At 52.6% G+C, this 142,597-nt stretch overlaps 1 protein-coding gene and 1 long non-coding RNA gene across 4 annotated transcripts; one reads left to right on the forward strand and one right to left on the reverse strand.

The window, feature by feature from the left end:
* Nucleotides 1–5,856: 5,856 nt before the first annotated feature.
* Unc5b (unc-5 netrin receptor B) lies at nt 5,857–74,826 on the reverse strand. Of its 2 annotated transcripts, XM_028886161.2 has the most exons (17): nt 74,657–74,826; nt 26,399–26,626; nt 23,971–24,114; nt 23,536–23,639; nt 21,899–22,079; nt 21,080–21,247; nt 20,414–20,578; nt 20,166–20,198; nt 18,013–18,207; nt 17,352–17,741; nt 16,693–16,780; nt 14,865–15,033; nt 14,537–14,770; nt 12,301–12,450; nt 11,454–11,618; nt 10,511–10,692; nt 5,857–8,598 (listed from the first exon to the last, which is right to left on the reverse strand). In XM_028886161.2, exons 1-17 carry the CDS (start codon nt 74,733–74,735, stop codon nt 8,433–8,435), a joined length of 2,841 nt encoding a protein of 946 aa, XP_028741994.1. In that variant the 5' UTR covers nt 74,736–74,826; the 3' UTR covers nt 5,857–8,432. The 2 variants fall into 2 exon arrangements, with proteins under 2 accessions (XP_028741994.1, XP_028741995.1); XM_028886162.2 differs by lacking the exon at nt 20,166–20,198.
* On the forward strand, nt 59,264–64,279 carry LOC119086827. Of its 2 annotated transcripts, XR_005090192.1 has the most exons (4): nt 59,264–59,644; nt 60,750–60,847; nt 62,890–63,057; nt 63,786–64,279. It is a non-coding gene; the product is annotated as an uncharacterized LOC119086827 (long non-coding RNA). The 2 variants fall into 2 exon arrangements; XR_005090191.1 differs by having other exon boundaries at nt 59,264–60,847.
* Nucleotides 74,827–142,597: the final 67,771 nt, after the last annotated feature.

Here is a 142,597-nt window from a genome sequence, read left to right on the forward strand (position 1 = left end):
AGTTCAAGATTTCCCTGGCTAGGGATTGGTACCGCTCACAGTGGGCTCACACCTCAATGAGTGTGGTTTAAGTAGTGCAACCTAGACATGGCCCATTTGCTAGATGATTCTAACGTCTGTCAGGTTGACAATGAATAGGGGTTAATTACACCTAGAGTCTTAGGTTTTTTTTTTTTTTTTTTTTTTTTTTTTTGCTTTGTTTTTTACCATATGGTCTTTTCCCATAACTGGTCAACATGAGAGAATAAGAGACTGTGGAGGGTCTATACCACACCTTCCCTTCCCTCTCAGGGAAGACTCAGGGGTCGCTGAAAAAGGGCGCAAAGATGATAAGAGCCAGCGGTGGTAAATGACTTTAAGGAAATAGTGTTTGGGGCACAACGGGAGCGGTAGGGGGGGGTGTTGCACATATGAACTCACAGGGCTTGGGACAGCATGCGCAAGAACCACGCAAACTTAGCCAGACAAAATCCCATCGTGGAAGGGGACAGGTGGACAGAAGGCAGGGCGATTCTACCCCTACCGGAAGAGCGGCTAGGAGAGGGAGAGTCAGGGTTCTTTAAGGGTGTGGCCCCTGATAGGTTGACCCCTCTCCAGGGCAGGTACCACACTCAGAATTTAGACAACAGAAAAATTGAACCCTAGGAGAAGAGAGAGAGACAGGAAGAGAGAGAGAGAGAGAGAGAGAGAGGCAGAGAGAGAGAGAGAGAGCATGTGCCAGAGAGCACAACAAGTTGGGTAAATAAGGAGTTGGGGGTGAGTATGATCAAAATTCATTCTATGAAGTTCTTTAAAAATTAATAAAATTATTAAAAATTTAAATTCACAAAAGAAATTGTGTATATACATTTCCAACAAAGTTAGTTTATACTTTTCTTGTCCAAAAGACAAAACAAGACGGAAAGGATAGGGACTTCCTATGTATCCCTCCTCCTGCACGCCTCCCCCCCCCCCCCCCCCCCGCCCACCTGCGCGCGCACAGGTGGTCAGAGTACCTTCTTTGGAGTCAGCCTGACAGGCACAAACTTGTCTATTGGGATTTACTAGTAGATGCTGCCATCTAGTGGCACTTTTCTGCCACTGCACAAGCTCCGGGTTTAGGCTTGTGTCAGAATCACCCCACCCCACCCGCCAGGGTTCCAGGGCTCCCAAACAGAACACTTCTAATGTCCCTGCAATAACTAGTTCTAATCCAAGTTCCTCTCCAAGGTGACTTGCTTGTGTGTCCCCTCTCCTGGCTGCCTGGCTGTGGGCTGGCTCATCAGCTCCCTCAGACAAGTTCCGACCTTTAGGGGGCTCCAGCCCTTGAATCCTCTGTCCCTGCTCCATATGTGGGACACCCCTTTACTTTCACCCTGAGTCTGCTTAGAGCCCGAGGTCTTAGTAACACCCTGAACACCCATGTCTCTGTTTCCCCGGCGCCACTATGCGCCAACCCTGGGCAGCTCACTTAGACCCAGTTTAAGAGCGCCAGCAGTCGGTGGGTCCACTGGAATCCATGACCACCAATCCAAGCCAGGGCTTCCCAGTATTCCCCACGCACCTTAGCTCTGCTTTCACCTGCTCCAAGCCGCAGGGTCACATCCCACGGGCCTGGTCTGTCCTCCCGTCCCCACTTTACAGAAAAGATGAAAATCACGAGGGGGTTCACCCTGCCCTGTATCCCCTACCCCTCTTCTGCATTTACATCGAGGAAGTTCCTCTACCACTTCTTCTTATCCTGGCCCCCTCTCCGCCCCACCCTCTATGCCCCCTGCCTGCTCAGGAGCCTCCTGGACCCACACTTTCTTATATGCTCCATCCCACGCTCTCTGTTGCTTTCTGATCTCTCATGTCCCTAACAGAAGCATAATCTACATAGAGATCCATATGCAGATCTCAGGTGGTGCTTGTGGATGAATGCACGTGATAACAACCGCACCATCCGCGTCCTGGCCAAGAAGTCTGTATTAGTTCCCGTTCTTATTGCTGTGACATGATATTGGGCAGCAGGAACTTCATGGAGGGCTTCTCTTGGCTCACACTTTAATGGTTCACCGTCCATCATGGGGGATAGGGGGAGTCCTGGGAGGAAGAGCAGAACATGAGGCAGCTGGTCACATGGCATGCCTGCACAGGGGCAAAGAGAAATGAATGCTGCCCAGCCAGGGACCCCAGCCCGTGGGACGGCACCAACCATATTACTGCTGCTCTTCCCAACTAATCTAGATAACTCTTCACAGACAGCCCACATGCCGTGTCTTCTGTCAGGATGGGACTCAATAGTCACCATCACCCAACAGAGCTGTACTCGGGCCCCAGAAGGTCATTTCTGTTCACTATAGCCTAAAATGAATGCCCTTTACACAAAGCAGCATCAAGTGTTTATTATGCCATGGGCGGTGCCCAGTGAACACATCTGTCTCTGCCTTGTGGTCTCCGTCATAAGGAAGGTCCAAAGGCTGAGGCCCTAACTGCCTTCCTCACCTGTTCCTGTGTCTGACTCTCAGTGGTCCTGGCTGTCGCTGGGACCTGAGCTGGAGTCCCTGACCACAGTACACGCAGCTGCTTGCTGAGACTGCGTAGGCTTTGTTGCATGATGGTGATGGTCTCTGGGGGGTGATCATCTTTTTGTAACCCAGGAGTTATCCAGGGTGGAGTCTCACGAGGAGGTTGATCTCCAGCTCACTATGCAGCCGAGGATGGCCTTGAACTCTCCATCCTCCTTCCTGTGCTGGGATTACCGTTGTGCGGGCGCCATACCTGGCTAACCGTCATCTCTAGGTGGAGGAGTGCCCAGGTCACTTTGTAAGAGGAAATCACAGCAGAGAGAGAGAGATACTGTGTCATAGAGACCCCCAAGACACTCCAAGGCTGCAGCCGCTGCCGGGTCTTGCGTTACTGCTGTGTCGTTGGATTCCGCAGTATTTGAGGACTCACTTGGATGCCACCTTTTCTCGTTGTCACAGCTGCTGCTGTTCTGTCCAGGTGCTCTTTCCACTATCCTTTGCCCCGCCCCTCCCCATGCTTGCCTCCTCCTCCAATCCTTTCTGTTTCCATCAAGGTCAGTCTGCTAACCTTTAGAAGGACAGCTTCTGGTGTCCCCAGATAACTCGGTGGGTGAGGGTGAGGGAACCTCTGTAAGTGGTTTTGTGGAGAGAACCATCTCTCTGAAGTAGTCCTCTGACCTCCACGCTGTGGTATGTGTATGTTCTCTCTCATACCCATCAAAAATAAATACAGCCGGGCGGTGGTGGCACACGTTTTTAATCCCAGCACTCGGGAGGCAGAGCCAGGCGAATCTCTGTGAGTTCAAGGCCAGCCTGGGCTACAGAGTGAGATCCAGGACAGGCACCAAAACTACATAGAGAAACCCTGTCTTGAAAAAAACAAAAAACAAAAAATAAATAAATAAAAAATAAAATGAAAATAAATACATATTTTTAGAAGAAGGGTCTCTTCACAGGGTCTGGAATTCCAGTTGGTTTTCTTTTCATTTTTTTTTTTAATGGATGTTAATTCACCATTTACTTCCAATGGAGATTTCTGTGATCCAGCTCTGCGGGGCTTTTACCCACCAACCCCAAAGCTCCCCAGAGTTTTCTTGAGTGTGAGCATCAGGAAGTATTAGATAGAAGGATTTATATTGCGGAGATAAACAGATAGAAAATAAAGGACAGCGTTGAGAGGACCTGGAACCTTTTCCAATGGGCCCTGTCTCTGCCCCAGGGTTTTTATAGAGACGCCAAGGGGTGGAGCAAAAGACCTCCTCCCCCAGCACAGCCAAGCGCAGACCACTTCAGACACCTGCACTCAGGCCCGTGGCCCTAATCATCCTCTATGTGGACCTGCTGGGTAAAGCCACGAGGAACCTGAAAACGGGCTCCCAAACAGCTCTAAGCCTCACTGCTATTCCCATCACACACCAGAGGAGGGCGCTCCTGGGATGCCTGGAGAAAAGCATTCCAAGCTCCTGGGGTTGCGGTCAGAAACATCAGGAACACTGGAGCAGCTCCTTCTCGGTTCTAACTGCGTCGGTTTTCGGGCGCCACCTAGTGGTGGCTTTCTTATTGTCCCTGTGGCACACTGGCTCTACCGCCTCAGAAGGGGGCTTAATTAGCCACAGTACCCAGGGCCAGGTGTTCCAAGAACCTTTCCTTCACATCAATGTCCACACCAAGCCCTACCGCCCCTCTTCTGCCGTGGCTCGATGGCATCTGTGCAGGTCTTGCCAAAGTGGAGACCCGCTGCTAAGAGGAGGGCAACTAAGACCTCCTGCCATCCCGGGAAGCGCTGAGGCGGCTCCTCTGACCCCCACAACTCAGGAGACACAGTGGCTTTAACCTCAGTCTAGGTACAAAGTTCTGAGGCCTGGCCTTTGTGATCTAGAGTTAACGGTGGCCTGGAAGACCCCTTTGTCCTCTATAGCCTGTCCTCTGTTTTCTCATTCACAACTCTGTGCCGAGGACCACACTGTCCTCTCCACCCCACTGATCCCAAGGCAACCACTCTCTCTCAGGGCAAGCAGGTCCCTCACTTCCTGTTCTCACCCTGACCCTGGTGTACCATCTACAGGTTCCACTTTTTACACTATGAGCTGCCCAGCCTAGCTCACTCCCCATGCCCCACCCCACCTACCCCCCAGACATGTTCACCTGCCTGTCGTATCAATAAATTCCCCTTGAATTTTCAGACCACACACCTTCGCCCTGGGGCAGCTTCTGGGGCCTAGAAACTCGCTGAATGTGGCTGTCTCAGGTCTAAGCTGCCCAGGTAGTGAAAGCAGGCCAAATGGAAGTGTGTGCACACTTGTGTGCGCACACGCCACACGCCCTGCCTCCCTCCCAGACCAGACACCCAGAGGACCCATGGATTTCCCTCTTCTTATTAACATCTCATCTCAGACCTGCCTCACCTGCCCTCCACACTGAGACAGCCCTAGAGCCAGTCACAGGTGCTGGGGGGCCAGAGCGGGCAAGGCCCTTAGGAACCTTGATCTCTGGAGACACCCTGTATTGACGAAGATGAGGGTCTTACCACGGGGATAAGAAAGCCACCACTAGGTGGCGCCACCCTTAAATGTGTGGTGGGCAGTGTGCGCCTCCATAACGGAGCCAAGGGCTCTCTACACTCAAGGAACTGGAACAACACAGGCTGGGAACTGCCAACCAGACCAAGTCACAGGGTGAGGACAGGGTGATGGGGACCAGTTTAAATGGAGGTAACCAACAGTCGTGAAAATTAAAGAGTGCACCCCTCCGCCTGCAGGATCCATCCCATCTGCAGGAAAACTGACACAGGTCCGTGGTGATCACATTAGGAGGGCCCCCTGCTGGGAGAACTCAATGCTGTCTGCCATTGGCAAGGAAATATGCTGCCACCCTCCTCCTTGGACGGGTATTTGTCCATGTTCAATGCTCAGCTGTGCCTGGTACCCAACCACTCAACCCTGTGTTCATGTCACTCATGTTCATGTTCTCCTCCTGCCTGGACAGCATCCTCACAACACAGGCTGACGGCACTGGAAGGACCCCCAGCCTCAGTTAGGGCATATCCTTCTGAATGGAGAGGCAGATGGGTGCTGGTCTTAGTCCATCATCCCCCCCCCCGCGCCCCCCCTCCCACCTATGTTCTGTGCTTTAAGCCCTAGCTGGTGAGCAGGGCGAGGTCCAGGCCATTCATGGGGACCTAACTTGCTGTGCACCTGTTGAAAAGCCCATCCCCCCCCCCCCCCGCCTGTTTTCCCTTCTGTAAGGGGAAGGGGTTGAGCTGGATCAAGGATTGGAGCTCTCACTTGCTGTGGATTGATGGGAAGAACAAGACCATCACACTCAACTGCCATTAAAAGACACCAAGAAGACATGACAGGCCGGGACCTGGATTTTTTTCTTTTTTTTATTAGACTAGGAAATATAATTTATCTCATAAAAATTAATCTCGTTACAAGAGGAATGCTGAAGGCTATTTACAGGTTGTTTACAGAACGAATGGGTGGGACTGAGAGCGTCCCCAGCATATACTCCAGGGACACGGAGCCATGTTCACATCCCTGCATCCAAGCTCCCAGCCACCTGCCCTCCGAGGGTGAGTGGAAGGGGCTGATTCAGATGCCTGGGAGCTTCAAGATGGGGACCAGAGGGCCCTGGAAGATGCAGGGATGAGGAGGGTCCCCATCCCTCAGGAGGAGTCCGGCCAGAGCTCAGAATCATGGGCCCCATAAGAGAGGGCAGGAGAGGCACATAGGATATACACTGACTGACCCTGTGACAGCAAACAAGCAGGGCCACCTCCAGGGGCACAAGCCTGGGCACAGAGGCCACGTCCACATATGGGAACAGGTGTGTGCGTTCTGGGGGAGGGGGTGGCCTGATGTGCCCAAGTTGAAAAGCACAGGCATGCACACACGCGCGCGCGCGCGCGCACGCACGCACACACACACACACACACACACACACACACACCCCGCACACACTTGCAAACACACACACATACCCCAGATGACACACGAATACCCTGCAGGACCCGGCAACGCCAAGCTGGCCAGGAATGGGTAGAGGAGGCTCCAGGTCACTGGAGGCAGGAAGTGGAAAAACCCAAGCCAACAGCCCCGGCTCGGGCCAGAGTTGGCAGGTATTGCCTGGGTTGCTGCTACCAAACGGTCCGCTCGGAGCCCCACCCCAGGCTCCAGCTAACTGTAACCGACTCGCCAAGTGCCCCGGCAGGCAGGTTTCTGAGGATGGGCAAAGGAGGGCATACAGACCACGATCAACTTCTCACGACTTGAGTCCCTTCTGAAGTCCAGAAGAGTGTGAGACCTCAGCGGGCCTCACATATAAAAAGGACACTGAAGCCCAGAGAAGGCAGCTATGTGCCCGAAGTCACACAGCACAGCATGGACTTGGTTCCTGGTCTTCTGACTCCCGGGGTGCAAATGGACAGAGGTCCCTTCTGTGCATGGACTAACAGTGACCAGCAAGGTCATGTCCACAGGGATGGGCATCTTTGGCAGGAAGAGCTGAGGGGCCACTGTCTGAGGCAGTGTGTACCTAGGTGCCAGGAGCACCTTGGTCTCAGTCTTAGAGCCCCACCTCAGGACCTGCGGCAGGGAAGCCAGGACACAGACGCTTGCTGGGTCTGTGACCAGGAAACCTGCTCCCCCTGAAGAAGCTCCAACTTGCAAATCCCAGGCTGTGGCCAAGAGTGAAGGCGTCCACTTAGCAAAGGCCACCTTCACATCTCCTGACCCCAGCAGGGGAGCGAGCGGGCGAACGGAGGACGGGAGGTGCAGGGGTGTGGACTGGCCAGTGCCCACCTAGACACAAAGCCATCCAGCCTGAGAACCTGGAGGACCCCTCCCCGACTCTCTGCAGGAGCCTCACCTCTGGGCCACATTACTAGACCAGGAACCTCCAGGGTAAGAAAGACCCGAACAGTCTCCCCAGGTCACAGCCGGCCTGGGCATCCATCCAGATTCTCAGAAACCCAGGAGGCCACAGAAGGGCATCTGCCTGGGGGGGGGGGGGTCTGAGGACCACCAGGCCCCAGCTTCCACGTGAGATTTAGAGCCCAGGGCCATGGCTCAAACTTCATACCAGCTCCCTGCAAAGCTGGGGAACCGGAGGCCTTGTCGGAATCCAGTCCACAATGGATTCAGGAGGAGCAAAGCATTTCCCTGTGGGGTCTTTTCCGGACCACATTCATGCGCGCACGTACACATATGTGCACACATGTGCCCATGAATTCGCTCGCCTGTGGTCCAGGCCACAAGCATACCCGCTCTTAACCACGCTGGAGAATAAAAGTCCCCCTGCCCCACGCCACCCCCCTTTTTTCTTTTCTTACTTTTTTGTTTTTTGTTTGTTTTTTTTTTTCTTAAAAAGGACCTATCCAAGTATCTGGATAATAAATCACTTGCGTTTCCTAAGAAACTGGGTTTTTTTTTCCCTTGTGGTTTTTGCTCACTGACTTATGAAGTGTTCTTTCTTTCTTTCTTCCTTCCTTTTTTTTGCTTGTAGATAGGAGACTGCAGTTTGTCTGAACTAAACTCAACCTTTCAAAGAGGACCAGGAATAAGAGAGACATCCCTAGCAAAAGACGATGTGAACACAGAATGGAAAACTGTGAGCCCCCAAAGTCACAGGCCTGAGGGTGGTGGGTTGTTGGCGGAGGGGAAAGTCTCTGGCCTTAGGCTGCCCCAGAGGCCTCAGCCCATCCCAGTGTGAGCCAGGAAACGGTGAGGCAGAGAGGATCCTGGCCTCTCAGCAGTAGAGCATAGAGGTTTTCTAAGGCTGGTGGTGGTCTGAGGGTTGTGGCAGAGAAGGGGGTGAGGGACCATTCCAGCTGTGAGCCAGGGACGGCGGAGGCTGGACACCCCCATGGAGAGGCTGCTAGGCCTCCTTACACTGTCTCATACTGCCTCATACTGGTCCCAGCTGGCCTGTGGTCACAAGCACTCAGCAGTCCCCATCAGTGGCCATGGCTACCAGCATCTCACTCTTGCCCATCTCCTCCAAGGCACTGGCCAGGCTGTTGAGGTCCCCATCATCTTGCTGCTGAGCTTCCCAGAGGTCCAAGATTACGCCTGTAGGACTAGTTTTGGTGGCGAAGTAATTCAGGTACCTGTTGGAAAAAAAGAGAAATGTTGGCCTCCCTGAGGTGATCTGCCTGTGAGTTGGGAAGATCCGGGTGGTGAGAAGACCGTGGGCTTTAGAGTCCCAACAGCCTTGGGTCTGAATCCCAGGTCCTCCGACTGCAGGCTGTACAGCCCCATGCATATCAGTGCATCCTCTAAGACTCATCCCATCTCCAAAATAGGAACAAACGTCAGTTATTTCCTGTTAGAGTCTGGGATGCAGTATTCCTGAAAAGGCTCATGGATGGACGGCCTGATCTACAAGCAGTGTTTTTTTGAGGTGGGGCTTTGAACAAGTGCCTGGGTCCCAAGCCTGTACATTCATCAACAGATAAACCCATGGAGGGACTCAACATCTGATTAAGGGCTGGCAAGACAGTTCCGTGGGTCAACGTGAGGACTCGGGTTCAAGTCCCTGGAACCAACATAAAAGCCATATGCATAGTGCGAATGTCTATAACCCCAGTGTTCCTTGAGCACCCCACCTCAGGGAGCAGAGACAAGGGAGTCCCTGGAAGCTCCTGGGCTAGCCTGGCACACAACACAGGCAGAAGAATCAAGAGACCCCATCTCAAACACGGTGGAAGGTGAGGCCCGACACCCAAGGCTGTCCCCTGACCTCCACACACGCCCCGTGCAGAGTGTGCGGCATACACACACGTTCTGAACACACGCTCGTGACATCTAAATAGATGGTTGGCCAGGGGTGGACCTGTGGAAGGTGGGACATGATGGAAGAAACCGGTCACGCTGGGGTGTGTCCTGCCCTGGCCCTTCCGGTCTACTTCTGAGGTGACTTTGCTCCATCGTAGCCCCGACCCCCACCCCCTCCCGCCACAGTGCTCAGCTCTGACGTACAGCAGCGGCAAAAGCTGAGCAGGAGCCAAAGTCTCTGGAACTGTGGGCCGGGATCCATCTTTACCCCTTTAAACGGCCCAACGAACTCCACAGTGGGGAAGAGTTGACTCCCACAGCCGCTCACACTGCCGATGAGGTCCAAGCTCACCCAAAGCACCCTCATCAAAAGATGCGGGGACCCTGAGAGACCTTCCAAGCGGCCGCTCTACACACTTCTCTGACATTCGCTTTCATTCTGGGCCTGATCCCCCAGGACAAGCTCCACTGAGGGTCGGAGCGGAGTCTCATTCATCTCTCTCAGCCCCTCCCCTTTCGAGGAACCAGCTGTTTTTAAAAATTAATTTTTAACGTGTACGTGTGCGTGGGTCAGAGGACAATCTCCTGTGTCGTCCTGAGCTACACCGCCCACCTCATTTGGAGGCAGGGTTTCTCACTGGCCAGGAGCTCACTATTCAGCCGGACTGGCTGGCTAGCAGATCCCGGGGACCTTCCTGTCTCTTGTCTCCCCAGTGCTGGGAATGTAAGTGTGTGTCAGCCTGCCTGGCATTCTGACGTGGGTTCTGGGGATTGAACTCAGGTCCTCATGCGTATGAGGCGAGCGCTTCACTGTCCGAATCATCTTTTATACCTGCTCAAGGCCAGTGGATAAAGAATTTCCAGTAAGTCATCATTTAACACTTCTACCATGTATCCCTGGCATTCAGAGTACCCTAAAAGAGCCTGGACACCGAGATGTTGGTAGCGGCCATGGCTACCTGGTGTCAGGGCTGGGTCTGTCCCTGGTATGGGCAAGGAAGCGTTTGCCTACGCTATGGAAGAGCAGGGCTTCGAGGATAGTGAGGCGGTCACTCAAAGCCCACCTGGCTCACAGGCCTAGTCTCTGAGAGGGACACTGGGCAGGGGGACAGTGACCTCCGTGCATACAAACCCAGCTGTGGATCTGTCACTGATGACAGCACGAGGGGATCGGAGCTGGGGAGCTGGCCTTGGTCTGCTGGGATACGGGGACAACAGAGGTGACCGGTGGCTTGGGATACTCACCGGTCCATCGAGAGTTTCTGTGCCAGCAGCCGCCAGTCGTTGCCCCGTGAGCTGGGGGCGTCCAGGCTGTTGCAGATCTTCTGGCGGATGGACAGTGGTATCTTGAAGGCATAGGGTCCCAGCTGGGTGGTGACAGTATTACCAGGGGCAGAGCAGAGCGCATCCAGGGAGCCAGCAGGCGTCTGGAAGGGTCGGGAGGAGAGTGTGACACAGCCGGTGATGGACAGGAGCTCATCCCGTCTCCTCCCTGCCTGGATAGGGGCTGAAGGGCTGAGGCTGTAGCTTAACTGGTCGAGTGCTCGCCTAGCCAGCACCCATGATGCCCTGGGCTCTACGCTCACCTCTGTCTCCTCTAGGTCATCTCTAGCAAGGGTGGCTCGGGGCCCCGAATCGAGTGTGATCTTACTTGGGATCAGCCCTGGGCACACGCTGACTCAGCCTTGGGAGGAGGAAGCCCCAGGAGTCATAGCCATGGCCTAGGCCATGAAGAAGACCAGCTCTGATACAGGTAGAAAACAGAGTCTAGAGAGGACAGGCGACCTACCTGGGGGAGAGCTGGCTTGAGTGCTTTCTATTTCATCTTAGGGGGCTTTGTCTAAAGCTCAGTTTGGAGTTAGTGGTTGGGAGCCACAGGCCAGTGATAATGATATACCTTCCCTAAGACCCTAAGACTTTTTTTTTTTTTTTGAGATAGGGTCTCACGTAGCCCAGGCTATCCTTAAACTCACAATGTAGCTGAAGATGACCTTGGATCCTCCTGCCTCCACATCCCAAGGGTTGGGAGTACAGGTGTACACCACTATAACCCCTCTCCCTGTGGGTGTGACACTTGGATCTGGTAATACATGCCATGGGAACGGCGCTCAGTAAGTTAAGGGATGGTCGCTCGCTCGAGGTGACCAGGTCCCTGCTGTGACTTGAGGGGGCTGTCACCGACCCTCACCTCGGCCAGCGTGGTGTGCAGCTGGAAGATCTGGCCTTCCCCTTCCACCTGCCGCACGCAGACCTTACAGGAGAACTCAGTGGAGGCCAGGCTGTGCCTCTCCAGGGTGAAAGTGCAATGCAAGGCTTTCTGGCTGCCGTTCCAGATGTGGTAGAAGGGAATCTCCTGCAGGAGAGGTAGGGTAGGTCAGTGGTCAGGGTTGCAGGAGAGAGGAGGCATTTGCCAGAAGTGGGTGGGGACCAGCCTCAGGGGAGAGCTGGGCCTCTGGGGGCGGTTCAGGACTCTCTGCGGGATGTTTTTAGAGTAGGGGAAGCTGGCTAGCTAAATGGTGGTTCTGGGAGGGAGTTGAGAAATGTGTATGGGAAGGGAAGACCGAAGTGTGTGTGTGTGTGTGTGTGTGTGTGTGTGCGCGCGCGCGCGCGCGTGCATGGGGGTGGTATACATGAGCTGGAGCATGGAGCACCTAGGGCCTCCATGGTGGCATATACTGCAGAATGGAACAGAGGACCATGAGTGCCAAGGTAAGCAGAGTTAGTCTGCAAGGCTTGTATTTGTTTAGACGGGCGTGGCCCCAGCCCAGCAATGTGCAGTCTAAAGGTCCTGAGGATGTGATGGGCATGGGTATTTGGGGGGGGGTGCAAGAGGGGCTGCAGACGTGGCTGTCACTGGCACAGAATTTAAGGTTGGGCCTGAAGATGGCTGGAAACATGGAGGACAATAGACTAGGGAGACAGGACAGGGACGAGAGACCCGGGAAACAATGCTTGCTTCACTACAAGGGATGGAGCAGTGGTTCCTCCCCGCCCCTCCTCACCCCTCCCTGCCCCTCCCCAGGTCCAGTGCTCACCTGGTACTTGGCCAGTAGCTTGCTTCTCCAGTGGGCATGGGGGATGTCGTGGAGGGAGAGGCGCAGGTTGTGGTAACTGTCCTTAAAGAGCAAAGGCTTGGGCTCTTCTACCAAGTAGCCGCCCAGAGTCCGCTCCAGCTCCAGCACTTCCTGTTGACGGGGCAGTGGGAGGGGCTTATTACCCTTGGCCCAGGGGTCTTTTATACTGCAAGATGCTAGTCTGGGGCCAGACCCATGTGATCCAATTAAGAAGGGGCTTCAGACGAATGGATGGGCAGATACATGAGTGGATGAATGGAAAATGGGTGGGTAGATGAATGATGGATGGATAGGTAGATAGATAGATAGATAGATAGATAGATAGATAGATAGATAGATAGACAGACAGACAGAAAGACAGACAGGCTTACAGGCTATGGGGGATAAACAGATAATCGGTAAACTGGATAGATGATATATGGGTGGACAGACAGAAGGATAGACAGATACATATAGAGAACACATGTGTGCGTAACAGGAGCTTGGAAGGAGAATTAGATAAATGTATAGATGTATATAGGTAGGGTACTGAGTATATGAATGGGTGAACACAAAGATGATGAATGGATGGACAGATGATTGAATGGATCACTGGATAGATGTGTGGGTTAGGTGGGTAAACAGATAAGCAGATATACAAAGGAGTAGGTATATGAATAGAACATTTGGAAGGGAAAGATACCTGAGTGAAGAGATGGGTAGTAGCTGGATGGCCACGTAGGCTGTTGACATGTACAGTAAGAGTGTATGGTAAGGGCAAAAAGGCCGTGGGAAGGAAGGGTGAACAGATGAGGCTTGACCAAGTAAAGAACGCAATCAGGCCAGAACGCGGCTGCTTCCCTGTCGATCCTCACACCACCCTCTGGCCAGGACCCACACTAACCAGCACCGATGCCACCAGATCCAGCTGCCGGAGACTGACAGCAGGACCCCACCCCTTTGGGAGGCCTCTTGGAATGTCAGGGTAGTCCAGTTCCCACAGGGGATATCCCCGCCCCCCCCAAGGCCTTTTTGTCTGTGTTGCATCAGTCTCCAGCACGGAGCTTGAGAAAGCCACATGAGCCTCAGAGACATGACTCGGAGAAACCCCAAGTCAGAGTCGGGAGGAGGCATCCGTCCATCCGGTCTGTCCGGAAACAGATGAGCCTTCTCAGAGGGCTGCTGGAAGGATGGAGAAGAGAGCCAACTCTATACCCTCCAGTATCATGCTAGAATGAGACTGAGGACCTGGGAAAGGGACAGTGACTTTGAGACAGGTGTGACAGGCGGTACCTACACTGGGCTCCACATCTGCCAATATTATTATCCCCTTCCATCTCTGCCTCACATCTCCTCATCTGGCCCTTGCTTCTCCCTCACTTCCGGTCTCCATGGGCTTTTCTTTGTGTCTGTTAGAAGTCTGGGCTAGGCTCGCTCATCCCATCGGTCCCTGGGCTGTCCATCCTACTGACCAACCACAAGGTCCAGCCTCATCTCCTGGCCACTGCCTGCTGTCTGGGACTTAGCTCCAGCTTCCCAACTGGTCTTTGTTTCTTATTTACCAACACACACACACACACACACACACACACGCACGCACGCACGCACGCACGCACGCACGCACGCACGCACCACACACATGTACGCACGCACGCACCACACGCACACACACACACACACCATTGCTGCAGACCGTTCTACAGAGCACCTGGGAGCAGGGATCTGCTACAGCTGGGCCCCTTGCCCCTGGACAGCACCCCAGGTACTGAGCACGACCTGAGCTTACTAACAAGCGGCTCGTTTCTCCAGCCCTCTCTCTCACTTACACGGTCACACGTACACACTCCCTCCACACTGTCCACACATGCTGAGCTGCACACCTGTCTTGGCAGAAAGTCTCTCTGCTGGTTGGAAATACCCTTCCTCTTCTCTACCCAAACTGACCCAGAGTTGGTCTGAGGTCCACTTTCTCAAACTCCTCAAAAGGAGATTTCCCTGCTTGTCCCCCACCTCCAGCCCCGGGTCAGGAGCTGTGGCCGCCACCCCTGTCTGAGAGTCGGGTGCTGTTCTGATGATGTCTGATGACAGGAAGGGTGACTGCTGGCTGATGGAGGCTGGTGCCGGAAAGATGCCTGGCAGGGACCATGCACCCTGGGAGGGGAGCCACTGATGATGGGGTTGTGCCGATGCCCCGGCCAGTGCCCCGACATGCTCCTACCTTCAATGCCACAGGCGTGTCCTCCAGACAGTAGACCCGGAGGCTATACTCCAGGGAGGTGCAGAGGGCTGGGGCAAAGATGGCCAGCTGGAGCCGCTTGACTGCAGAGCGAGAGTAGGACTCGCCCGTGAACACGTAGGTGCCCAGCTGGTCCAACAGGATGTGGCAGGACTTAGCCTCCAGCTGGCAGTAGCAGGGGGTGTTGAGGGTCTCCTCATCCAGGGTCACCACCTCCTACAGGGGGAGGAGAGGATGTCGTCCTCTGGGCTGGGATCAGTCAGGAGAGGAGCCGTTCTGAGGGGTCAGCCACTCCACCCGGGCGCCTCACCTCCCAGTGGCCCTGATGGGTCTGGGTCTTGAGCTGGAAGATCCAGTCTCCGGCGATGACTTCAGCACAGTGGGGCACAGTGAGGATGACAGGGCGGCACAGGAGGAGGCCCGTGGGGCCACAGGTCACCGAGGGGCTCAATACTGTCTGGGACCCTTCCGAAAGCGGGCTAGGGGGAGGGCAGAGGGAGGCAGTGAACGAAGGCCGGAAGGACCCACGCAGCAGGGGCACACTTCACTCCTGCAGGGCCCCCACCTCCACCCAGGGCCTGTGCCAAGGCAAGTCTCTGCTGCTGGGGGGGGGGGGGCGGGGGAGACTGGGGCTGCCAGACATCACAGCGGTGGGAAGTAGGGATGTGGTCTACACCGGGAATTATGTTCTAGGTTTTGCTGTTAAGTCCAAACAGTCTCATCCAAAGCTTTGCCCAGCCTCAAAGGTCTGGGGTTTTACATAACATTCTGGTCTTCCTTTACTTTCTTTAAAACAAATCAACCAAAACACAAAAACAAACAAGCAAAACAAAACAAAACACAGTCTGGAGAGATGGCTCAGTGATTAAGAGCACTAACTGCTCTTCCAGAGGTCCTGAGTTCAAGTCCTAGCAACAACCACCCGTAATGAGATCTGGTGCCCTCTTCTGGCTTGCAAAGACACATGCAGACAGAAAACTACATAATAAATCTTAAAAAAAAAAAAAAAAGGGGGGGGGGGGGGGGGGAGAGAGAATGAAAGATTCAGAAACCAGAATGAGCTGGGCATGGCACATATCTTTAATCCCAGCACTCAGGAGGCAGGAGTAGATGGATCTCTAAGTTTGAGGCCAGCCTGGGGAGTTTATAGGGAGATGCTGTCGGGGGGGGGGGGGGGGACCCATTTGAAACCATAAACAAAACCATAGTTTTGTTTCATCTCAGCACTCGGGGAGGCCGAGGCTGATCTGAGTTCAAGTCCAGCCTGTCTACATAGTGAGTTCCAAGACAGCCAGGGCAACAGGGTTGCATGCCGTTTATACTACCCTCGGGAGAGCTGGTTCTAATCACCAGTGTGTCAGAAAGGGCGTGTGCCCGTGTTCTTGGAGGCAAGACGGTATTAGCATGAGGGAAAACATCCTTGCAGGGTCCTTAAGCAGAACACTTCTTCATGTCTCTCCAGGTTGTTTCATTAACTGCCTGTGACTACCATTCAGATGGAATGATCTCTCATGAACAACGCACATGGCGTGTGCACGTGTGAATCCCTTGTTCATATTCTAAGGCCCGTGTTCGAGCTGAGACATTCCATTTTTCTTACTAGCTGTGAGTTAATCTTCTCTGTGGACTTGACTGGATTTGGGGTCATGGAAGAGATGCAACCCCTGACATGCCTGTCTGTGAGGGTGCCACAGAGAGGGTTAAGTAAGAGGAGACACCTACTCTGAAGGTGGGCAGCATATCCTGTGGGCTAGGGACCCAGACTGAATGAAAAGGAAAGGAGAACCCTGGGACACTGGTGCTCAGCCCTCTCCAGTTCCGACCACGGATGCACCACGCTCCCGTGACCACAGTCAGAGGGGCTGTCACTACGGTGAGCCCAAATCAATGCCACCCCCTTAAGTTCTTATCAGGCATTCGCCACAGCCACGGGACGGTAAGCAGTGCACTCACTGATAAGTCCCCTTTATACAGGAAGGATTTACTGCTGCCCGGGTTTTCCCCATTTAGAACACGCTTTCTCCGGGGGACCCCGGGCACTGGGGACCAAGCTCCAAGGGGCATATGGAAATATCTGTGCCCGGTGTGGGCAGAGGAGAAGGGGGCGCTGCCTGGCCAGGGTCGGAGCGTCTACTCACAGGGTGCTTTCGGCTTTGTTGATAAGCAGATACATCTCATAGAACTTGCCCGGGGGGATGGCTCCATTTGGTACCAACAGGCTGACCCCTAGGGAGGAAGGGAAAGGTCGTCAGGAAGGAGGCTGGAGGAAGTAAAGGCGATGGGAAGAATGGGGTGGGACCTGGCTGCAGCTTAGGGAAGTTCCGGAAAGACTCTAGATTGGGGAAAGGGGGGGGGGGGGGGCACCAGATATAGGGAGTAGCCAGGCCACTCGGCCATAGTTGGTATGCCCAGGAATACAGGAGTCTCTAACATTGCTGGGGTGGGAGAGGTGGGGGCGGGGGGGGGGGGGGTCAGAAGGCCCTGTGCTTGTTCCATGCTGGCTCAGGACAGCACTCTGAAAAGCGGCCAGTTAACACTTGCACAAGTTGAAACGAGTACCCCTGGCCTGCTGTCTCTCAAAACTGGGCTCTCTCTGTGGGACTTTTAAGTATAAGAGCCATTCTCCCAACCTGACAGGGGCGGCGAGGTCCCCTCCAAGGGGTTGACCCAAGATGTCCCCTGACCTCCAGAGGCCCAAGCAGGCCTGATCTCAGGTCTTTGACCAGACTTCTCTAAGTATAATCTGCCCCGAGCTTCACTTTTCCCATCTGAGCGATGAACAGGACCACGGGCCTACCTGTGCCGGGGATGCTCAGCCTCCCACCCAGGCAACCAAAGGTGCCGCTGAGGCTGCTGCTGGGGTCTCGAGGCAGGCCCAGGAGCTGCTGGGAACCAAGGCTGGCACTGCGCAGGTGTAGCAAGTGGGTGTCCCGGGGGAAATCGCCTGGGTACGTGCCGGGCGGGAGGACACCCAGCAGGTCGGCTCCATCAGCCAGGCCAGATCCAGAGCCGGTGGTGCTGGAGTTATAGACCTTGATCTTGAGGCTGGGTAGGGGATCCAGCAGGGGCGAATTCGTCATCGGGATCTTGTCGGCGGAGTCCTGCAGGGCGTACACGGGCCCACGGTAGATGCCGGCGCTGGCTGTCAGGTCTGGAGGGGCGGCCGGGTGCAGGAGCTGGGGGTTGTCTGCAGGGGTGAATGTGATAGTTAAGACTCACCTTCCCTACCCATCACCACACTGGCCCTGCCTACTCTGCTCCCTCCGGTCTGGCCCTCTGCCCTCTCCACAGGTCTAACCACAGACGGCTCAATTGCCACCTGCCACCGGGAGCTTGAGACAAATGGAGAAACAAACCAAGAGGCTGTCGGGACCCCACAGTTCTCGAGACAGCTCCACTGCTCTGCGGTGTCCACCCCCCAACCGTGCCTGCCACCCCAGGCTCCTCCAGGTCCTTACTAGGCCTCGCGGTCTTGAAGTTGACAGGGTGGAAGCCGCCAGTGAGGGCAGCTGAGGAGTCAGTGATGTCCGTGTCAAAGTCCCGGCAGTTTCTTCGGTACACGACCACGCCCACGGCCATGAGGATGGCCACAACCACGAAGACGGCCACCACGAGGCCTGCATACAGCGCCACATCTCCCGAGGGTTCCAGGACTGTAGGAGCAGTAGGGTTCAGTGAGGGGCGGGCCCCTGAGGGTCCCAAGGAAAATCTAGGTTCCAGGCTTCACCTGCCCCCAGGTGAAGTTTCACACCCCCAGGAGTCCATCTCTTCTTCCCATACACTGTCACAAAATCCCTGCCCTATTGCCCATCCTCTTTTTTTTTTTTTTTTCCCAGAGCTGAGGACCGAACCCAGGGCCTTGCGCTTGCTAGGCAAGCGCTCTACCACTGAGCTAAATCCCCAACCCCAGCCCATCCTCTTAGGATAGTGTTGAAGGTAACAGAACCAATTTTAGGTCCGATTCACAAGCTGAGGAGCCCGGGGTGTGAGGCTCGGAAACACGCGGGCACACAATTCCACCTAAAGGACAAAGCTTCGCTCCGGGCCTACGACTTCCCTATGACCGAAGGCCCTGGCTCCCCGAAACCTCCTTAAGCAGTCTCCTCGGCCATGCCAAGGATGGGAGGTGGAGAGGGCGGGAGAGGTGGCGTGAGAGGCAAAGCAATGGATGGAGAGGCGATGGGCAGATGGATGAAAAGAGGTGAACTGGGGGAGGCCACCCACGGCGACACCTCCTTCCTCCAGCAGGGGGCTGTGGTTGCAAATAACTACTTATTGCCAGGCAGGAATCTGGGAAGGTCAGAGGCAGGGTCCACAGACCGTTCTAGGAGGACAGGAATATCCCGTCCACACACCGTCCCTTGTGCACTCAAGCAGGCATAGGCAGCGACTGAGAACTGAAATGTGACCGGCGCAACTGAGGAGCTGTGTGTTTTAATGAATTTCCTTCTAATTAAGTGAAATATGAATTTTAAAAGCCACCTGGGGTGAGCGACCTTCACGTCAGCCGGCTCAGGCACAGCCAAGATGGGGGGGCCACCAGGCAGGTGTTCTTTGACCTTGCTTCTTTTGGGAGCTCCAAGAGGCACTCATGTCTCATGAAAAGCAGGGAACTCTGGGAGAGGTAGCCTGAGTTCCAACGCCCAGCCGGCCTTCCGCACCCGTGGGTGAGCCCAGGCCTCCTAGCATGGGAGGCCGTGGCTTCCTGCTCTGGGCACCTGCTCATTTCCACACTGCCTTTCTACTCAGCAGTCCTCACTAAGGGCTCCCCAGAGCATCCTGGCAACCAGGGAGCTGCTAGAGACTCGTCCTCAGGGCTGACCTCCTCCCTCTCCGGAGGCTCCTGCCCCAGCAGGAACAGGCTCTTCCCTAAGCTTGGCTCAGATACTCTCCTGTCCTCCTCACTCACACTGGGGGCCACTTGCTTGGCGACTTAGACTTCCTAGTCAGCCACCGGCCTGGCCTCTCGGGGTGCTGGGCTGAAGACTTCCCTGCAGGTTTTATGATTCCAGAATGATCTGAAATTGCTCTTTAATTACCACAGGCCCCAGTCTGAGGGAGTGGCTGTATTACTCTGATATTGCAGTCGCAGCGGCAAGGGCCCGAGGGGCAGGAGAGAAGTCACCCGGGAGCTGAATGGGAGCAGTACCACTCTCGCCAGAGTTAACTCGGGAGGGGTGGCCCAGCTGCTAGGGGTACAATGTGGGACAGACAGGACACTGTCTCCCGGCATGTCTCGGAGAGGAGGGACAATGATTAAGACCACCTGCTCTGGCCACAGAAATATATCTGGGTTCAAGTCCTGGCTCTGCTACCTTCCTGGTTTGTTCCTTGGACAGATTTCTTCTCCTCTCTGAGATTCAGTGTCCTATTCTTTAACAGGAGGGTAAGGGGAGTCCTGGGGTCTGTCTGTCAGCCAAGAGTCTGCTTGCCTCTCTGTGATGGGACAAGATGCATGAGGTGGAGGGATCCCATGGGGTTGTACTGGGGGTGGGGTGGGGTGGGAAATGGCATCAACTCTCCCTGCCTTGCACCCCACACCCATGGAAAGCCAGCCGAGGAGAGCCAGGGATCCCCAGAGGAAAGAGGACAGTCATGAAATGGGACTTACGGTGACTTTTAGGGTCGTTTAGAGTTCTCTTATCTGTCAAGGGAAATAAAGGGGGAGACAATGACATGGATGACAGATAAAGGATGGCAGACGAGGTGATGGGGGTCACGGTACGGATGAGATGAAGGATGCGGGGTGGGGGGACGGGGACACAGACGCCCTCCGGGGCTGCTCTGCTCAGGGTGGGCACAGTGGCTCAAGGCTGGGCAGGGGCAGAGGGGTCTGTCACCTGACTCCAGAGCACTCACTCTGCACGCACAGCCCATCGGTGCAGTTCTTGGAGTCCAGCAGCGTGCCGGTGCAGTCCCGGCCTCCGTTCTGGGGTGGGGGCGCCATGCACTCCCGGCTGCGCCAGTGCGCGCACTCTGTGCTGCAGGCTGACCACTTGCTCCACTCCGTCCACGCTCCATCCACTGTGGGGACACAGCGCGCGCGCGGTTATTGCATGCCAACAGCAACACAGAGACAGTAACAGCAATGCACACATGCACCTACACATGCATGCATGCAACATATGTGCAGGCCGGTCAGTAAATCAACACCGTATCCGCACAGCCACAGGCTAGGGGCAGCTAGATGCACTCAGCGGACTGTAACAAAGATACTTAAGGTTACTGGCTCAGGGAGGGGGCTGTTAATAGGACGGACATCTGTGGCCAATAGGCATCCCAACAGATACACGCAGCAAGCTCTCTGGGGACCCCAGCAGTTCTCAAAGTCAGGAGCCCCATCTAGCTTCAGCTCACTGCCCGATTCCAGCTCTCCAGCAGTCTGGGACAGAATCCGACGCTACAGACTACAGAGCATGCTGAGGACCCGGGGTCTGGACTCCTTGCTGCTCAGGGGGAAGGGTGCCGCCCCAACTCTGTAGACACCCCAGAGGCAGGGGAGCCTGGAGGGCTTGTGGCTCCTACCTGGGCACACGGTGGTGCAGGCTGTCTTCTGGAAGGCCTGTCCCTCACAGAAGGCCCCTCCATTGAGTGGGGCTGGGTTGGTGCAGGTCCGCGTACGCTTCTGCCAGCCTCGGCCACATCGATTAGAGCAGGGTGACCACTCTGCCCAGCTGGACCAGCCGCCGTTCACTGGAGGGATGGGTCATCACACAGTTAGCCTGGATCTGGGTTTCTCCGGGTCTTTCACACCCATCACCCAACTTTACTAACCCAGCCACTCTGGTTGGAACCCTTCACCTGTGGGGCTGGGCACCTGAAAGGGTTTAGGAGGTTACCGACGACTGGCTTATTGCACAGTAACACAGGAAGGCTAGAAGATTAACACTTAACCAAGGTCACCCAATGTGTGATGGGGTACCTGGGTCTTGGCCTGGGACTGAATTCCAGGAGAGGGATTCACTGCCACTATGGTTCTTCCCTCCATCCTTGGGCCCAAAGAAAGAGCAGAGAACAGTCTGGGTAGCACCCTTACCCCTACTGGGACAAAATGACCCGAGTGTGGGAATCTGGCTGTGACGCTGCCTTGGGCCTGACTAAGAAGAAGTGGGTGGTTTTTTTCTTTTTTTAGAGATGGCTAAGGGGCCCTGAGAAGTAGGGGAGTGGACCCAGAGTGCCTGACTTGGCCACTTATCTCTCTAGATTGCTTCTCCACACAGTTCAGGGGGCCCACTGGCCTCCTGGAGGTCAGGATAGGCGGGATGTACTGCAGGCCTCCCCCTCGCACCCTAAAGAGAGCTCCCACCATAGAGGGCACCTAGGATAACCCCGGCACATCCATACCGTAGACAATGACTGTGGCGGTGGTACTCCGGCGCTTGGCCACAATATTCTTGGCCACACAGGTGTAGTTGGCGGTATCCGACAGGCGAGCTTGGCGGATGATGAGGTTGTGGTCAATGGTGAGCAGGAAGTTGGTGTCCTGAGCGGGGTCGATGACATCTTCATTCTTGAGCCATTCCACCTGTGGAGGGGAGCAGTGGGGACTCATGGTCTGCCTGCTGGCACTGGGGATGGGCCCCCTGCAGAGGGAAGGAGGGGGGGTCCAAGCATAACTAGAATACCCCACCCTGCCTATATCCACACCCAGGTTCACACCCGGCAGCAGCAGGTACCAGCACCACCATGGGGCACATCATTTACCAGCAGAGCGATCTTGGGAGACCCAGCGTGCTGTAAGATGGACCCTGAACAGCACCCACTATGGTGGTATTGTGTTCCCCAAAATATTGTGCACCCTAATAAACTCTTCTGGAGTCAGAGACAGAACAGCCACTAGATACAGAGGCTAGAAAATGGTGGCACTCATGCCTTTAATCCTAGCAGTCCAGAGGCAGAAATCCCTCTGGATCTCAGTGAGTTCAAGGCCACACTGGAAACAGCCAGGCCTGGTGACTCACGCCTTTAATCCCAGAAAGTGATGGTAGAAAGCAGAAAGGTATTTAAGGTGTGAGGACCAGAAACTAGAAGCATTCCAGGCTTTCTAGCAGCACAGTTCATCTGAGATCCATTTGGATGAGGACTCAGAAGCTTCCAGTCTGAGGAAACAGGATCAGCTGAGGAGTTGGCCAGGTGAGGTTAGCTGTGGCTTGTTCTGTTTCTCTGATCTTCCAGAGTTCACCCCAATAACTGGCCTCAGGTTTGATTTTTATTAATAAGACCTTCTAAGATTCCTGCTACAACCCACCCCATGGGGCAGGGGTGAATGTGGCATGCTGGGCTCAGAGAAATACCAAACACGCACAGGCTGCCAGTGTCTATACCCCAACCCCCAAGCTGCTCAAAGCTGCAGCCCCCCACACCCACAGCAGGACCCCTGGGTTCAGCCCTCAGCTCCGCTCCTCACTACCGGTCACAATCCAGGTGGTCACACCACCCCTCCCATCTCTAACAGGGTGGCTCTGCCCACATCGCAGGGCTGCTGAAGAGACCAAAGCCCCAAAGGTAGCGATCACCCAGGTGCCCACTGTGCCCAGGAGGGCACAAGAAAAGGCCTAGGTGACCAGTACAAAGTCTGGGGGCTTGACAGCTGAGTCCTGAGTAAGAGGCCTGTCCTTTGCCGCAAAGCTACATCATGTCCTCCTCTGAACTTCTACACCAGTGTAGGGCATGCGTGGGGAAAGGGGAAGGTGGTGTCTGGCTGATGGGGTGGACACCTGAGCGCACGCACCGAAATCTGGCGGCGTCTACAAGCATGGTTTCCTGGGTCTGTGCTAAGTGGGGGTGTCGGAGACTAGACCTGGGGCCTACCCAAGGAGCCCCGGGGTTCTCTTCCTGGGAGGCTGCACCTACGGAGGAGGGCTGGACAAGGTCCGGTGTGAGTGGAGAGCAGAGGGAGAGGCAGACAGACGGAGGTCTAGAGGCTGTGGCATTCCCAGCTGCGGAGAAGTGCCCGGCCTGGCTGGCCACGTCCCCCTCACCTCAGCCACAGGTATTCCCTCCGGCGGGCGGCACTGCAGAAGGACCTCGTGATCCAGCGGCACCTCCTTTGCCAGAGGTTCCTGGTCAAAGTTCTTGCGCAGGTCTGAGAGAAGAAGAGTTCCAAGTGTATCAAGAGAAGGATGGGAACATGAAGTGCCCGTGGTAGCCACTAGGGGGCAGAATATACCTAAGGATTTATATTACAGGCTCCCTTCACCTGGGGAAAGAGGGCCCCGCTCCCTGACTCTGGGACCTGGCCTAGAAGCTCAGCCTTCCTTTCAGAGGTGGCAAGGGCTGCTGGAAATCCTCAGGTCTGAGGGGGCCTGGCTTCTGGGTCTAAGAGCCCATGTGGGCTGGCATGCACATGCTGTCCCTTAGCAGGTGTTTCTCTGACAGCAGCGGGGAGATGGAGTGGGGGAATCGGGGCAGCATACAGGCAATGCGGATGTAGGCTCGGCGACTCTTGGTGGTTCCCGAAGCGCTCCAGGCTACACACTGGCACCAATAGTCCTCCAGCCCGAAGAGTTCCTCCACCTGCTGCCGCGACACCTCGATCTGCACCTCTCGCACCCGCAGGCCTGGGAGAGAGGAGATCCAGGGTCCTCGGTGTCAGGGGAAGACACCACCTCCCTTCTACCCCGGCCCGTGGCTTCCCTGCAGAATCCTACCGGCTTCCATTGGGAGCTATCGATAGCCATTCCCCAGGTCTGTGTGGGGAAGCTAATGCCAGCCTCCTGTATCCTCAGACCCATGCACCGCCCAGCTAGTCTGTGCTTGTCAAGATGTTCCACGGATCCCTCAGCCGAAAGACCCAAGTCTTCCACAGGGCCACCGTACACTGTCTCCTGCCTTGAACTCTTCTGTCCCTGCTACGCCCAGGGCACTCTATCGGTTACCAGCAGTTTGGACTACCTGCTGGGCCAGGCAGGAGCCGCGAGGAGGCCTGTTTCTCTTGGCCTAGTCACGGCTGTCCTCGCATGCATGGGCTATGGGACCACTGTCACTATGTACAGCCAGTGGGGGACAGCAGAAGCCCAGTTCTCAGGGCTAGCAGGTACGGTGCGCTCCTGATAGCAGGAGCGAGACCCCTGCTAGCAGCGCTCAGTGGTGGTCAAGTCTGGGGCGGGGCTTTCCATCTGGGTGGGTCTGAAATTAAGGCTTCTCGAAGCAAAGCAGAAATTGAAGGAGACAGAAAAGTAGGAAAGACACAAACACAGACTGAAAAGGGAGCATCGGGCATGACCAAGGAAAAGAAACAGGAAAGAGAGGAGGAGGAGGGAGGAGGGGGGAGGAGGGAGAAAGAGAGAGGAGGAGGAGGAGGAGGAGGAGGAGGGAGAGCAACGTCGGAGCCAGGCTGGATGCCAGTGCTGCTCAGCTTGGGTTGTCAGGCTCCCCTCTGTCCGGGGGCTCCCCTCTGTCCGGGGGCTCCTGTGTGTGCTCTCTTCCTAGGTCTACGTTCTGGGAAAGCATTTCTTCCCGGGGCTCTCACACCGGAGACCAGGCCTGGTGACGGGCACCTTCACTGAGCCAGGGGCACTGGGGCCTGCCAGCCCGCGGGAGATGTTTAGAGCCGCGGAGCCTCCACCTGGCAGCCCCGTGGGCCCCACCTCAGCAGGCAGGGCCTTTGTGCCTCTTCCCACCCCCAAGGTTCAGTCACTGTCCTTCCTTCCTGAGGGTCTGGGCTACGTTCCAGTAACACTTGTTTGCTCATTCATGTAATATTTACAAGATAGGGCACCCCTAATCTGCAAGCCAAAATGCTTCCCCAAACTTAGTTAGTTTTGTTTTTGTTTGGTTTTTTGTTTGTTTGTTTGTTTTTTGTTTTTTTGTTTTTTGAGACAGGGTTTCTCTGCACAGCCCTGGCTGTCCTAGAACTCACTCTGTAGACCAGGCTAGCCTCAATCTCAGAGAGATTAATCTGCCTCTGCCTTCCAAGTGCTGAAATTAATGGCATGTGCAATTTTATTATTTAAAATATCTTTACATTTAGTTAGCTAGTTAGTGTGTATGCGCCTGCAGGTGTGAGTGCCTGGGTGCCCAGCATGCATCTGGAATAAGAAGACGGTTTTCTGGAGTCAGCCCTCTCTTCTACCACGTGGGGCCAGGGATTAAGTTCAGGTTGTAGGACAGGTAGGTGCCTCTACCCACTGAGCCATCGTGCCAGTCAACTTTTTATTTTTTTTGCCATGTAGGAGATTGAACCCAGGACCTTGTGAATACTGGCAAGCACTCTACCACTGAGCTACAGCCCTTCCGATTCTTCTCACTTTTTGAGACAGTGTCCTAAAATAAACTTGAACCTGTCATCCCCCTGCCTCAGACTCCTGAGTAGCTAAGATCACAAGCCTGCACCATGCGACCCCATTCCAAAATCAAAACCTTCCAAGCGCTGACAGAATGTTGCAGAAGTTTCCGGTTTGGGAACATTTTGAATGTTGCTTTTTTTTTTTTTTAATTGGGGGCGGGGACTATCTGATTCACAATCTGGGCAAATTCAAAGTCCAGAAAATTCTGAAATCTAGAACACTTCTGGTCCCGTGTATATGGACAAGGGCGACTCAGCACGTGTGAGTCTTTTCTGGTACACCAAGAACAACTTCTGTCTAGGAGGCACATCATGAATGTAACTGGAAAATGGCACCATTCCAGTTAACTGTAAGGCAAAGTTATGGAAGGACAATGCCAGGATGAATCTTGTGCATCAGTGCAAGACTGGCCACCGTGTGGGAGGATGGGGGAGCATCGTTCCCTGCTGGAGGCTTGTAGCCAACAAACTGGGGGACCAGAGGGGACACTGAGGCCCAGAGGAGCATCACGGCTGTATGGCGTCTCTGGGGAGCCCGGGCAGGGTGGGTGTCTCACCTGTGGCCTCATCCAGGCTCTCCTGTGTGACGTGGTCGTTCTGGCTGACCCATTCGCCATTGCACTTGAAGTAGATCTGTGTGGCGGGGAAGGCTCGGCAGCGCAGTTCCACGGGCTTGTTCTTTACGATGTAGGCGTCCTGCGGCTCCTGCAGGAAGTGGGGCAGCTGCTCGGCCGGTGCTGACGGCAAGGAGTCTGGGAGCACCTGGCCACCGACGTCAAGAAGGCCTGTGGAGGGAGAGTACCATGAAGTGCAGGCTGGACACCCCTCACCCTGGGGACCTGCTCCATCACTCACACGAGGTCTCCCGAGCCGAGCCCGCAGCTTCCCCGTCCTGCTTCGCATCTAAGAGGCCAGACTTTGGGGGTCTGGGCTGTTAGTGGTCCCTCTTCCTCCTAACTGGAGAAGTCGGGGAGACCAGAGGCGAGGACACCCCCCTCTGGACCTGCCCACGTCTCCTGCCCTGGCTCTGCCTGGCCTCGGCCACCTCTCACGGTGAAGCCTCAATACACAGACTGAGGCTAAAAAGTACCAAGCTCTGCCCCAAGCTATGGCCCGTGCTCTGCTGCTCCAGCCTGGTAACACAGAAGCATCCAGGACCTGCAGGGTGTGTGTAGGGAAGGGGGAGGGGGGTTGGGGCGGGGCGGGGCAGGGGTGCGGTGCCAAGCCCAGGGCTCTGAGCATCCTGCAGCCTCCTCCCAGGCTCACACCCTTAGCAAGAACCTTAGAGGAGAACCTTCAGAGCACACAGCTACTAGGCTAAACGGGTGGCCACCCCCCTCCCCGGCGTGGCGGCCGGGTGGAAACGCCTGTGTCCCTGGAAAGAACAGCACCTTGGGAGGTGAGACAAACAGGAAGGGAGGAAAGCAGGCCAGGCCTCTGATTGGTCACAATCCACTTAGGAAAATTGGCTCTGCATCACAAATGCAGAACAATCGGGCAGGCTCAGGACAAGCAGTGGGGGGGCCTGTGTTCCCCGCCCCTCACTTCTCCTGGGAAAGTGGAATCCAGTGCAGGGAGGGTGGCATGTGTGTGTGTGTCCACGATCACATGCGGCCCCTCCCACCAGCCATGTGCTTGTCCCCGCAGTGGGGTCCTGAGAGGCCTAAATAGGGCACCGTGCACTTGTCCCTCAGGGGGGTCAAGAGGCTGTGCATGGCCCCAAGGAACCCCCCTGAAGGCAGAAGGGCAGGGGACACACAGTTCTGCAAGACTACAATAAACAAAATGTGTCTGCTCGTTCTCTGCGGGCAACAGGAGATTGGCCTAAGCCGGGGGTTAAGCCTTGGGAGAGAAGAGCTGGACAAAAGAGACCTGCTTAAGTAGGGTGGGATGGAGGAGAGGGAGTGTGCAAGCATATACCCCCCGACCTAGTGGTAAACAAGAAACCAGCCAATGGGGTGCAAATGCATCCCTTCCAGAACCCTCTATGTGACCCAGAGAGAGTGCATCCTGATGGGCGTCCTGCTCTTTTGTTGCTGAAAAAGACTGGGAGGGGAGCACCAGCTTCCTATCGGCTGCTTTGAAGGTTCCACGATGGTCCTGAAAGTGGCCTGGCGCTTGATAAAGACACACTGCCCTGTTGAAGTCATACCAAATGCCTACCATAAGCAGTGAGCCATGAAGTATCTGGGAAAAAGGTGAGTTATCAAATTCTTGCAACAATCCTCTGTGTTCTGTTGTCTTCATTTTATAGAAGAGAAAGAGGCTCAGAAAGGTTGCTCAAGTTGCTCAAGGTCACACAGCAGAACTAAGGTTTGAACCCAAGAAATAAAACATCTGGACTGGGCCCTCCTCCCCCCACCACCACTTGGCACAGCAGGAGCCCAGCTGCAGTGGCCTCAGCCAGGTCCTGAGGCACCAGCCAAGGATGAGGGTACTTGAGCGTTCCTGGGGGATACTCTGCCTGACCCTGTTTAAAGGATATCATCTAGCCCCTTAGACATACCTCATGATCACCCTCAACAGTCACCTTTACTTTCTAGTGTAGTCGTAGTAGATTAGTCCATTTTAATGGTATCACAAGGCCACAAAGAATTCCCAACAAGTGAGGGATTTATTACACAGTCAGAGTCAAGGAACTCAGCATGAATTTATTCCTAAAAGCTCGGTCGCCGTTTAGAAAAATACCCAGTATAATTGCACATCCATGGTCATCGTGGCTCCACTCACAATAGCAAGAAAATGGAATCAGCACAGACGCCCATCAATTTGGATGAACGGATACTGAAAATGTGACACACACACACACACACACACACACACTGTGGAGTTTTCATTCATCCACAAAGAAAAATGAAATTTGCAGGGAAATGGGTAGATATGGAAATTTATATTACATGTTCTTTCTCACATGTGGATCTGTGGCTCTTAGCTTCTAATACACACACAGACACACAAAAAATCTCTCTCTCTCTCTCTCTCTCTCTCTCTCTCTCTCTCTCTCTCTCTCTCTCTCTCTTTCTCTCTCTCTCTCACTTTTCAGGGACCTGGGAAGACCCTTCTCCCCTGGGCTGCTTTGACAGACCAACAGCTGTTCACAGATGCCACTGGCTAGCTGTTCCAGTCATGACACTAACCTTGGAGGTCACAGAGCCTCCCCTCCTCTGGAGGTCTCGGCCTCTCTTGTGGTGACCTTGACACCAGGCTGGGGCTGGGCAGGAGTGGGCAGATTGTCCAGAGCCCCGATTTGGTTCAGTCTGAACCACAAGACCTGGAGAAGGTGGATTGCCTCTCGGGCCTCCGCGCTGGTCTGCTCACTTCAGGGTGTGACCCTGAAGGTCACCCAAGGAACCAGATGGAAGTGTGCCTTGAGAACAATGGCGCTGCGGTATGGACAGGTAGAGGATCTGGAGGCTTGGCTCCTCCAGGCTCCGTGGTCCGCTGTCACCTGAACCCCTTAGAGGGAGTTGGTCTGGAGACCTGCATGTGACCAGGTCACAAAGAGGGGGAGGGGTTAACCAACAACATCGGACAGGACATTAACCCAGCCAGATCAGAGTCTAGTTTCTGGCTCAGGGCTGATAGATGGCTCAGAAAGCTGCCCAGCTGTGGCGGGATGCAGGCACATGCCCAGTGTCCCACACTGGAGGACAAGCGCCCATCATCCTTTTAGAGGCCAGACTTCTCTCCCAGGGTGGAGGTTCCAGGACAAAGCTGCAGCTTAGCGGGAGGGAGGGTCTTGACACCTCCGTCACGGACCTTTGTCCCTGGGCCGAGGGACCCTGGCACAGTTCTAGGCATCTATTTACAGCAGAGCGGGGCCATGTGTCCAGGGCTGGCTGGCACAGGATAAGGAGGGAAGGAGTGGGTAAGGGAGGTACGTGCAGAGCTGCCCCACGCTGGGCACATTCATCATCAGTAATCACAGTGGTTCTTCAGCTTCTGGACACCGGCTAATTCTCCCAGCCCCGACTCCCACTGCATGGAAAATCTCTCCCATTCACTGCAAACTGCCGTGCTCAGTGGGGAGCAGGCCGAGCTGGAGGAGACCAGCCAGCTTATTATTATGTTTTAAAAACACAAACCCCACAGACTGGATCCCTTCCTGGACACAAAGCCCTGCCTCCATCTGGCCCTGGCTCCTATGGGGTTCGGCCCGGGGTCCCCCTCAGAGGCTGTCACAATGCCTGTTACTGAAGACAAATGGGGGCTGGCCAGCTTGGAGGATACCAAGTTGCTCCTAACAAAGAAGGTCGTCTCTCACCCAAGCCCTGTTCCCACACCCTCCACAGACCCATCTGTGCCCATGATGTCATTTCCTGTGATGGCCACAGGAAGTGGCCTTTCCAAGAGAGCCAATGGGGCAGGAACCTGTACCCCGAGAGGAGTCCCGATGCTCCTGCGAGGTCCCCTCCAAGGCCCAGGCATTGGGCTAGAGTAGCGATACTACTTAAAGAATGGGGATGGACACATAGTCCTTGGGTCACCGGGCCACCCAATTCACAGAGGCACTTGGGGAAGCTATGCTACATGCCATCCCTCCAGACCCTTCCCCTGAACCCCGGACCCCTGGGCATGGACACCTCTACAGTTAACTTCAGTCCCAGCCTTGGGGGGGGGGGGAGAGCTCTGAGGACATGTCATCTGCTTCCTCCTCTCCTGGGTAAGGGGACCAAAGGCCTCTCTCATCCACCTAGTCCAGAAAAATGACCTCTGATCCCACTCAAGGCTTTTACAGACCTTTGTGGTACCACACGCTCACCAGCCATGCAACAAGCCTGTGTCAGCACTCCATTTTACAGGGCCAGAACCTGAGGCTCAGAGAAGCCAAAGGGTACATCCAAGATCACAGCTACTAAGAAACCCAGCAGCACTCTCTCCAATCAAACACACTGATGATCCTGTGGGCCCGCGGGAACAGCTTTGTCTGTCTCCTCAGAGGTAAGGACCAGGCCTCAGCCCCTTAAATCCACCATGTGGGCCCCCTTCCTCTTGGCCTAACTCTCCCAATGCTCCAGACCTGTTTGTGGGCACCTTCAGATCGCATGGCAAACACCCCTCCTTCTTACTGCTTCCCAGCCTGCAGGCCTCATCAGACCTTCCCCATGGAACTTGCTTTTTCTTTGACCCCTGGACCCACCCTGCCCCCAGCCTGGAGGGGTCTTGAGAGTCCTCAGCTATCCTTCCAACAGCTTTCCTAATCCTGTTTTAGATACCCACTCACCCATCCAGAGCCCCTGGGATACCCCCCCCCTCCCTGACCTCTACCTCAGGGCCTCTTTGAAATGAAGCCCTTCCCCGGATTCATGGCTCTTGTGTAGCCATTTCAGCTCCAATGCCAGGGCCTCGGGGCCTTCCTAAAACAAGCCTCCCCACACTACCCATTCTCATTTGCACCAAAGGATGCTCACACTCCCGTGTCCTTGGAGTAGAGACCTAAAGCCACCTAGGTCACTGTAAAGCAAACTTCTTGCAAGCCTGGGACCCTGTCTGTCTGTGGAGCTGGCCCCACTGGGAGGGCAGGCTTTTGTCTGGCTATGCTGGCCAGCCTCTTTGGAATTGGGGTAGCAGTTGGGGTACAGGGAGTGCCTGGGCCAGGGGAACCAGCCCCCTTAGAAGCCAGCCCCTTTGGAAACCCCAGATCCTCAGCTCATCAGATCACTGTCCTCTGAAACAGAGACCAGAGAGGGTATATTTTGGCCTTGAGTCACACTGTACAGAACAGTGGAGCCCCCAGGCACTGGACCCCCAGGGGCGCAGAAGGGACTTTATTCCTCGAAGCTGGGGTAAAGGTCAATAGCAGAACACTTGCCTAGCATGCACAAGGCCCTGCCGGCTCAATCCCTGACACTACACAAATAAATTACAATAAAATGTTTCTCTGGGCGGTGGTGGCATACCCGTTTAATCCCAGCACTTGGGAGGCAGAGGCAGGTGGATCTCTGTGAGTTCAAGGCCAGCCTGGTCTACAAAGAGAATTCCAGGACAGCCCGAGATGCTACACAGAGAAACTCGGTCTCAAAGAACCAAAAACTTTTCATTTGCTTCTAATGAAAACATGTTTCTGAGTCTGTTCTGATTATAAAAGTAATCACACCCTTGATATTAAGAATGGTTCGGGGAAAATAAATAATAAAAACCACCCCATTCCTACTGTTACCCTTGATGGCTTTTTGGTTTGGTTTGGTTTTGATTTTTATTATTTGAGAATTTCATACTTGCAAGGGCATGGCCTCGTCCTCCTCCATGCATCAACTACTTATGCCCCACAACCGCAGGAATTTCTCATCTCCAGGCTCCTACCATCCCATGCCCTTCTTGATCTGGAAGTCATTGGTGTTATCTGAATCACGACTGTCCCTGGAGAGTCCACTTCCCATAGGCCCTGGATCTTTCCCATCTGGGAGACGGGGTCGTTTTAATTTGCGTTGCCAATGTCAAGATGTTGGGCTTATCCAACTCAGAAGTCTAAAACTTTTCTCAGCCGGGTTGCCCTGTTGGCTGCTGATTTCTCTTGTCGCCTCCAGAAGAAAAGCAGCTGAGCCCCTGAGGGGTGTTAGGGTGCTGGCTAACAGCTTTTGGGGTTTGTTTTTAAGACAGGGGTCTCGGTATGTAGCCCAGGCTGGCTTTGAACTTGCAAGGATCTCCCTGCCTCTTGAGTGTTGGGATTCCAGGCATGCAAGCTTGCCTGGCTGGGGCTAACATATCCATAGACAGCCTCGGGTTTCCAGGGGCCCCCCACCCCCACTCCAGCCTCCGCCTGGCCTCCCTGTGATGACACGGAGCTGTAAAAGGCTGATGCAAGCTGGAAGAAGGGAATGAAACAGACTCCGTGGGGCAGATGGAGCCGTTGCCAGCCCCCACGGGACGTAGGGCCCGCCTGTTTGCGCCTGCTGATGTAACCACCAGGCCGCCTTGGCTCAGGGCTGGGCCTGCTCACCTGGTTTTCCAAGGGAGCTGCAGGCAGAGGGTGAGAGGACAGGAGGGCAGTGTGTGTGTGTGTGTGTGTAAGCAAGAGTCTGAGGAACTGCATGAGCATGCACTCCAGGTCACAGGGACCGCTGTCACTTCAGGGGAGCTGGCTCCATCTCTGATGCCCCCATGGCACGAACCTGGGATGTAACAGGCTCTTGGTTAGTTCTCACCCATGGAGTTCTTGGGTAGAATAAGGAAGGAAGAAAAACACGTGAACAGTCCCTGGTCAGCTGCTAGCCCGCTGGGTAACTCGAGGTCAGCTGCCTTACCTCCTGGAGCCTCAGTTTGTTTATCTGTAGAATGGGTGTGGTGGCACTATACCCACTTCTGAAGCCACCGGGGGCCAGAGAGTGAAAGCAGAACATGACACTAAGTTCTGTGGATGGCTAGGGCACTTGGGGCCAGCAGTAGTGAGTAGCTTGAGTCCCAGGGAGCCCAGGAGCTTCCACAGGAGGAGAGAGCATGGAAGAGGAGTGCCACCTCCCCGGGGTCTTGGAGGAGCTAACAGAAACATGCTGGGGCAGAGAGCTGCTAGGAACCCCAGAGGCACTGGGAACAGTAAAGCTTCCGGCTGCATGGTGAGAGCCGGACCCTCAGGGAGGCTTTGCCTCTGACTACCGCCCTGGACATTGGCCTTCTAGAGCTCTCTCTGCCCCTTCCCTGCAAAAGGGGAATGGGGCCTCAGATCATCCTCTCCCTGCTTGGTCCCTATAAGCCCCCGGGGCACAGAAAGTCACTGGACAGTACCAGCAAAGTTGGTACTTGGGGGTGGGGACTCCATCTCTGAGTCCCCAGCCCTCTTAGTTAGGGGGGCAGCAGGAGGGCCAGCCTGGCTAACACCACCGCTGAAGCCCGGATGACTGGCTTCCCAGGCCACAGAGTTTGGGAAACAACTGTTCCCAGGCTCCACAGCCAACATCCACTGGCCAGCAGGTCCTCCCACCAGCCCTTGCTGGTAGGAAATGGGCACAGTGACCTGCCCGAGTCCACAGAGGAGGAGAGTCAGTACCCAAAGCCGAGTCCCTCCGCTGCATGTTTCTTAAGCCTTTTGGCGTTATATCAGAGCAACTCAGTCCATCACCGTCCGCTCCTGCAAGGGTTGGCAGGAGACTTTTCACGTGGACCCGAAAGAATGACGTGGTCACACGGTGGAGCTCTGTTCTCTTGCACAAATGCCCTGTCCTCCCCGGGAATCCAAATTCTCACTTGATAAACAGATACTGCACTGTGGGACACCCCGTGAGGATGCCGCAGGGACACACAGGCCACGTCAGAAGGCTCGAGGACTAGAAGCCCCGCATCTCGAGTACGGTCCTCATCAGCATCTACGTCATCCGCAGCATCTCAATGGCTTCCATGACTTTGCCATGTGAACCGTTGCCGCCGCTGTTTACGGAAAGTCACAGCGTCACTAAGAGTCAAAGCCAGGTGTCCAACCCAGGCAGCGGATGTGCCACCAGCAAAGAGCAGTGCCCCCTTAAGGCTGCTTCCCCTGAAAGGAACCGAGAGCCATATTTTAAAATGTCCTTAACTTCCTCCCAGTTCAAACACCTGCCCCTCATTAGCCCAGGGCACGGGCAGTGTTGCTGGGGGAAGGGAGGGTGTCTCAGAGAGGGCGACTTGAGGCTGTCGGTGGCCTTGGGTCGCCCAGCACACTCCCTCTCAGACTGTCCATCCTCTGGTTCCTTTACTGAGCATTTGTGGCTCAAGAGCGGCTCCTATCATCGAGGGGAGGGGACCGCCATTGGCTTCCCAAGTCCCCTGGGATCCAAAGTTCAAAACAATAGAAGCGTCGGGCTGCCCTTGCTGCAGAGGTTTTGTGGGCGGCTAATTTTAGCTGAGAACTCCAGCATTTTCCCAGCCACGTCCCTGGTCACTGTCTCGTCCCTGGCCCTGGACAAAAAGGCTTGCTTTTCCTCCCCAATTGTTCTCAGCTGGGAGCCGAGAACTGCCTGGAGCTCAGGACAATTCCCTTTGTGCCTGTTTCCGGGTGGCTCTTAATAACTCAGGGAATGGTCAGCCTTGGGCTCCCGGCCCTAGCTCTCAGCCTCGGCCACCTCACGTCAGCGTCCCCTTGCTAGTCCCAAGAGGTGGCCTTGGTAGACACAAAACCTGCAACTTCCTTCCAGGCTCCAGGGTCAGGGCAGAGTGAGGAACCGAAGTGACAGCCACAGTTCAGAGAGGGTGTGAGTGGCCTGAGGTCACACAGCACTGTGACAGAGCTGGTCCTGGGCTGTGCACCTATTTATATATTCCTAGGCCAACGCCGCCGTAGGAGCGACATGCAGAAATTCTATCCCTTCCACCAGGGGTGCCTGAGTCTGACATTGACACTATCTGGGGGTGAAAGGCTGACTTCCGGCTTTATCTGGCTACTCCTGGATCCTTCCTCAGGCCTCAACTGCAAAGTGCCCTGCTCTGACTGCAACACCCCATCCCACACCGAACCCCAGCCAGGGTCCCGCTCTGCTTCTGGCTTGTCTTCTTCATTGCCCACATCACCTCCTCCAGCCCAGGTCGATTGGCACTGGCATGCTTCCTTGTTAGTATCCGGGCCCTTCCAGACCCCAGGGTCCCAGAGGACAGATGCTCTGCAACAGTACGTTCAACATATACCACATTTGACCATGTGTGGGGGCACCGAGCGATCTAAAGATCCTGGGATAGGAGCCTGGAGACCCGCCCCCCACCCCCGCTGTGCCAACTGAAGCTACAGGGTCCCAGGAGACTGGCTGGGGCAACTGAGAGTCTCTTGAGGCTGGGGACAGGGGCATTCAGATATGTTGTTAGCAGCGAGGCCTCACAATGCTTTCATCTTGAAAGTCGGATAGCATGAAGGCATTTCTTTGTCTAGTGCAGTGCCTCAGGGTTGGCCCCGGCATACGGTAGAGTGTAGATACTTTTCATTTTTGAGGCACAGTCTCAAGTAGCCCAGGCTGGCCTTGAATTCACTGTATAGCCGAGAATGACCAGGAGTTTTTGTCTCTTCTTCTCCGAATGCTAGGATTATCAGCCTGCGAGACCACACCTGCTCGTGCTGTGCTGGGGACTGAACCCAGGTCTTCGTGTATGCCAGGGCAAGCACGCTATCAACTGAGCCACATCTCCAAACGTTCCTGTATATTGTAGATGCTTAAGAAGTGCCCCTTAGCCGCACTTCTTTAATCCCAGCACTCGGGAGGCAGAGGCAGGCGGATCTTTGTGAGTTCGAGGCCAGCCTGGTGTACAGAGTGAGTTCCAGGACAGGCACCAAAACTATACAGAGAAACCCTGTCTTGGGGGAAAAAGAAAGAGAGAGAGAGAGAGAGAGAGAGAGAGAGAGAGAGAGAGAGAGAGAAAGAAAGAAAGAAAGAAAAGGGAGGGAGGGAGAAAGGGAGGAAGGAAGGAAGAAAGGAAGAAAGAGAAAAAGAAAAAGAAAAAGAAAAAGAAAAGAGGTGTCCCTTGCACGAAGTACTGAAGTTCCTGGACTCTCCTCTGGAGGCCCCACCTTCCCACACAGACAAGAGGAATAAGGAGCCTTCGGGAGGGTGCCCAAGGCCAAGGCCAGCCCCCAGCCCCCAGCCAGCTCTGGGTGCCTCCCTGTAGAGGCAGGCTGCTTCTGTGGCCGGCCCCAGCAGCCACTCCAGCCGGGCCTGCATGCTGTAATTAAGAGTGCTCCTAGCAGGCCCTGGTAATGAGGGGGTGTCTGGTGCCAGCCGTAATTACAGCCTGGTTGGAAGGCGCAGGGGCCGCCTCCAAGCCACATTACAAAGTCTGCAGCGGGACTCCCGCCCGCCTGCTCCCTTTTTATGGGGCTGGTTAAAGGGAAGGACAGGAGTTGATGGAGGAGCCAGCTCAGGCTGGGGGCTGCGGTCTTGGGAGACTTGAGAGCTGAGAGTCCCGGCCTGTACTGCTTTGAAATTATGCTCCTGCCTCCACCCCTACCACACCCACGCCAACATTCCCATCCAAGGCAGAGGTCAGACACGCAAGGACACCAACTGAGACATCCATATGGCTCTCAGCTAGGCCCAGGGTCATAGGCCTTGGGCAACCACCCCAAGATGACACAGCACACCTATTTACTTAACTAAGGGTCAAGGCTTTAAACAACTTGGTGTCATTCACATAGCCGGTGAGGACAGATCCTCAGCTCAGGCCTGTGTCCCTGATGGTAGTGATACAGGGCAAAGAGCTGGTGTGGCTCGGCCAAGGCCGAGCCATGGTTTGCAAGCTGCTACCTGGGAGGCCCACTGGAATCCTCCTCTTTCCCTAACAGATGAAGAATTCTCGGTAGGGTGTTGCCAGGTGGCAGGACACCTTCTTTACCATGTTCAAGACCAGACACAGGGTTGGATCACCAGGATGGGGGGCCAGGGTTCAGACTCCCAGATTTAAGTTTCTGCCAGGATCCCAGGGTCTAGTGAGGTACAGAGCCAGCATCATACCATCCTGAGGCTTCTAGGCCTCAGAAATATCAGGATGTTAGTGCGGATGGGAGAAAGCCATTCCGGGGGCAAATTCCTGACCGTCTGGCACACCCCCAGGCATGACAGACATCACTAATCAATGGTGGCACATCTGGACAGTGCATCAGTGCCCTTAATACAGAGAACAGTGAGCTACAATCAGCTAATGAAGAAGATATTCCTCCATCCCTGATTTAATCAGTCCCCACCCACCCTTTCTCGACAACTGGAGGTGGGTGACTTGACTTTCTTAGTGAACTGGTCTCCATGCTCGGTCAGCCTGCCACCCCAACCCTGTAAATATCGGAGCTTCCTCAGTAGACTCCCGTTAAAAACCGTACTGCAGGCTAGGGACCATTCCACTGCACGAGACCCATAGGCAGCTTTTGCAATAAAGCCGAGTTCCCTGGAGAGTCGTCCAACGCAGCATTGGGCATCTCTGCGCTCGGCTCCCTTCCATGGTCTCTTCCTGGGCTTCTCTCACGGCCCAAACACCGGAGGACTCCAACAACCACTGCCCACTCGCCTCAGGTGACCCTCAGGGACGCAGTCTCTTAAGATGCCTCCCCTCCTCCACTCTGCTCGGACCCCCTCAGAAGCCTCTTCAATGGTGCCTTTAATCCCAGAGAAAGGGCAGCTGTGGCTGGCTTCAAGGGTGTGTAAGAGTTGTCCTAGAGGACGGCGTGGGATGGGACTGGACAGGCTGGCCATAGCCCTGCCAGCCCCAGGCTCACTTTCGCAGGGTAGGTCCTGACCAGGGAGACAAGGGAGCCCCTGAGACAAGGGGAGGTAACCGCCTCGCCTCACCTGCTATGCTGAGCCAGGCCCCCGAGGGCATTTTCAGAAGGACACTCTAATTAGGAAATAGGGCAACCAGCCACCGGGACTATGGGCCACACCCTGAGCCATCGGAGACCTACCCAGTGTAGGCCCAGCCTGCTCTCTGACCTCAGGCAGCTTCCGCCTCCTCTGTGGGGCTTGGGCAGGGACCCCAGTACTCCCCATGCCTCCTCGGAGGGTGGCTCCTGGCACAGAGCCCTGGATTCTAAGAAGCGGTCTCTATGCAGAGCTTTGGGTCTGGGAGGCGGGAAGGGTGTGGATGAGGCCGGTGGAGCAGAGAACCCTTCTGACAGAGGCGTGGGAATGAACCCCGGCCGTGGGCCACTGAGCCCTGATTCCCTGCCAGCAGAGACAATGACAAAAGTCTCTTTGGGCCGCTGGCCTGTTTCTCAGAAGTTTCAGCTCGAACCCGAGCTGTGCCGTCGTCCCAGATGTCCCCAACAGACAGTGGGTTCCACCTGGGGAAATGCCGGCCCTCCTGTCTGCCCCGAATGAGAGGACGGGATCTGGGCTCCACCCTCCACCCTGCCCCAAGCACCTGTTCATTAGTCTCGGGTCTCTGTGTCCTGTTATTTCCTCCTCTATAAAACGGGAGTCACAGAGACTCCCAGGCCACTCTAAGGTAAACAGAGTCACAGTATGACAGTAACCACAGAGGACTGAGCAGGACACCGGACTTCAAGTCTTCTCCACAGACTCCTACAATCTAGCTGTGTGGGGCTGGGCCTTTTCAGCCTCCTCAGCCTCGTCCACGGTCTTGGATGGAATAAACACTAGATTCTGATGAGTGCAAAAGTCCTTTATAAACTGTAAAGGGCTGTCCGAGCCTAAGATTAGTCGTTACAATTTTTCCAATGGTCTGTTTTACTTCATTCACTCACCTCCACCCGGCCCATGATGGCCACGTCCATCCCAGCTCACCTTTGTGGGACTCTAGTGAAAGCTGGTTTATAGGACCCCCACAGGCCTGCACCTTGAGGCCCGAGGTCCCCCTTGGACAGTGACAGTTATCCTTGGGCAGAGTGGAGGAAGAAGGACTTGGAATGCTCGGGTTTCTGCTAAGAGGATCTTTACCCATCACGCGGATGGCTCTGCAGGGCTGAGAACCAAGCCCAAGAGAAACAGCCACATAGGTGTGAGGACCTTGGTAACTGGGAGATGAGGCGGTAACATGGTTAGAGCTCCCCACGCAATTCCACCCTTGGCTCCTTCTGCCTTCTCCTGGTAGGAATCTGGGAAGGATTACTTGGAGGCCCCATGCTATGTGACTTCTGGCAAGGCGCATCCTCTCTCTGGACCTCCTTCCTCAAAAAATGAAGTGCTAAGTTCATGGCCTGTCCTGAGGTCTAGGTGCTGGGAACAGAGGTTTAGGAAAAGTCTAAAAGTCTATCAACTGCTGGGGGGAGATGCCAGGCTGCTTAGTCGGGGGAGGGGCGCCATGTTTAGAGGAGCAGCTATAGCCTTGGCCCTTAAGAACAAGAATGGGAGAGACTGCCAGCCTTTGGCCGATCTGCAAACCTTCCTCTCCTCTTGGCGTGGCGGTAGTGGGCAGAGATAAGCACGAAGCAGTTCATGTGGATGCCTCCAGCCTCACCAAGAGGTGGGGGCCTGGCTCTGACCTGCCAATAGCTGAGGGCACCTATCTCACCCAGACACTGAAGGGGCCTTGCCCTTAAAAGGGACCAACGCACAGGACAGGATCTTGGCTTTGATAGCTGTGGGATTTTAGGTAGGTGATTTGCTTCTCTGGGCCTTATTCTTCACCTGTAAAACAAAGTCCCTAGAAATCAAACAGAATAACCCCAATCCCACATGGCATTCATTACTAGCTAGATGGCCGGCATAAAAAGGATGCTTACAAAAAATGTTTCCAAGTTAGGTATCACTTTTCTTGGACACACTGTCTGCGTCTCTGGCCTTTATTTTCCTCGTCTATGAAGTGGGTGCACGCCCACGAGACCACTGGCAAGGCACTTATGTAGAGCAGGCACTCAGTGTTTGTGGGAGCCACTGAGACCAGGTGACCTGGCAGAGGTCCCGGCACACCTGGCCATAGTCACCTCTCGGCCTTGCGACAGGCACGGGAGTTGTTGTCAGGTCCCAGGTGGCTGTTGGGCCCCCGGCCAGAAGCAACAACACCTTCCCAACCCACACACACCTCCGAGGAGCACCTGGCATGAGGAGGAGGAGAGAGCTCACCGACCAGCGGAGGGATGCCAAGGAAGAGGGAAGCCAGAGCCTAGGCAGGTGGCCCTGGGTGCTGCCCACTTCCCGGTGGGGTCCAGCATGGGGACATGGGCCACCTAGGTGACTGACTGACTGACTGGTTTGGAGGCCTTCAGGAGAAAGAGGCTGGGGACGGATCTGGGCCTTAGAGTCTGAACTATGGGCAGCGTTTATTCACTTGGGCTTAGAAATCTCAGCCCCAGACTCCTACCTTTCCCATGAGGTAATAGAATCATTCCATTTAGCGAGTGGGGGGGGTGGGGGTGGGGTAGGCAGAGGCTCCGCAGAGGTGAGTGGCGGGCTGCTCACACACTGAGCTACAGATACCGGGGGGGGGGGGGGGGGTGAGAACCAGGCTTTATTTTCCCATCACGGAGGAAAGGCATGTGGGGTACAGTCCCTCCCTGCTCGCTTCTGAGCATCAGACATAGGATGTTCCAGCCAAGGAGGGACCCACTCGGTTGTGGGGTTCCAGTGTTCTCCTCAACTAGCCTCGGCGGGACACTATACCAGGTGCTGGCCCTTCCCAAACCCCCTCAGCCCTGGTCACCCTGACCCTCCCCGACATTTCCAGCCCGACCACCCAATGTCACCTTGGCTTCTCCAAGCTCATGTCTCTGCTCCCTCACCCCACGCTGGCTGGAATGCGCCTGTGGCTCGGCAGAGAGGCAGGAGGGCCTGGGCTCTGGACCCAGCTCAGTAGCTGTGTGACTTTGGACACAGTTCTGACCCTCTTCCAGCCTTTGCTTTTTCCATCTGCCACTGAAGGGTCGGATGAGACTCTTGATAGTCTATGATCACCAAAGCTCGCTTCCTGGACACAGGCTGGGGTGAGCATCTGGGACCTCAAGTCTGAGTTCACCTCTTGGCTCCCCACTGGGGTGCCTGGGGAAGCTGGTCTGAGGAATGCCAGGCAAGGCCACCCTCCACGCAGGCATCCCCACTGGTCTCCATCTGCTCTCTCTCAGAGCTTTCTAGACTGGGCCCTGGCCCCTGTCTGAGTCCACGATGTCCCCCCATCCCGCTCTTAACCTGTGGTGGCTGCCCCCGTCATCACTAGATCCATTCCTGGCAGAGTTATTTCCCTCTGTGCAAGCTTCCATTAGGCAGGAAGTACACCGGTTGCAGGCGGGGCACAGGGGGAATAAGGTGGCCATAAATCACTAGCCTCTCCCCGCACCACCAATGCTGCTGGCTCGGCAGCAGCACCTCCCTTCCTGAAGGAGCTGCAGCCCGGTTACATGTGGCTTCTGTGCGGGACCAGCTGTATGGGTGCGGCAGGCAGGCAGGCAGGCCTAGGACTCACCTAATCACTCCTGAGTAGGCCCTTATGACCACAACAGTTCAACTCTCCTCTGAGTGACACCTGGCTATCCAGAGGGAAGGGCCAAGGATGGGAACAGATCGAGTCATTGAGACGGCAATAACAAGCTCGCAGAACAAAAATCTAACTCGGCCTCCTAGGGACATGGAAAGAATGTGGCCCAGGGAACGTGGGCGCTCACATCAAAGAGCGCAGCCTGGCCCCTATTTACAGCTACCTCTTCCACACTGCCCCTTTTTGCAGCTGGTAAGGAATGGCGCTTTTGTTTGGGGGTACAAGCTGAAGGAAGCCCCAGCCAATCTTCTGGAAGTCAAACCTGCCATCGGGAAGGGGTGAGAAATCAGCCTGCTAGCTGGGCGCAGAGCCTCTGGCTTGCTCTGCGAACAAAGTTTGGTTGAGGAAATTAAATGAGATCACAGGAGTGATATTAAAAGAGCAAATTACTTTAAAGGGCTTCCGCTTGGTCCAGATCTGACTGCAGATGGATGGCGCTAATTAGCCACGGGGAGTGGAGCCGCTCCGTAAAGCCGGTCCTCACACGCTGGGGTTTCCAGGGGCTCTGGAAGTGAGAGCCCCCAAGCTCCTCCTTCACCATCCTCCCCCGGTCGGTGAGGCATAGGGAAGTATGGAATTTGGCCATCTGTCTGTGCCCATCTGCCGGGACTTCTGACAATGAACTTGGGAGGTGACTCTTACCCCAAATCCACAAAGCTCTCCGACAGGGTGTGTAAAGTAGGGCATGACTTTTCACCTACAATCCCCACTTCTGGGAAACTCTCCCAAGGGACTCCACTAGCTGTGAGCACAAAGATGTTCGCTGCAGCCTTACTTACCAGCGTGAAGTGCCCCTCTGGCTGGGTAAAGAACACCTATGATGTGAAGTGCACTCGCTCAGGTATGACAGTGCAAACAAAGAAGTCTGTGCAATTATTCAAGGACAGTCGTGGGGCGGGGGAGGGGGCGGGTGTTACCCGAGGAGATCAGAGCGATATTAAGTACATGAGTAAACCATAAAACAAACCCGGGCATGTGCCTGAGAGGAAATGTACTAACAGGCAAGGAGGAGTCGGGTCTGGGTGGGAGCATGAGTGATTGTTTCTCAGAACTTTTCCCATCATTTGGGGGGAATTGTGACTGCAGTTATCTGAATGATGTAAACAAACAAGCAAATAAACCTCTTCCTGGACACCCAGATACTAGTGAGGATGTCAGAGCCTGGCGTTGTTTCAAAGGACCTGGGGATTCTGGGAAGTGACCCCTAGGCAACCATCTCCGTGTGGCTTACCCAGTGAGGGGCAGCCCAAGTAGGCTGGGGGCGGGAGCTTGGGGGCTGTGGCTACCCACCTATGCACCTGTTCCCACAGGAAAGTACCTCTGGGGACCCTCATTGTTCTCTGGCTAGGAGGAAAGTGGGGGGCAAGGGGCACAGCTCACTCCAAAGCCAGGAAATAAATCTCCTTCTTCATTTGGGTCACCTTTATTTGACGGGGACCCAGGGGGTCTGAGGACTCGTGAGAAAAATCTCCCCAGGCCAGGCCCACGCCATTGAGTAGACTCCAGGGGCCCATCCCGGAGGCTTCCTCTGGCTATTTCCTGGCATTGTTGACCCCATTAATCCCAGCGGCAGCAGGACATGCCACCTAGCAGTCCTCCCCATCAGCAGACTGTCGGGGACACAGGTCTTTTACAGACCTTGTGAGATCTGATAATCTGTGAATGAGGAAATTCCCCACCACCTCCCGCTCCCCTTCTCTATCCGCTCCACTAGGACACCCCACTCCCCTGGTGCAAGAAGTCATCGAATTTGCATAAAATTTACATCAATTTGCATAGCCACCTGCTATAGTGGAGAGAGCATTGAACCAAGACTCACACGTTGGAGCCCAGTCCCAGCGATATGATTAACTGACTGTATGACCTTGAGCCAATCACTGTCCTCTCTCACTATCAGTTTCCCTATCTACTGAACTAAGGGAACCGCATTGTCAGGAAGTGTGGACCTGGCTGGAGGACGGATGGAGCCGCTCGCGCGCTGCCAAGTGACGGCAGGAAGACAGACAGACAGCTGGGAGTGGGTCCCCACTGTAACCCCTACTTTGGGCAGGTGCTTCCTGAACACTTCCTGGGAGAACACCTATAAGGCAGCATCTGTAACTTCCTGGCATCTGTGCTTCTGCCCACTGTCTCCCCACCCAGGCTATGGGGATGCCTAGGGAAGGGTACACACTCATGCTCTACCCAGCTGTTCTGTCTCTCCTCCCCTAGGCTGCCCCTGGGGAAAAGAGTAACTCTGGCACCCTGGAAATGCTTTCCGCCAGGTGCCAGGGAGCTTGGTGGGGCCCCAGGGAGTAGGAGGTGAGGCTCTAGGTTGTCCTGGAACCAATTGGACACAGCACATGTACACACACTCACGCTCACCCACTGCCACATTAGCTTAGACCAAAACAGTAATGGAGAACAGGGACAGCAGTCTATACCGGCCTTTCCTGCAGAGTCCTTGGGCCTGCTGCAAACATTTGCCGGGAAATGGATGGGGAGGAAGTGGAAAGAAAGCCTCATTCCTGGGAAGCTGCTCTTGCGGCTCCTTGCGTCAAGATCTCTTGGGCATGGTGGCAAGGGGAGGGGAGGGCACCAAACTCTGGAGGGGGCCACCGGTGCCGGCTTCCCTGTGGGGTCATCAGCACGGGGCAGTCAGCGAGGCTGCAGCCAGGTTCTGGCGAAAGACGCGGGAGAGCTTTGGCAGCCGGGGTGGGGAGCTTCTCAGTCTCAAGCCAAGGTGAGCCAGGCTTGGGACAGTCCCAAGGGGTCTGTAGTGAGAGAACTGAGTGGGCACCAGACGCAGGGGGCTCGGGCTGAGCTGCAAAGGACCATGGGGCTGTAGCTCGGCTGACAGAGCACTTGCCGCACCTACACTGAGTCCTGGATTCACCCCCGCACCCTATAACCTGGTGTGTGGTGTACAGGCCTGTCATCCCAGTATTAGGGAGACAGAGGCAGGAAGATGAGATGTTCCAGATCAGCTGGGGATACAGGAGACCCTGTCTCAAAAATAAGGACAAAAAAAGCTGAGCGGGGGAGTGAGGGAAGTTTCCTCATACTCTGAGGTCCTTGGAACCCAAGTGCACCTTTCTCTCCCGATGTCTGGTAACCCCCCCGCCCACTCCTTCAGGTCGCATCCACAGTCGGAAAAGGGTGATGAATAAATGCATGCGGGTGCTTAGCTTACCCTCTCCATTTCATACACCCCAAAGTCTCCTTAGCCAGGGAACGGTCCCACCCACAACTAAGATGGGTCTCCCTATATCAATTCCGGTAATCCAGACAATCCCTCACAGACATTCTCAGAGGCTAATCTCCCTGAAGACCTGCCTCCTGGCGTTGGCGTTGACAGTGAATACCATCCATCATAAGTAGTGTCACCACGGTGGGATGTGCAAGGAGATCCGTCACGGGTTTCTGGAATGAGGAGCCATCGGGTAACCCCGTGAGAATCACTAGGAAGCAGTAACAAGACTTCATAATTTGGACCTGGAGCTTGATGCTGACCTTTGCAAACTGGTCCAGATGTGGCCCTAGATCTCTCAGCGCAACACACCAGGCAACACTCTCAAGTTTTCTGACATTTAGGCCACCGCTACCCTCGGGAGTCCAGGGAGGCTGGAGTCAGAGACAGGAGCTTGGCTGGGACTCCAGGAAACACCCCAATGCTCTACTCAAGAATGGGAGTTTTGAGGGGGCAAAATGGTTGGGGCTTCCCAAGAGGGCTAAAGCATGTAGCCAAGGAAGGAGATACTGTTTGGGGGTCAACTGAACAGCTGAAAGCTTAGGGTCATTCCTGAGGGTCGGTGGGGAAGGGCACGGCTCTAATGTCTGCCAAAGGCATCCTGAGGAACAGCGACTGGAGCTTCTGTGTGGTAAGAGGCCTTCAGCAAGCTGCTGGCTCAGGCATGGCAGAGTCAACTCTGGGCTCCCACATCCGGCTTTAGAGTTAGGGGCTGCCTGGGACCACAGCAGATTCCCCATGGCATAGGGAAATCGGCACCTGTAACCCCCACACTTTACACATGGCTATGTGGGAGCTTGGAATGCTTCTGTGTCTCATCCAGGCACCAGGACCAAAGCCTAAGACCTGTGTGCATTGGGATCAATAGCCGGATTCCCAAGTATACCACCCTGCAGCCCGAGTCCTCCATCTCTATCATGAGGACTGCCCACTTGGCAGATGACCGCTCTGCCCACTAGCTACCTGCCTTCACCCTCCTTGTTGGCTGTGAGGGAGGCAGGAGACGTCACAGGTCCTACCCCACGGGCCCTCCTGAGTACAGAATGACAGCTGGGAGGTAACGCCATGGAAGCTCCAGATCCAAGGGCCTTGCCCGGATAGTATGGAATTGGGGTGACTGCCTGCAAGGCCAGGGTAGCATCCCAGCCAAACAAGGCTCATGGGAGGTCATCACTCTGTTGCTACTGTCCTCATGGCCTGGAAAGTCCTGGACCCTTGCAAACTGGTGCAGGGGAAGCTGGGCCAGGGTTCTAGAGGCAGACGGGAACCAACCATCCCAAATGTGGTCCCTTTGACAGCACCGTTATATCAGGGCAAGAGCTCAGGTTGTACCAGGCTCCGGTGCCAAGGCCCAAGCTGGCAGCATGCCTGAGACACCTAGGTGGAGCTCACACGTGGTGACAGCCTATGCCAAATGAGCAAGCTGGACATGTGGCCACTGTCCTATATTCATGGCATATTCAGGCCTGGGGTCAGGTGCCAGTGCAGAGGTGTACAAGGAGGAACTGAACGCCTGGCCACAGCATAGCTCATATGAATGAATACCCCTCAGAGTCCCAGTGGCATCCATCAGAAGTGGTAAAGTTGGGACAACAGGTGCCCAGGACAAATGTGTGTGCTCATCACCTGCGGGAACACAGAGGGGTGGCGCACAGGTGCGTATGTGCAGATGGCCTAGCTGACAGGGTGGGCATTTATGTCTTTCTTTGAGGGTGCGTATGCCAGAGAGGACCCGGAGACGCCTGTCTCGGTGTGCGTGCCTGCAGTGAGTGTGAGCCAGCATTCACCCTGGGTACAGACAGCCTCCCGGTGTACCCGTGAGGGTGCCCGCGGGCTCCTGCTCATGCCGATATTCATGAGAGGGAGACACTTTTAAAACAAAGACCCCCGGGCTGCGGAGAAAAACGCTGAGATTCTTGGGACCACGGAGCTCAGCGGATCTCCACAGGTCTACTGGGGGCTGTTACATGAACCGCTGCGTGTCCATTCTGCCTTATGTATAAATTACTAATGTAAATTAAAGGATAATTGAAGCCCTTTAGGCCCCAAATTTAAATTATTTAGCAGGTAGTCAGGAATAGGAGAAAAGGGGAGGAAGAGCTGAGTTTAACACCCAGAGGGAAAAAAAAATGCCAGCTCAGGAGGAAGAGAAAAGGTGCCCCTCCCCCACCCCTCCCACCAGCTTCCAGCCTTCTGCTCTGGGACTTCTCCCTACTCTGTCTACATAGCTTCTTCCTGGCCATGTAGCCTCCCAGGAGAACATTCCTGCTTGGGTAAGCACAGCTGGGCCAGAGGCAAGGCTGCCTCCCCTAGGGGTGCGGCAGGTGGGGGTATACACTGACTTCAGCTGCTGGGAGTGAGGAAGGACCTGGGGAGGCCTTGGGATGACCCCAGCCCAGGAGCTGAGAGCTGGAGCCAGAGGCTGGAGCCTTGGCTTACTCCAAGGGAGGAGAAGACAGCCAGACCTGGAGGCTTGAGATGGACCTCCCAGGGGTCAGTCAGCAGGACACAAGAAGACCTCCAAGTCACTGCCTCATGCACTGACCGGGGCTCTGTTCTTAGAGATGGCAAAAGTCTATGCTCGGGTTCCTGGGTCAGCCTGTGCTTGGCTAGGGAGTAAAGGTCAGGTAGAATGTGGAGTTCAGGGGAGAGCATAGGGCGAGGCCACTGGGCAGTGTTGGCAATACCCACAGCTTGACCAACAATGGAGCCTTCGGTGAGGAAGAAGGACACGAGCCAGGACCGTTGACACCTTTTTTTCTCTCCAGCTCACCCAGTGGCTGAGAACTCGCCATGAGTGCCCTTTGCCCATTCAGATCCCATGGCACGGCGCCACGCCACATCGATGTCCCTGATATCTGGGGTGCTCCTTCTTTGGCACTCCTGTCATTTCTGTGACTCCTCTGCTTTGGGGACAAGGATGTCCCTTAGCTACCCTGATTGTCTCCAGGAACGTCTGCCTGACCAAAGGCTGGAGCTCAATTACTTTCCAGTGGCCGGCTTTCTGGAGAACCTGCCGGGCCTGAACCTGCCACTGGTGGATGGACGGTCAAGGCCACTGATGCTCACATTGGGTCTATGCTGGAATCTAAGCAAAGGCTCAGCCCAGACGCTGCTGGCGCCAGCGCTCTTGGAGCAGCCGAGGCAGGACCAGACAGGTCCCTGGTCAGACGGGGGATGGGCAAGGGAATGGTGATGACTTGGGCTGGAGGGAAGTTACTGAACGCTCATTGCTCCCCTGTGGGTCTCACTCAGCTTCATGCCACCACGGATACTGCTGTGGCTCCACGATCCAGAGAGGGAGAGGGTGGGGGGTGGAAAGGGTGCTGGCTCTTACTGGATGACCCTCACTCACTCATCCATCCATGTAGCTGTTTCTCCCTCCTCAGCTGATGACCCATCATTCATTCACCCAGTGACTCCTGATAGACAGTGTGTATTTATGTCACTTGGCTGCTCCTCGGTGCAGAGGGGTACCCAGCTCCCACGGAGCAGCCGACCTCTTCTTAGGAAGGCTCTCTTGCCAACCCAGCCAGGGAGATTCCAGCATAGACCCCACCCCCCTACTCTGAACTCACCTGCCCCCCCCCCCCCGGATTAGATAACCACCAAGCCACCCTGCTCCTTGGGGAAGCCTCACTGATACTCTTCCCTGGGGCCCTGCAGCTTGCCGGGACCTCTCCCTGCCCGCTCATTCTCCTTTGCAGGGCACAGAGCACCTTCTAGCTCTCAGTCCCTAGTCGGAATACCCCTATGCTCTGTTTCTATCTTTCTTGCTTTGTTTTTGTAGCCCAGTCTTGTCTCCAACTTCTGGTCCTCCCGCCTCAGTTTCCCAAGTGCTATGATTACAGGTGCACATCAGGACGTCAGGCTTAGAATCTGGTTTTCGTCTAACTTTTCACGGAGGGGAACCTGGTTCCCCTCCGCTGAGCTATCAGCTAGCAGAGGTCAAGCTTGGGTCTGTCCTCTTGAGACACTTGCTATCCCCACCTAAGCCAGTTAGTTGCACAGCTCTGAAAGCCAAGGGACATGCCCCACGCATGCACGGGACATCAGATCATTTACAGAACACCAGCTACGCCATGTGTTCTGCTTACTGGGGGACAGGGCCACCATCCAGGCCACCTAGGGACAGACTACAACTCCATGGCATCCCTGCAGGGCCAAGGACCTCTCGACTGGGAGAGAGGGTGTGTAAGACCTATCTCAGAGGTCAGCTGGAGATGGGCAGACAACCAGAAGAGCCCAGGTCTTCTTTACCAGCCTGTGTGGCCAGGCTGGTATGGTACCCAGTCTGGTGTCTTAATCAGGGCTAGGAAAGCATCCACTCTGGATACATATACCCAATATACCCTCCACTGTCTCCCACCATCAGAGGCAGTTAGGTTGCCTCTTCCTCCAGCCCACCCAGAAGGGCAACTCAAACGCCCCAGCTTCTGTGTTCTCAGGCCCTGCCTAAAGCCCTAGGCTGATGATACAGGGCTCCATCCACATGATAGAGAGCTGAGCTCTAAACTTGAAGGGAGGTAGAAACTCCTGGGAGCTTCTGGCTTGAGACTGAGTAGCACTGGGACTTCACACTGTGAACAAGCTTCCAGGTGACAGTGACAGAGAGATGCTCTAAGGAGGCTCCAGTTGAACCCCAGCTTCACTCTGCTTCTCCAAACACCAGCCCCAAGCTTCCCGGAGAGCAGGAGTCGCGGGCAGCACATACACTGTGTAGTATAAAAAAGAATCCTTTTCAAAAGTGGTCCCCAAGGGGTGGGGGGAAGGGAGGTGGATGAGAAAGGAGCCGGAGGACAATAGTGAATAGAGTTAGGATTATTTCCTGAACTCTGACTCCTCGTGGGAACAAGGTTATGAAAAGCTTTTCTTTAAATGGTTATTATTTAGTGGGCTGCCCAAAATAAACACGAACATCCACTGCACGGAGCCAAGCAGGAAGCGAGAAACATCTGGGAGACATCTGGCTGCTGGAGAACAGGGAAGTGGTGGGAAGCTGGTTGGGGAGGGGACAGCAGGAGCCGGACGTCTGCGTGCCGTGGTCACCCATAGTTACGCCCTGACACGCTAGCACGCCGCGCCTGTGGCCCGGCTTGCAACATAAACACGTGCACAGAAGCATGTATACAAGCACACACGGGACGGTCCCAGGGACCCAGTAGGGACCCCAGCTCGTGGCAGCCGCCCTTGCAAGCAGACACTCTTATGCTCCGCATCCTTCCCTCTTCCCTCTTCTCTGGGAGGCTGCTGTATTTATGTGTGCCCTTTACCTGATCCCCTCTGTGATTCTAGGAAAGCAGAAGGGGAAAGTGTAGTCTGGAGGTGACAGGAGAGCTGGACGGCCTTGTTCCGCTCTGTTCTAAGCAGGGAGAGACCTTAGGACAATTCTTCAGGCTCTCCTGAATCCATGACCTCCTTTGGTAACACCAGCTGTGAGTGATGCTCCTGAGTGGCTCCCCCAGAGGGAGGGCACATGAGAACAACCTGGGGAGAGTAGGCCCATTCCCCAGCATCCATCCAGGCTTCCGATACTGCCATATTCTTGGAAGGTCCCAGAGTGGAAGCCACCCTCTTGCAGCAGGCATAGGCCTAGGCTGCAGACAGGAACCTCATGTTGGCCTGTGGAGACCAGAGACAGCCTGGATTGTCTCAGCCAGAGACACTTGGCACCCTGCACCATTTCTGTGTGGCAAATTATCATGCGCAGAGGTGTAGCTGAGAGATTCTGGATGCCCAGGGGTCCAGAGAACAAGTGTAGCATGCTGGGCAGTGGATGTTTCTGGTCTGCCGGGACACAGCCCCAGCCCTCTGAGGAGACATGACAGTCTAGTGGGGGGACAGCACCATACAAGAGCCTGAACCCCCGGGGCCACCATCTTCCAGCCGCAAAGAGCTTCTGCCATGAGCTGTGTCCACACACTGTCCTGTCTCAGGGGACAAGTGATACTGCCCGGAACACTCTCTGTCCTCCTAAAGAGTGGAGTGGAACGTCCTGCTGGGTAGTTGTAACGCCCAGCAAGTGCAGCCTGGTCACTGGCCATCAGTGTTTTATTTATATAGAGCAATATCCACAGCACACCTACTGTTCAACCTCTATTCTTCCTGTGTGGGCTTCCCTCTGGGCAGAACCAGCCTGTAGGAATCCAAAGCGCCTCAGCGTCCTCCCCTGCACCAACGAGACTGTCACACCCTGGTGACATGGGATGTGCAGCAAGTGCAAGCCAAAAGCCCCTCCCTACTCTACTGGGAGGTCCTAGTTAACTAAGAAGGGCCATGAACCTCAGCCAAGCACAGACTGACAGGTGGGGGCCACAGTAGCCTGAGGGTCAGGCTGCACGCAAGTCCGTCACCACCCTTTATTTGGGTGATCTCTTCAAAACGGGGCCACATCCATTGTGCTGCCCAGGGTAAAGGGCTACACAGTGGCCTATCTCAGGAGTTTGAAATCACTACAAACCTGGCCTGACCCCACCTAGTAGCCTGGAGACATCACTATGATCCTGTGCCCTGGGGAGGCACTGAATTCAGTGTGGCTCTGGGTCTCCCCCCAGGCAGCTAACAGAAGGTTCCCTGCAGCTCTACCAGCCTGTGATTTAGAGATAGCCTACGGATGGGTCAGGCTAAGAAGAACTACTATCTCTCTGCCAGGGATCGCTGCTGGTTCAAGTCCAGACTGTCCCTGTATAGGAACAAAGAGAGATAAGCCCAACTGGCTTATCTCAGTCCTCTGTCGGCCTCTGTGCCCCCTCCCTACCTGATATGGTGCCAGGTCCCACGGTACAAAAGCTGGCAGCTCTCAGACCCAGAGGGCTGAGCTGCAAGAGAGGCCTTCAAAGCCTCTGCGACAGGTGGGGCTTGACTACTCACTTGCAGAGGGCTCACAGTCCCTCCAGGGACTGCCCTTGGCCTAGGTGACCCACTAGGCTTCTTGGACTTGCTCGGACCACCTGTCCTCCAATGGAAGAGGATCCCAGCTACACAAGACCTCAGAAGGCAAGGAGGTAGGATGCAAGCAAAACCCTAGCTGATTGCTGGACTCCCCTCTTTTTCCTCATCGGCAGCTCGTGGCCCTAGTTTCTGCTTCCATACAGGCAGTGCTCAGAACAGGGCCTGGCACACAGGAAGCCTTTTGATGAACGCTGAGTCTAAAATTAAACAAAACCACAGAACTTACCGCCTCAGGCTGCTAGCTTCAGAGAGGGTCAACCAAATGTGCCCTCTAGGCAAGGATCTTCACAAAAGCCACCTTCTCGGCCCCTGGGTCTGAGTACCAGAAGAGGCCACAGGCATGCTCAGGGACAGAAAGACAGAGAGAACACACATCCCTGCTCTTCCCCAGCCCTGTCCTCCCCCGGGTCTCTAAGACATCAGCTGAGAAGCAGTGAGGAAGCGAAGGGTACAAGAGAGCATGAGGGAGCCATACTCCTGCCTCTACACAGATGCAAACGTTAAGAAGTCACTGCATGGGCCCAGGGGACCCCAAAGTCTAAGGGGGTGCAGAAAGGATGAGAGGAGACGAGACCTAACAGGCTCACATCTTCTCCAGCTATTGGCTCCATCCACAGTGTGGGCCTTCCCCAGGCAGGCCATGCTACCAACCTCCATGGCTGGGATCCCGGCTGCCCTCCCCCTGAGGACCGCCTTCCTTCATGGAATCTTAAGGACGCTTCACTAGAGAAATGGGAGAGTGCATTGGTGAGGATCCCGCATGTCCTTGGTAGCAAGTGGCCGGCCCAGAGGTGGGAAGGGGTAGCAGCCAGAGGACAGCAATTCAAGCATGACACCAGCAGTAGTCTAAATGACCCCAAACCCGGAGTGGGCCTCGTGGAGGAAAGCAAGTGCCTTGTGTGGGCAGGCCACATTCGGTTGCCCATAAGGAGTATGGCTCATGACCTCTAGGGCTACTGCTCTGAGCTTCTTCTGAGGGAAACACAGCGGTACAGGGGTGGGGAAGGAGGGTTCGCCAGGGGCAGCACCTACGAGTCTCCCTCTCTCTTACCTAAAGCCCCCTTTCCTGCTTGTTTTCACCAAAGCTCAAGGACAGTCCTCCCATGGACCAGCAGTTCCCAGTAAGCAGGCCCAGTGGCTTACATACATAAGCTCACACTGAGCACCCAGCCCAGACCTACACTTTCTTTTTAAGAAAGCATAGCTCACAAGCTCAGCAATTAGGATTATGATAATCATCATCATTATGATTATGTATGCGTATGAGGGTTTTGCCTGCATGTACAGCTGCACACCACATGCCTGCTTGGTGCCCGGGGAGCTGCTAAGCTTCCATGTAGGTGCTGGGAATCGAACTCGGGTCTTTCAACAACTACAAATGCCCTTAACCACTGAGCCAGCTCTCCAGCCGCCACACCTACACTTGACCACACGGAGACCACAGAATAGAGCTTCTGGAAGCTGACCTGAGGAACCTGGGCTTCAAGTCACCCAGGAGCCGTCTGGCACCAACGACCACCCCCGCCCACTACACACACCCACAAGGGAATCCTGCTCTTGCACTGGCGGAATAAACTCTCAGACCCTCTCACTAACATCCCAGCCGCTCATGTGGTAGCAGCAAGAAGGGATACATACATGCCTATGGGTTAAGGGACCAGCAGGTGAGGAGCCCCTGACTGCTCAGACCTGATGCATCACACCTACCTTGTCCACCTCATTCATCCCCATGCTACTTTCTAGGTCTAGAGAAACCTCTTCTGGGTAACTAGGCTCCCTAAGAGGGGAGCCATTGTCTCGTGCAGATTCTTGTACAGGAAATGTTTTTCCCCTGAATCTCAGCCACAATTCCTACAACCACCTGCTACCCACCAGCCAGCCTCCAGAAATGTACTCGGGGAGAAGCTTTGGCCACCCCTCGAAGGAGGAGAGGAGGCAATCTTCCCTAGGTTACAGGTAGACTGGAAAGAGAGGACGTGCTGCGGGGGCGGGGGGGGGGAGGGGGACGGGACTTGCAGGGGGACCTTCTCAAACCTGACCTTGCTCTCCCTCCACCTGGAACAGCTCATGGATGAAAGAGGAGCAAGGAGCTAATAGCCACCATTTGCAACTCTTCCCGGAGGAGGTGCAGACACTTCGTTCCAAAGCCTGCCACGAGGTCTGTGGGCAATGACAAGACGAAATGACAGTCTATTCTGCATCGAGGTGAGGTGGGGAGACTGAGCTCAGCCACGGCAGCTCTGGCCATGGGGCCACACAGACCAGCTCTGTCCTGCTCTCAGGGGAGCCCTGCGAGAGCCATGGCAGATCCTGGTGGACTTTTGCCTGGCTCTCCAGATCCCTTCTCTGAAACAGTCTATGCATGAGTTTCACAAGCAACCAGGTGCCTGGCACTCCACCTCATGGAAAGGCTGGGGTCCCTAGCAGGAAGTTAGCAGGCTTTCCATCGGGACTGGGGGCCACAGGCTTTCCTGTTTCCAAGCTCCTATTTATACAGATGCCCCAGATTCCTATCTGGGAGTGGGGGGTGGGTGGAAATCAATGGCGGCAGCTGTTTATGGCCCAAGTCAATGAAGCACCACCTCCCCTCTCCCCTGCACCTGTGGGGAGATAGGGAGGACCAGATCCCCAGCTACCTGCCCAGGGGGCCTCTCCCCGCCTCCTCACTTCTCCCAGCTCAGGTTACAGCCTGCTCCCACCGCCCCACCCCCCACTCCAGACCCTCCCGCTGACCGCAGATAAAAACCCGACTCAAGATAAGTACACCAGCATACCAGCACACACCATTCATCCCCTGTAAAGACATTTCTAGCTTCCAGGCAGGGGTTGTTATGCTAAGGATGGAGTCGGGAGGCTTCCAGCCCAACCCCACTGCCCACGATGAGCACCGGGGATATCAACACTCCACTGTGAAGGTGGCGACTCTTCCACTCACTGGTGCTCAGGCTCTGTGCTAAGGACCTTTGGTGAATTCACTGCCATCCGATAACCTTAGGGCTCATCTGCCCTAAGGTTAGCAGACCAGAGAAGAAGGAAGAGCAAATTTCAGATCTAGGCTCCAGTAGGAGCACCAAGCCAGAGGGCTCTCTGAACGAAGGACTGAACTCTGTGGCAATGTTACAAGGCAGAATGCTCTGGATTTTCCATTGTGTGGTTGAAAATGAGGCTCAGGCGGGCTCAGTGACTTGTCCTAAAGACCGAGAGATGGGAAGGGCAACTTGAAGCCAGTCAGGTGTCAGAGCCTGTTCCTATAATCCCAGGTCTTAGTGACTGACAATTAAAAAGAGGGGCCTCTGCTCACACCCAAAGGGACCAATTCCTGGCTCTCCAGCCTCTACTGTTCATCCCACCCTGGGCTCCTGGCTTTCCTCCACTCTTAGCAGTTCCCGCTATCAGCCTGCACACACCCATTCCCACTTCCCCTAACTCTGACAGTCCTGGAGCCCCAACCCACATCCAAATATCCCTCCCCCTGTTCCCTTCAGGTCTGGGCTATAAAGACCCCAAAACTCCTGAGCTGCTATGCCAAGATTCAAACTCCATCTAGATGTGCTCCGTGTATGCGCGCGCGTGTGTGTGTGTGTGTGTGTGTGTGTGTGTGTGTGTGTGTGTGTGTGTCTCTCGCTCTCCCCCCACACACACACACCTCTGAAATAGTTTCTCTGTGTAGTCCTGGCTGTCCTGGAACTCTGTAGACCAGGCTGGCTTCGAACTCTGAGATCCACCCTACCTCTGCCTCCTGAGTGCTGGGATTAAAGGTGTGTGCCACCACTGACTGCCCAGCAATAAATAGACACTTTCTCTTAGCATAAGTGAAATGAATTCTGGGAGCTCCTTAGGATGTGGTTTGGGTAGTCTGGGCACAGAAAAAATATAATGAAAACAGGGGCTTTGTAATTGTCAAGAACACAAACAGCTCTGGGGTCTTCTGGAGCCTCAAACTCCAGGGACCCTTGGGCCTGGACCTCCCCATTCATCTCCCCAAAGGAGATAAGCAGTCTTCCTTTGCACAAACGCCAAAACCAATCTAGTGGGATGTTCAAGCAGCAGTGTGGGCCGGGAGACCCAGAGCAGGCAAGCCAAGCGGCCATGGCTGAGGCTAATCAAGGTGGGGTGGGAGACCCGGCTCCCAGAAGCTCCACGAGGCACGTTACTAAGTGGGTGCTCTGCTGTCGGCTTGAGGGCAGCTCCTTCTATAGCCCTAGACTGTATATTTATGAGCTGAGAGGCTGGGGGTGGGGGGGGGGGTGGCGCTCAGGAGGAACCCAGCCCATACCGCTAGATTCTCAGCCTTCTGGCTCCAGGTCCAGGAAGCCATAAAAGATGAGCTCGCCGAGCTTCCCCCTCCCCCAGCGGGTGTTTTAGGGACTAGGGAGGGGGCTGGTAGGGAGGCTGGGGGCAGGGAAGGTGGGGAGTCTTGAGCAAAGCCTGCGCAAGCATGGAGTGCTGGGTGGAATGGTCTTTGCCTCCTCATAGGCTCTATCTACCCTGTACTGGGGTTCCTGGCCCGAGCTGTGTCATATAGGCTGGACTCAATAATGATGGGAATCTACACCAGGCCAGAGTGACGCTGGAAGGGTATGGGAAAGTGGCGTCTGTTCCCTCCTGTCCCTACCAGAAGGCATCCTCAGTTTATAGCAGAAACAGGAGACCTTAAAGGAGCTTGCCCCCAAATCACGGAGCGCATCAGGGACAGGACGTGGGCCAGAGCAGAGGGCTCACCTCCCATTGAGGCAGGGGCTGGGATGCTGGTACCCGGAGTCAGAGGAGCAGACTGCAGGCCTGCCGATGGGCTTGGTGCTCCCTTCTGGTCCTAAACAGATCACGCTATCATAGACTGCCTGTGGAGTCCAGAAGCTCTGAGGGTGGAGGATGGGGGGGTGGGGAGAGGGCCTCTAAGGCTGGGCTTCTAAGCCAGAAGCCAGGGCATTTATCTTGGGAGACCACTCCCCAGAATCTCTGGCTGGGCTCTAAGAGCCCTCTGGCATTCCTTCTCCCCATTCCCAAGTGTCCTGAGCCCTTCCCAGGCCAGCTGCTCCCACAGGATGTGGGTGTCTGGCTGGCTGCAATCTCTACCACATCCCCTCTGGGCACTGTCCAGGCCCAATGCTGATGAGTGCTTGACCACGGAAGCGACCCCACCCTCAGCCTCCATCTTGGCCTGCGGTGGCCCAGCCTCCATGTCCGCGTGTCCATTTCTCCCCCCATGCAAGCCAGTCAGCCAGTCAGTCCTACCCTTAGGACACCAGCCCTCGCTTGGCTTGGGGCTAAACCTCCCGGGGAGCTTAGCAAAAAACAAAGATGGCTGGGGGCCTGGGAGGCAGGGGTGGGGGTGGGGGTGGGGGTGGCTCTGAGCTCTCAGCACAGTCCCTGGTGGCCCCCTGGAGAGGGGCTGTCTGCAGATAATCAGGGGACAGATTTGGAAAGAGGGAGGAAAAAAAAAGCACCCAGGCGCCAGACAGGATCCTTATCTGCTGGGGCGGAATGTCAGAGGCAGCGCAGTGGTGCAGGAGGCCTGTAGGAGGCCGCATCTGCATCTGCAGCCTGGGAGGAGGGCAGAGGGGACCTGCCTGGGTCCTAGGGGACAGACGTGGGGGGGAGGAGGGCTTTCTGGCGCAGACAGGCAGGAATGCGGCCTACCCGGAAAGGACTAGATGCCACATCCTGGAACCTCTCCTAGCTCTAAATTCTCACCTCCCCCAACCGAGAAGGGAGAGGGACCAAGGTTCCCAGCAAGAACACCCCGACCCAGCAGGTCCCTAACTGGCAGGGCTGTAGGGAGTCACAAGACTAGCTGGGTCCTCTGACTACCTGTACTCCTATACCCCCAGAAACACCACGCAGGTCCTGCTCTGCATTCTAGGACATTCACCCACTTCCCCGAGGGCGTGCGGGCACACACACACACACACACACACACACACACACACACACACACACACAGGGCATGAAGAAAAAACATCACACGAAGGCAGGACCCAGCAGCCCCAAGAGGGTCACGGAGGAGCCTTATGGTCCCGAGAACACTGTCAGTGAAACCCCAGCTGCGGCCGGCTCCAGAGTGGAAGGCCGGTTTCTGGTGGGCACTATTTCCCTGTGGTCGATTCCCTGGCCTTTTCTCTGTGACAGGGTCAAGCACACAGGCCCCAGGTCCCCGAACACATCCAGGATCTACCACTGTGAACCTGGAGCAGGCAATCCGAAGCACCCACTGCCGGAGGCGTCAGCATCCTTAGCTATAAAATGGGCTTTCCAGCGCTAACGTTCCATGGCTCTATACTGGACCCAACAGCCCCCCCCCCCCCGAACCAAAACTAACTAACAAGAAAGCCTGTGGACACAGATAACTCACACGCGTCGTTCACAGAACATCCAACTGTGCCCCCTGTGAGCCCCGGTCCCAACTTCAGGTGGCTGAGCTGGAGGGGCATCTCCTCTGTGCCCCTCCCCCAGCCCCAGGAGGGTCTGGCTGGACTGTCCCTGTCAGCTGCAGAGCTCGTCCCCATTAGCTGCTCTGGCCGCTGAAGGAGCCAGGACGGGGCGGTGGCTTCAACCCTTGGGGTTGAAGTGATGGACAGAGAGGCCTGGGGAGTCGCGGGGGAGGTGAGACAATGGGAGTGGGTGGGAGCCCAGGCAAACAGGTTTGGCCAGTGGAAGGGACACTGAGAGAGCTAGCAGGAATCTCCAGCATTTTGCGGGCTGTTATTCTAGGCAGCTTTTTATTTATTCAGAGGTTGGGGATGCGGCTTAACAGCTGTCAGCTCAATATTTATTACAGGCGCATCAGCCTGTACTGCGGACCCTGTGATGGGGTGGACCACAGGACCCTCTTCCCCCATCTCCTTAGTGTGGAACGTACTTGAAAACCTGCGAGGAAAGCCTGAAAGAAAACCAAAGCCAGGTCTTGGTTTACTTTGGGGGAAACTGAGGCATCATCATCCTAGCTCAAGGTCACAAAACATACTGGTCATCAGCTAATGCTCTGGGAGAGAAAAGATTCCAGACCACATTCAGAGATGTGGTCTGGATGCGACCTGCCTGTCAGCCCAGGCTAGGTGTAGGCGGAGCTAGCCCAAATCCTAATGCAAGACTACACAGCCTGGCCTCCAAGGTGCTCAAACTCCTAGTCCCTCAGTTCCCTCCTCTGCATAAGCAGGGTCATGCCACCCACCTCATACCCTGGCTGGGGATTACAGGAAACTGGAAGGTACCCTGCAAGAAGAATTTGCTTATTCATTTCTCTGTGGCCTGGGAGGTGCTAAGAGACCCGGGATGGGGGCTTATGTCTGTCCATGGTCACCAAGTGCCTTCCTTATTAGGTTTCTTACAAAGGCTTCTAAAGAAGGCAGAGGCGACTGACCAATAAATCCTCACCAAGAGTCCCTTCCTAACTGACTGAAGACATGTAAATGACCCAGTGCATCCCTGGGAGTGCCAACTGGCGGAAGTGGCGGTGACATCATGCGCCCATCCGGCTCCAAGCCTTCCAGCAGCCTGAGGTCAGCTCAGAGAGCCATGGCACCTCCCCCAGCAGCCACACGCTGAGCCAAGTGGAGCCTGGCACTGCCAGGGCTGGGGCTGGGCTGCCAGCTCGGATTCCATGAGTCCTTCCTTCCTCACATACCCGGCTCTGTGATGGCTTCTCCTCCCGGCTCCTCCTCCTCCTCCTCCTCCATTGCGTCTCTGAACAGCACTCCCCGACAAACGTGAGATTGCTGCTTCTCATATAACACATGAGCTGTGGTGTGAACTTCTGGTAAATGAAGATCTTATTTAAACTGCATGCTATCAGGGGAGGAGAAGAGACAGGTTCCAACATAGCTCAGCTGGCTTGCCAGAAAAAAATGGAGGTGCTGGGGGGTGCCGGAGGTGCTGGGGCCCAGAGCCATCAGTGTTTCTGAGAAGTGCTTCCAGAGGGGCAACGGGGCCCTGGACAGCAGTTTGCAATTTATCTGGGAGGGACAGACAGGGTACCACTTTCCAAGGAGGGTTTGGCAAGGAGGTTACCCCTCCGGGGAACTGTTTGCCACGTGGAACAAAATAGCCCGAGGTCATAAGGCATCCCCAAAAGGTAGGACTTGGATGGGATGGAGAGCACAGAGTGTATCTGATTCCAGCCCTCCGCCTTCTTTGCACAATAGAACCACAAAAGAGCTCTGACAGATCCCAGCTCCCAGGTCCAAGCCTACAGCCACAGAAGTCAGAACCTCGGGGTGGATCTGGGTGCCCCAGGATCCCACGGTTTCAGCTAAGGTTGGAGAATCCCAGAACTAGACTCTCCCCCGGGGTCTTGCCAAGTCCCGTTGTCTGCAAATGCAGGTGGAGAGAGCCAGGTGTGTGAACTCAGGGTAAACTCTAGCTGATGCTGCCATACGACACAGAATTCACTTAAGCAAGCATCTGCTCACGGAGGCCCACTCGGGGTGGGACACTGGTCTGAGCATTGGGATACATCCCTGAGGGACACAGCCCTGCCCTTGTGGAGTGAGAGAGAAGCCAGGGGCCTGATAAGGCAGGGAACTTCTGGGTGCACACACATGATAACTCCAGATGGTGGCAAGTACTGACAGGTGGTTACGACGGAGCCTTCTAAGAGGGGACACCTGAGCTGACACATGACAAAAAAAAAAAAAAGAGTCATTTAGGTCAAACCTGGGGTTCCCATACTCCACACCGGGGCAGGTTTCCTCACGTGAAAACAAGGGCTCTTCTCCATGAGCTATGGAACCCACGCTCCCGTCAACAGCGATCACATTCACAGGGTGGCCCATGGTGGTGCCCTGCCATGTTCAAATGGCACCTAGCTGGACAGGAAATGCTGGAGGCCAGTGGGCATGACAGTTGTCCTCTCTACCCCTCAGGAAATTCTACAGGCTACTGGGGTATGGAGACATTAGAAAACGTTGGACTGAGAGAAGGAAGGGGTTGGAGTCTACTAAGCTAACCCTCCATCTAACAGGTAGGGAAACTGAGGCATCTCTGCTTTGTAAGGGTTAAGGGGACAATGGCCCCCGCTGTGCCCTAGCTTGCTGCCTTCTCAGTCTTCACCACTAAAAAGCCTACACCAAGTCACTCGGTTGCTCTCTGTGCAAACAACCTGTCCTGGCCATGGTACAAGCCTGGGACGTATCCAGGGCACCTCCATGGCTCCCTGAGTTTGTGAGGGGATGGGCGGGGTGGCCTTTCCTCTCACCCTATCCAAACCACCAAAGCTCAGACAGAATGGTACTAGAATAAGGTTATGGAGTTTGAAGAAGTCTGGTGGGATCTGGAGTCTCCCTTGTAGCGAACAGAGGTCCCAGCTGTCCACTCCTCAGTTACATCATGAAAGAGAGCGGGACATAGTTGGGTTGGAGTGGGTGACCCATGTAGCCAGGAAGAAGCCAGACGGGCATCTTCAGGAGGTTCCTGCTCAGGAAAAGCAGGCTGGGTCACTGGCCACTCAGTGGACAGACAAGTGAAATCGGTTTCTAGTTTGGCCGCTGGCTTGCTGAAGAGTCATCCCTGATTTCTACCTTCGGGGTAAGGCCTGGAAGCCAGTCTGTATGGCCTTGGCTCTGCTGGACACTTGGGGACCAGGAGCTTCCCACTCTGAGCCTAGGGGTGGGGGGTGGGGGGTCCTGCTCCATCATCAAAATGCTTGCCTTGAGTTTGGCCTCCAAAACGCATATAAAAAAGTTAGGCATGGTGGCACACCCTTGTAATCCCAGCACTGGGGGGGGGGGGGGGGTGCAGACACAGGTGGATTCCTAGAGCCAGCTAATTAATCTACTAAGTGAGATCCAGACCAATGAGAGACCTGTCTCAAAAAGAGATGGATGGTCCCGGAGGAATGAGACCCCAGGCTGTCCTCTGACCACCCTACACACATGCAGCTTCACACACAGGAATACACACATACACAAAGCATGGAGAAACACGGGAGGGTGAAAATACAAGCCTTGGGAGGCGTGCAACCTCTCTATCTCAGGCTCTGGACAGCCTGGCCTGTCCAGGACAGACCAGAAATGCAACAGACCATCTCCCCACACCTCTGCCTCAGGACATACTTGGACAGCATGGAGTGATTCTCACTCCGGCTCTTGTTCAAGTCCAGGGGACAGCCTCATGTGCTTTGGGGGGGGTGTCTGTCATTAGGAATGCCCTTCTTGGCCCCTAAACATGAGAATTCCCTAGAAGGAGCTTTGGAAAGGAAGTCCCGGGAAGTGACATGAGAGAGCTCCAATCCAAGAACGCAGGGATTTTGTTTGGTTTCCTTTTTTTCAGCAGACACCAGGGCGTCTTGGCAGTGGGTAAGCACTCTGGTACAGTGGCCAAGGTGGGGAGCGGGGAGGCTGCCAGAGGCTCTCTCAAAAGAGGCAGACTCTCGGCCACAGCCCCTCCTCTGTAAGGCCCCAGGATCCAGGGCACAGTGGGCAGCATCAAGGTGTGAAAAGTATTCACTGACTCGACTGCCAAGCAGGATTCCTTAGCGCTAGGGCCCCTGGCTTGCCCACTCCACGGCCACACTGAGGTTGTTCAGTCCCGCATCTCCTGGATGCTGCTGGCATGCTCCTGTGGCTGGCTGCTAACACGGCTCCCCTACTTACACCCTAGTAAACATGCTTTCCCTGCAATACTTAAATGGCCAAGGGCTGCCTGAGACTTTGGAAAAGCCCCATCATTCCACCGGTCTGAGGCACTTGACCCAGACCCAGTCGCATGGTGACTGCAGACGGGAGAGTCTGTACTTCAGAGGACAGCTCCAAGTCCTTCAGTTCACCCAGCACCCATCACTCCACAGGTAAGCATCCGACATCCTCCTCTGGCCCCCGCATGCACGCACACGTGGATGCTTGCAAACGGCAACTGTGCACTCAGGTCCATATACCACACACACGTACACACACCATACACACATAAAAAATAAAAGAGAGTGGGACTAGACAGTAATCATAAGCACAACTATGGGATGTTTTCTCCGACCCCCATGTGCATGGTCTAATTCAGCCCTTATTTCAGGTCTATTTGAAAGCAGGCTACGTTAAACCTGCATCTCAGATGAGAAAACTGGACAAAGAGCAGCCAACTGTCAACTGGAGGGTCCTGGGGATCCAGAACCCCCAAGAAAAAATGCACGCTTTGTCTGAGATTTAGGATAATTTACAAATGCTTTGCATCTGACTCAAGGTAAGAAGCAGGATGACCCCAAGAGCTGGAAAAGGGGAAGGGGACCGATGTCACCCCCTACAGACTCAGCCTTGGGGTGGTAAGGTGGTGGCCAGCCGTCAGGTGTGCGGTCACTAGGCTCCTGGAGTCCACACGGCAGGACCCTCACCACGCACTCTTCCGATCTCAGCGCCCTTTGCAAAGCTTGCTTGACCTCTTTATCTCAGGCTCTGGACAGCCTGTCCTGTCCATGGCGGACCAGAAGGGAACAAAATGCACAGGCCTGCCTGACCGTTTTCTAAGAACGGGTGGCCAGCAGGGCCTTATGTAACTTCTACCGGCCACAGCAGATGGTGCGCTGGCTCCCGTGCCATCCAAGCCGGAGCTGACACTAACCTGCCCTGACATGGCACCCGGTCTCCTCTGCTCATGAGTACAGGGCACATGCCAGGGCACAGGGGCATGGAGAGGTGTGGAAAGTGGCCCGAACGTTCGTCATTCAGATCGGTAGTCACGGCCCAGCCAGGCCCAGCAAGAAGCCAAGGCCCACTCGCTAGCAGGCAGGTTCCAGCCATGCAAGAAGGGAACCCCCTCGCTATCCGACTTTTGGGGCAGTACCATCCCTGGATCAAGGCCTCTGGGGGGGGGGTTCAGACAACAGTTTCCAAAGCATGGGCCTCTGGGAGATGCAGAGCTGTTTGCTCGCTTGGCTTTGCCCAACTCTGTTCCCTTGTTTCTCTTCCCGGTAGGTGGACTGAGGCAGCTGGAGGGTCTGTTATCTGTGTGTCACACTGAGACTTGGCCTTTGAGCCAAAGCTCCCAAGCTCCTGGAAATTCTTCAGATAACACAGGCTCTCTCACTGATAACCTCTGGAACCTACAAGTCACTTCATGAGGCCAACCTGAGCCTTATCCAAAATGGCTGCAAAGAATCTCAGAACTCCCTAGGATGACCCGTTCCACCTTAGGTCTAATACAGCCTGTCAAGCAGCACTTTCTAGGAAGAAGAAAGGTGAGCAGAGAGTTATGGGTAGGCTCCCTCCCTTCAATGGTCCAGTCTATTCCATTCCATCTTCCCAAAGACTACCAGGTCCGCCACTTTCAGACAGGAGAGCCCCAGGCTCAGGGAATTGCACTTAAGAGATGCAGCCAACAGTTGCCTTTAGCCTGCTGGCTATGGGTGGGATAGGACCTCTGTTGGTCTTTTCTGTGTCAAACACACAGATTGCAAGCCCAGTGCCACTTTGAGATCTTTGGCAGCAGTTAACTCTGCAGCTCACACACGATTGAGCCTATATGATAATGAGTATTCAGAGACGGGTAATGCCTGGGGGGCGCTCACCAACCTAAGACAGAGCACCTGTGTGGCCTGGGCAGGCGTCTCCATGACAGGTAAGGTGACCTGCTGATGTCCCATGCAACCCAAGTCAGAAGCTCATTTTTTAATAAAAGAAGGACCTGTAGGGCCCTGGCCTCCATTTTGCGTAACTGTTGTCTTGCTTACGGACCTTGACCTTGATATCCTCCCTATGCTAATTCCCTGCCAGGTTTCACCCTCCTAAATGCTTAAGGGAAGTTCCTTGTCTGTGTATCCTGAACAATGGGCGTTAACAGCTTAGATGCAAGATTGTAAAACATCAGTAGCGAACTTCTGCCCTCTGGAGTCCCCCCATTGTGCTGTAAGCCTGTATTTAAGACCTCCTCCTCCCTTCAAGAAATGACATTAGGCATTTAAAAATTAATATATATATATATTATATATAAAATTGAATGAATACTGCGAATGTAATCTATGAATACCACAAATGTGATTAATATCATGAGTGTAATTAATGAATATCATGAGTGTAATTTAAAAAATAAATAAATTAAAAAAAAAAAAAAGAGATGCAGCCAAGACTTGAACCTGTGTTTTCTGATTCCAGGGTAGACCCTGATTATTTGACTAGAGGAAGCACAGAGGGGGCAAGAAACTATTTAATGCTATCCAGCAGATCAGCTTTGGGACTGAGATTAGAATTAGGCTTCCAATTTCTCCCAAGGTTTTTCCTTTTTCCTGCTATTTATCTCTCTCTCTCTCTCTCTCTCTCTCTCTCTCTGTGTGTGTGTGGGGGGGGGAGAGAGGGGGTGGGAGAAGGAAAGGAGGGAAGGGGGAGGGGAAGAGAGAGAGGAGGAGGGGGAGGGGAGACCAGACCAAGTACTGGCAAGCCAGGAAAAGTGAGGCCAGATGAAATTTGCAGCAGGGGTCAGCGTGCACAGCAGCCCTGGCTGCTCTAAGCTGCCAGCCAGGAGTTCAGATCAGCCTGTGACTCCTGGCAAGGGCCAGGGGCTACCCAGCTGTGCGGGTAGAAGCTGAGCCAGGCATCTTGCTGCCTCAGCCCAGGGCCTGGGGATATTTATCTCCTAGGAATGCTCTTGAATGTTACTGCTGGATGTGCCACGGACAGCCTGGAGCAGCCTGACCCTGCAGCCAAACCTGCTGTCCTCACCAGGCTCCACGCATGCCAAGAAGCCAGGGGCAGTTGCTGTGGAGGGGCCGGGCCTGGACTCAGCCCCTGGCCCTGCGCCTCCCCACATGCTGCTTAGCCTGCACCTGCTGCAGGCGGCAGAGCCAATGTCCGTGCAAGGGGCACTCTGTGCGGCTACAAGCCATGATCAATGGGACTGGGCATGCAAATCGGATGCAAGTTTATTTTTGAGATAGAGTCTCCCTGTGCAGCCCAACGGTGGCTGGCATTGCTACGCAGAACAAATTGATCTTGAATTTATGATATGCCTGCCTCTGCCTACGGAGCACAGGGGTTACAGGTATGTGTCATCTGCCTGATCAAATGCAAACATCTTACAGCCCAGCATCTGTCTAGTGTGCTCTCTCCCAGGACACCCAGTCGCAAAACTTGGTTAATTCCTTGTGGCTTCATTAGATTTACCAAACAAATTCTTTCTTACCCAAGGGCCCTGGCCACTGAGTACATAGCACCTGATCTTGGTAAGTACTTAGTAAGAGATAGTAAAAGTAAAGAAGACTCGGGCAAGGCAGAGGGGAGGCGGTGAGCAGAGGACCAGGCATGTCCCGCTCTCCAGTGACTCATTCAGGCAGACAGGCACCGGTCAGAGCTCCCTCCTGGCCAGTGGCGGCTGCACAAGGCCTCCATGTTATCTCACTTTGCAGCTACTGAGCACCCGACAACGAGGACGACGACGCTGTGCTGGTCCTAGTTCATATCAGGGAGTAAAACCAGACGCAGCAGGCTCCCACTTAGTAATCACTGCTGCCAGTGATTACATGGCTGTCCCACCTTCTGGTCATTTCAACCCCTCCCGGCTGTCTCCCAGTCCCCGAGACAGGAAAAGGGGAGACGCGGGTGTGAGATTACTACTCCCCGAGACAGACCCCACTCGGGGATCACTGCTGGCTCCGCCTCTGCCCGTCTGTCTCACAAAATGACTCGAAGGTGTTTGGAGCAACTTTCCTGGCATTTCTGACTCAACTTCTTACAAGCTCTGCATCTCCAGCTAGGTGCCGAAGCCCCGGGCTGGGCAGCCAGGCGCCTCTGATAGCATTACCCAGCCACTTTGCTCCAGCTCCATCTCTGGACGCCAGTAATGCCTCCGGGCGCCACCCAGGGCCTCTGGGGATTGCCGACGAGTGGGTGATCAGAACTGAAGATGCCTTCTGAGCTACCAGGCAGCAGGGTGGCTACCGGAAGCAGAAAAGACACCCTCTTCCCTACCACCCCCGCCCCCAGCTCTCCCACCAAGGGAGATGCTGCCACTGGGGGCTCCGGTCCCCCGTTCTCCCACAGAGTCATGCAGGAGAGCAAGACCCATCCCCCCACCAGAGCTCATCCCAAAGGAGGAGGGCAAGGCCAGAAGAGGAGGGAAGGCGAAGGACTTCAGAGGACCCCAGTCGGTGCCAGATTATGTCACATGGCTCACCAGGGAAGGCCATACTGTCAGGTTGGTCTTGGGGAACCTAGAGAACCAAGAGGCTGAGCTACCTCGCCCGGGAATGAGACACAATCACATCCTTTTGGCTCCAAAGCCCTGGGCTCTTTCCTCAGGGCTGAGCAGAAACCCCAGGCCCTGGAAGTCTTCTGGATCAGACAGAACTCTGAACCAGATCCTTCCTTGTGGAACTGCAGAGGCCTTCTTCCCTCCAGGCATTTGATCTTCTCCGCAGCCCAAACTGCTGACCCTTCAAGGGGCAGTCAAGAGCTAGCCTTCCTTCCTCCAGGAAGTCTTTCCTGACCCCAGGCCTAACATGCGTTTCCTGTTGTTTCTACTTCCGATGGTAATGATGACAGTGGCAACCAATGGGCATGTGTGTGAAGTGTAGGGCTGAGCTGGGGTTCCTAGGTCCAATGTGTGCCCGGAATCCTCACTTCTACCCCGTAAATCAGCTTCCCTTACTCCGGAAAGTGAACAGTCCCATTAGAACCTCTGTAGACCTCTTAAGCCTTGCTGGGATCCCTTTCCTCCTTCAGTCAGTCTCCTGAGCCCCTAGAATCCAGGGCTCTCAGTCTTTGAGGCAAGAGATGCCTACAGAGCAGGGGAACGTGAACTTACATCCTAGAAGGTAATTTATAGACAGGCAGGAAGAGAGACAGAGACGGACACAGAGACAGACCAACGGAGACCCAGGGCTGCATAATGCACACATGGACTTTCCAGTCAATAAATTGACTTTTTTCTGGATGGGCCTCTGTAAACACAAATGAAGTGAAGTGGTGCTGGGTCTTGGCTAGCTCTGTCTGCTGCTAACCGCCAGCTAGAAAACCCCACAGCCCTTAAAGATCTACCTTCTACCTCCCTCTTCCAGACTCCAAACACACCTAGGATAGGAGATCAACCAATCCTGACCCAGAGAGGGAAAGGAGGTCGTCCAGGGTCCTATAGCAAATGAATAATAAGACTCAAGTCTTAAAGTTCAAGGCCAGGAGCTGCTGGGCCACCAAGTCCTGAGGCTCCCTGCCTACTCTGGACCCCGCTTCTTGTTCTGAGCATGACAACAGGGTGAGTGGTCACTACATGCCAGGCACCTCACAAAAGTCTTTCTTACTGGACATCGGCTCACACAATCTGCAAAGCAATCTTGTGAGGACATGACCACCCCTATCTGACAGATGAGGGAACTGAGGCATGGCAGTTAGGTAAGCCGTTAATGACAGCCTGGGGTAAGGTGCTCTGTTAGCCTCCTCAGAATCCTAACTGGCCACACCAGGCCCCCTACCTGGCAGCTAAGGCCCTAGGGACTGGCCTCTGCAAAGGAGGTATCAGAGGAGGTAGGTGAAGACTGAGTCTGGGTAGGGTGGTGGTGAGGGCAACAAGCAGGGAATGCTCCCTTAACCCCCCAAAAGGAGCTCCCTTAACCCCCCAAAAGGAGCCCATCCCTACTTGCTCGGCTCCATCCACTTCCAAGAGCTGCAGAGAGAGGAGCAATGTAAGAAATCTTTCCATCTCAACCCCCTGCCCCAGGTTCTACCATGAGCCAGAGGCACCAAGGTCATCCTCATGAAACCTAGATGCCAGGTGGGGTGGGGAGGGGCACACGGCTGGGACCGGCTCATCACCTCGTCTTTGCGAATTTTTCTGCTGCGCCTTCCTGCAGCGTCCAAGACTCTTAAGAGCCATCCAAGACTCTTAAGAGCCATTTAGCATTTCTAGAATCAGGGTCCCCCTGTAGACAGTGACCTCTTTGGGAGCCAGGGTTTAGGGCCTCTGTGAGTGATCTAGGCCCAATCCTACCTCTTCAGCTTCCCAAGAAAGCATCCACCACCACCCCCCAATAAGGTTCTTGCAGGCATTCGCAGAAAAGGGTTTTGTAAATTATAAAGTGGGTTGAGGTGTGAAGTTTCCTGCTCCCAAGTATCACATCTCATCTGAGAGTTAGAATGGTGGCAGTCCTCAGCGCGGACCCATGCAGGAAGGACAGGGAGCCCTCCACAAGCCCTCCCAAGGCACCTGTGTGTGTGTGTGTGTGTGTGTGTGTGTACGCCTATGTCCAAGGCCAGCCACACCTGCTGCCCAAGATGCAGAGGGCCCCTCATGCAAGCTCTGCAAGTTCCTGCCCCAGAAAATTTCGGAGACCTCCCTGGGGGAGATGGGTTGCAGGAGTCACAGCCAGGTGGGAGGGTAAAACCATCTAATCATCTCGGCCATCTCACTCCCACAAAAATGCTCTGGGTGAGCCGGGGCTGGAGGAGGAGGGGCAGGACTCTAGACTTCAACCACCTGGATCAGCAGTCCTTGCCCCTAGGCTACCTGCAGATAACCCTTCTTGGTCCCTCTAGGGCAGGTCCCTCGGGTTCTGGGGGAGGGGGGGGGGGCGTGGGAGACACCAGACTTTCCAACAGCAGATTCCAGCACTCAGGCCAGACCCTTCACACAGCAGGGTGCAGGATGGCACTAGGTCTTCCAGGGCTGCAGGGCAAATGGCAGGTCCAGTCCTGAAGAGGAATCCCCAACAAGACAAAAAGGATGGAGCTTCCCAGACCTTTCCTGACTCATGGTCCTTACATTACACACACCTATTTATACCCAAACAAAACGCAACCACGCCCATAAGGACATTGCACCCCTCCCCCCACGTGCTCAAACATACACACACACACACACACACACACACATACACACACCACACCCTCCTATACAAAAGGTGGAAACCACAGCACACTCTGGTCCTCCTGCACACTTCACCTACACACACACACACACACACACACACACACACACACTCACACAACGCACCTAAGAGCGACATGACACTCACCTTCCCCTCCCCTCTCCAAAACACGGTTCCACCTGCCACCTTCCCAGGGCACCTTCTCGCAAACACTCCTCAGCGCACAATCTCACACCCACAGGGCCCGCCTTGCTGGAGCTGGGGAAGTTGCGATGCGCTAGGGGCAGCTTGAGGGAGCTGAGAAAAGAGGGGCGCGCCAGGAAGGAGGGGGACACAGTGCTCAATGGTTAAGCGGCACCTTTGAGCTCCTAGGACTGGGCAGACCCAGACCAATCTAAATTGCCTGGGGAGAAAGGTGCGAGCGAGGTGGACACTGGGAACAGGAGGGTTCTGGTGCAGTGTGGTTGGTACTTAGCAACACCAGATGACTGTTCAGAATCCAACCTCCCCCCCCAAGCTTCGGAGACGCTAATCAGGCGGCTTTGTAGGAAAGGGGGCAAATAGGAGCTCTCCCAGCAGCCCGGAGCTTTGGGAGGGAAAAGGAAACAAAGAGAGAGGGGGGGGGGGTAGGCAGCTGATTTATGCCTGCACTTCAGCAAATGTTTTCCCTGCCATTAGCCCCGGGAAGACCAGGAGCCAGAGGAAGGGCGCGCGTGGTGGGTGGGGACCTGTGGCTTAAGGAGCTCAGCCTGGGCTTGTCTGCCCCGCGGGCTGCAGCGGAGTTCCGATCCTCAGCCTCCAGATCCTACGAACCAGATTTGGCCTGTCAACTAACTCCCTGGGAACAGCCGGCAGCCGGCTTCAGAGTGCCAGCCTTCTCCCAAATGCCTTTTTTTTTTTTTTTTTTTTGGGGGGGGGGGGTGCTCACTTGTTGCCCTAGCTCACCAAAACCGCCCAGGTCGCGGGGGAAAATCCCCCAGGCGCCGAGCCAGAGCACAGGTTCCGAAAGGGCAGGCAGGAGGTGGCGCTCCAGCCCAGACTTCAGGACCCAGCCAATCGGGAGGGGAGCAGGGTTCCCCGTGCCTTCGGACACATGCTTCTCCCTGAAGGATTCTCATTACGGCCTTTTAAATTCCCTTTAAAAGAGAGGGGAAAAGCACAGCCCCGCACTTGTTTGGGTTCATTCTGGCTTCACAGCTTTAATGACTCCATTTGTGGAAGCTGTTTAGGAAGCTGGTGGAGAGGCGTTGGAGAAGGATGCCAGTTGGAGTGCCAGTTCAGGCCTGGCAGCAGCCTTTCCCCTCCCTTCCCCCCTGGGGGCCATCTGCCTAGGCAGCAAGCAGTTTCTCTGGTGGGCTCATGGCCACCAACCTCAAGTCGCAGCCTGGTACCCAAACCCCTTGCTCTTTCCTGTAGACCTCAGAGCTCCAATCTGTTTCCTTTCTACCCAAAACCCTGCTGATGCCCCAGGATACTACGGTGGCCGGCCAGCCCAGAGGAGGGCTGAGTACTGTTCACTCAGAAACACCAACCTTGCTGTCCAAGTACCTGGGATGGAAGGGCTACAGGTCACCCTGCTTGTCCCCCAAGGTCCAGGGCAGCCCGTAGCGACCCTATACATCAGGGTGATTCAGGGAGAGGATGTTGGGGGCCCAAACCTCATCCTAGCCCCTACAGACAGGAATGGCATCCTAGTACCTTTCACCTAAAGATTCCATAACCAAAGGGCGGCATTAAAACGGGTTCCTGAAGTGTCCCCAACTCTACAAATGGATGTGGCCATTTGTAGGCCAGGGAGCTCAGCCGATGACCTATGTTCTGCTAAGACCTGTACTTGCTTCTCTAGGTGCCTCATCCCTGATCCTTTGTCCAGCTGTGTCCTGTTGGGCGGGATTCACGCTCCCCATTCCAGGTACACGTCCCATCTAATCTAATCTGTCAAAGTGATCCAACTTTAAGATGAGGCCTCGGTTTCATTCAGCATCCTGACCCCCCAGGGGAGCTGTCCAGCCTGAGGGGGGGAGGACAGAGAGGTGAAGGAGCCTGAAGAAGCACTAGGTGAGGCAGGCCCTTGGGCTCTGAGTTCAAAACCCTGATTCTACTGAGCTCCACTGTGACCCTGGGCAACTCCAAAGGCCTTTCTCGAAAGCTCCAGCAGTTAAAAAACAAAAACAAAAACGGAGGGAACTGCGAGGTCCTATGGAATTCCCCACTGTGTGGGGGGAGGGGGTGGGCCAGAGCAGAGAGATTCCAGGAGACATTCCTCCCCTGCGTGGTACATCCCCTTTAATGAGAAAGCCCATTAAGACGCTTGATTTTTCCATTTGTTTAAGCAGGATGGGTGCTCGCTGTGGTGCCGAGGGAACTGGGGGTAACACCAGCCATACAAGCGGCGGCTGCAGCAGCTCAGACACCGGGAAAACTCCCATTTTAATTGCTCCTTTAAAAGCCCGATCAAGAGCTCTGGGCTCCTTCTCAACCATCCCAGCCAGAGGCCTGGGAAGGGCTGGATGGAGTGGGGTGGGGTGGGGTGGGGTGGGGATAGGGTAGAAGGGAGACTCCAAGGGCCAGCCAGTGCTTTTGAAGTGGCCTCTCCCAGCTCCAGTCACTTGCTGGCTGGCGTCTTCCCAGGGTCTGAGGTTCTGGGAGTCTGGTTTTGATTCTTCCATCATCAAACTTAATGCTTTAAAAAGAGAAAGGAAAAAAAAAAAAAAAAACAACTCTCTGCGCTCTCAAGGAGTTGACTGTCATATTCTCAGGAGAGTGGAGGGAAGTGCCTGGTACTTTGGAGCCACGTCCCTGTACTCTGTCTGCTACCTCAGCGACAGACATCTCAACGCGGCCAGGTGGAAGAGTGTGGAAGGAATCCCCTGTAGTTGAAGCTGGTCTAGCCAACAAAGGAGCCCAGCACACTAGTCCAAAATCAAACGTGAAGCAAAGACAAGATAAGGGGGGGAAAAACACCCTACGTTCTGGCCTTGCTTTTCCTCATCCGTGAAATGGGATCAGGAGGGAGGCACTGGAAAAACTCCGAGCCTTCTGGTGGAAAGATGCCTGGTGCCTGAGGCAATGGGGAAACCAGGCTGTGTGGGAAAGAAGAGGAGTGTCCTCCCTCCCAGAAGGTAAGCTCCTAAGGGCAGCATATTCTGGGCAAAGGAAAGCTGCAGGCGGACCCCAGCAGCTGGCCCTTCTCCAGGCCGGTGGGCAGGAGGCCCCCGCCGGGCTATGCAATGAGCACAATTCCAACACGGCTTCTGCTCACTCAAAGCTGGGTATGAGAGGCCATTTCTGACTGGGCACCGTTCGTGCCCAAATCCATCAAAGCCCTGGGCCTGGGGTTTCTTCCGGGGAAGACGGGGGCCGAATGCTTTGTTAAGCAGAAAAAGCAGGCCATCTCCAGCTTTCCTGGCCCAGTCCACCCACTCAGGCCCACCAGTCCCATTTTTCTCCAAATGGAGCCCCAACCTCAGTAACCTTGGTATCTATCCCCGATTCCCAAGATGCAGCCCGACCCATGGGCCACTTCCAAAGACTTCACTCTACCCTTCAATCACCCCCAGACGGCCTTAAACAGAAACTAACACCCAATCCAGCACCTCCCACATCTAACTGCACCCTTTAAAACAAGGCTGGTCATTTAGCTTGCCTCCTCCCGCCCCCCTCCCCCGCCCCCTTCCCCATCATTACCTTCCAACTTCAAAACACTGCTTTAAATACCCGAGTCTGCCCAAATCATAATTAACTTGGATCAAATGATTGAGTGTTGTAACTTTACAGCACTAGGCTTGGAGAAAAATAAAATAAAAAGTGGGGGGGATGTGCTAAAAGCAAGCTCTGACCGTGGGAATCATTAATTCCAGAGGAGGGACCTTTAGCTCTTTAAGAAAGAGAGGTGGGGAGGAGGGGAAGGCGGATGTCAGCATCACTGAGGAAGGTGGGGTGGAGAGAGAGCTGAAAGCGCTAGTTTTCTTGCCCCATCCTAAGCCTTTGCTTAGAGAGGCCTTTCTGCAGGATGCCCCTCCATCCCCCCCCACCCCCCACCCAGCTTCGGGAGTCAAGGCACCCTGCCGGCAGTTCACCTGCTTGGGTACCAGAAAGGCTAGCGCGAGCGTGTACTTTTCCTTCCAAGGAAGATGCAGCCCACTTTGCAACGCCCAGCACAGCTCCTACAGGGCCAGCAAGACACTTCCACGTTCGCGGCGGGAGAGGAGGATTAGGGGACTTCATAAACTTAGGAGTCCACCGAACCCTATTAGGGAATCTTGCTGCGTCCAGGTGCGATGCAGAGGCGAGCTCACCTGGTCTATTCCCCCAGACGGTGAGAAGGCCAGTAACCCACTTAAAATTGGGGAAGTCGGCAGGGGACATTACGTCCCTCCACCTTCTGCCAACATTCACCCAGAAACAATCCACCAACCAACCACGAAACCCTTCCAAACCCTCCGGCGCCGCACCTCGGGAGAGCAGGGTGTGCAGAACTCGGCCCCTCCCCCTTCAATAGCTAAAGCCTTCGGGCCTCCGCTCCCCAAAGGCGAAGGGGAACAAGCGCTTTCAGGGCTCCGCAGCCTCCGGCTCTCTCCCTCTGACCCTCAGAATGCTGCGCGTGCTGTCCGTGGGAGCCCGCGGGAGCCCGCCGGAGCCGAGACTCAGACTTAAGTTACAGGCGAACAGCACGGAACACACATTCCGCCCAGGTAGCGACAGTGTTTCGGTAGCAATCGGGCGGGGGTCACCTGGAAGTGAATCAGATCCCGTTCCATGGGCAAGCAACTATCCCTTGGAGGCAGGAGCAGGGAGCATCGGGCTTACGTGGCACCGCACCCCAGGTGGCAACGCGTCGCCCCCCTCTCCCGGGCACCGAAGCTGCCTTTTAACTTGGGCGCGTCCACCGCGTTCCCGGAGCGTAGCGACTCCCTAAGAACCACCCGAACTTGCAGTTGGACGCTGGGACTCTCCAGGTCCACATCCCCGCGTCCCACTCCCTCTCGCTCCTACCTGCTAGGCTCAGTGTCGGGTCCCAGCAGAACAGCAGCGCCAGCAGCAACGCACCCCGCGTCCCGCTCCGGGCCCTCATGCTCCTGTCGCCCGGCCCGGGCGCCTCTCCCTCGGGGCTCTTTCCCGGGCCCCAGCCTCGCCGCCTTCGCCTTCGCCTTCGCCGCCTCGCCGTCCTCGCCGGCGCCGGGCAGCGCCAGCCCGTGCCCTCCGTGGGCGCAGCGGCAGCCACGCTGCGCCGGGAAGCCGCCCGGCTGCTCGGAGCGCTCCGGGAGTCGGACGCCGCTGAGGATCCCGGCGCTAGTGCGCCCTTTCCGCGATCCCCCGCTGCGAGCGCCGTCCGCGCCCTGCTCCGAAGTTGCGCGATCCCAGCGGAGTGCGCTCAGCGGCGCTCGCAGCGGCCGCGCCGCGAAGTCTGTCCGAGTGGGATGCGCGCTCTTCTCCGCGCCCTGCCGCTCCCCGCGGCTCGGCGCCCTCGCCCTCCCTGCCGCCGGCCACAATGCCCAGCGCCGCCGCGCGCTCGCCCTAGAGTCAGCCGGCCGGGGCGGGGCCTCACGCGCTACGGGGCGGGGCGTGGAGGACGGGGGCGGGGCCCACGGGGCCCTTCAAGGGGGTTCCCCAGCGCTGGGCAGGAGCGGCCGAGCTGGGGCCTATCAGAGGGGACCCTCGAAGAACGTAGGATTCAGAGCACAGAAAAACCAGCCCGCTGAAAAGCCGAGTCCACCGAATCTTCTTTCCAAAAATAAAGAAAATAAGCTTTCGTGCCCTTCTTAGCTTGGGTATAAGTCAGCTTTCGCTTTTGATTTTGTCTCAGAAGGGGGAGGGGGGGTAAGGGGGCTTTAAGAAAAAAATCTCAAACACCCAAATCCTGGTGGAGCCGGGGTTGTGGGTGGGGAGTTCCAGTTGTGGGAATTTGGGTATGAGTTAGGATCGTGATTGGTTCTGTTTGTCTACATGACCTAGGACAGAACTCTTTACATGGGATCCGGAAGGATGGCTCATCTGAGTGAGGATGTGGTGAACCAGCCAAGCGATAAAGGGGATTGTATGGAGAAGGGCCTGCTACTGCCTTTGGCTCAGTGTAAACTTGGTTCTGCTCCTTCTGCGCGTGACCTTGAAGGAGCTTGCTCAGTTGTTTCCATCACTGTCCTCTGTGAAATGGGGAATAGTGGTGTTAACTGTCTCAAAACGGAACGAGGAACAGACGCAGAGGACGAAGGAGCGTGGGGGTTCCCAAGATTCTTGCAGGAAGTCCTGATCACCCAAAGGTGGGCCCACAAGCTTGTGCGGCCAGGTGAAGCTTGGAGGATGTCTGTGCATCCCCGGACATGAACTTCAGTGTGGCAGTCCATGGATGGGCTTTATTTCAACTAACCCCACAAGTCTCTAGTAAATACCATATACACTCATTTTTAGAAAGGAGTAAAGCCATTTGTCCAGGATGACACTTTTGAGTGAGGGAGTGAAGGGGATGGGGGGATGAGACTGAAAAAGCCCTGTAGCTGAGCATGGTGGCGCACGCCTTTAATCCCAGCATTCAGGAGGCAGAAGCAGGCGGATCTCTCTGAGTTTTGAAGCCAGAGCTACATAGTGAGACCTTGTCTCAAAGAAAGAGAGACAGAGACAGAGTTGGGGGGGGGGGGCGGGCACTGGCAGATAGCAAGAGCCTCCCTACCTATCACTTAGCCCAGATCAACTGACCACATAAGCTTTTCCCCATTGCAGATCTGGAACAGTCCTCAAATACGGAGGCAGCATGCTTCTTCATGAAGGGAGTAGCAGCCTCGGCAGGCTCTGAAGTTGGTAGAAGGGTGGGAAGTGTGTGTGTGGGGGGAGGGTGATAGTAGTTAGGACATCAACAGAGCCAAGCAGTCCCAAGTTGTTCCTAGATTGGAGAAAAAAGGGTTTGGGAGGCATAGTGGCTGGCTAGAAGGTTGGTAGTGTGAGGACAGAGAAGCAAGAGGACCCCCTGGGGGAGGGGGCAATGAAAGCAGGACTTTGGGACACCTCCTTTCTCCCAGTTCCACATACCGAAGAAGACTGGAGATCTATCTATAGGAGGCAATGGATATAGGTGACGCCCCACATCACGGCTGGGCACCCAGGGCCAGGAGGGTGGATATGGGTGGAGTGAACTCCCCAGGCAGGACTTCGGCTTCTGTGGGCAAAGGTAAACGGGTTATTTTTAGCCTGGCCTGGAACAGCATGAGCAAGGGTAAAGGCTGATCACACCCAGCCATCTCCACCCATTCCAGACCGCAAACACACACACACACACAGCTCTCCACACCCCTGGACAGTTACACATACCTGCAAAAGGAATATACAAGTAAAATAGACAACAGAGACACACAGGTGCAAGATGACCTTTCCTGAAACACCCTGTGTGTAAACAGACACCCACCTAGAAAAACACCCACAGACCAAAGCCCACGGGACTAAAAACCCCAAACACACCTCCAGACACACACACACACACACACACACACACACACACACACACACAGACATCTGACTGGAAAGACAAACAGGTATTTGGATATTTAAAGGCTGACAGGAAACACCGGGGGCGTATCGGTACCAAGACTCACGTCTCCTGCTCAGACCCTAGAAGGGCACTGTGCCCGAGAGCTCAGTAGACGCTGAAGGCTCCTTCTCCCTCAGTGGGATATCAGAGACTTTTCTCTAAAAGTTGCTTGCTAATTCATGCTGGGCACAGGGGGGTAACAAGCATTTTTCCTCCTTTCCACCCAGCCCTGATCCGGTCCTTCAGTCTGGAATCTCTCTCTACTTTAAAAAAGCCAAGTCCCTTTATTCTAATTAACTCACAAATAAAAACATCTCACAGCTAGTGTAAGGCAGCCACTCTAACCCTGGTCCGGTTGGTCCCAGGCTCCTTCATCTCAGTGAACATCTCTGTACTTAGCATGGCCATTCTGAGGCCATGGGGACTTCCTTAGGGTTCTGCGTATTCACTCTCAATTACATTTTTTATTCACTTATCCACCACAAAAAAGAAAAAAGAAAGAAAAGAAAACCTATAACAGAGTTGCAACTAGATGAAAATTAGATTTATATTCTCTTTCATGACTCATGTATGCTTATAGCTGCCTTCTGTCTTTCCTTGTCATCCAATTTCTCCAGTCTTAACATCTGCTCTGGAATTAGGGTCAGCCCTTTCAGGGAATCTCCCATAACTCCCCTGGGCCCCTTCCTGTGTGAAGTCTCAGGAAGTTGCCTTTCCCAGCCACCTGCAGTTAGGGGTGTCGTGTTGCCGCTGCCCCCGCCCCCCCCCCGCCCCCCAGGTAGCCCAGGCAGCTTCAGCTTTGGCCCTCAACTGGGAATGGCCACTTCCCTCCCACGTGCAAGGTAACACAGTGGAGAAGCTGTACAAAACTTGCCAGAAGTGTCCCCAAACCCTGTGCCATGACACTCCGTCGAGGGGGGGCCTCTTCTAGTTGAGCAGGAACGAGGGCCCTGGGTGGCCAAAGTTGGCCTCTGTTTTTATTTTTCGTGATGTACCAATGATGTTCCCTGCACACAGTAGGCTGCATTGTGCGTCGGCAAAAGAGAAAGAGAAGTTATTGATACAAGGCCTACAATGGCTATAAGAAGTAGCCCCAAGGCTCCACCTCCATGTCTTGGAGGCCCCGGGGAAGGGGCCCAGGTCTGAAGCTGGAGGTAGGACAGCCTTTGTGGGGGCGCAACTGCTTTGAAAGCCCCGGCCAGTATTGACCCTTAATGGAGGCTTCAGATGCTTCTGGGACCACTCTCATGTCTCCCAAACAGGATAGCATGCTGGACTGGAAGGTGGAGCTTATGGATGTAGCCCCAGACCCCCACCCCCACCCCATCCCCCGCTGTTCTTCTTACCTGCTGGGAGATCTCCGGCCACTTAGTTGCCCTTTCCAGGTATCAGTGCCCTCCGCTGTAAAAGAGAAATAATCACTACTTCGCAGGACTAAAAGGAATATGCATACATCCTCTAATCTAGCTGAATAACAGCTACCTATTTCATAACAATTATGATTTGAAAGCAGCTTTTGGGGCTCCCAGCAAGAGTGGCTGGCAGCTTGTGCGTGGCGTCTTTAGTCCTGGCTATGCTCGCAGGTGCCACCAGGGGGCGCAGGGCAGCCTCGGCCTCCTCAGCGCCGCTGCACAAGGCAGAGGGAGCAGGCTGTGGAACTGTCCCTAGTCACCCTTCTGGGACCCTTCTAAGAGAGATTTCTGCTCCCTGGGGGATGGGAGTCGGGGGTAGGCTTTCACAAGAACCAGTTTGCAGGTTCTTGAGTGGGAAGATTTGAGAGTCACGTTCACAAAGCTTCTCCTGATTAGTCCGGGGAAGAAGGACCCCTAGACATTTGCAAGCTGCGCCGTCTGTGATAAAAGTCCTTCCGTTTGTAATAATATGAGCATAGCCAGTGCTGATCCTGGCCTAAGTTCTTCACATGCTAACCACACACATGATAGGTGCTGTTGGGGCCCCACTCACAGATGAAGGCCATGAGACCCAGGTAGTAAGTTGACCAAGTTCAAGATGAGGGCAATGGAGATGCCCACCTGGACACCGTGGATCTCAAGCAGGAACAGTTTTCCCTTTAAAAAAAAATTGAGATGAGGCCGGGAAGCAGTGGCAAACGACTTTAATCCCGGCACTCAGGAGGTAGAGTCAGCAGATCTCTGAGTTCAAGGGCAGCCTGCCTTACAGAGTGAGGTCCAGGACAGCCAGGGATACACAGAGAAGCCCTGTCACGAAGAGGAAAAAAAAAAAGATGAGATGAGGGGGCCAAAGAGATGATTAAGCCAGTAAAGTACATGCTGCAAAACCAGGAAGGCCCGAGATCAGATCCAGGACACCCAGTAAAAAGCAGGGCTCCGTGAGTCCTGTGATCCCTGTGCTGAGAAGGTGGGTACCGGAGGGTCCCTGGGACTCGCTGTCCAGACAATCCACATAATGGGTGATCTCTGGGTTCAGGGAGAGTCCCCCTCTCAAAACATAAGGTGGGGAGTGAATAAGGAAGACAATGTTGACTTCTGGCCTCCACATACATACACACACGTGTGTACACACAGGAACATATATAACACACACACACACACACACACGCACGCACACGTGTGTACACACAGGAACATATAACACACACGCACGCGCACACGCACACACATGCACGCACGCATGCACACACGCACACACACACACACACACACACACACACACGCGTGCCTGGTGAAATGGCAAAGTCACTTGCAGCCATACCTGGTGACCTGAGTTCACTCTCAGGATCCTACAGAGCAGGAAGAGAGAACCTGACTCCCCAACGTTGTCCCTAACCACTGTGCTGTCTCTCATGGTCTTTTATTTTGAGACTGGGCCTCTGGTAGCCCAGGCTGGCCGTGAACTCCTGGTCCTCCCCGTCTTTACTACCTAACGGCTGAGATTACAGGCAAAGGCCACCACGCTGGGCTTCAAAACTTCTTTTATTGCCAATTTATGAAGGTAAATTTCATTTTCGTGCTTTGCAGAAGAATTTAAAGTACAATGCAGAATATTTCCCCACCCCCCTTAGGCAGTCCCCTTTGCCATGGCTAACACACACGTGGAATATTTGCTTCACGTGATGCGTCCACGATGGCAGGTACAACAGGAAGAACAAGAATTAATTCGAGTTACCTTGGCTTGTGCCTTATATCCTCCTTCTGTGTTGGGGGCCCAGTCCAGGACCCCTCCCACTGTGACTCTTTAGGGCCCTATTGGCTGTGGCAGTTTCTCAGCACCCCACCCTCATGTCTGATGACCCTGACAGCTGAGGATGATTGAGTATTTTGGAAGATGTCTCCCACCTGGGATTTGCCCATCTCGACATTCACAGTCATCTCCAGCAGGGGGTTCTGATTTCTCCTATCCACAGCACTGCAGCTTGTATAGTGGCCACCGGTTATGGGCAAGCATGCCTGGACATGCTTGACACTGCCCTAAAGTTGGGGTGCTGGGTCCCACCAGAGAGTAAAAGATGAAGCCATAAGCATGGAAAAGGGATAAGGAGGGATTGCAGGCACGAAGTCACAGGGACAAAGGCCCTGAGGCAGTAAAGGGAGAGCTGAGACATGTCAGGAAGTTGCATGACCAGACCCCGGAAGGAAGAGACCAGAAGAAGCAGTCCCAGCCGGGGCTTGCTAGCCCCGTGTGCTAGGGCTGAGATCTGACTATGGAGGGAGCAGGAGTCACAGCAGCTGAGTGACAGCAGAAGGCCTCATGGGTGCTGTACCAGGGAGCATCTTCAGGTTGCATGTCACAGCAGCCTGAGGAGGGGTGGGTGGTGAGGGAGGTGGCCACTGAGTGGTCCTAGTATAAGAGGATCTGTCCCAGGGATACAGGGAGTGTACCTGGGGGATCCATAGAGGAAAAAAGAAGTCTCTGGACTTTGTGCCACAACTTTGGGGACTTGGAGTCAGGAGGAGAAACAACAAGATGATTTGGGGGCATGGGCTGGGGAGAGGTGGTAAGTTGGAGTTTGGATGCTGTGAGTTCAAAGACTCCATAGACTCCACAACTGTGGGCAGAGCATTGACTGTTGGGCTCAGAAGTGATCATTATTTAGAAACTAAGGACGCTGGCTGACGCACCCATTGATAGTTCCAGTCCTTACAGCCGGGAACACCACATAAATTAGCTGTCAGTAACTGTGATAAGCAAGAGCAGGGAGCCATGGTCGTTCTCACTTTGAAAACAGAAGCACTGAGACTTGGATGACCCCACTTAGCTAGGACAGAGACAGGCTCAAAGCCAGGCAGCTGGTTCCAGAGCCCACGCAGGCAACAAACTCGGCATGCGGGACCCCTTGATCCCCACCACAATCTGAAGGACTGTGGAGAATCCCACGTTCTTCTGTGTTAGGCCATGCTTTCCTACTGGTCCCCTAGGTTGTTCTTGGAGGTAGATGTTAACTGGGAGCTCATGGAAATGGAAATGGAGGAGCTGGAAGACAGCTCAATGGGTAAAACGTTTGAGACAAGAGCATGAGGACCTGAATTTGTATCCCCAGAACACATGTGCAGCCAGATGTGGTAGTCTACAACTGTAATCTCTGCATGCCTGTGGCAAGATGGAGGCAGAGACAGGGGGGTTGTGGACGCTCAAGGGTCAGCTAGCCCGCTTTGTGGATGTGACAGAGGACAACAAGAGACCCTGCCTCAAACAAGTTGGGGGGTGAGGTTTTCCCCTAACTCTATACACACACACACACACACACACACACACACACACACACACACACACACACACACAGAGAGAGAGAGAGAGAGAGAGAGAGAGAGAGAGAGAGAGAGAGAGAGAGAGAGAGAGAATTTTTTTTTTGACACGGTTTTTTTGTGTAGCCCTGGCTGTCCTAGAACTCACGCTGCAGACCAGGCTAGCCTCGAACTCAGAGCTCTGCCTGAGTGCTGGGATTAAAGGCATGCACCAATACATTTGACAAGAAAGAAAAATTCTTATGCTCAGCAGTTAAGAGCATTTAACTGCGAGGACCCACTTTCAGTTCCCAAAAGCCATAGCAGGTAGCTCACAATCGCTTCTAACTCCAGTTCCAGGTGACCAGATGCCCTCTTCTGACCGCTGTGGACATTGCATCCATGTGGGGCACATACAAATAAGCAGGCACATACACACATTAATAAAAGTAGTTTTTTTTGTTTTGTTTTTTGTTTTTCGAGACAGGGTTTCTCTGCGTAGCTTTTCGCCTTTCCTGGAGCTCACTTGGTAGCCCAGGCTGGCCTTGAACTCACAGAGATCCGCCTGGCTCTGCCTCCCGAGTGCTGGGATTAAAGGCGTGCGCCACCACCGGCCGGCTTGTTTTGTTTTTAAAGGAAAGTAAAATTCCCAAAGGAAAATGACTTATCTGAGGTCTCTGTTGAGGACAGACTGTTCTCATGATCAGCCCATTCCACCAGCTTCTCCTAAGTCATGAACGGGAGTTAACGTATGTAGAGGTCATACAAAAGGAGAGAACACATGTTACCACCCTGGGGGGAAAAGCACAACAACCTTTTTCTACTTTCTCATCGTTGACTGTTGAGACATTCCAATTGCAATGCATTCAGGTGAACAGTGAGCTACCTTATTTAATAAAAAACATCTAGAGTCATCTTACTCTATATTTATCTTGAAACTATAGGAATACAGCTCTTGGCACATACAGCCTCCTTTTGCTGTGCCAAATATGTCCGATTTCAGTACTGCTTATATAACGCCTCCAATATTGTTCATGCAATAGTAGACGGTTTATCAAATTAAATGCAGTATCCGCCCTTTTCAGAGAGGGCAAGACAACATAAATAACCCACTCCATGAAGTTCTGTATTTAAATCGTCTTCTTTACAAAACACAGCTTTCTTGGAGAATTGTGATTCTGTGTGGTTTGCACTGAGGCAGAAGCGCGGTCACCGAAGTTATAGCTGTCACTTGAACTAAAGGCCAGAGACATTTCAGAAGGAATTTGGAAGACAGACAACTTCCACTGCCATGCTTCTCGCAGTTCTGAGTTTTTGGTAGTGCGGTCGGTTCTCTCGAAGACTGAGCCAGCGCTGAAGATAACGGACTGTCATCTTCAGGACAAACGCCAGACGCGTCCTCCGGTGGAAACCGTTCCGAGCTGATTCCCATGCACTTTCTGGAAGGGCAGGAGGAAGGAGGTCCTCTTGCAGGGAATGGTCCCTTGGGATGGGCTGCTGGCAACCAGGGGCGTTTTCCTTTTCACTTTGCTAAAACATACATTGAAAAGCCTCTCTATGATAAGTAAACAGTTTAGTGACTTTAAATACATTTTAGAGAAAATAAATTATGCCAGAGAGAGAGAGAGAGTGTGAGTGTGGGGGGGAGACATAGTGAAACCCCTCCTTCCCGAATTCCAACCCTAATGAAGCTCCCCCATCTACTGTCAGCACTCGAATCTGTTCTCGTTGGAAGTGAAGGACTCAATGCATCTGCTTGTGAATATTTAGACATCCCTCAGTTTTGCTTATTTGCCACAAAATCTCTTCCACCCTGGACTGTGAACTTGGCCCTGTCTAGCTTTCCTCGGCGGCGGTGGCTGGGGATGGGCTGTTCCGAAACCGCTATGCTGGTTGGCATGTCTAAGCAGGATCACACTGTTGTAATATGTGTCTGTTTAGAGATGCCTGCTCTCTCTGAGCATGGCTACGCTTTCCAGATTTTTACTCACTTCTTTGAATTGACAAGTTGTGTGATACCGTATTTTCAACAAGGGAAAACTTGAGCTGCAAATGAAGGGAGCTATAAAAAATTTCCAGGGGCCGCTGCCCAGAGATAGCCCCATCACTCAAGGGCACAGTGTGGAAATTAAGACCTAGAAAGAGATGTGGCTCAGTGGTTAGGTACACTGGCTGCTCTTTCTAAAGACCCAGGTTCAGTTCCCAGCACCTACATGGCAGCTCACAACTGTCTGTAACTCCAGTTCTTGGGAATCCAGCACCCTCTTCTGGCCTCCACAGACCCTTGCACATGGTACACATATATGTGGGCAAAATACCTGTATGCATAAAATAAAAGAATAAAAAAAATAAACAAAAGACCTAGAGAGACACTGCTGGATGTGGATGCTCACTGAGTCAAGGAATGCTGAGTGTGGAAAAAGTCAAGATCAAAGAACCATTAAAACCAGTTTCTGCTCTCTCCTGGCAGGGCTGCCTCCACCCCCTCTTAAAATGGGATTGATTTTTAAAATGTAATTAAATGTAATTTATACACTGGGAAATGCAGATCTTAAATGTGAAGTTCTGTGGAATCTGGACAAGTGCCTAGGGTTACTAGGACTAGGAACCCCGTCAGGACAGGAACACCTCCACCCTCTTAGAGAACCCCACCCCTTCCCAGCCACACTCAAGAGCTCTGGAAGACTGCAGGTGAGCCTTGCCTGTCCCCAGATGTCACCTCAAAGCCTTGTGACATGTTCAACTAGCTTGCTGCCCACACCGGAAGTTCAGGTTTTGTTATTTCTTAGTCCTATTAATTACGTGCACCACATTCTTTTTTTCCTGTTCTATTAGTTAGTTGAATATGTTTGGATTGTTTCCCATTTTAGTCTAGCATGAGCAAAGCCTCTGTGAATATTCTTGAGCAAATATGATTTTTTTTTTTTTGTGGACATATGTTCTCATTTCTCCGAAGTGAATATCTATAGGGAAAACTCCTGGGTCATCTGGTGAGTATATATTTAGCTTTCTAGAAAACTGCCAAGGGGCTGGAGAGGTAGCTCAGCAGGTAGGAACATTTGCTGATATTGCAGAGGACCTGACTTCAGTTCCCACCATTCACATTGGGCAGTCACACCACTCCAGCTCTAGGAGATCCAGCACCCTCTTCTGACCCCCATGGGCACCTGCATACATGTGATATACATTCACATAACCTAATTCATTTATTCATTCATTTGTTTGTTTGTTTGTTTTGGTTTTTCAAGACAGAGTTTCTCTGTTTAACAGTCCGGGCTGTCCTGGAACTCATTTTGTAGACCAGCTGGTCTTGAACTCATCGAGATCCACCTGCCTCTGCCTCCTAAGCACTGGAATTAAAGGTGTACACCACCACTGCCCAGACCTAATTTATTTTTTAAAATTTATTTTTATATGTAAGTGTTTTGTCTGCATGTACATCTGTATAACACCTGTGTGCATGGTGCCTATGGAGGTCAGAAGAGGGAATCAGATTCCCTGGAACTGCAGTTTCAGATGGTTATAAGCTGCCATGTGGGGGCTGGGAATTAAACTCAGGTCCTCTGGAAGAACAGTCAGTGTTCTTAACCACTGAACCATCCTTCCAGACCCCCCACATAAATATTTAAAAATAAAATTGGCAAAACTTTCTTTTTTAAATGTCACTGCCATTTTATACCCTTATCATCAGTGTGGGAGAGCCCAGTTGCTCTACACCCTTGTCAACATTTGATTTGGGCAGCCATCCTTCCATGGGAGCCGGGAGAGGGAAGTGACATCAGTTTCAGTTGCTACTTTGCTATTGGTTGCTGGGTTGGTACCGGGCACATTTCTGTGTGCTCATCCGCCATTTGATAGTATTTTTCTAATGAAGAGTCTGTTGAAATCTATTGCCTCGTTTTTTTTGGTTTTTTTTTGGGGGGGGGGGTTGTTTTGTTTTTTGTTTTTTGTTTTTTCGAGACAGGATTTCTCTGTGTAGCTTTGCGCCTTTCCTGGGACTCACTCTGTAGCCCAGGCTGGCCTCAAACTCACAGAGATCCACCTGGCTCTGCCTCCCGAGTGCTGGGATTAAAGGCATGCGCCACCACTGCCCGGTTTATTGCCTCATTTTTTACTGGGTTTTATCTTGCTGATTTGCAGGACTTCCATAAATACCCTGTGTACACAACCTGTGTCAGCTAGAGGTGTAGAGATGAGTCTTCTTTGGAGTCTTCGGTCTGTCTTCCCATTGTTTTCTAGACAGGGTTTCACAGTATAGCCCTGGCTGTCATGGAACTCCCTCTGTAGACCAGGCTGGTCTCGAACTCAGATATCCGCCTGCCTCTGCCTCCCGAGGGCTGGGATTAAAGGCGTGGGCCACCACTGCTCACACTATCTTCCATTTTCCTAACAGTGTCTTTCAAAGAGCCAATGTTTTAATTCTTTTTTTTTTTTTCAGAGAGGGTATCATAGAGCCCAGGCTAACCTTGAATCCCCCATCCTCCTGCAGACTCCACCCTCCCCTACTTCTAATTTTTAAAGTTTTGCAGCAATCAGTTCTTTATGCTTCTTTTGTGATCGTGGTAGTTTGTGTCTCCTGTGTGTCCTTCCTGAAGTTTTCAGATCCTTAGCCTTCCATTTAAGTGTGCGATGCCGTCCTAATTGTCCTTCATGGACAGGGAAAAGTGGCTGTCCTAGTTAGGGTTTCTACTGCTGCAACAAAACACCATGAGCAAAAGGCAAGTTGGAGAGGAGAGGGGTTATGTGACTTACTCCTCCAGATCATAGTCCATCATTGGAGGCAGACAGGACAGGAACTCACACAGGGCAGGACTCCGAGGCAGGAGCTGATGCAGAGGCCATTGGAGGGGTGCTGCTCACTGGCTTGTTCCCTATGGCTTGATCAGCCTGCTTTCCAACAGAACCCAGGACCACCAGCCTAGGAATGGCACCACCCACCATGAACTGGGCCCTTCTGCATTGGTCACTAATTGAGAAAATGCCTTACAGCTGAATCTTGTGGAGGCATTTTCTCAATTGAGGCTCCTTCCTCTCTGGTGACTAGCTCCCGTCAAGTTGACACAAAACTAGCCAGCACAGTGGCCTTCCCCGCCCCACAAGATTAACCAGGGGTGTCAGCACAGTCTTTTGGAAAGGTTTTTGTTTCCCATTGAGTTTCTGTGGATGCTTTGGTCAGAACCAGTGGGCTGTGCTCTGTTCTGGACTCTCAAGGGTGGTGCCTTAACCTCACTGTAACACCACACTCTAAGTGTTATGGTAGATTATATATATATATTTTTTTTGAGACAGGGTTTCTCTGCGTAGCTTTGCATCTGTCCTGGAACTCACTTTGTAGCCCAGGCTGGCCTCGAACTCACAGGAATCCACCTGGCTCTGCCTCCCAAGTGCTGGGATTAAAGGTGTGCGCCACCGCCGCCGCACCCATCACCCCAGCTGGTAGATTATAATTTTTAATTAGATTTATTTATTTGTCTGTTTGTGTCGGAGGTACATGTGCTATGACATATGTGTGGAAGGCAGAGGACAGCTTGTGGGAGTCAGTTCTCTCCTTCCACCTTGTAGACTCTGGGGATCGAACTCAGGTCTTCAGGTTTGGTGACCAGGACCATCTTGTTGGCTCTACAGAGGTCTGGAGTTCATCCTCAGGTCTCTTGCCCTGTTGGCAGCTTTCAATATTATTTTGACATCCTAAATTTCTATTTATCTTGGAATCAGCTTGTTAAGTTTTTTTACAGTGAAACTAAATCTTAATATGAATGGAATGTGCCCTTGTCCAAATATGACATGTCAAAAACATTGCCTAGTATGTAAATCACATGGGCAATGACGAGACAATAATCCCCCAATTTAATCGTTTTTCCTATGCTAAAAAGGTAAGTCAGTTGATGTGAAGTTTGTATACAAAATGCAAAATGTATAAGGAACTTCCACAAGACGTCAAAGATGCAACAGTGTCCGAGGCTTTGACATTGTGCAACGAAGTGAGAATAATGCATGAGCACATAACACTAATCGGCCTGTTTACTCTGTGCATCTCCCCTCAGGCGCCAGCATTACTGTAAGTCAGAGGACAATTGTCAGGAGCTGGGGTTCTCTTCGTCCACCACGTGGGTCCCAGGAATGGAACCCCAGGCTTCAAGCCTGGCAGCAAGTGCCTTTAACTGGCAAGCCACCTTTCCAGCCCTCAAACGTGCAACTCTTGCATCCCAATGTGTTTCTAATCATGAAGGAAGATGTGACTGCCATAAGCTGTTCAATCACAACACGTACGTATTTTGCATGCCATATTTTACTTCTTATCGCCATTATGGCAGGGGACACAGGTGGAGGTCGGAGGGCAACTTTGAGAGTGGGTTCTCTCCGTCCACCTTTTATATGGGTTCTGAATATGGAATTCAGGTTACCTGGCTCACACAGCAAGCATCTTTACTGGCTGAGCCAGCTTAAGCCGCTCACATGAGCTATTTGAAGCCACATCTCAGCGAAACAGAATTCATGATGCAGTTGGTGTACCTCAAGGTCCCTTCCCGTGACCATCAGGCTTTATTATTTATTAACACAGAACATCTAAAATCACATGTGGAGGCCCCCAGAGGACTTGGAGATGTCATCAGCCTTTCTGCCCAGTAGGGTCACGGGGCAGGTCTCAAGACTCTCATTCACTGACAAGTTGGTGATCCCATGACCGGAAGAAGGGTGGGCCTGTCTCCTTCAATGAAAAACTCTGAGATCTGGCTTCCTTCCAGGTTGGGTCCAGCGGGGTAGACAGAGCGGCTGGGACAAGCCAGCCCCCAGGAGGGAAGTCAGTGTCTGCCAGCCTAGCTGTGATGGAGAGGGTCTGCCCTGGGGTGTGCAGACGCCCCCAGAGCCAGGTGAGCTCAGAGCTGCTCCATGTAGGCAGGGCCTGCCTTGATAAATTGCCCTGGCCTATGTCTTGATAAATTGCCGTAGACACAGTACACTGAAAGGCACCAGGCTTTTACAAAACGGGCTATGTTCCTGAAGTACTGGAATTCTGGCTGCTTGCTCCCCCCATGGCTAACCTCCAGGTCTTCGGCCAGCATCAGGTCTCTGCTTAATTCCCCCATGCAACATCAGAGGACCTTTGTCTCTTTCCCAAATGGGAACTTTGTTCATTTACTAGACTGATCCCTATTGAACTAGCTTGGGGTCCTTGGATCTGTTTCTCTTCTTCATGGTCCTCTCTCGCACCCGAGTTGAACTGTAATTCTGAGAGTCATTGAGAGTTTCCGTGAATGCCTTCAACTGGCAATCTCCAAATGCTCTCCCATGCATTCACACAGGGAGCCAAGGTTGCAGGAAAAAAAAAAAAAGGAAAAAATGGGATGCCAGCTGTTCTTGGAGCCCAGAAACATTAATGTTAATATTATTAACAAAAGAATGCTAGGGACTCCAATAGGACAGTATTGAATGTATTTATTAACATTCAATTTATTAACATCACATATTACCACCCAGTCTCCCAAACATAAACAGTATCTTCTTCATTTTCTTAATTTTTCTCAGGGTTGCTTTATAACTTGGGACAGAGATTTTTATTTTATTTATTTATTATTTATTTATTTGTTTGTCTATTCATTCATTCATTCATTCATATGTTTTTATTTTTTATGTTAGTAAAATGTCTTAAATCTCATGTCCTAATTGTGTGTGGAATACAGTTACTTTTATCTATTGAGCTGGTATGCCCTTCAACTGACTGCGTGCGGCTGACCAGGGCTGGTCATTTTGTTCTCAAGTGCTTTGAGTTTCAGACTGCCAGATCCGCTCAGCTCCAGGGATTGACCTGAGTGAGGCATCAAGGGAACGAAGAAAAGACAAATACAGAGACGCATAGAAAAGCTGAGATCTGGTGGACTGGGCTCTCTGATGGAGAAGCCTCAGCACCTCAGAAGCTCCGAGTATTTGTTATATACAGGTAGACGGGGAGGCAGGGTTATTGCACACACCTGAACAAGGAGTGGAATTGTTGCAGATAAACAAGGAGGCCGCTCTAGCCAGTCTTGCTCGGCAGGAGCAGTCTTGGTGCAGATAATAGCTAGGGGAAGAAAGCTATGGTGGATATTTTCCGAACATACTGTTAACATTTGCACTTGGACCAGAAGGCTTTGCTGTTCCTCCCAGCCTCATCTGAGAAAGGTTTTGTTATTCCTGTGGGGTTGAGGCCCTGGGGTCTATGTTAACAACACACCTTCATTCACTCAGGGCTTCCCTTGTCCTCTATATCAAACATACATCATTGATTGCCTTTGAATTAAATAAAGCATTGTTCTGTTCCTTTCCAATAGTCTTGCAGGATATTTATTTTTCTTGCCTTATTGCACCATCTAAAATCGCTAATATAATATTGGACAGAAGAGCCAAGAATGGACATCTTTCACATGTTCTAGATCCAAGGCAGGAGGTATTTATAAAGTATGCATCCCTCTAATGTTCGTATACTGAAGTCTAATCTCCAAGGCGATGGCATTAGAAGGCCATGCAGGTGATTAGAAGGTAACAGGCCTCATGACAAGGTCACCAGGGCTCTGCCCTCCAGAGACTTACCCTGGCCTCCTTGGCCCTTTCATCCATTCTACCAAGTGAGGACAGTGTTATGGTTTCCACCAGGTGAGGGTGGTGCAAAAATTGCCAGTTATGAAGCAGACCCTGCCCAGACACTGCATGTGACCTTGAACTTCTCAGCCTCCAGAACTATAAGACTTACATTTCTACTATTTATAACCTAGCCAGACTTCAGGTATTTTGTAATATAACAGGTTTATACTAGGAAAAGAAATTTCCATGAAGATGTGTACAGTTGTGGGTTTAACATTTGGGTCAGTGATCCATTCTTAGTTACTGTTTGTTTTTAATTTTTGTTTCAAGACAGGTTTCTTTGTGTAGCCCTGGTATAGACCAGGCTGGTCTTGAACTCACAGAGATCCGCCTGCCTCTGCCTCCCCAGTGCTGGGATTAAAGGTGTGCGCCGCCGCCGCCGCCGCCGCAGCCGCCACCACCACCACCACCTGGCTTGTTTTAAATGTTTATTTTATGTGTATTAGTGTTTTGCCTGCATGTATATATGTGCATCATGTATGTGCCTGGTGCCTGGGGAAGCCAGAAGAGTGTGTCAGGTCCCCTAGAACTGGAGTTACAGACAACTGTGAGCCACCATGTGTTTGCTGGGAATTGAACCTGGGTCCTCTGGAAGAGCAGCCAGTGTTCTTAACCTCTGAGGCATCTCTCCAGCCCCTGAGTTACTCTTTTTTAACATTACATAAGGCTCCAACTTACGGGCCTCTTTGCCCCTCCTCCTCCTTCTTTTTTCGTTTGTTTGTTTTGCTTTTCAAGACAGGGTTTCTCTGTGTAACAGCCCTAGCTGTCCTGGACCTTGCTCTGTAGCCCAGGCTGGCCGTTTTATACTCCTGACTCGTCCTTTTGTCCAGGTTCAAGCTTCGTTGTGCAGCCAAGTGTGGGCCGATCTCTTATATCTTCACTCGTCTGTCTTTACAGCACTCTGCTCCATTGCATTTGTGCTGCCTTCTCAATACACCGCAGCTCTCCAGCTTGGTTCTTCTCTGCTAAGAGGGTCCTGACTGCTCCCAACCCTGTGCTATTCCCATGTGAATTTCAAGACAGCCTGTGGAGGTCAGCTAAGAAGCCTGCTGGGACTCTGCCTTCTGTCTCCACACCGAGTTTGAGATCTCATGCCTTAACGATATTAGGTGTTTAATTTGTATCAGCAACGTTCTCTACGGTGTGTTCAGAAATGTCACCTCTTTCCCCAGATTTATCTCTAAGTACCTCACATTTCAATGCTATTGCACCTGCTCCGTAAATTTTTAAAAATTTCAGCTGCTCGTTGTCAGCATATAGAGACACAGTTGACTTTTTAGCATTGATCCTCTTCTGCTACATGGTGAAACTCACTTATTAATTCCTCTAGCTTTTCTGTAGATTCATTAGATTTCTTTCTTTCTTTTACATAGAGCAGTGTGTCATTTTTAGTAGAGAGAGCTTTGTTTGCTTCTTGTCAGTTTGGTTGCCTGTCTGGCCTTTCACTTGCCTGAAGGGCCTGGCTAGAATCTAAAAGATGCTGCTGCATTGAATAGCTGAGCCGGGGACTGGTGAGAAGACTTAGTGGGTAAAGGTGCTCGCTGCCAAGCCTGAGGTCCTGAGTTCGAGCCCCGGAACCCACATGGTGGAAGAAGAGACCCGACTCCCAAAGGTTGTTCTCTGAGCTCCGAATGTGTACTGTGGCGTGTGTTCACCCTCTGCCCTACACACAAAGTAAATAAATAAAATGTTTTTTTTAAAAAAAGGGGGGGGCCAAGGGTGGGCACCCTCAGGAGCTCCTATTCTGTACTTCAACCTCCCCCACTCAATGCATTAAACAGCGGTGTCTGTAGCGTCCCTTGTTGCGGGGCAGCTACCCACCAACCCCACAGTTCCCCAGAGTTTTCTTGAGTGTGAGCAGCAGGAAATATTAGATAGAAGGATTTAGATTGTGGAGATAAGCAGAGAGAAAATACAGGATAGCCTCGAGAGGGCCTGGAACCTATTTCAAAGGGCCCTGACTGTCCCTAGGGTATTTATAGAGATGCCAAGGGGTGGAGCAAAAGACCTCCTCCCCCCAGCACAGTCAAGTGCAGACCATCTCAGACACCTGAACTCAGGCCTGTGGTCCTAATCATCCTCTATGCGGACCTGCTGGGTAAAGCCATGAGGAACCCGAAAATGGGCTCCCATACCTTGTCTCATCCAGGATCACACCCAGTTCTTGTTTGCTGAGGGCTTTTCTTTTCTTTCCAGCAATGGGTGTCAATGATGTCACATTTATTAAGCTCCTTTTTCTTCCTGGCAGGCCCTTGAACTCAATGCTGGGAAAAGGCCCAGCACGTTGCCACTGTCTCTCTCAAAAGCCGTGCAGCTTAGCAGGTAAATGCAGAGATTGTGGATCCAGGCTTCACTCTCTGGTGGATTCTAGGCAGGGTCTCTACTACTGGGTTATATCACCAGTCCTTTTATTTATATTTATATTTTATTTATTTACTTATTGGGTTTTTTTTTTTTTGAGACAAGATTTCTCTGTGTAGCCCTGGCTGTCCTAAGACTTGCTCTGTAGACTAGGCTGGCCTCGAACTCACAGAGATCCACCTGCCTCTGCCTCCCAAGTGCTGGGATTAAAGGTGTGTGCCACTACGGCACACCTGGCTTTTATTTTAAGACAAGGTCTCATTAAATTTCCCAGACTGGCCTTGAACTCATTCTGTACCTCAGGCTGACCCTGAATTTGCAATCCTCCTACCTCAGCCTCCTGAATAGCTGAGATGACAGACCTCTGCAGGGCCAGCCCTGGCTCCTCAGCTCGATGGCTGTGCAGCTTAATAGAGATTTGACCACCTCAGGCTCAGTTTGCACACAGAGGTGGGTGCTGCTGCTTCTCATGATTGTTGGAAAGGAAAGGTGTGTTTGGGGTGGTGGTGGTAAACATTGTGATCAGCAGAATGTCTGCTGGGAGAGGACCCTCCACTAATGACATTCCTTGAAAACAGAACTCACCCTTTCCTGGAAAGCCTCCTCAGCTCCATCTCTTGGTACCAAAAGGGCCTTGAAGGGGCTTTAGTTCCCCACCCCCATAGTTTTGCCTGCCTGCATCAATGTCATCATGCAAAGTCCTATGTGCCCATGTGGACAGCAGACATTTTTCTCAAGCCTGTGCTCTGCTTCTCCTCCCTAAGAGGAACCCTGAAGTCCTCACCCCCTGACCTTGGACTGTCACCTTATCTGGAGACAGGTCTGTGCAGATTCATCCTTGTCTGGATGAGGTCATAGGATGGCTCTGATCCAATGTGACTGTGTCTCTACACACAGGGCAGACTTGGACACAGCCACATACAGGGAAAGGCAGTGTGGATGCACGTGAGTGAGAATGGACATCCAGGGTACTCTAGCCAAGGCCAACAAACTACCATCACCAATGATGTTGGCTACTGGAAGAGGCTGGGAAAGAGGCCAGCGTGGTCTGAAGACTTACAGGGAGCACAGCATGCCCTTGATCTTGGACTTCTAGCCTCCCAAGCTGTGAGGTGCTGTGGCAGTTGAAACAACTGAGTGTGGGTGCCTTGTTAGGGCAGGCCTGGGACCTCATCAAGCACTGGTAGGCGTCTAAGTGTACATACTCTCAGCTTTATTATGTGAGCTCTGGGTGATTAAACTTAGGTCTCCATGCTTGCATGGAAAGCTCCATATTGACTGAACCATCTGTCCCCTCCCTGGAAATGTTACTTCTTTATTTCTTAAATTTGATTTTATCGATGGATTTACTTTTATAGATATTATATTGATTGTGGGAGTACATGTGATCGCTTATGCCACTGTGCATGCATAGAGGTTAGGGCGCAACTTCTAAGAATCAGTTCTCTCATATCATGTAGGTCCCGGGGATTGAACTCAGGTCCTCAGACTTGGCAGCAAGTGTCTTTACCTGCTTAGTCATCTTGCCAATCCTGGAAAAGTTACTTATAGTGGCCCCGATATACTGCCACACACAAGTAGTCTACCTACCGCCTTCTCTGAGCTTCCTCATCTGAGTGCCCCCACTCGGGGTTGCCCTACCCTCAACAGTCACTGGCGCTCACCTGTGCAGACACTAGCTTTTTGCCAGCTTTTTGACCTTGCCTGGTCAGTCCTGCCTGACCTTGCAGAGACACGTACCTGTATCTAACAAGATCTAAGCAAAACAGAGTCCAGGAGAGCCGAAGGCACACAGAGCTAGAGTACAACTTTACACCTTGGGAAAAGCTGTGGGATCCAGAAGCAGGGACAATTAATGTCTCAGTGGGACCTGAAGTCCTGGTATGTGATGACTCACTTCCTGGAAGATAGCTGCCTGAAGGGATGTGGGGCCTCCAGAGCCACCTGTTTTGAGAATGGTGGAGCCGCTGTCTTGTTTCTGGGAATAGTAACTGTCCTATCTGGTAGGGTTGTGATGGTCTCCAGATCCATCCATCCTAATCTCCTCATTTGATCAATAGGAGCACGGAGCTCTTGTTACACAGCAAGATGACGGGCCTGGGCTCCAGTCTTTCTGGCTCCCGGGCTTGTCTACGCTACAGTGCTTTGCAAACTGTTCTAGGGAGCCCTGGGCTTCACCCGGCAGCAGCCCAGAGGCGGCTGCAGAGGGAGAGCTATGGAGGGGCCGTCTTTCCCATTCGCCTCCTTCAGACAAGCCAGTTTATACAGTGTGGCCTCCATAAATTCTCACCACGGACAGGTAAACGGCTGGGAACCACAGTGAGCCTGGACCAAGAATGAGTAGGGGGAGGCTTTGCAAAAAATGGAAGAGGCAGGGGTGCTCCTCTGTGAGGCTGTGCAAGCAGCATGCTCGGGCAGTATCCCTGGGATGACTCAGACAGGGTGGAGCCCGGGGTCTGGGATCTCCTCCCGGGAGAACTTGGTTTATAGGGGCTGAGCATGCTCAGTACTGACTACAGAAGTTAAAGGAGAACTGTTAGTAGACCTCAAGACAGTTGTTTGTTGACTGACAATGATGAAATGGGTCTATTCTGGGTTTTTGTTTGTTTTGTTTTGTATTTTTTTCCATTGTTGTTTTTGTTTTTGTATTTTCAGCGCTAGGGAGGGGACCTAGGACCTTCCTCAAAGCAGGCAAGTGCTCTGCTGCTGAGCCACACCCCTAGCCCATTTGGGGCTGTTCCTGAAAGGGGCAGCTGTGTTCAGAGAGGAGTGTCTGAAGGGAAACAGGAAGCAGAATGTTTGACTCCTTTGCTGGCCTGTGACATCACTCAGTCTAGCTTCACTTGTCTAGATGTGGTGGCACCACAGAACTTATTTTCTATCTCCCCCGCATAGAGGTCTGATGGACACTGGGTGTGGGATGAGGGGACTCATGTAGAATTTTGTCCCCAGGTTTGTGACAAGGACCAGCTCAAAGGTGACTTCAAGAGCTGTGGTAGAACCCATCCCATGAAAAGTACACAGAGAATCCAGGAGAGAGGAGACGTAACAGGCCAGGCCAGCCAATCAGGTTCCTCCCTTGGCCTGAGAAGGACTTGACTCAGCCTCCTTTCACTAGGCAGATCTGTATTGCTCTGCGCAGTTCTGGGCAGACCCAGGAGCTTTAGAGCTGGTAACCCGCATGCAAACATTTCCAGTTTGAACTGGGATTGCATTTCACTGGGCTGTGCCTTTCTTCTGCCGCATCAGAGCTGATAAGTGATGTATGTCACATCGAGGGACCGTCCAGCTTTATGCTGTCCTGGGAGCCTCCTCTAGCATCCAGCCACAGGAGGGCCACCATGGTGACTCCTGCCCTGGGCCTGTGCAGGTACTAGGTGAAGCAGAAGAGAGTGTGAGGCTCTCTCTTTTCATGCCTGGCCACCCTGAGGAATTCTCTGGGTGTGAGGTCTCTTGACATCCAAGGGAATGGGGACAGCAGAACCTGAAAACAGACCCCCAATCCTCACACTGCCGTCCTGGATTCTGGATAGCTTGAATAAATATACTTCAAATCTTAGAATCATAGCATTCCTCCCCCTCCTGTTGGAGAACACACAAACGGTATCCTACATGCCCTGGGGATCGGGAAGACATCCTAGGATCACATCCACCCGAGCCACTTAATAGCTAGTACATATTCTAAGGAGGGAATGAAGGCCAGCATTCTAGATCTTCATCACCCGTCAAGTGGTAAACATAATGCTAGTCACGTGCCCTCTTCCTTATCAGCGGCTTTAGCAGATGCCATAGAACGAAGAGCTGGTTCCAGCATTGTGACAAACCCTCCAAAGGATGGGAAAAATAATCAGCTTGTTGCCACATCTTGTATCAGGTAGGTAGGAGATGGGCGATAAAATGAATCGCGGACAACGTAAGGCCGAACATTCATAGTTCCATCTCCAGTATGAACATACATGTGCATGGGATGAAAATATGTGCAAGGCAAACCTGACAGGAAGAGACATGAGAATGTAATCAAGAAAGGGTCAGGGCCCGGCAAAACCACGCCAGACACTGGAGAGAGGCCACAGTGGGAAGTTGCTGCCCGGAAACCATCCATCTAGCCAACTGACAACAGCCTGCAGGCGGAGAGAGCAGCCTGCACAACGGGAATATTCGAAAGGGAAGAGGAGCTTGAAGCCACCATCTGTACAGGCTTCCCAGGTTCCATTTTAAAGTTTCTTTTGTGTGTGTGTGTGTGTGTGTGGTTCATGCGCACATGCGTGTGTGGGTGCACAGGCACGTGTGTACGTATCCCCGGGCAGGACACAGGACAACCTGTGGTGGAGGTTCACCTTGTTTTCCTGAGACAGGGTCTCTCACTGGGCTCATTAAGTAGGCCGGCTAGCCAGCAAGTCCCGGGGATCTGCCTGTTTCCGCCTCTCTGGCGCTGGGCTTGTAAGCACAGGTCACCATGCCCCGCTTTTTAAGTGGGCTCTTCAAACTCAAGTCCTCAAGCGGCATCTCCTCAGCCCCAACTTTACATTTTCTAGTGGCCATGTTAAGAAAAAACAAAAAGAATTTTTTTAAGGTGGCATTAATTTGGGTAAATTTTCAACACGCCCCCAAATATAATTTATTTCAACATGCGATCAATATAAAAGTGATTCCTAGTTATTATATTCCTCTTGTGCTGTCTTTGAAAGTTCTTCTCAATTTGGATATTATCATTTCATTAGGATTATTTGATCAATGTTTAGATTTCATAAAATTTACCTCACTTAAGTATTCATGCTCTTCCAAATTTATTAAAAAGTTTTCTAGTAAGCGAATCAAGTATTCATTTTTAAAATGTAAATGAATTAAATGAAACAGAATGGGAAACTGGGCTCCCTAGTGACTCTGGTCCCATGTCATGTGTTCAGTGGCCATTGGTGGCCCTGGCTGCTGGGTTGGGAGCAGATGGTCTTCCCCCACCTCTGCTAAGCTCCTTGGCCGCTACCTCTAGTCCTTTCTCACAGGCTACTTCCCGAGAGTCCTTGGTCCTCAGGGCCATCTCCAGACCTTGCCTCCTCTTCAGGAGTTTCTCAGTGAAGGGACCACCATTCCCATGAGAGCCTTGGCTTGTCATCCACTGTAGGAGGGGTTGGGCCAGATGTGTCTCCACCCATAAATCTGGTCTCACTGTGACCTATGTTATTTTCTGTCCCTGAAGCTCATGGGGACTTGTCCATCAGGAGGAGAGCCAGGCCAAGACCCATCCCTCCAATTGTCCAGCTCTAGGCCTGTATCCCCCATTTCCTCCTTCCTCCCATGATCAGGCCAGGCTTACGGACAGACAACCACAGACACACGGATTGTTACAGCTGGCTTGTATGTGAGATCCCCTTAACCTCGCTTCCCGTCTTCAGAAATCTGAACCCCTTAGGGGCTGAGAATGGACAGGCAGGGTGTCGGAGAATACCAGCTCAGTGACTGACCCACCCAGGGCAGGGCACTGCTCCAGCAGCCCCACAACTTCTACTCCCGTTCTGGGTCCCCCAAGCTCTCAGAGCCTCAGTTTCACCACATGTCCAATAAGATCGCCTAGTTCTTCGACTATGGTGACCTTTGAAGGGACAGTTGGAGTGGGTTGCCCAAACTAGCACACACCTGGATTGTCCCTAGCAGCCCAGAGCAGTCACTCGGTCACACTCTGGGCCTCTTGCTTACAGATGCCATCTTCAGTCCAGCGGGAACTGAGGTCCCTTGACTTACGGGACCCTCCTTGTCCCCATGTCCTCCTCTGTTGATTTCTCATCCAAAGGAAGACTGGCTCACTGTGTCTTAGTCTTATCTTTGGGAGGACTTTCCTTGTTCTGTCCTGTGAACGTGGAGCAGGTCCTGTGAGCCTGGCGGTCAAGTGATCAGGGTCCTCAACCTTTTCAGGAAAACATTCACTAGCCCTAGGGCCCCTGCGGTTGCTGCCAGCCAATGGTTCCTGGAACCCACCCAGGCATCGCAAAAACAGCAGCGTTACATGTGCATTTTCAAATGGGACAGGACCACCTCTTCCCAGGTCTATCCGTGTGTCCTCCCTCTCCCATACTCTCAGAAATGCATAGACAACCATGCTGAGGTGTGGGGCAACAGACATCCTGTACCTGCCTGCCACATATCAGGGCTTAGATGTTAAAAGAAGGCGGAGACAGTTCCTAGGAGAGCATGCTTGAGATACATCCTCGCAGGACACTGTAGAAACGCCAATGGAGGATCCTGAAAGGGAGGCCACCTTAGAGGTGCCCCCGGGTACTGAATGAATAGTACAGCTCCCCCAGAGCTGACACCAGCTTGCCACCTGTTCACAACCACACTGCTTAGAGCAAGACCACGCTGGACAGGACCACCAGAACTACAGCCTGCCACAGCCTTGCTGTGTCTCTGATGGACAGCTGTTAGAGTCTCCGATGTCTCTCCACGGTCAGTCTGTTTTATAGTTTCATTGATTATGGGCAGAGAAGCGCTCACACAAACCAATCAAGCTATGTTCACTTGTCTCTGGCCTGCCCTTCCCTACCTGTTGCCTCCGTCTTACATCCCTGTCCACTTTGGGGGACACTTCCCATAAGTCCCTAAGATCACACAGACAGGCAGATTTATGCCGACATGACTGAAATGTCTCATGTTAAAACAAAAATGGCCGGTGTGCATTGGGATGGGTCCAGGCAATGTCGTGACAAGGGTGTTATTTCCGGAGCTCTCCAACATTCTACCGTGTGGGAACACCTGTGTGATACACCATGGGAAGCTGCTGAGCCTGTCTGTCAACCTGGCCTTTTGGGAGTCTGAAGTAAAAGGCTCCCTTGGGCCCAGCAGTGTGGGATCAGACTGGATCACATATCAAGACTCTTGAAGTGGAAAGAGGAGGAGCAAGAGGAGAGGTAAGGGGGGAAGGAGGGACACAGGAGGAGGGGAGGAAGGGAAAGAGAAGAGGGAAGAGGGAGGGGAGAGGAGGGAGAGGATGGAGGTGAGGAAGGAGAAGGGGAGGGGAAGCAGTGGTATTCTACAGAAAGGATGGACTGTAATTTGTTTGGCTGGTTCTCTGAACGTTGTTGCGCGAGCGTGTGTGTGTGTGTGTGTGTGTGTGTGTGTGTGTGTGTGTGTGTGTGTATGTATGCTCGAGAGCATTCATGGTGAATTTAGACAATACTTCAAGGCCACCTAGGCCAGTGGCCTTAGTGAGACAGGAAATGCAGGACATGCCATAGCTTGGTAATACCTGGTATCCTTGACACCAGCTTTATGACAGAGACAGGGGCATAGATGTGAGTATGGAGGGCAGAGTGTCCCCTGCTCACTACTGACCGTGTGCAGTAGCATGCAGCTTCCCTCCGTGTGGCTCCTATCATGGGTGCTGGCTCCCTCTTGCCCCACCATGTTCAGGAGAGCCAGGAACAGGGCAGCACCAGGCAGTTCCCCTCCTGCACCTTGTGGATGAGCTTAGAGCAGCCCTGTCCGGGAATGCTGCGGAGCCCTGGGCAACTTGGCAGTAGGAGACTGAGGTACTGGGTGCTGGAAACAGCGTACAAGAGTCCCTTCCGCGGAGCTAGTCTGGCCCTGGCCCAGCTGCCAGCCCAGCTGCTGTGTGCAGATAGAGGTAGGGTAGGATGCCCAGTCCCTGAGGAGGCAAAGGAGAAGCAGCTAGGCCTAGCAAAGATCGGGGGGGAGCACCCCTCCGATGCCTTGGTCACAGCTCTCAGTGTGGACCAGGTGAAGAGAGAAGGTAGCACCATCACCATGGCGGCATCCTCTGCCCTGCAGGGAGGACACACCCCTCCCCCTCCCCGCTGGGGACAGAGCTGAGCTGCCAGAGGAGGGGGTGTGCGTGGTGAGAGAGGTTAGAGGCATCCAGGGACCCTGGAGGAGAAGAGACGCTATTAAAAATATAATTTGCTATGTGTGTTTTTTCTGATTACAAAAACCAATGCATATTCATTGTAGAAAATTTGGAAAATAGAGATAAGCACAAAAAAAAAAAAAAAAAAAAAAAAGAAAAAAAGCAAATAAAACCTGCTCCTAATCTCCCCCACTGGGGGACAACTACTCACACAGCCAGCGTGGTGGTCAAGAGCAGAGGCAGGGATGCCAGTCATAGTGCGAGCAGTCTACGTAGCACAGAGTGTATCACATCCTGGGCTCTACCTCGGAGTAACAGCAGGTGTGGTGGTGTGGTACTCAGGTGCTAGGAGGGGCAGAAGTTCAAGGTCAACCGAGGCTACAAAGAGAGTCTGAGGCCAGCTGGGCTATATGAGACCCTGTCTGTGTGTCTGAAAACACGCGCGTGCGCACACACACACACACGCACACACACACACACACACACACACACACACACGCACACACACACACACACACACACACACACACACACACACACACACTCGGCTGGGGCCTGACCCTTCTGGGCTTGAACCCTGGCTCTGCTTATGACTGGGTGTGGATCCTGAACAAGCACCCGACCCACCCGTGCCTCTGAGAATACTGGGTCTTCCCTGGCCTTGCCGGAAGAACTGTGGGAAAACGCCTAAACTCTTGGCACGTATTTAAGTGACCGGTGAGGCTGGGTACGGCGGCGAACACTTGTGATCCCAGCATCTGAGACGTGGAGACAGGAGTGCAAGGTCATCCTAAGCTGTATCAGGAATTTGGGACTAGCCTCTGCTACCCGAGATCCTGTCTGAAAAAAGATAACAAAGTAACCACGACAACAAAAAAGGAGCAAGAAAGAAAGGAGAAGAAAAAGTAACCAGTGAGTGTCAGCCACGCCTATGATATCAAGGCCTCTGGTCACCTCCACTGACTGACTGACAGATGTCTCAACAACCTAGTTAAATCATACCTCTCAGTGTATCTTGTAGCTCTCTCCTAGCCTGAGATACAGGACCCCAGTCCCTGAGTATCTGGGCACTTAGAATTGCCCCGAGCCTCAATTAGATGTCTACCCGTCCACAGAAGTAGTCCTCAGTGGCCATCCTCTATGTCCACGAATGAGGAGGAGAAAGGAGGGGGGCCGGGGCTGAGGATGAGTGGGTAGGGAGAGAAGGAGGGAAGAAAAGACTGGGCAAGGAAAGATGGAGGAGGGGTAAGAGGAGAGAAACAGTCATGTTTACCTTCCTCTGGCCCTTGAACCTCCTGGCTAAACCACACACCTTCCCACAAACTTACGAGGCTCTGCCACCCCACCCCACCCCCAGTCCCTGGCTGCTCTGCAGCCCCTCATCAGCCATGGTCTGGCCTGTCAATAATTCATTGCTCGCAGGATACGGTCGCTATCAATAATGCACACACAATAATGTTCTACAGCTCTGAGCACAATTGTGTTACTCCTAATGTACGAGGAGCTGGGTCCAGCTCCCCAGTAGCTCCCTTAACACGACCCCCAGGGCTCAGGAGAAGAGTGGAAGAGGCCAAACCAGAGTGGCGAGAGCCTCTCCTGTGGGACCAGGCAGGCCCCCTGTTGTTGATTATTTTCACTCTTTACTCTTTTGACTCTTTTGGGGGGCCTGCCACCCAGCTCCCAAATAAGACACACACAGAGGCTCATTATTACTTATGAAAGCCCGGCCTTACCTTGGCTTATTTCTAGCCAGCTTTCCTTAACATAAATTATCCCATCTACCTTTTTTTTTTTGCCTCTTGGCTTTTTCCTTTTCTTCTGTATATCTTACTCTGTGACTGGTTGTGTGGCTCAGTGGCTTGGCCCCTAGTGTCCTCCTCTCCTTGTTCTCTTGCTCCTTTTCCCTCTCAGATTCTCCTCCCATTTGGGGCCCCCGCCTATCCTTTCTCCTGCCTTGCTATTGGCCGTTCAGCTCTTTATTAGACCAATCAGGTGTTTTAGACAGGCTAAATAACACAGCTTCACAAAGTGAAACAAATGTAACATGAAAGAACGCAACACATCTTTGCATCATTAAACAAATGTTCCACAGCATAAACAAATGTAACACATCTTAAAATAATATTCCACAACAGACTCCAACGAGGCAAACCAGCTCCCATCTCTCCTTTTGAACACCGCCCCCCACTACAGGCAGAGAGCACCCGGAGCCCAGTTCCACTACAGGCACCTACAGGCTGAGTTCAATCCCACCCACCCCACCTGTGAGCCAGTGGCTTGGCTTGGCTCGACTCCCTGGAGGCCAGAGAAGCAAAACTCGACACCGAGAAGGAAGCTGGGGGGGCATTTTGCACATTGACTAGGCTGGACAGGGGTTTGGGGTTTATTCAGGCAGTACGAGGGTGTCATTCGGGGTTGCGCAGAAAGCAGCTTGCTGTAGAGGATAGGCAGGCAGGGACTGTGCTGTGCCTGGGGCTGGCTGTGTGAGGCTATGGGAGAGAAGGGTCTCAGACCCTCTCTAAACTGAAGGTAGCATGACATGGGTGCTTTGGTTCAGGGTGCCACACTCCCTTCTGGACAGAGCTTTTTCAATGCAAAAGCTTTATTTTAAAATTGTAGTCAAACCCTTAAGGGTAGGCCCCCAGCAATAGATGGCCAACCCAGATGAACTCAATGGTATTTTTTTTTAATCTTATATTGCTTTATTTGTGCATTTTTATCTTACTGGTCCTTTGCTTGTATGTTATGGTTTCTGATTTTGTGGGGGTTTACTTTTGGTTGTTTTATGCACATCAATGTTTTGCCTGCATACATGTCTGTGTACCATGTGGATGCCTGGTGCTCATTGAAGTCAGAAGAGGGAATTGGATCCCCTGGAACTGGAGTTATGGATGGTTGTGAGCCACCATCTGGGTGTTGGGAATTGAACCCAGGTCCTCCACAAGAACAACAAGTGCTCTTAACCACTGAGCCATCTCTAACAGCCCCTCTGATTTTTGTGTTTTTATGGGCTTTGTTTTTTTGTGTGTGTGTGTGTGTGTGTGTGTGTGTCTGTCTGTCTGTGAGTCTGTGTTTTTTTGTTTTGTGCTTTTTCTTTGCTTTTTAAAAAATAATTCTAGTTTGTTTGTTTTGCCTGGTTGTTTTTCTAAAGAGAAAGAAGAGGAAGGTGTGGCGTTAGATGCATGGGAGGTGGAGTGGTCCTGGGAAGAGATGTGGGGGGGGGGAACTGTCATGAGAATATCTTGTATAAAAAATACCTTTCAATATTAATTTATTAATTAATTAAAAATCAGGTTGAAGTATAGCTGCAACTGTGTTTCTGAGGGGTGCCCCCAAGCAAACTCACCCATGAGCGACCTGCCTCAGCTGTCACTTAGACTCCCCACACAGGTCGCTGCCTGTGTTTTCCCCAGAAAAGGACTCTCCCTGAGAGTGCAGAGTAGCCTGGGGTTTGGCCTGGATGCAGGGAACCTAGTGATTGGGTCTCTGGCCTCGAGAGCCAAAAAGGCTACAGCACAAAGGGGTCACATTGGTAAAGCTTCCCAAGAGTTTAGAGACCCTGGTGAGGCCCCAACTTTCAGCTCTGGGGTACCCCTAACCCTGTCCCTCCCCACCCTGAGTAGCCCAGTCCGTGATGACCCCTGAAAGCTGGAAGCATGGCCTCTGGACCTGAGAACTGCTGCATGCTAGCTTGGGGCTGGCCAGTACTCCTGCTTCCCAGGAGAGAAGGAGGCTCCCAGGATGAAGCTGCAACCCAGCAGCATGGACCCCTAGGACTGTTGAAAAGGCCAGCTTCACTGGTTAAGCTGGAAGCCGTGAAAATCACTGGAGTCTCGCCCTGTCAACAGCCCCCTTTCCTTATCATTCGTGGGCTGGTCTTATGGCATTCCCCTGATCAGAGCCATGCATGAGTGACCCAACTCAGGCTCTAGTTGTAGCCTAACATCAGAGAGCCGTGAGTTTAATGATGGGGCCCAGACTCGTAGCCACACGGATGCTGGTCACACAGCACCTGGGCCAGGTCCTCCGGCGGCTTCCCTTTAACACACACAAGCAGTCGCTTCTTTCCAGACTCACCGTATCTGGGAGGGGCATGTCTCTCCTGCCCACCTGTAGCCCAGCCCCTCCTGAAATATTCACCTGGCTCTTTATCAATGTTTCATCCTTGCTCTGCTCCACCTCACCCCCTGTGAACCATTTCTCACACTGGAGCCCGGAGCATGAAAAATGGATGCGCTCGCTCCACCTGCCCTGGTGCTTTGGCCCAGGTTGGGGATTTAACAGGAAGTGATCTTGTCCACATGTTCTTTCAATCATCCGATTCCCCAGCACCCCCAGCACCTCCTGCCGCACTGGGCTCGGTATTACCTTGTGTCTGCTTTTTCTGTGCGTATCTCCGTGTTCTCTGAGTTCCCGGCAGGCAGAAGGAGTTGTGTTGGACTACAGCGGCCACGGCCTACTTGGCCAAGTTCACACAGTGAATGGTGGATTGTCTCCAAGGGGCAAACGTCAGCTCTGTGGGGGCTTGTTACTCTTAGCACAGGGCACCCCTACTCCCTCCCTCCTCCACCACTATCTCCCTAACCCTGATGCTCTAGAGAATGGGATTGATGGTCCTAGCCCTGATCTTTTTGTCAGGTGGTAGAAATAACAAAATTTAAGAGAAGAGGCGGGAGGAAGTAGACGCTGTTGAAATTAGTGCCTCAGCCTTATCGCCCCATGCTCCTCCTCAAAGACCTTCCATGGCTCCCTATTGACCATGAAACCTCTTCCGCTCCCCACCCACTTCAGTTTTGTTAGAAAGTCCCTTCAAAACGCAGCTCACCTTACCTTATCTCCCTTGTCTCTCTCATTACTTCCTCTCCAGTGGGTGGTCCACATTCCCAGACCCTCGCTAAGGTGCTCTTTAGAGATGTTTCACCTTGAGCGAGGCAACTGTTTCTGCAGCCGCCAAGGATTCCCAATGCTGGGGGCCAGCAGGCCCAGGATGGAGCCTGGGCTCTGGCATCGTATCCCTCAGGCTCTTGTCCACTGCCATCTATAGAAACAGCAAAACTGCTGGACGGTGGTGGCGCACGCCTTTGATCCCAGCACTCAGAGGCAGGCGGATCTCTGTGAGTTCGAGGTCAGCCTGGGCTACAGAGTGAGATCCAGGAAAGGCACAAAGCTACACAGAGAAACCCTGTCTCGGAAAACCAACGAAACAGCAAAGCCAGATTGGGCTCTCAGAGGCTCACAGCTAGCTTTGGGATGAACCTCTCGGAGCCCAGGCATAGGCGTTCCAAAGTCTCATTTTGTATTCTATCTGACCCTTGCTCCTCTTCTGAGAGCGAGGATATTGGTTTCCCAATACAGGGGGACCCACTTCCTCACAGTGGCTGAGGGGAAGCGGGTCCCTGTGCTGGTCATTTTTTTCCTCATTAGTCTGGACTAGGAGGAATCACAGAGAGCCACCACCCCTGATTCTTGGCGGTCATCTGTCCCTTCGTGGATTTCCCAAGTGACCACCCTGCCACCCCTGCCAGGCTGCATACCCTTGTGGAGCAGGTGACCCTGGCTTTGACCTCAGCCTCTCAGCACAGAGCTTGACATGCAATGGACACGGGCTGAACTCGAGACTGTGGCCCCACCACAGCACTGAGGCAAGACTGCTGGGTCCCAGGAAGATGCTGACTTCCCGAGAGAGCCGAGACCTAGAACCGGGCTCCCCCGAGTTTGTAGTGAGGTCAGCTGCCATGTTTGTTCTCTTCCACCTCGCTTCTCCATCACGCGGACTGTGATCCAGAAAGCACCTAGCCTTGTCTTTCCATCCTCGAGAAGCAGCAGCATCCCTGTCATAGGGAGCAGCCAGAGCACTTACTCTCACGCATCTGTGCAAATGAGCGAAGCTGCACGCACTGAAGCAAAGGGAGAGGAGGATGCCAAAGGCTGGGGGCCAGGCATACACATGTCCTGTTGCATGGCAGGTGGCCATAGTTAACAGTACTGTCTAAAAAAATAATAATAACCCCGCAAGAGGGGATTTATCACCACAAAGACTCAGTAGGCATTTGAGTGGCGGATGTGCTAACCATCCTGGTTTGATCATTACAATGTGTATGTTCATATCTCAGACATCATGCATACCCTGCAGATATGTACAGTTATGGTGTCAATTAAAAACAAAATATCGGGCTGGGGATATTGTTCAGCTGGGAGAATGCTGGCTTAGCATGCACAGACCCTGGGCTTTATCCCCAGTTCTGCATAAATCCTGTACATGTATATGGGATGTGGAGGCATGAGGATCAGATGTTCAAGGCCATCCTCAGCTATATAGTGATTTGAAGTCAACATGGGACACATGAGACCCTGTCTCAGAAAAAAAAAAAAAAATAGGGGGCTGTCAAGATGGGTCTGATGCTAACAGTGCCTGCAGTCAAGGCTGAAGACCTGCCTTTGACCTCCGGAACCACAAGATGGAAGGGGAGAACTGACTCCCATAAGTTGTTCTCTGACCTCCACAAGTACCATGGCACAAACACGTACACATACACACACACACATATACACACACTACACACACACACATACACACACACACACACACGCACACACAATACACATACATACACACACGCACACACAATACACACACATACATACACATCTACACATACAATACACACACATACACACATACATACACACATACAATACACACACATACACACACAATACACACACATACATACACATTACACACATACAATACACACACATACACACATACATACACACATACAATACATACACATATATACACAATACACACACATACATACATATACACACATACAATACACACACACATGCACACACATGCATATACATACACACATACAGTATACACACATACACATACACACAATACACACACATACACACACGCATACATGCATGCATACACACACACACACACACACACTGGAAAATGAAATAAAATACTAACAAACCTGGAAGACAACCACCCATGCCCCCAATGCTAAAGCCATTCTTGTCAGGCAGCTCTGGACAATCGAGAACAGAAGCTCTCAGCACCCTGGTCACAGACGAGCATACTGGATGCCACTTGGGAACACACTTGGGAAAACGTTTGCCCAGGTCCAGTCCAGACCTAACGAATCAGGGTCTCTGGGGCCCGAGTCCAGCAATTGTGTGTTAAGCCTCCAGGTGATACTAACGTCACTGTAGGGTCCAGAACAACTGATCTAGAAGGAGGCAGGAACAGCTGTCTATAACACCCCCCCCCCCCCCCCCCCCCGCAGAGTCCTGCCTGCTTGCCTGCCTGCCAGTCCTCCTGACCACTGGCCCTTGGAGCCCATGTCTCTCCATCCAAATCTCAAACTGAAGCAGGTCTCCGGTGAGAAGATGAGCGATCTACATCTGAGAGAGCCAGTGGGCCTCCTTGGCCTCTTGGCCATGCGCGAAGAGAACTGATTAGACTGAGGAAATGGCCCTGCCCAGCTCGGGCTGGAGGGGACTCTGTGACACGTGAATGATGAAGACCGATGAGAAGGAGGGTCTGAAAGAAGCTGTGGCCACCAGACTCGGCGCCACCTCAACAGAGGCTGGGAGGGAGGGAGTAATAATTGATTCATTGACTAGCTGTGGCTTTGGGGTTAAGGGAAAAGGACCAATTGCCCTCATCATGAGGTTATCCAGTGGTCAGGGATGGGATAGAAGATAGAGCGGCACAGACAGCTCCAGGATCAAACTGGAGAGGAAAAGGAAGCTGGCCCTCTAGTATCAAAATCCCTAGTCTAGCAAGGCAGGGAGCTCCTTTGATGAGAGCCGACACCAGCTAGATGCTCGAGGCTACAGGTGCCTGTGGCCTTGGGTCCCAAAGCAGGGAAGAGGCAGGGGTGGGGTGGCAGAGATATAAATCTGCTGCTGGGATGCATCCTGCCTCTGTTGCTCTCTTAGGCTATATCATTGGTTGGGGCAACTGTTTGTGAATACCCCGAAGGCAGCCCAACCTAGCTCTGTTCTCCGGAAACAGGCCTGCTGTGAATAGCCAGGCTCCCCACTCCTTACCCTTCCCCAGGGGTGCTGCGCTCTTCCAACACATCCCAGCTTCTGACCACTCCTCAGACTCTCCAAGCCAGCTTCTTGGGGCCTGGGGGTTTTCCTAGCTCTGGTCTTTTTTGATCTGGCTTCTATCCTTAGACACAATTGTCCTCTGGATGGTAGTGGTGACAGTTAATGTCAATTGTCAATTTGACAGGGTCACAGAAGAGACAAGCCCTTGGGCATGTTGGTGAGGGATTGTTACCTAGATTAAATTGATGGAGATGGGAAGACCCACTGTGGGCCCACGGTCCCGGACTATGAAAAAGCAAGCAAGTGTTCACCTCTGCTTCCTCACTGTAGATGCAAGGACACCTGTAGCTTCACGCTTCTGCTGCTGTCTGGGCCTCCCCCAACATGATGGACCGCATTCTCAAACTGTAAGCCAAAACAAACTGTCCCTTAAATTACTTTGACCATGCATTTTGTCTCAGCGGTACGCAGAGTACATGTACCCACTCTCTCCATCTTAGCAGCCCCCTTATTGCCTGCTCTGTCCTTCCTCTGGGAATTTTGTCCGTCCCAGCTTCTAGGAAGCCGCTGTGTTTAGCGGAGTCCCCTCTCCTCCATCTGTTGTATCCGTCGTTCAGCCATCTTCTTGCCTCACTGGGTTCCACCGATACCCTCACTCCTTAGCCAGCCTGTGTCTGCTTCCACCTCCGCCATCAGGTCTTGTGAACCCCACGTGACCTAGCTGTGCTTCTCTTTGCTCACTTGCCAAGGACGCTGGCTACTGTCCAGTGAAGCCTGACCATCCACCTCCAGGTGACAGGGTGGTGTGCCCCGGAAGTGGGTGTGTGGAAATAACTTCCTGGGGCCATTCTTCCCCTGGCTGCCAGGCAGAGGGGTAGAGAAGGCCAGCATCGGCATGTGGCTGGCCAGCCCTGGAGAGTGTCGTTGATAAGATGATGGTTTCCTTATCAGAGAATAACTCCTGAGTTCCCCATCTGCCTGGCTGCCTGGCTCTGACGTCTTTGTGAAGGCCTGGAGGCCTTCATTACGGCAGGTTGGAAGCTGGGCCCCTCAGGGCGCATTTAGGGAGAAGCAGAAGTCAAGACCTTGCATCTTTTCATGCTGTGCCAAGCTGCCACTGCCCTGGGATGGAGCCATCCCCTCCATTGGTCCAGCCAGTTCCAAGCAATAGGCTTCCTCTTCTCTTCCCTCCAGTTCGCCATCTCCAGCTCTAGGTGTGGTCCTGGCGTGGGGAGCTAGAAACTGTGTGCAGCATCTTTAATGTGGGGACCAGGTCTAACCTTGCCCCTCAAGTATTTCCTAGAGAATGAGGCCGCGTTTGCACAGTGTGGCTCTGGGCTGGCTTTGGTTACGAGGAACAGATGCATGCCAGAAAACGGCAAGGAAGGTGGTCAGAGCTCGCTCAGTGCTGTGAGTTATCAACCCTCTCAGCATCTTCCTGGGAGGTCCTTGTGCCTTCTGTCTTGTGGGTAAGACTGTCTGGCCAGTCTGGAAGGCTCTTGGCCATCCTGTAGCCCAATGTGGGTCCCATTCTCTTCCTTTTAAACTTCTGGCTCTGTCAAGGTGTCCAGACCCCAGAAGCCTGTGTTCTGTTAGGAGGTTATCTGAGTCATGAAAGAACAGCTGCTGTCTGAGTCTAGCGGACCCTGTCACTCGGAGAGCAGAGATAAGATGGGAAGCATGGCCCTGAGCTCAGTGCAGTACAGGCTGACACTAGAGACCTCTCGGAAGGCTAGGCTCAGCTTCCGGCTTGGGAGTAGCTTTGGCATCTGTCTGGGAGAGGCGGCCAGCAGCTGTCTCCCAGTTTGGGGTTATGGGGAAAAAAAGACACAGGGCCTGCCTGGGCATGCATACACACAGAGGAGAATGGAAGGCTGAGGAGAGGATGGGAAAGTTCTCTGGTCTCTGGGGTGACCCAGAGTTAGCTGAGGTCTTTGGGATTCGCCATCTGGATGGTGGCTTCGGCGGGCTCAGCTAAGAAGATGCCCGTGACAGGGCTCTGTGGCTGTAGCCAGCCAGTGATCAGATGGGACTGGAGTGGGGAGTTAGGGATGATGGGAGCATCTTTATTTGCCATCATCATTATGGAGACTTACCTCAGACTTCCAGGCCTCTCTGCCCTGGTGTTAACAGCCTTGGAATCTGAGAACAATCTGAGGGGCTGTGACCACCAGCCAGCTTGTCTAACCTGGAGATTTAGACATTGGGAGGTGCCGTCTAGAATACCACAGGTTTCTAAGGAGCCAGGCAAAACTGTTCTGGGGTAGAGATCCTAAACCTGTGTGAGAACAGGGCCCCTGTTGGCAGAGTGGGCGATATGGCCCCACTCCTCTCAGCTGGGTGGGACCGGTTTTGAAGGCTTTCTTCTCCAGTCCTCGACTTGTTACTCAACAACACAGGTTTGGAATGAGCCATGCTGTGAAGAACAAATGACTCGCTCTGATGCCAGCTACTCCTGAGTGAGATAACCGGGAAATGAATCAAACGAAATGGGGCTTCCCGGTCTGCTTTCTACCAGCCGTTCTAAGACAGAGTTCTCGCTTTTCATTTTTCTTACGGTTTAGACTTCCTTCTGGGGTGGTTTCCTTTCTGGCTGAGATAGCGGCTGAGCGAGGGTCCCTGTGCTGCGGAGATTGACTCACCTCACTATCATTTTTTGAAGAATGCCTTTGCTAAATATATAGAATTATTTTCATGTTATAGGCCATTGAAAATACTTTAATAAGATGGAGGGGTTGGTTCCCGTATTTCGAGGCGAAACATAATTTGGGTTCTGCCAACTCAGGGCACTTGATGCTGTCACCTGCTGGCAGCCCAGGATGAGACCGTGCCTGCAGGGACATTCTAGGGTCTGCGGCTTGTTAGCTTGTATGGAGGAAGCCGTGGTAGTGGCTTCCTGGTTCCTGGGGTCTGGGTCATGGCAAAAGTGTCAGCTTCCTGGGAGGGCTAGAAGATGGCCCGAAGTCTGTTCTTTAGGACTTTGTGAGCTTCTAGCATGGCATCTCAACTCTTGTTTGATGCTTATACTTATGCATTAACTCCAGACAGCTAAAGGTCACGTTGGGCATACGCAGCCACTGAAGCAAGCAGGTGTATCAAGCTTTAATGATCTTTCTGGCAGAGTAGATGAGGCCCTGGGGGTTGAGTTTGGGCTGAGAATAGGGGAGGAAGCCAGTTAGTGTAAGAGTGACATTCAGTGGAGACAGGGAATGCAGATGGAATGCCAGAAGTCACAGGACTGGTAAACAGGTCACAGAGAGAAGCCCAAGAATTCAGCCTCACAACCAAGAGGAGTGCAGGTATGAGGGTTAGGGAGCGTTTGAGAGGCTCCAGTTTCAGAGCCGTGGGAAACAGCACCATTTCAGTCCTGGGCAAGCATGGCTCGTGACGCCTCTGGGCCATTGGAATATGGACAGCAGGGTCTGGACAGCCCAAGTCATCCCCAAGCTGGTGTCGGGGAGGTAAGTGCTGACTCGGAAGAACAGTTACAGCTAACTACAGAAATGGCTGGAATAGGGTGTCAGAGAGCCCAAACTTGAGGACTAGGAAAAAGCGCAGGTGAAGACGTACAGAGGCAGGGGGTAGGTGGCCAGGTGGTCAAGGGGGAGCATCAAGATAGGTCACACGTGGAAAGGAGGGGAGTCTAGAATGGGGGCGTCCGTGTGGCTCACCGAAGTGTGTGACTTGGCACCCTTCAGAGCTGTTAAATCTGTACTGGAGGCTAGGTTGAAGCCATCGGGATGGAGGGGGGATGACTTTAACAGAACGGGTGTCCTGGCGGTTTGCGCACAGTAAAACACTCCTCTTGACAGGAAGTGGGGAGACGGCCTGTCAGATGGCTTTCCGTCTCTGGAGTCTCCCTCTGTCCTCCCTCCACACCCAGCCCCCACCCTTTTTTAGTCTAAATCACTGCATCTTGTTCTGTGTTCCTCCTCAGTATCCCTCTCTCATCTGTCATGAACCACACCTGTCTCTAGACCAGATTCGAGCTCAATTCTTTTTTTTTCTCAAGACAGGGTTTCTCTGTGTAATAGTCCTACTAGTTATCCTGGAACTCTCTCTGTAGCCCAGGCTGACTTCGAACTCACAGGGACCCACCTGGCTCTGCCTCCCAAGTACTGGGATTAAAGGCGTGAGCCACCACTGCCCGGCCCAAACTCAAACTCAACTCTTGATGAGACCACTTTGTAGGGGACTGGAGGCCTTTCAGGAGTGTGTACGATCCAGCCGTTACAAACACAAACACAGTTAATTGGCTCTACTGCTAGATAAGGGATTTCAACATGACAGCATTCTACAACTGTCTAAAAGTTCATCCCATTTGTCTATATTTATGTTAATTAATTTAAAAATATAATTCCATCATTTTCCTTCTTCTCTACAATCTCTCCATGCACCCCCTTTCTCTCTCTTAAGTTCACTGCCTCTTTTTCTTTAATTGTTACACAGACACAAACACACAGACACACAGATACACACACACACACACACACACACACACACACACGTAAATATATAGCTATAATCTGCTCAGTCTATATAATGTTACTTGCATGCATATGATCTCAGGGCTGACCACTGTCATGCATGTCATCTCAGGGTTGACCACTGTCATGCATGTCATCTCAGGGCTGACCACTGTCATGCATGTCATCTCAGGGCTGACCACTGTCATGCATATGATCTCAGGGCTGACCACTTGCATGCATGTCATCTCAGGGCTGACCACTTGCATGCATACGATCTCAGGGCTGACCACTGTCATGCATGTGATCCATTCTTCATTCTTGCTTGCTCAAGCTACTTTTTACATGGTGTCTCAGGGCAGTTTTGAAAACCATCCATTTCTTGGAACCTAACCATGTTCAAGGAACAACATACTATTTCTTCCCTTTGTGACTTTCTGGGTCCTTCCAGTGTGAAGCCACAAATGCACAGTGGTGTTATGTCTACAGGGTAGGCACAGGTTGCCAGGTAAGGCATGGGTGATACCTGTGTATAGGATGTGCTTCCATGGAAACACTGTGTCTCTGAAACTCAGGTGCAATGGGTGGACCTATGTCTTTGTCTCCCCCCGCCTCTTGAAGGCTGACACCCTAGTGTGGAGATGTCACAGCATTACCACTTATCCCCTCGTGGGTAGGCTCCTTTTGGATATCCTCCTGCTTCAACTAAAAAAAAATCCCCACCTGTGAAGGCCACATAGTGTTCTGCATTGAAGCAGCCATCAAAACCCCATTGGCTCCTTTGAGGGTAGCTCTCTTAGTGTATCGAATATTCCAGAAATGTATTCTTGAATCTTTCCTTCTTCCCAGGAGGTATCTAAGTCTTGGCAGGTGTACTTCATCCATCAGGAAGGTCATGAGATAGTTGCTTGGTCTTCTTTTCACATTGAGCATCCAGCAAAGGCCCTGAGAATATGGCAGTCTCCAAACCTTGCTGAGGGTGAAGGAGGAACCTGTGGGTCCAGACAGACCACTGTTTCCTCTCCAGAGAGTGCAGTTCATGTCTCAGAATACCTGGAGAGGAAAATATAAGCAGTTGCTTGCATGTTGCTTTGTTTTCAGACTTAGCTTTCACATAGACAAGTACATGCCTGCTCTTTAATTGGACCTGGCTGTCCAGTGGCCTATACGTCCATGGGTCAACTCTCTTCAATTCCAGTTCATACTCCCCTAGTCACACTGGACCTTTGTGGTGGTGGACTCGAAAGAATTATTTCGTGTTGTCTCTGATCACTATGCATAAGTAAGAGAGTGACCTTGGAAGTTACCTGGAAGGGTATATGGTGCTAACTGATGCTGGGATTTGGCTCTGGGAGTGTGTAGCTGGGCCTAGCAGTCATCTGGGAGACTCTGTGCTGGGAACCTCAGGGGAGTGTGCAGTTCCAGCCTGGGCTACATGCTGGGCCTCTGATGGGGATGCTCTGGGTCTTAGGGTGTAGGCGGAAGAAGCACTGGGCTCTGTGGCTCATGGCTGGATTGAGCTGGGCTTGCCGCAATGTTGGTTCTCTGTCAGCAAGGCTTCCTAGGAGCTGGCAGACTACTTTCTTTATTCTCTTTGCGCCAGTAACATTCTACCCAGCAGCTGTAAGAGATTATGGTAGCCTCATCGACACCACTATGGGTCCTTGGTCTGGTGCTCCTCTTCAACAGTGTTTCCTGAGCTGGGGCCTGTATTTTGGCTGGAATTGAGGCAGTTTGCAGCCTTTTTTGCTGTAACAGAGATGCAACAGAGATCTAAAGCCCTTCGGTCAGGTCTCCTCTGCCTCGCCAGGCACCTCTGACCTCTGAGGGGGAGGCTTCGGCAATCAGCTGTGTTTGCGCCCACAGACAGAATGTGGGAGTGGGGGGGGTGGATCCGGGGTTTGTGAGAACCACGTATGCCTGTGATGAGGGCTAGATGAGGCCTGTTACTATGGTACTGGTTTCTGAAATAAGAAAAAGCTTTATTGCAGGTCAGCTGACGCGGAGACAGGGGGCATATACAAATCCATCTCTGGTTGGCTGGAAACAGAAGCAGCCCCAGGCACAGGGGAGCTAGCATGTGAGTGAGGCCAGAGTTTGCAGCTTCTCATTGCGGTCCCTCCTGTGACTGTCGATGGCACCCTTATTTCACAGATAGGTCCACAAGGCCCTATTCTTGTGCCTTAGGTTCTGCTGGTGAGACCTTTGCCCCACCAGGCTCTTAAGTTGCTGGTATGGCCCAGTATGACTCAGTGCTCTGAGACTATCTAGGTTCATGGCCAGGCTCTCAGCCCAGAATGGGATCCTCTGGAGATTAGAAGTGTAATGAGAACATGCATCATGCATGGTGGCTGATGGTCCCCTCGCCTGGTGGCACCCTATAGTGTAGGCTGGGCTAGATGGAGCTAAAGGAAGCTTGGCAGTGAGTGTCTCCAGAGTAAGCTGCTGTTAGGTACCTCAGTGAGCTCTCCTCTGCCTATACCAATATTATTGGGCATTTCTTTTCTATCTAATCCCAGTCCCTCCTAAATCCAGGACTTTGAGTGATCACATGATGCAAGAAGAAAATCGTACACTTGACCTTTCCTCACACAGCCCCTGCTGGTCTCAGAGTCTTGGCAGCCATTCCAGGGTGGCCCTGAGAGGAGAGCTCTGGTCCTCACATAGGTGTCCCTAGATGGCTTCTGAGAAGACTGAGGATTTCATCCTTACTGTGGATGCACCCCCAGATGATCAGAGCTGGGACACCCAGAGAAGTCGTGAGGTGAGATCCTTGGGCCTGAGGTCCACATTGGAGGCCTCATGTTCCCATACCAATGGATGTCTGTATATAGGAATGAACCCTGCTAGGACCTTCCTCTCAACTGTCCTTGAGTCTAAGGCTTTTTGTGAGGCCTGGCCCCATGTATTTCCAGGACCATACAGGCTGGTCTTCATCTTTGCTCTGTGCTGAGATCATCTTAGAGACAACAGAAGACCCATGGCTTTAATTGTCCTTCCAGACTAGACCAGAGGAGCATGTGCTCCTTGCTCTCCAGAGTCCCTTGTTTCCACCTCTATGCATTCGCAGACATGGTTGGAAGCAGAGTTATCCATGTTGTAGCTCTTAATTGGGGTGGGTCTCCTTATTGACTGGTCCTGTGTGTTACCAGCTGTGAGGTTTCTATGGTTTCTTCTTAGTGACAGATGCTCTTCCTAGTCCACTTCAACTTTAGCCCCCTTTCTTGGAGTCTACTGGGGAGTTCTGGCTGGAAGAAGGGTTGTCACTTGCTCCTGGAGGGACAAGACCATCCCAGGAACACAGAGACAATAGATCCCAGTGTCTCCAAGAGTTGACAGTCACAGCAGTGTCTTCAAGCCAATCCAGGCCAGCCCGGAGCCTTGTGAGGACTTGGTGGTGATGTAGATCCCAAGATTCAGCTGAGTTTGAGGCTAGCCCTTTCTGGTCTTGTGTGGCAGAGCCTGAGGAGAAGTCTGTGATTAGAGGCTTGGTCCAGGGCTCACACAGGAGCCAATGGGAGGGGCTGAGGCATGCTGAGACCTTACAAGCTAAGGTAGAAGCCACATACAGGGTGTGTCTCTAGAAGATGATTCAAGACTGTTTCCTCTTGGAGGACTCGATCATTCCCTGGTCTTAGATATTACCTCTCTCCTTGTAATTGTAGTAGAAAAAATTGAGGCTCATTGCCTGAGCAGACCAGCGTTCCCATCTGGTATAAACCCATTATCTCCCCGGCTTGGGTTGCCAACCTATGACTCATAGCAGCTAGATGGCATGTAGCTTGGTCTTGACTTTCTTAGCAAGGTCTCCCTATGAGCCCTGCAATGACCTTCAGTGTATCCAACCTTCCTTGTCCTTCAGAACACACAGAATATCCTTGGGACTCATGGCTCATGGTGGCCAGTGGTGTGGCCATCTCTAGAGAGGTCATGGAATGACAGACCTATTCCTTCCTTCTGGTCTGCTGGGGGCTTCTCATAAACAATTAGGACTCTACAGGTGTCAGCCCCATTTCCCTTTTGTGGAATTTTGTCTTCCACCCATATCTCCACTCAGAGGCCGCTCCTGCCACAGCACCGACCACCCTAGACAGAGTCCCTATTTCGGCTACTCTTTGCTTGGTTTTCTTGAGTTTTGTCTTGAGCTCTAGGGCTGGTCTGAGATGGCTCCATTTCCATCTGCCCTTATTTAATAGCTTATAGCATCATTGCTCAGCCCTCTTGGTAAGAGAGCATCTTTGGTTCAGCCTGGCCAGTGGGGTTCCAGTAATGTCTAACTGAGGGCTCTTGTATTCTCCTGGATCAGTCCCTGAGGCTGGTAGCTCTTACCCAGGGTCCGTTCTGAAGCCTGCGGCTGCTGTATCATCTGCTGTGGCTCTATCTTCATGGGCATTGGGAGGCATCACTCTGTCTTTCTGCTCATTGGAGGTTTCCACGTGTGATGGTTTAAGGGGCATCCCTGATCTTTCTCTAGAGGTGTTGGCTGTTCTCCCAGGAGCAGTAGATGACTCTTCCTATGGGAAAGATGTTTCTAGAATAGGATGGATGCACATGAATATTTCAGGAATTCACGGTTATGGGCCTCTCAATGATACAAGTGCACTATTACTACAAAAGAGAAGGATGGTAGCTGTCTTCATATGGAACACACCGCCCCAGATCGTCTTTATCCATGTAAAGCTATAAACACCAGTCTTTCCTAAAAGCACTGGCCACTCTCTCAAGAGATCTATACCAGAAATGTTTCTCCCATGCAATGAATTCTTGACATACTATTCACAAGCTTTTGTTACAGGCTTTGCCAATGCAGGTGCTCAAATATAACAAAAGAAATAGATGTACCCATGTTTACACTGGACCACATCACCCCAAATCTAGTTCGTATATGCAGTGCCTCAAACCACCATCATAGCATGTGACAGGCAACTTGCTTACAAGTATTAACACTCCGAGTTTCTCCCGAGTCGCTGGGGGACAGATGGGCCTGCCTCATTGATGCTGGCCATCACAATGAACTAAGCTTGTTTGTAAACACTGTTTTGTCTCCAGACAACCTCACCTGCTTTGCTGTCTCTGAGTGAAGGCATGATCATGAAGCTGGCCGAGGGCCTCTCTTGGAAGTGGTGATCCCTGGGGTTCAGTGGTTGAAGCCTGCTCTTCCCTAGATTCACTCATGGGACTTACAGCCCCTTCCTTCCACTGTGCAGGTCTTTCTTGTTCTGTTCCTCCCTTCAAGCATGGTTATTTACAGAATCTGGGCTTGCTGGCTGCTTACGACATCCTTCCTTCCTCCTCCTGTACCTCCCCCCACCCCACCCCGCCCCGGCCCGTGTCTGTCCTGCAGAGCTGACTCCCCTTTCTTTTTAAAGAGCTAGTCATTTTTATTTTACATGGATGAGTGTTTATATATGTGTATGTTTGTGCACTGAAGGCATGCCTGGTGCCTGCAGGGGCTAGAAGAAGAGGGTGCCAGATGCCCTGGCACTGGAGTTATAGACAGCTGTAAAGTTATCATGCAGGTGCTGGGAACCCGATGCTGGTCCTCTGCAATAGCAGCCAGTGCTGTTAACCACTTAGCCATCTCTCTAGCCCTCCTGGTTCTCCTTCTTTAGCCTCTTCTGCCTGACGCTCCCAAGGCCAGCCACCCAGGAGAGACTTAGTCAAGCTGTCCACATGAAGACTGCTCTTAGCTTGATCTTGTGCAGCTGAGCCTAGGTCTTTTGACTGTGGGAACAAGACGACCCCTTGAGCCTCCTGCTGGGACTGCCTTGCTGACTCAGTCTGGTCTGCTCCTTCCTCTGTCCCACGAGCCTCTGATCAGGCCTTGGGCTCCACTGAAGCAGACTCACAGATCTTGTAAGGACACCTGAGGCTCAGATGCCGCCTTACTGACTTCGTTTCTTTAAGCTGACACACCTTTGTTCTTACTTGGGTAGAGACCTTAGCCTGGGTCCCTGCTGAGTTATTCCTGAGAGTTACATCCTGATCCATAGGCAGAAAGAGGGAGGTAGGAGACTCTGAGCTTGATGTGGCTTTTGAAACTTCAAAGCCTCACCCCCAGTGACCCACTTCCTCCAACAGGGCCACACCTCCTAATCCTTTCAATCCTCTCAAATAGTGCCACTCTCTGGTGACTAAGCATTCAGATAAGAGCCTAAGGGGGCCGTTCTTATTCAAACCACCACACATGCCATTTCACCATGCCTTCCCCAGCTCCTCTCCTGGGAATAGCACTCAGATGCCCCCATCTCTCGGTGTATACTGTGCAGAGAACAACTTTGCTTTATCTGCCCGGGGGACCCATATTTTGGTTGCTACCCTTTAGGAGAGTCGGATTGCTTAATTTAACAAAGTGATACCAGATTGTTCTCCGGAATAGCTGCCCAGGGCATATTCACAGGGCAAAGCATCCACGTTCCCATCTCCCTGAATCCCTGTTAAGAATCCACATAGTCCGGCTATCTAGCACTCAGCAGTCTAATTGGTATGCAGGGATTCCACTGTGTCATTGGCATTTCTGAGTTTGAGCATTTTCTTAGGAAGCACGTTGTGTGGCCTTGACCTTGCCTTTCCTTCTGGGGCTTCCCCTTGGTCACATTTCAAAGGACATTTCTCTCAGTCAAGAGGCTGACCCCTCACAGAGTTTAGATAGCCCATGTCATTCTGGTTTCTGTAACCTGATTCTGACGTCAATGGAAACAACTTGGTTATTCTGGTCAAATTCACATCTCCGCTCTATGGTTCATGCCACTAATCTTGCAAAGTTCTTTCCTAGCCCACGGCCACATAATGACATGATTTACATCTCCTTCTGTTAGGTTTTTAATAAACCTGGGCCCTTACAACAATGGCCATGTCTAAGAAACTTCTCTAGATGACCAGGTGCAAGGAGCGGTATGGCTCTTAATTTGCCGTGTTAGCAGAGGATGATTTTGAACTTCTGCCTCCACCGTCCAAGTACCAGGATGACATGTGTGCTGCCATGCCTGATTTACGTATAATGGTGTGGTGTTCAGCCTTCTTTCCTTTTCCCTCTGGCATGAGCTTGCTTCCCTGTCCTCTTTAGACACACCTGTCCTTGAATCAGGATTTGTGACCACCATTTTCACACGGGTGCCTCTGGGCCCCGCTGCCTTGTTTTGTGAGTCCTTGTGCAGACCTTGCTAGCTTTGTCTCTGGCCCCTGTCAATAGGGAAGTCCCCTTCGTGCTATCTTGTGGTTGACTAAGCTGTTGATAGACCTTTTTCTCCATAGAATTTTAGAGTACATTCATATTTAAGTAAGAGAATTTGAGATGACGTTGACTTTATAAACTAATCTGGAAATAACTAAGACTTCAAATAGTTATGGTCTTAAACTAATTCTCTCATTAGACTTTAAGGGAATGCCTTAAAAACTTTGCGAAATGCCTTTCCTGGCTTTCTAACTCTGTTAATTCCTAAATAGGGGGTTCATTAGAAGACCACTTGATAGGCTTTTTCGTTTACCTATGTAAATGAGGACATACTGTAGTAGACTTTACTGAAATCAGCTCTCATTTTTGGACTAAGAGCATAATCCTGGCTAGCGACCTCTTTAGTGTGTTGTGCTCTTGTTCACAGGTGACATGATCTGAAATTCTCTCGCTGGAATTTCAGTGACCTTCCATAGCAGTAAGAGAATCATTCTTGCGGAAAGCTGAAAGAACACTGAAGAAAGTAGGACCCACATAGGAATGTGTCACCGAAAAGGGACAGGATGTGGGTCAAGGTGTCCACCCTAGGAAAATCCCTAGGCATGAGTATGAAGAATGAGTCTTGGTTCCATATATCTCTGATGTAGGGCTATACCTTCTGGAAAACCCGGACCATAATCAAATCAAGAAAGGCTATATTTTCCAGTCCTGGGCAGGCCCATCGAGGTAGGTCTCCCACCAGCTGATGTGATGTGTCCAAAGTCTGTCTGACTATGACTAGGGTGCACTCCCTCAGGATCCCTTTGGGGTTGTTCTACGAGTAAACCTATTGCCTGTTCTACCTGTAGACATCTTGTCTAGCTGTTCTAGTCTCCTTCACTGTCGATGGGATAAAACTCTCTGGCCAAAAGCAACTCTGGGAAGACAAGGATTTGTTTGGCTTATATCCGGGTCACAGTTCATCACTGAGGGAAGTCAAGGTAAGAACTCGAGCAGGAATTAGAAGCAGAAACCATGGAGGAATGCTGCTGGCTGGCACACTCTCTGGCTCATGACTACCTAGCTTTCTTATACAGACTAGGCCCATCTGCTTAGGGCTGGCACCACCCACAGTGGGATGGGCCCTGCTCCATCAATGAGCAATCAAGAAATACTCCACAGACGTGCCCATAGGCCGATCTGATGGAGGCAATTGTGTAATTGATGTTCTGTCTTCCCAAGTGCTTCAACTAGATAACCGCTAAGCAAGGCGCAGAGCCTGCTCCCGTGGACCCAGCTGACACCTGCAGCCTCTCTTCTTAAAGAGCGCTGCAGCAGCTCTGGCATTTACATTCTCCTTGGCCGATTCCCCCAGGACTCTGCCGGGGAGAGACAAGCACTTTGCAACAGGTTGTGTTCAGAGCAGACTGATGGTTCTCACCCTCTAGATATGTGGGGAGTCTACAGGGTAGCACGGATTCATCAGTAAATACAGGGAGGATGGGCAACAAGGTCCACATACCAGATGAAAACTGTGAAGGACAGCAGTGGGTCACTGTGGCTTGGGAGGCCAAGTCTCACAGGAGGTGTTGCAGTGGGGCCTCTGTCAGGCTGGGTTCTTCCTGTGGGACCCCAAGGCTGCCTCTTGACACTAGCTTTAAGTGCTGATGCTTTGGGACAGGTGACCTCCATGTCGGAGGCCACTGAGGTGGGTGTCCCTCCTAGACTAGTTAAGTCTGGCACACACACACCAATAGGTCTCACCCTGGTGTTGATGAGCAGTGTCCAAAGAGGAAATATTGGAGGCTGTTCATGAAAACCGCAGACTTCCAGAAGGTTCTGCTGTTCTGATATCCCTAGACAACCGACAGGTGCTGTGAACATGACCTTTGCCATCCCTGGCGGGTCCCTGAGAGCTGACTTTGCTCAGGACTGGTCTGTGTGGAAGTGCTGTTGTTTCTGATCTAACACATGGTGGCCGTGACAAGTGTTCAGGTACCCTGATGTTAGTAATACTCAGTGACCATCTCTGTGCCTTCTCTTTCCCAGTCCCCTTGTACTATTGTCCCACCAACGGCCCTTGACTTGATGTGGGTGGAAACCATGTCACTTCTGACTCAAGGCAGTGAACGGTGCCTCGACTCTCCCATGCTCTCTCCATGCAGAGGTGGTGCTGGGGCCCATGTGTTCACAGAAAACTCACATTTGTTCTTTGCTTGGGTAGAGACCATAGCCTGGGTCCCTGCTATTCAGCCATAGTTATTCCTGGGAGCTGTTCTGACCCCTCACTTACCCTACTTGCCCCCAATAGTCAAGGCCACTTGAGGAAGGCCTGTGCACGGCCCCAGACTCCTCGGGATTATTACCATGGACTTTGTCACGCATGGGTCTGCTCACCTCTCCAACCTGAGCAAGACTTCCTGGAATCCATGGGGTGCAGTAACTATCTGCTATAGCCTGGAGGTATAAAGAGAGCTTAATGCTTGTCTTTAGGGAACTGGAGGTGATGAGTGACAGATCACAGGCGGTGTGTGATAGCCCTGGGCTACAACAGAGGCACAAGCTAGAGAAATCCTCAACTGGCCTGGGACTGTCCTCTGCCTGTGAGCCAGGACTCGGGGGTGCCTAGATATTGGTAGCAGTATGGTGGTGTGTGTGTGTGTGGGGGGGAGACCTGGTAGCACAATGGGCCTTCTGCCTCCACACAGACACCCTTGGGTCCACTGTGTCAGGGCCAGTAATGGCTAAGGTCACGCTATTTAGTCAATTTTGCTCTCGAGCAGCGGTTTTCAACCTTCCTAATTCTGTGACTCTTTAATACAGTTCCTCACGTCGTGGTGACCCCCAACTCTAAAATTATTTTTGTTGCTACGTCATAACTATAGTTTTTCTACTGTTATGAATCATAATGTAAATATCTGATTTACAGATGGTTTTAGGTGACCCCCCCCAAAGGGGTCTCGACCCACAGATTGGGAACCATCACTTTAGAAGTTTTTTTGTCTCAGTGCTAGATGACCCAGTTAAAGTTCTGATTAGAAACAGCAGTGCTGAGGGATCTCTGGTTGTACCCCACGGGGCCCAGGACCACGTGTTCTCACAACTATCACAATGTGCGGCCCAGGTACACTCAGGGACAGGTGATTCAATGTCCTCTGCTGTCTCTCCTTCCCTTTCCCCCTCCCCAACAGGTTTCCAGCTGCTGGCCTATTTCTGATAGGTGCGCTGGTCCTGGGACTATGACTTGGCTTCCTTTTTGTGTTCTAGTCCTTTGCATCTCGACTCTCTGTCACCCTGAGACATGACACCAGGGACATCTTTGCTCTCCTCAAGAGGCCATGAGCTCTTTGGATGGACTGACATCCTTTGGTCTATGCCCTGGTGCCTGGGCTCTGATGATGCTGCCTCTGAGGCTGCCTCAGCTGCTCTAGATCTGACTGTTGCTCCACGGGCGTGTGCTGCATTCTCCATGACTGTCACCTTGCTGGTAACACTGTCCTGTGATGGTCCAGACCCTGGGACTTCTCTTCAAGAACAGGCTGGCTTCTCAGGCATCCAGCAGTCTCACAACTGGACTGTCCCCTGTCTGTCAAGGAGTGAGGATGAAGTCACCTGTACTGGCAGGGAAAAGGAGCTTCCATTGTGAGTGGCAGGTGTCCTTCTAATGACGTGAGCTTGGGTTCTATTTAAGAGTAGCTCCTTGAAGTCCTTTCTTACCTCTTTAGCTCCCAGAGCTCTTGAGGGAGAGATGGACAATAGACTCAGGTCAAAGTCAATATGAAGGACCCTAAAGATTTCAAACACATACCCGTTAGAAGCATATTGGGGCCTGGGTCAAATGTCTCTGAAGGCATGGTAGAGACCAATGCTGGGTGCCAGCCCTCTTGCTTTGTCTGTGGCGGAAGGAGCAGGGTTATCTCTAAGTACCAGGGCTGGAAGTAACAGGTGATGGGATAGGTGTGGGGGACAAAATGTGATAGACCCCTGCTTTTGAACTAGCTGGGGGGCGGGGGTGACAGATAGATCACCAAGCTGTGTTCCAAGGGCGAGGAGATGAGGGCTGGTCATTATCACGAGGGCTCCCAGGTGTGCCGTGAGCCATGTACAAAGGCTGAACTGATGGCCGCTGAGACTCACTTGGCAGCAACAGTGCCCCTGGGGCCCAGGATAAAGCACCTTGAATCTGGGAGATTAGCCAGCTTACGCGATGGTGAGTTAGACTCCTATTTTGTAACGGGAGGGGGCGAGTCCTAACTGGACCTATACTTTTCCCTGCCTTAAAAAAACAAATCCACCCATGAGTTTCAGGGGTCCTCAGCCTCACTGTTCCCCGTACAGCACTGAATCCAACATGAGTCCCCTCTCTGTTCAAGTGAATCCACAGGGGGAAGCTCGCCTCAGAAGCAACTGACTTTGTGGAGAGATGGAAAGTTTCCTGGAGCCTCTATCCCAGGGCCGCCTGAGATCTGCTGCCTTGGGAGGCTGGTGCGGCAGGCACCCCCAGCCAGCCTGCTCATATCCAGATGTTGCTGGATTCAGCATCTCCTGCGGATGGCAGAAACCTAATTTCCTCCCTACTCTAGGTTTACCAAACGAAATTCCTGGTCCCTGAGTTCTGGTTCTGCTAGCCAAGAGGCCTTTGTCACTGAAGAGAAAGCAGTCCTATGCAGGGGTATAACTTTGTCGCTAAAATAGAGGCATTTGGTCCTCCACACCTGTTTTTGAACAGGCAGAGGGGTGACATGCTGTGTTGGCAGGGATGACATCAGTATGAGGTCACTCCATGCAGTAGGGTCCTGCTGAGGGGGAAGCAGAGGCCCAACCCAGGGACTCCACAGTCAGCCCCACCAAACTTAGACAGGTCAGCAGACCCCTGCAGGCCTGGTGAAGATGAACTCTGTCAGTGACAGACTTCAACCAACCTATGTAGTGGGTAGCCATTCCAGCTTTGACCTGGAAGTTCCAACCCCCATTGAGGCTTTGGTAATGGTCACACCTACAAGGTGGGGCTGAGAGAGGACCCTGAAGACCGGAGATCCGGATGCATGGACTCTCTTGGTTCCTGGACCCTGGACGCTGGATGCTGGATGCTGGAGGCAGAACGAGCAGAGTTCTCCAGAGAACACCGCCGGACTGCGCCACACTTTTCCCAGACCCTGTAAACTATCCCTTCACTTGTAAGTTACCCCACAAAATAAACCTCCCTTTTAACTATGTGGAGTGGCCTTAATAATTTCACCAATAAACCTACCATTATGGAGCCCAACCAGCCGGATCTTCAGCTGAGGAAAAAAATACGATGGTTTTGTCGTAATTCAGGGCCCTTCTTTAATCTCGTGATTAGTGTTTGCCTCGGTCCTCAAAGGAGCGGGGTGGAGGCCACCAGCATATTCTAGCCCATGGCTCCTGACAGGATTGGGACAGAGTTTAAAAAAAACAGTCAGGAAGTCACACCAAAACAGGACGGGAGTGAGGGGAACAGGCTCAGGGGCTCTCAGTGGCAACAGGGAATGGCTAAAGCTGGGTAAGTGACTAGGAAACGCTGGATGGGGCAGTTTGGTAGAAGGGTGGGTCACAGTGAGAGTCCGGGGTGTTCTATTGGATTGTAGCTCTAACTATCCTGAATTGTATTTCTGTTCCACCTGAACTTGAGGCTTTGCAGGAAGGAGTCCATCTTTCTTTCTTTCTTTCTTTTTTTTTTTTTTGCTTGTCTGTTTTCATTTTTTGAGACAGTGTTGTAGAATAGTATTTTAAGGTGTGTTACTTTTGTTTATGTTGCACTCGTGTAATTCTGTGAAGCTGTGTTACTGTGCCTGTCTAGAACACCTGATGATCTAATAAAGAGCTGAACAGACAATGGTGAGGCAGGAGAGAGGATAGGCAGGGCTGGCAGGCAGAGAGGATAAATAGAAGGAGAAATCTGGGAGATGGAAGAAGGAATGGGAAAGGAATGAAAAGGACTCCAGGGGCCAAACACCCAGCCACGCAGCCACACAGCCACACAGCCACACAGCCACACAGCCACACAGCCAGCCACAGAGTAGGAGTGAAAGTAAGATTACAGAAGTAAGAAAAGGAAAAAGCCCAGAGGCAAAAGGTAGACAGGATAATTTAAAGTTAAGAAAAGCTGGCAAGAAGCAAGCTAAGCTAAGGCCGGGCATTTATAAGTAAGAATAAGACTCCGTGTGTGATTTATTTGGGAACTGGGTTACGGGCCCCACAAGAGAGGAAAAACAAGACAGGTAGGGTTTCTTTGTGCAGCCCTGGCTGTTCTGGAACTCACTCTGTAGACCAGGCTAGCCTCAAACTCAGAGAACCACCTGCCTCTGCCCCACCATATCCTGGTGTAGAAATCTATGTCTTAAAAACCATCCTTCTTGGCTTGTCTCACAGCTCATACTGTGTGTGTGTAGGGGAGAGACAGGGGACACAGAGAGCTTCGAGAACTTTTGGGCCAGGACTTTCTGGATGTTTCTGGATGAGCTTTATCCTCTGATCCTGAGTGCATGGGCTTCAGGGCCCTTGAGCAAACTTCTCACAGTCTGACACAAAACGCTCAGGATCTGTATTTCTTGGCTTTGATTAAGCCAATGTCTCCTTTCCCAGGCAATGCTGCCTCTACTCTGCCTTCTACAACTAGGAAGTCCTAGGTTAAGCCACCAAGCCTAGAGAGATGTGTTGGAACAGAAAGTTGTCATCACTTTCAAACCTGGCTTCCCTGGGTGTGTAACCCCGATGTCCTCATGGGCAGCCTTTGGAGGATCCGGAATGCACATGCTCACGAGGCGTCCTTTGTGCGTGCATGACCTCACCATTCTTTATCTCAAGAGCAGGTGCTGCCCACAGGAGCCACCACCAGGCCCAGCACCCCAACGGCTTTCCGCTTTTGACCTGGAGAAAGCCAGCAGCCCGAAGTTCCAGGGAGCTTGCTGGGCTCCTTGGGACCTTTGAATCCAGGTCTGTTCTTGCCTTCTGTATGAGTCAACAGTCCTGAGTGCTCCTTCAAACCTAGAGGGAAGTAGCGATCAGTCTGGTCCACTCTGCCTGGGGCTGGGGTGGTGTGAGCTCTGGGGCTGGGGTGGTGTGAGCACCGGGAAGCTGGGATTGGAGCTGAGAAGGAAGCTCAGCTGGGTGAGTGCTTGCCTAGCATGCACGGAGCTTTGGGTTCTCTCTCCGGGGTCATGTAAACCATGTGTGGTGGCACATGTCTGAAATACTAGTGATTGGAAGGTGGAAGCATGATCAGGCATTCAAGGTCATCCTCATCCTTGATTATATGCCGAGTTCAGCTCAGGTACATGAAAACACATCTCACAACAAAGAGCCAGTGTCCTTTACTTTGGCCTTGTGAGCACCGGGCGATCCTCCCACTCACTCTAGAGATGCTTTACTTTTCTGACTCACTGAGCAGTCACTCAGACCCATGGGAGGGATGGCCTGAGCAGACTCTTCCCCTTGACCTCAAAGGCCCTAATCAAACTTAATAGCCCCAGTATGAACCCCATATACCAGACCGGAAGTGAGTACTGAATAAGGCAGTCCTCACAGGCCCAGGGATGGAGAGTCAGATGTAAATCCCCTACCATGGCCTTTTGTACTCACTAAATCCCCAGAGAGCTTCCTCCTCGGCCTTGGGGTTCTACTCCTGCTCCATCATCCTCAGAATTCCAAGCATAATTGTTCTGACACATAGCAGTGTGGCCTTTCTCTGATAGTCTTTGACTCACAGTGACAAGTGGATGTTTCCCATCAGTGAAGCCCTGATCGTCTACATAACCTCTGCCCCTGAGACATGACTGGCTCACATCTTTATGCCTGCTTGGGCTGTTCTCTGTGCCTCAAATTCAAACCTAAGGACAAGGAGGCAGAGGCAGCAGCCCTGGGCACCAGGTTCGAGAGACTCAGTTCCTCGTTCAGACTGAGGTCACAGGCTGTTCTTAGGAGCAGGAGCTGGAGAAGGTGCTGGATAGTCCTTAGAAAGCTGGCAGCCAGGAATGGTGTCTCAAGTGGCAGACACAGTCCATAGAAGAAGGACTATGTCATAGTTCATCCATAGGAGGTAGGAGAACACAGAATGAGCTGGAGTGGGTTAACTCTCTATTGCGATGTAACTCTACAGACTTAGGATGTCCTAGTTCTAGAGGGCAGAGTCTGATGTAGGTCTCCTTGGGCCGAAACAAAAGTGGTACACACCTCTGTCCCTCCGAGCCCCAGAGGAGAGTCTGTTTCCTTGCCTTTCCCAATGGCGTTCTGAACATCAGGCCTCATAGTCCCCCCTGGGACATGTCAAATCTCATGCTACATGTGTGGCTCTGTCTGCCTCCATCACATTTCTGACCATCCTTTCTCAGGATCGTGTGATCCCCTGGGGCTCATCTGGGTAATCTAGAACAACCTCTCTATCCCAGATCTTTAACCACATCTTGCAAAGTCCCTTTGTCCAGGTGAAGTTGCACAATGACAGAGTCTGAGGCTGAGCGTGCAAACGTATGTAGGTAGACTATTTTTTTCCATCCACCGGGCCCTGTGTAGCAGGGACTGTCAGGGCGAGGCTGAGGCTTGGGGAAGAGGTGGCCTTGGCTGGGTTTGGTATGGTGGAGAAAAGGCTCATTTGCGGGCAGAGAGGGGAATAGCCCAAGTCCTGCCGAGTCCTTCTCTGCCCATCGGACTTGGCCCTGAACAAATACCCAAGAAAAACATGCAAAAAGAACAAAGGTGAGGGAGCCTGGCTGCTGACTGGCAGGTGTGGGTTGGGGAGGAGCCTGGCAAGCATAGCTGAGCTCTCCCTGGGGGAAGGCAGGGGAACTCAGCGGGAAGGTGGGCCCTCTCTGCGTACTGTGAGAGTTAAGACAAGTCTATTACTGTTTCCTTGTCGCTCTGTCACCCATCTAATGGCCGTCGATAGTGCTTGAATGAGAATTGATGGGGAGATAGATTTAATTAACCCCGGTGTCAGCAGCTGCAGGGCTACCGGTTTGTGTGTTAATAGAGCGGCCACCCCGGCTCTCCAGGGCTTTCCTGGGAGTCTGAGGCCAATGGAGCAATTGTGCTTGTCAGCACAGGTAGCTGGATGAAGCGAGGCAGAGCAGTGTTCAGCCTGGGGCTGGCCTCTCTCTCCCTCTAAGACCCACAAGTCACCTTGCTGGTCACGATGGGGCCACCAGGCTCAGCTCCCTTTTTGGGCAGGTCTGGTCTGGGCAAGGATGAAGGCTGAGACACATACTCTGCTGGCCCCATCAGCATCAGAGGTCTCCGATGCACCCTGTTCTTGGAGGACCCTTGGGTCTGTGCTTGGCGGGAAGCCTCTTGGCACAGCGGGTGTGCTCTCTGTGTTCAGCTCTCCCTGTTTCCTCTGTCTTTGCTGTGGGTGACACCTGTGCTCATAGCTGTCCCTTGGGAACCAGACCATCCAGGAGGTCATCAGCCTTTTCCCTGCCAGGCTGTATCCTAGCTGCCCTGTGTGCTGGCCTTCCCTTTAGTCATGCATGAAGCTCTGGGGCTCCGACCTCTGCACAGCCAGACCCAAAGCATGTCCTTGGTTAGTGTTAGAACACTGTTACCTGGGTCTAGTGCTTTTCCCACACTAGTTATGCCCAGGAAGGAGCTTTGAAACCTGTTCCTTGGGTCTGATGCCCTAAACTACCCCCAGAATGAGCACTGACCCCAATATAGATGCTCAAGAGTCAATAAACTAACACATCTTGTGATTGGGGCATCTCCTTGTCGTCAGAGTCCTGAGCTGGTCCTGGGCTTTAGGATGAGAGAGGCAGACCTATGATACTCACTAGCTACCTGCTTCCCAGAGGACCTGGACACCATGGCCGGGTCCACAAAGACTTGGAGGCAGCTGGGCAGCAGCCAGGGCCTGTCTGGCAGTCTCCTCCCTCACTTCACACCTCTGCTGCCTTTCATTTTCGGCTCTGATTGGTTTTCTTGTTTTAACACATACCCCAGGCCCCATGTTTGACCTCCGTGATGGATTCATTGCTCCCTAGGACTCCAGCTGCCAAGCTCTCTCACAGCTGCTGGGAGTGGGGGAGGAAGGGGCAGTGGCAGGAATTACCTTGCATGTCCCAGGCTCTGCTAATGTGCTTCCCAGAGCCCCAGGGCCGCTCATGACAGGGCAAGAGAGAGCCCAGCTTGGGTATGGAAGGATAGGGTTGGGGATTGTCTAGAGGCTAGCACAGCAAATGGCCATTCCTTCTTTGGGCATCTCATTCTCCTTCTGTGTAAGAGAACAGGGGCTGTGGATGGCTCATCTCTCTCATCTCTCAGTGACGGGAAGTCTGCAACCTTGGATGGAGGGGACATTGATTTCCCGTCATGTCCCTGGAAGTGGCCACAGCAGAAATCTGCCTGTTGCTGGCTGTGCCCGGAGAGAACGGGCAGACCTAGCATGAATTGGCTTGCTCTGCCAAACCTGGGGAGCGAGGGAGGCAGGCAGGCAGGCAGGCAGGGAGGGAGGGAGGATGAATGAGCAGGCAAACCAGAGTCCTCCTCCTCCTCTTCCTCCTCTTCCTTTTCCTCCTTCTCCTCCTCTTACTCCTCCTTCTCGAGTGGCAGAAGAGCCCACCATGTGTAAATAAGATTCATCCCAGACCTACAGAGCTTGAAGCAGGAGAGAGTCTTTCCTAATCCTGATTCTAGGCACAATGAGCTGACAGGGGACAGTCTGAGATGACAATACTTCATGGGATTGGTTCCCATGGGATATGGGAAGCAGGGTCATCCAGCACAACTAGACAACTGTGTGTGCAGTTTGTGACTGTGTGGAAACACCAGAAGTTTGGCTGCCTGCTCATGCGTCCAACAGATGCCTGTGACTTCTGCTGAGCTCCATGTCCAGGACAGGAGGTGGTCAGGATTGGCAGGTGACCATTCTGCTCTCTCCTTCCCACTTCTTATAGTCATGTTTGGTTTTTATTCTTAAGCGTTTACAAACTGTGCTGGTGAGAAGGCTCGGTAGGTAAATTGCTTGCCACCAAGTAGGGTGAGCTGAGTTCACTCCCGGGACCATATGGTAGACAGAGAGAACTGACTACTGTATGTGCACGCTCAAATGTTTTTAAAAAGAGTTGTAAAGCTTGTAACATATAAACTGTTATTGTAACAGATGAACCAACCCAAGAATAATGGAAGTAGTAAAATACTTCATTCTCTCTCTCTCTCTCTCTCTCTCTCTCTCTCTCTCTCTCTCTCTCACACACACACACACACACACACACACACACACACACACAGAGAGAGAGAGAGAGAGAGAGAGAGAGAGAGAGAGAAAGAGAGAAAGAGAGAAAGAGAGAGAGAGAGAGAGAGAGAGAGAGAGAGAGAGAGAGAGAGAGCATTATAAAATTATTCTAGTCAATGTTTTCCCCAGTTATAGACTGAAGCCCAGGGTAGCTGCTGCATTTACAGATAGACCCTCAAAGGAAGAAATTGGGGTGACATAGGGTAGAAAAGGTGGGCACTGGTCCCACAGGACTAGAGTCCTTATGAAAGTGGATGTCACAGAACTCAACACCTCATGCACACACAGACCAAAGAAAAGCCAGGCAAGGACCTGGTGAGAAGGTGCCTGGCCAAATCCAGGAAGAGGAGCTCATCAGGAACAGGTTTACCTGGCACCTCCACGTTGAACTTCCATGCTGTAAGACATACATCTGTCCTTCAAGCCACTGCATCCATGATATTTTCTAGAAGCACCTAAAATTTACATGAGTATAACTCATAAATAAAACTACCAAGGGCTGTGCATCACCCTGCAGCTTTCTGCTGGGAGAGGCTCATATGCCCCCAATGTTTCATCCAGTGAAAAGGTATAGACACGGCAAAGCACTTGGGAGCCGCGCATCCGTGTCTCATCGCCTGGAAGCATGCATTCCCTCGCTCACACCCCATTCTTCTGGGTCTGCAACTACAGAACACCATCACATTTGGGGTGCGTTGCAGGACCTCAAGGTCTAACTCTGCCATGAGTTATTAACTTGGCCTTAGGCATGCTACTGTCCCACTCTGGCCTCAGTTTCCCTTGTCTGTGTCTACCAGGAGCTGAGTCCATTTCTATAGGAAAAGTGGGCACCTTTGAAGGTGTCTTCTATAGGTCCACTGGGCTGGTTCAGGTCTAGGCAGCAAGAGCCTGGTATCCAAAGCTATGTGAGCTGCAGCGGCTGCCGAAGGAAGGGGTGGGGGAGGTTTTTCTTGCCGACTTAAATGTGACATCTTACAGTCACTTAACAAACATGGACTACTTATTTGGATTTGGGGATGGCAGAAGTTTATAAAACAATAGATATAATGTGCAGAGACCACCCATGAACATCTTTATTCTGTGTGGGAAAAAAAGCCGGAGGCACCGGATTCAGGAAGCCATCCCGAATCCGCACTTTGTCCCTTGGCAAACAGATGGGGCAGGGGCCACTGGGAAGTGACTCCTGAGCTGCTATGAGTGTAGCCTGAGCTTAGGGGACAGTGGCAGAGGAAGAAGAGAAGTGGGGCAGGAAGCAGGTGCCCCCAGGGTGGGAAGAGATGGGGAAGGCCAGGCTGCTGGGTCCTGATGGAGAACTCAGTTGCTGAGTGTGCCAGGAAGTGACCCCGTGGTGGGAAGCGGCTGAACACAGCGTTGTGTGGGGACAGATTGAGTGCAGGGCAGGAAGTGACCTGGTAAACAGAATTGAGCTGATGGTGCTTCCAGGAGAACTTGTGAGGTGGAAGGTTCTAGAAACCCAGAGCTGGCAGGAACAACAGACAGACGGAGAACTGGGGGACTGAGTGTGTGGAGTTCAGAGGACTCTCTGTCGAGTGAATTTTGAAGGCTGTGAGGATCCTGTCACCCTGGGCATGTCACATGGCTTGACACATGGCTTGACCTCTCCATCCTGGAAAGGGGAACCCAGGATGGAAGAAAGAGTTGCTTCCAGAGGTCAGCTCCAGAGTTAGCAGAATGGCTCAGCCAGTAAGTAGACCTGCAGACACGTCTGATGGCTTGAGTTCAAGCCCTGGAACCTGCAGCAGAAGGGGAAAATGAAGGTTGTCCTCTGACCTCCACATGTGCACATATCACACACACACACACACACACACACACACACACAGAGAGAGAGAGAGAGAGAGAGAGAGAGAGAGAGAGAGAGAGAGAGACAGAGAGAGAGAGAGAGACAGAGAGACAGAGAGAAATAACATTTGAACAAAAGTCCGCTCCCTTCCTGGCCCCACTCCCCCAGGCCTCCCTGACCCAGACTCCGCTAGGCTTGTCCCCTAGTTGCTCAGGGTTTGAGGATGCATCCCAGCTCTCGGTACTGAAGCCTCTCTGACTAACTAGCAACAGGCCCTGGGATGTCTTTGAGATCCAAGGATGGGGTCAGGAGGTGGAAGGTGCTGGAGAGCACAGATGGGGAGAATGGGGGACAGACAGGATCTGTATATAGAAGGGGCAACAAACCATCCAAGAAAATGTCAGGGGTGGCCGGGCGGTGGTGGCGACGCCTTTAATCCCAGCACTCGGGAGGCAGAGCCAGGCGGATCTTTGTGAGTTTGAGGCCAGCCTGGTCTACAGAGCGAGATCCAGGAAAGGCTCAAAGCTACACAGAGAAACCCTGTCTTTTTTTTGGTTTTGTTTTGTTTTTTCGAGACAGCGTTCCTCTGCGTAGCTTTGCGCCTTTCCTGGAGCTCACTTGGTAGCCCAGGCTGGCCTTGAACTCACAGAGATCCGCCTGGCTCTGCCTCCTGAGTGCTGGGATTAAAGGTGTGTGCCGCCGCCGCCGCCGCCGCCGCCCAGCCCGAGAAACCCTGTCTTGAAAAAAAAAAAAAAGGAAAAGAAAATAAAATATCATGGGTGTTCAATCTTTTGATATCAAGATGTGATGCTGGGGTCTGGAGAGATAGCTCAGCGGTTAAGCACAATGCCTGCTCTTGCAGAGGACGCCGATTCAATTCCCAGCACCCACATGGCAGCTCACAACTGTCTGTGTCAGGGGATCACTCTTGCACAGATACAACAACAATGTACTGAAAAAAAAATAAATCATTTAAAAAATAAAGATGTGATGTTGTCTACAACAAGGTAGACTTGAGAACTGTGTACTCAAGTTACAATTTATTTTCTTTTCTTTTTTTTTTTTTGTTTGTTTGTTTTTCAAGATAGGGTTTCTCTGTGTAGTTTTGGTGCCTGTCCTGGATCTCGCTCTGTAGCCCAGGCTGGCCTCAAACTCAGAGATCTGCCTGGCTCTGCCTCCTGAGTGCTAGGATTAAAGGTGTGCACTACCACCACCCAGCACAATTTATTTTCATAATATTTAAGTTTGTGATTTTATGTTGGGGAGCATTCGCAGCTCCCATTGCCTGCATGTGACCTGCCAAGCTGCAGTTGGACACACAGGGTAGGGTCCATCCTGAAGTTTCATTTGGTCATTTGGGGGCACTGGTGACCTGACAGAGGTTAGGGGGCTTCACTGCAGGGGAGGGACCCCCAGACATCCCCATGCTTGGGTCAAGGACAGCTTCCAGTGGGTTTGGCCAAGTCCTCATGCTCCTCTCTGCTCAGGGTGAGAAGGAGTCTGACTGGTGTGACTAGGGGTTTCCTCAAATGATGTCCTTTCTGTGTTGGCGGGCCTCATCTGGGGAGGGGAGAGGGGTGTGTGGATGTGGGAAGCAGCGGCTCCGGGCTGAGTGTCTGAACATTTTTTTTTTTAAGATTTATTTATTATGTATACAGTGTTCTGCCTGCAGGCCAGAAGAGGGCACCAGATCTCATTACAGATGGTTGTGAGCCACCATGTGGTTGCTGGGAATTGAACTCAGGACCTCTGGAAGAACAGCCAGTGCTCTTAACCTCTGAGCCATCTCTCCAGCCCTCAGAACATTTTCTTCCGTTTGCTGTGTGACCTTGAGTGTGTTGCTGCCCCCACCTCCTTTATCCACCCCATTTCCAAGACTATGCCGTGAAGGCAGTTGCAGCTGGTGGCCTCTGGGAACTCTCTCAGTCTTCCCCAGTCAAGGGACACACGGAGATCTACATGACCTTGAACATGGCTCTCACAAGCACAGATTCCAAAGCTACAGTAGAGGGCAGCTAGGATGGAGGTGGCCAGGTAGTATCTAGCATCACTGGACCCTCCCATCTACGGGAAGCCCCCTGGTTAGAACATTCTTCTGCATGAGCCTCAGATTTCTTCTTTCTAACTATGCTAGCTAGGTCTCACCTAGTCAGCTGGAGCCAAAGTCAGTCGTCTGCTTTCTGATCATAGGCCTGACCCTGCCACAGCTAGGGTCCAGCATCCTCCGCCCACCCCTGCCCAGGGCTTCTCTGAAAACACATTTTCCTTTTGGAACCATTTCTTCTGACAAGCACAGTGCCGAACACAGCAGAACCGGTCTCCCTGGGGACCTGAGACTTTTCTTGGCAGCCAGGCACATCTTGAATTGGCATGTCTTTTTCTGTATAAACTACCGCTTTTAGCTTGCATCTCCCCCGAAGCTCCCCTGACTCACACTCTTTCTCTCAGCAAAGTGCCAGATCTCACATCTCCCCTCCGCACACCCTGTCTCAAGCTGTCTGTGTTTGCTCCTAGCTCCGTTCCGACCTGCCATACTATCGGCATCCCCTCCAGCCTCACGTCCTCCACGTAGCTGTTAAGTGACCATCTGCACGCTGATAAAAAGAATCCAACAAGATGTGGTCAAGTTCAGGGAGAGCTGGGGAGTCTCCAGAGACCATCCAGGTTGGGACTGACTTATTATTAGATCTCTTTGATACCGTCATTCAGCCTGCCAGGGACCTGTGCGTGCGGAGTCCCCAGAGTATCTCTTGTAACTGGAGACATCCAGCCTCATTGTCTGAACAGCTACCAGACCCTCAGTCCTTCCACTGTGATAAAGCCATGTATTGGGCTACCTGGACCATAACCTGTAAGCCTAATAAACTTCACATATATATGATATATATCATATATAACATTTATATCATATAGATGATATACACACATACATATATCCATATATATCCATATTCTATCAGTTCTGTTCCTTTAGAGAACTCTGACTAATACAGATTGCAGTACCAGGAGTGGTTCTAGGGAAGCAGAACTGTAAGGATGAATTTTTAAAGTATTGGAACAGGCTTTCCCATATCCTGACACCTACAGTTGCCAAAGATTCCCCTGATAGCATGATGAACAGCGAGAGCCCGTGATTGGAAATATTTGAAAGGCCTTGTTATTATGAGGAACCAGAAATTTAGTGACTCTGTCCATAAAACTTTTGACAACGTGTGGAAAAAAAAAAATAAGGAAAATGACGATGCTGGCTAGTTGCTTCTAGAAGCTCTGACGAAGGAAAAGCAGGAGCTCCATGAAAAAGTCAACCGGCTCCAGATGTGCGTTAATGCTCTACAGGTTTCTAAGTATTGCCTGGAAGGCAGTCTTCGCTACAGCAGCCATAGGGCCCAAGTTGCTGAAAAATCAACCCTAAACTCTTATAAGGCTGGCTGACCTAGAAGTCTGGGGACCCATAAGCCTAGCAAAAATGAGGGCAGGATGGTGTCGGCTTGTCACGACTTTCCTGAAGTTCTGGCATGATGTGTGATCACTTCTACAATTCTATTTGGCAGTAGCAGAAATTTAGTGTGACATGGCCGAAATCCACCCTTGTCTTAGGAAAACAGGAACCTGTATTCACGTCCTCTTGCCCTCCTGTGAGTATTATGGCTCTTGAGAAATAGCTGTCTAAGGCTCTGCAAACCTATCTGCTGGTGCTTTCGGAAGCTCCTGGGATAACTCATTCTAAGTTAGAAGACAAAGTCATTTACACTAGCTGGCTGTCCAGAAAATATTAAAAATAACAAACAAACAAGAAAAATGTAGTTTTTTTTTTTTTGGCTCCCTCTACAACTTTAAATGTGCCTATTAGAAAAAAATTCCTCTCCAAAGCGAACCAGCCAATTACAAAAGTGTCTGCCGTAAGTACGCCAGGAGATCCATTTTGTCTATTTATACAAACAGGTTTTGCAAACCGGTTAGAGAAAGACGCACAAAGCAAGAGAAATGAGGAGAGGAAACGAACGGGTGGTTCTTAGAGTCAGGAAACGCAAAAGGCCAACGAGCGCAGAAAATATGCTCCATCTCTCATGATTAATGCAAAACAATAATGAGATTAAATCGGTAGATCATGCGATTAGCAAAAATTAAAGTGATGAAACCTAACGCTGACAAAAGATACAGGAAAAAAAAAAGAGCTTGCCTACGTGGCTGTTCAATGTGTAAATTGCTACAATATATTTGGGGGATATTTAATAACATACATCAAAAGTTGAAACGCATGTGCATTCGCCTTTAGGGATTCAGTCGCATAACTCAAAAACATATGTCCTGGGATATTCCTTGCATGACTGCAGAGACTCGGATTAAGGCTTTGTTACTAGCTGGCTGGTCACATGTCTATAAAATGAAACTGTTCAGCCGGTAGAAAGAACAGAGTAGGGGCTTGTAGTGGACAACTCAGTCAGTAAAGTGCTTGCCTTGTGAGCAGGAGGACTCGGGTTCGATTCCCCAGAACTCATCTGAAAAACAGCCAGATGTGGCGGCCCATGTTTCTAACCACACTGCAGAGGAGGTAGAGACAAGCAGATCCCCCAGGGCTCACTGTCCAGCCAGCCTAACCTACTTGGTGAGTTCCAAGGCAATGAGAGACCCTTTTCAGAGGGAGGTGGATAGGGCCTGAAGACTGGCCCCTGAGGACGTCCCCTGGGCTTCAGTCATATCTGTGCACACATATGTGTACACTCACTCCCACACGCACTCCTTCCCTCCCCGACACAAAATCCCTTCTGAGGGCTTAGGGGCTGACAGGAAAAGCGCTCTGACACACTGACTAGGGAAAGGTGTGGCATAGGCAGGCAGGTGAATCTGAGGGCAGAGTACAGCTGCGCACACCTACAGTCTTGATTTCCCTACGGGAACACACGTTTGCTTTGTAATTTTGAAAAGAGCTGTTCCCATGTCTATCATCCTCGCCATTTGGGGAAGTCCTTCAGACTCTGATGGACAAGGACCCTAGACAGGACCCAAGGGCTCCACCTTTCTCTTTCCCTCCTAATCTCTGCTACCTCAAGTCTTTCAGGGCCTCCAGGCTCCAAGTGTGGCTGGAAGCCCCTTCATTGCCTATGTGTGTGATTTACTGTTTCGGTGAAATGTTTTTCCTTAGTTCCTTGGCATGGCCTCACACTGCGGATCCACTTCAGCATCTGCTTCCCGGCATTGGCTGTGTCGTCTCCCATCCTGTGCCTGGGTCCTACTAACCCTCACCAACACTTAGCCTTTCCTTTTCCTCGTCCATGCCAGCTGTTTCCATGGTCAGAACCGGAGCATAGCTTGGGGGCTCTGGCCATCTCTGCTCTGAGAGTGCTCATCTCTGCCTTCCTGAGACCCAGGGCTTCTTTATTCAGCACAAACCCACTGGACTCCAGGGTATGAGGGAATCAAGATATGGAATCAGCCAGGTGGCAGTCCTCTGAAGGGCTTCTAGTTCAGCAACCCTGTGGGACACTGACAGAGAAATCACTGAGTATTTAAACCACCATTCCGTCCGTCCAATGTCACGCTCCAGCACACCCTTGATTTTGCCTGTACATACTGAAGTCTCTTAAAAGGAAGAGAGCAAAGAAAATGGATTGCCTGGCCAGTTTCCTCCTTCCCACTTCTAATCTGATTGTAATGTAGCCTTTGAAAAGCCAGGGTGTTCTGGTTCTGGTAGTTGGAAAACCTCGGGCACTGAGAGGAGGTAATTGGTAGGGACGTGATTGTTCCTTTTCAGCTGGGGGCTAGAAAACAGAGTCATTAGCAGCTGTCTGAGCTCCGGAGAAAGTTGTGTGTGTGTGTGTGTGTGTGTGTGTGTGTGTGTGTGTGTGTGCGCATGAGTACACACACATGCACACATTCGGGAAAGCTGAGTGTGAGAATGAGGAGGGATGATCTGCACGCTTCGGAAAATAATGCTGATGAGTGTGGCTGGTGGTGGAGGGATGTGGAGGGTCTCTGGGGTCTCTCCCCCGACTAGCATCAAAATTGCAGTAACTACAGATTAAGTGATTCTGACCCCAGGAGACAAGGACCACTGTTTCCAAGGGAACCACACGCCTCAATCACAGTCCCTGGAAGGGAGGGTGAGCCAGGATGGAGCAGCCTTCCCCTGTCCTGAGCAGCAGCCCTCTCTGTGGATCCCTCAGCTCTGCTGTAACTTGCTGAGGGGCCTGGGCCAGAACCTTCGAAGTCACCTCCTGACTGAGCAGGCCGCTGGAGGTAGGCTGGGTCCCAGGAGAGCTGGGCTGCTGGAAAGCTTGACTATCGGCTCACCCCCCAGATCTCTCAGTATCCTTGGGATAGCTCTGAGGCGTCTCTGGGTATCCACCCACAAACCTATGCATTAGAGGGGCTGGGGGGACCGTTGAGTTGATAAAGCGCCTGCTGCGCAAATATGGGGACCTGGGGACACACCTTAAAAAGTGAAACAAAACAACAAAAAAGCCCTCTGCTTGGCAGTCCACACTTCAGTCCCGGTGCAGTGGAGATGTAGAAAGGGGGCTATCTGAGGCTCACTGGCCAGCCAGCCTAGCCCCAAAAGGGTGATCCCTGGGTCCCAGTGAGAGACCCTGTCTCAGGAGGGCTCCTGAGATTGACCTCTGGCTAGTGCCTGCATACACACACACACACACACACACACACACACACACACACACACACACCCGCACATACATGTGCAAATGCAGACATCCACTAAAAACACATGGGGCAAAGCATGTCTATGAATCTGCCAATTCTACGGCTTCCCCTGAGAGCACTCACTCTTGTGGGAGTCTATCCTAGGTGTGACAGACATCTGAGTGGGGCTGGAGGACCCAGGGAAGCCAGCTCTCTGATTCCAGTAGCTCTCAGCAGCACCTGCCCAGCAGTAGAGAAGAGCGCCTCCCCACCCCTGCCTCAGTAGAGGATGAGAGTGGGAGCCCCAGAAACCAGCAGTGCTCTCAGCAGCTTTTAGGAGGAGCTAGGAAGGAAGCTTCCTTCTAGGAAGGAAAATGAAACAAGAGATCTGAGTCTGCCAGTAGGGACTGAGCCTAACTGCTGTCCACTGTCTCCTGCCCACGAGTCAACCAGGTCAAGACAACCCAGGTACCATTTCATGATCAAGGAGAGCACAGGAATGTGACAGTGCATGGAGCCCTGTTGGCTGGCTGTTCTTGGGGCAAATGGCTAATCCCCCAAGCCTCATGTTCGTCACAGCTGAGAGAGAGTGCCTGGCACATTTATGTGCCTAGCACATAGTAGCTTCCTTCCGAGAATAAGCATTCTGTGCATGAGAGAGTCCGTTCGCCTGTGCGCACATGTGTGTGCACTTGCATGGGGAGGCCAGGGATCATCCTCACTCTTGCTTCTTAAGAAAGTGTCTCTCCCTGAATCCGGAGTCTACTGATGGCCAGTGAACCCCAGGGATCCTCTCATTTCCAGGACGCCCCACGGATTCCTGGCATGCACCACGTCTGACTCTGTACATAGGTCCTGGGGACCTGAACTCACGCCCTCTGTGCAAGCACTTTCCTGAATGAACCACCGCCCCATCCTCAAATAAGCACTTTTATGGATTTCCAGGGTAATGGTTCTCATTCCTCATTGAACACGAGTGTCACCAAGCGAGCTTTTTAAATAGCCAGGGTCTGGGTCAGACCCTGAAATAGCCTGGCTTTGGAGCTTTGTTTCAATATTAAAAATGCTCCGTGAGTTCCCCTCTCTGGGTTGAGGACACAGATCACAGCGTAGAGAGAGGAAGTGACTGGAATATCTGGGCGGTAAATGAGATGGTCTGTGTCCTAAGAGGGGTCTTCTTGGGACTTTGGCTAATAACTGACCTGAGCGAGTACAAAAGAAAGCCTTACGCAATCAGAAAAAGAATGAATAGCAAACACCGGAGCTCCATGGAGCTGGGGATTGTTCCTGTCAACCTCCACCAGGACAGAAAACCTTGTCATACAGTCTTTAGGACTGGCTTAGGACTCTGGACCCATGCTTGAAAACATCTTGAAGGGACCCACCTAACAAAAGAATCAAACTGAGGACTATGTGTATGGATTATATACACAAATGTCTAGCATCCAAAAGGGAGCAGTTTACAATAACTGGCACCCAAGCGGAAACCACCAGGCATATTAGTTTTTGATTACTGACTTAAGACATGACCATGAAGCTAGCAGCTCCAGGAAACATTGACTTCTGGTCTCACCGCAAGATTCCTGGGCACAGCCTTGCTCTGCTGGGCTCTCTGCTTCTAGTTTCAGAAGGCTGAAGTCGGGGCATTGTTGGATCATCTTCCAAGTTCAGCTTCAGTTGTTAATGCTATAGCACAGAGGTCCTCAGTTCCTTGGTTACTGGCAGCCAGGGCTGTCCACAGCTCCTTGGGATTGCCATCATTTCCTGGCATAGCGTCCCCTCCAACTTCAAAGCAGAAATGCTACACCAATTCATTTTTCACATATTGAAAAATCTCCTGACTTTTCTTCACAACATTTCTACCTTAAAAAAAAAAGATTTATTTATATTATTTATGTATATGTGTGTGCACCTCTGTGAGCGTCTGTGTACTACCTACATCCAGGTGCCCACAGGATCCAGAAGAGGGCGCTGAATTTCCTACAACTGGATTTGCAGGTGGTTGTGAGCTGCCACGCAGATGCTGGGAACTTAACCCAGGTCCTCTACAAGAGCAGCAAGAGCCATCTCTCTGGCCCCAGACATCTTTACTTTTAGAGACTGGTGTAATTACACTAGACACTTCCTCACCCCAAATAATTTGGTATAATGACTCTCTTTTAAGGCCAAATGATTAGTAAGCTTAATTATATTTGAAAAGTAACCTTTTCAAACTGAGGGTGGTGATGCACACCTTGAATCCCTGCACTTGGGAGGGAAAGGCAGGCAGATCTCTGAGTTCGAGGCCAACCTGCTCTACATAGTGAATTCCATACAGCCAGGGCTATACAGAGAAACCCTGTTTAAAAAAAGAAAGGAAGGAAGGAAGGAAGGGAAGGAAGAAAGAAAGAATCTTTTCTATGTAAAGTAGTGTATGAACTATGATTGACACACAGATCTTCTCAGGGGCTAAGCCCTGCAAAGAACCAGGAAAATAGGGCTCATTCCAAC

The sequence above is a fragment of the Peromyscus leucopus genome, chromosome 16_21, assembly GCF_004664715.2.
Source record: "Peromyscus leucopus breed LL Stock chromosome 16_21, UCI_PerLeu_2.1, whole genome shotgun sequence".
In the NCBI taxonomy this organism is placed as follows: domain Eukaryota; kingdom Metazoa; phylum Chordata; class Mammalia; order Rodentia; family Cricetidae; genus Peromyscus; species Peromyscus leucopus.

Bases quoted from the DNA above. Each gene is read 5' to 3' on its own strand.
- Unc5b (XM_028886161.2), bottom strand. From the start codon at position 74,735: ATGAGGGCCCGGAGCGGGACGCGGGGTGCGTTGCTGCTGGCGCTGCTG. The intron at 24,115-26,398 runs GTGAGACACCCA...CCTCTCTCCCAG, and splicing joins GAGCCTGGATGAGGCCACAG to GCCTGCGGGTGCGAGAGGTG. The intron at 17,742-18,012 runs GTAAGGACCTGG...TCACCCCTGCAG, and splicing joins CTTCAAGACCGCGAGGCCTA to ACAACCCCCAGCTCCTGCAC.